Raw genomic sequence first — 135,833 nt, forward strand, 5'->3', positions numbered from 1 at the left:
CACTGTCAGCATGAAGACGACGATGGGCACACAGGAGGACAGCTCTGGTTTCCGACTGTCATGGCAAACAAAACCTCCCGCCAGACGCTAAGCACAAGCACAAGCTAAGCTCTGGGTCACTGGGCACTGCCCACCCATGGGGCAGAGCAGATGAGACCGTGGGGAGGAGGCGGGACGGGCCCAGGAGGACCCCACACAGTAGGCTCCCCTTGGACGGCATCCACACGCACCTCTACTACACATTCCCACACAGTTGTGTGTTAAATATATAGAGATTTCGTCTGAACTGTGTTGGTTATCACATTAAAAACTAACCACTTGTCTTTACATTAACTTCACAGTAACTGCAGAAGACAATGAATCCAGTGTCGATAAGTCAGGACAGGAAAGTAAGTTCCTTCCCCCATGGAAGCCCTGGGGAAAACCAGGGCTGCTGCCGCCTTTGCCTGCCGCCTGCTGGCGCTGTGGGCATGGCTCGGCCTCGCCATTTACTAGACACAAGCGTGCGTGCGCACGCACACACACACACACACACACACACACACACACAGAAACCTGATCGTGGAGGAGGTGACACGGAGCGTGAGGTAACCCTTTCCAGAGGTGCGGGGCCCAGAGCCAGGACAATCACAAGCAGGGGGCCCCTTCCCCGGCGTGCTCTGTGGTCTGCATCCAGGCCAGGGCCTCGGAGCCCCAAGCACCGGGAGAGGCCCTGCACTGCACGGTGGGCTGCCCGCACACCCGGAGAGCCGAGGGCGTGCAGGGAGACGGCCCCTTCTGCCCGCCTGCTGTGAAGACCACCGGTCATTTCACTCCAGACCAGGCAGACAAATAAATACGGTATCAAGTGTTGCCAGGAGACGAGAAAATAACTTAAGCTTGGCTGGACTCTGTCCTCAGTGCCTCCAGTCGGTGGACACCAGGAGTCCAGGGGGTTCTGCCACGTGCAAGACCCCTAGAAGCAGGGGCAAGCCCCCTGTCCTCGCCCTTTGCCATCATCACAGAGATTCTGGCAGCAAGATTTGCTGGGTGACCCCCACCAACTGCAAATGCAGAAGTCTTTCGGGGTCCAGGAGCTGTGGATGACAGTGGGGGGCCATGCCTCCAGCCTAGCAGGTGCTTGTCCCCTCCCTGTTCGATGGCAGCTTCCACCCAGGCCCCACTGGAGGGAAGGGAGAGCCTGCAAACATCGCCCCTAGTAGAGAGAGCAGCTTCTGGCCCCCAGCTCAGTGCTCCTTACGCGACCGGCACTCCGGGGAGACCCTGAGCAGGCAAACCCGTGACCTCAGGGTGAGGCCCACAGCAGCCTGGTAGCAGCCGGCTATACTCAAGGCCCCTCCGGGCCCCACCCAGGGGATGCTCAGAGGCACCCCGGACCCCAGGCCCAGGCAGGGAAGCAGCGCGGCCCTTGCCCGCGGGCAGACAGCCAGCAACCTCAGGGAGGCTGTCTGCATCTAGAGGATCATTTCCAAATTGTGACTTCCTCTCTCCGACCAAGTTACAGTGTGGTCAGGATCAGAAGCTCTGGAGGACCCACCTCCCGCCCCAGCACCTGGAACTCAGGAGTGCCTCAGCGTCTGGCTGGTTCTGCTTCTGCAGCCCAGCCACACCAGCTGTGCCCCGACGTCCCCCGCCTGCACGTCCTGGGCCCAGGGCCTCCCGCGGAGGCTCCTGAGGCCACCCACCAGGAGCGGCCTGTTCCATCCAAGTGCCGTTTTCGGGACACGCTGACAACTTCTGTGGTGTGTGCATTCTCTCCCAAGCCTGGGGCCAGGCTCACAGGGGTATGCCTGCGTGAGTCAGTGAGGGTCAGGAAAGCCCCCGCTGGGAGGACCGCAGTGCGTCCTCAGGCCAAGGAGGCTGGGCTGGAGCCCTTGGGACAGGGCCCTCGGGACACCCCCTGGAGCCCACACGGGGGATGGAAAGGAAGACAGAGTTCAAGGTCAGGGCACAGCTGGGGGCAGGAGTCAGTTGGGGGGGGAGCAAAGCGTGGAAGAGGGCAGCCCAAGCCAGGCCAAGTCACCCCGAGCCTGAGACTGCGGTCCAGGGGCAGCGGTGGCCTTTCTGCTGGAAGCTGCAGCACCGGGGCTGCCCCCCACCCCCCACCGGCTCCCATCCCTCCTGCTGCGTCCCAGCGGCCCACCTGGGAGGTCCCTCCCCGCCCTCCCACGCCGCACGGGGATGGGTCACACCAGCAGGGACTTGACCAGGCCACAGTGGAATTTTCGGACGTGGCGGTAGAGGTCCCCGGACTGCGTGAAGCGGCGCTCGCACCAGCGGCAGGCGTGGGGCTTCTCGCGCGTGTGCACCACGGTGTGGCGGCTCAGGTTGTGCGAGTACTGGAAGCTCTTACCGCACTGTGCGCACGTGTAGGGCTTCTCGCCCGAGTGCGTGCGCTCGTGCCTCTTGAGCGTATACGTGCAGGAGAAGGTCTTCCCGCAGAGCGGGCAGGTGGGCACCGGGCCGTCGGGCGACAGCCGCGCCCGGGCGCCGTCTCGCTCGCGGAAGTGGGCGCTGAGGTGCAGCTGCAGCACGTGGGCGCTGGGGAACAGCTTGCTGCACAGCGGGCAGACGCAGAGGTGCCCGCCAGGACCCGGCTTGTCCCCGCCGGCCCCCGGCTCTGCATCCAGCTCCAGCTCCCCGCCGCCCGCCCCGCCCCCCCGCAGCGGCTCCACGCCCACTGCCTGGCGCTTGTCGGCAGGAACACAGCGGGGCTGCAGGGGGCTGTGGGGGCTGCGAGGGCCGCTGCTGTCCTCCGGTTCCGACAGCGAGTCCCGCGAGTCCTTCACTAGTCGCTGGACGCAATGCTGCATCTGGCTGCAGGGGGGTGTCTGAAGGACACAGGGTGGACGGACTGGCTCCCGCCTGGGGCTTGGCTTCAGTGACAGGTCCAGGGCCCGGTCTGAGTCCCCGGCGGCCTGCCAGGGAGGGGGCCCGGGTGCTCGCGGAGGGAGGGCGCCGACCCCAGCCCGGGGCGGCCTAGCATTCTGCGTGGCCCGGCAGAGCTCCGGGGACCGGGTGGGCTGGGGGCGCGGGGGCTGGCCTGGCGGCTCGGCCGGGGCGGCGGGGGTCCCCCGGTGCAGCGCGCGGCCCTTGTCCCTGAGCCTGCCCTTGCAGACCTTGACGACGTCGTACATGTGCAGGTAGCTGGCGGCGGCCAGGACGTCCTCCACCGGCAGGCTGCGCAGGTCCAGGCGGCCCTCGTACATGAAGTCCAGCAGGCGGCCGAAGGCGGGCGCCGTGACCACGTCGCCGTTGAGCCGCACCGCGTCGCGGCTGCCCGCGGGCCGGTCCCTGTAGAAGAGATGGAAGTAGACGCTGCACGCGGCCAGCACTGCGCGGTGGGCCGGGAAGCGCGCGGCGCCCACCAGCACGGTGCAGTCGCACAGGAAGCCCTGCTGGCGCTGCTGCCGCAGGCGGCCCAGCAGCCGCGCGCCGTGCTCCGGGAACTCCATGTCGCCGCGGGCCCCGGCGGGCGCAGACGGGGCGCCCGCCCGCCCGCCAGCCCGCCCGCCGCGGCCGCCCCCGGCACCTGCCCCGGAGCAGGAAAAACTCGGTCGAAAGTAAACAGAAGCCGCTGGCCGCGGGGCGGGTCCCGGGGCGCGAACCTGCGCGCGTCCCCGCCGGGCCGCCCCTTGAACTTCACTCCGGGGTGACGCCCGCCGCGTCCCCCGACGCCCGCGTCGCCGCCCGCCTCCCGGCCGCCGCCTGGCCCGCCGCCGCCGCCGCCGCCGCCGCCGCCGCCGCCGCCCCCATTTATGGCAGCGCGGCCGCGGGGAGCGGGCCGGCGGGCGGGGCGGGCGGAGCCGGCGCCCGCCCTCCGCGCTCACCTCCGCCGCCCCGCGCGGTTTCCAGCCGCCGCCCGCGCCGCGCGCCCTCCCCGGTATGGCCCCAGTGAGCGGGGCTCCGGGCAGCGTGCCCCGGCGGGGAGGGCGCGGGACCGGAGGGCGCCGGGCGGGGCGCGCTCCAACTTGGCCTGCCAGACAGCGCCCGCCGCTCGCCCCGCCCCGGAGAGAGCGAAACTCGGGGCGGGGGCTGGAGGGGGCGGGCCGAGGCGACTTCCCGGAGCGGCGGAACCGCTGAGGTCACCCTCGCCGCCCCTTCCCGGCCCGCCCCGCCTCGCCCAGCCGGGGCCGGCGAGCCGCCAGCTGGGGCACCGGGGTGGGAGGGGATGAGGGGCGCGGCGGGGGAGGGGGCTCTCTCGCGATATTTGCCGCCTGGCCCTGGGCGTCTACCCCACCCCACGGGGTCCCAACCGCGCCCCTCTGCTAAGGAACCGCTTCCGAGGACCCGCTCCTCTCCGGGCCCGCGCTGGGGCTGTCACCCGAAGGCGCACCTCGCGGGGTGCTGGCCGTGGGAGGAAGGAGGGGACACATGGAGGGGGTCGTAAATTTTGAAAAGATGACGCCCCTTCTTCGTTGAAAGCCTCTTCTTAAACTGGAGTCAATTTGGCTGGTGCCTTCTTCCAAACACTTAAGTGGGATCTCCAAGGCAGAGTCCACAACAGGGGACTCCCACCCTGTCAGCGGAGCTTAGTGCAACCTCTGCGGGGGGCCAGGCGCCCTGAGCTCTGCGTCCCAGAGCCCCAGGGACAGGGCACGTTTCTGCAGACCTGACGGATAGGCCGACAAACGCCTGTCGGATGGAGGCCCAAGCGCCCCGGAGTCCAGCACAGGCAGAGAAGTCTTTAGGGAGGGGGAGACCCTGCAGAGGGGCGGAGTTGGCATCCTGGGGGCAAGGTGCAAGAGCACCCTGAAGGTGTCAGGGTACACCTAGGTCTGCCGGGAGAAGGAAATAACCTGAGTGAAATAGAAAGCGATGATTTTGGAGAAGTTGGGGCCCCAGGGGTGGGGGAGACTTTGGCTGGCAGTCTCTTCCCAGGGCAATGATCTAAAGGGGCTGCCCTTGATGGAGGCAGAGTCGAGACACTGAGCACTGCTCAGCATCCTTTCCCAGCAATGGAGCTAGCCAGATGCTTTCATCATTACACCCGTTTGCTCTGGGGTGGGGGTAGTGAGGGAAGGGCCCACTGCCATGCAGCGGCCATAGGGCAGGCAGTAAGTCCCTGAACCGGGATTCGAATCTCTACAGTCTCCTGAATTCCCAACTGCACTGCCTGAGGCCCCAGAGATGGAGGCTGGGCTGGGGAGGGGGTGGGGGGCAGGTGGAAAGGAGGCCTGGACTAGGGGTTACAGAGGGTGGGACCTCAGGCTGCAGGAGTGGGGAGGCCTCCAGCCCAGCTCCTCAGGAGGAGGGAGCAGCCCCTGTGGGATGGGGGCCCCGGGGGGATGGTGTAAGCTCCCCAGGGGTCCTAGTCAAATCCTCGGGTTGGAGACCTGAGGAGGGGCCCAGCACAACTGGTATCTCAAGTCTGTGGGAAGGAAAGCCACATTTTTATACTAAAACATTATTCCTTAGTCATTTGAAGTTTACATCTGATTGGACATCCTGCATTTTTCTTTCCTAAATCTGGCCAGCACCCTTGGAACCCTGAACTCACACTGCACTCAGCCACTGAGACTGCCCTGGTTCCTAAGGTCCGTCCACTCTGTACAACATCGCCCCACCCCTCCCCGGCCCCTGCCTCAAGGAGGGCCAGCCCCCTCCCCCAGGCCCCCAGCAGGAGGATCCGGATTCAGGTCAGGTCAGAGTGAACCCTGATGGACTGCCCCCAGGGGTCCTGTCTGGCTTACAGCCTGCCCACTGTCCCCTCCCAAGCTCAGACACAACACTCGACCTCCTTGAACCTTGAAATCCTCATCTGCAAAGTGGGAGGTTAACTATAGGGCCCTGGGGTTCCCACTGTGTTCCCCCAGAGAGCCCTCCCTGGCTCCTCCCCCAGTTCTGTCTTTGTTCCCAGGGCCCCACCCCCGACAGCAGTCTTCACTGACCACCCCAGCCAAGAGCCCCCCAGGCCCACCTTCTCCTTTCTCCCCCTGAGCCTTCTCTAGAGCATTCTCCAGTTCCCGAGACTGTGCGACCTCAAGGCTTTCCCGCTGTCTCCTTGATGCTAAGAAGTTGGCTGGGCACAAAACGGGGGTTGGGTACATGTCTCGAGTGAACGCAGTGGCTTCTGTGAGGGGTGTCCAACCAAATCCTGACTGCTCCGGGGCGCCTACCTGTCCAGTGTTGCTTCCCCGGGTCAGGCCCCAGAGGCCACAGAGGCAGGGAGGGAGGCCGGCCATCCTGGGGCTCTGGGCAGACAGCTCCCCAGGCGGGCCAGAGTGAGGCCCCGGGGCGGGCAGAGTGTCCTGGCCTGCCCTGCCTGGCTAGTGGGACAAAGCTCTCCTTGGGGCCCTGACCAAGGCTGCGGGGCGTGGAGAGGGGCCGAAGCAGGTTAGGACACTGCCTGCGGAAGCCTGGGAGGCCCGCCCAGGTAGGGATGAGCTAGAGGAGGAGGGACTTCACTGCTGGGAGTGGGAAGGCCTGGGTTAAGTGCCCCTGTCCCACCCTCCACTCCCCAGGAGGGGCTGTCCCAGGCAGCCCCGGGAAGGCACTTGGGAGCTGCCCCCCCCCGCCCTCGGATCCCCTCTCTGGCCCGTCGCGGTCTCGGGCACGGGGATGACAGGAGGCCACCGCAGTGGTGCAGGCAGAGCCTCCATGGACGCAGCTGGCCGGGCGGCCATCTGGCCGGGGAGCTGCCCCCGGGCCCCGCCCTACAGCTGCTGCTGAGACCCGGCGGGGGCTGCTGGCCTGCGAGTCCGCCCGATGGCTGGCAGCTGCAGAAGGTGACAGCGCCTGAGGCCCCTGAGCTCCGGGGGTGGAGGGGAGGCAGCCACCCTCCTGGAGACTGCTGCAGCAGTTTTTGTTGGAAACATCTGGCAAGGGGCTCCCCAGAGGCCCCAGCGTTGGCTAGGGCAGGCTGACAGGATTGGGTCCCCACCTTGCCATTCTACCTGAGGTGCAGAGGGGGTATTCCTGAGGGAAGCAGAGGAGAGGCCAGAGGAGGAGAGGGTTGGCCCTGCCTGCGGGGCTGCCCCAGTCCCAGGGCAGGCCCACACAGAGGCGCAGACGGGACCGGGGGCTGCGGAGATGGGGCGTGGGGCTCGCGGCAGGTCTCCAGCACTTGGCGGGCACCAGAGCTCCATGCAGAGCAGACAGGGAGGCCTCCTGGACACAGGCCAGCGGCCGATCAGCCGGGAGGTTTTGGACCACCTCGATGCAGCCTCCTGGCCAAGATGCCTTTCCTCAAATGGCCACGGGGCTCCAGCGAGGCCACATCTTCCATGAAAGGGCGCCCCCCCAGACCCCGCCCCCCCCCGCCCCCATTCTCTTCTTGTCCTGGGCCTTCTCCATAGCCCTGCGGGGGGCCAGGATGGGGACAGGTATGAACACCCTTCCTGGGAGAGCAGTGGGCGGGTGGGACAGTCCCTGAGGGGCCCCAGGGGCCCACCCGGAAGGTTTGCAGGGTAAGGGATGGACAGATCTGGGACATCTGGCAGCTGAGCCTCAGGGCCGGTGCTGGGTCCCAGAAGCGTGGATGACTGACTGGTCCAGGCCTCTCCCTGGGCCCCCTGGAGGCAAAGCCCTGCCTGGGGGTCCTCAGTCAGAGCTGAGAGTGCTGGGCTGGGTTGGGGAGAGAGGCAGGGGGGCCAAGGGGAGGAACTGGCAGTCACTTCCCCCTGAGCAGAGGAGAGTCCTTCCCTGAGGAGTATAATTCTGCCCCTCAGCCCCAAGAAGTCTGGCAGGAGCCCCGGTTTTTGGGTGTAGATGCTTCGTTCGCCGCTCAGCTGGGCTGCCTCTGCCCCAGATGAAGTATCTATACCTCCCAGGCTGAACTCTGACCCAGGATGAACAAAAATGCCCCTCTTCCCCACAAAATACACACCTGTCTCCAGGAGGGTAACTCTCAGGAGTCTTCCTTTTACAAAAGGATTACTATCAACTTGGAGGCCTCAGGGATGGGGGGAGGGGCCGCGGTTGGAGAAACTTTTGGCTCTAGCTGAGCCCTGGAGGGCCCTGCCCGGGGCCAGGTGGTCCTGCAGCACAGGGGCCTGTGACCCCTTCCTCCAGAGGCTTCCCTCTCCTGTGTGCATTCCAGCCAGCCTTCCGGCCGGGCCCGCTCACACCTGACCTCCACCTAGCCTCCTGCATGCGCCCCAGGACCACTCGCTTGGCAGGGTCCTGGGATTGGGCCTTGTGGGGTCATCTTGGCTGCTCCCCGGCCCACAGCACGGCCTACCCACTTGGGACACCTTTGGAAAGGCACACTAACCCACCCCACCCCCACGCCACGGAGGCAGAGGCCCGGGGATCGTCCCCGGCCCGCCCTTCCCCCACAGGCGCCCTGGACGCGCCGGGAAACTGAGGCCAGGGAGCACGCGGCCCGGGTAGCGTGGGCGGCCCGCCCGCCGCGCGCTCCCGGCGCCGCGCCCTCGCCCCGGCCGCGCCGGGGGCGCCCCGGGCGGCGGAGGCGGATGTGGGCGGGCGGCCGGGCGGGGCGGCGCGGGGCGGCGCGGGGCGGGGAGAGGGCGGGCCGGCGGCGGGCGGCGGCGGCGGCGGCGACGGCGGCGGCGGCGGCGGCGGCGGCGGGGGGACCGAGCGCGGCGGGCGGGCGGCCGGCCCAGCGCAGCCAGCGCAGCCAGCGCAGAAGCGCAGCCGGAGGACGCGAGCCGGCGGCCGCCACGAGCACAGAGCCCGGCGGCGCGCGAGGCCCGCCCGAGCAGCGCCCGCCCGCCGCGGCCTCCAGCCCGGCCCCGCCCGGCGGGCGCGCGGGGATGCCGAGCGGCGGGCGCCGGAGGCCGCGGCCCGGCTAGGCCAGCGCTCGGCCCGGACGCGGCGCCCGGTGAGTCCCCGCCCGCCGCCAGCCGCGCGCCCGCCCGCCGCCGGGGCCCGGATTTCCTCCCGCGGCCCGGCGCTTTGTTCCCGGCCGGCGGGGCCGGGGCGCGGGCCGCGCGCAGCTGGGGTGGAGGAGCGGAGCAGGAAGTGGCCGAGCGCGGGCCTGGGCGGGGAGGGCGCGCGGGCCGGCGGCGGCGGCGGCGGCGGCGGCGGCGGCGGGGCTACGGGCCGCGGCCCCGGCCTCCCTCATGACCTTGGGGAAGTGGCTGGTCGGGCCGGGCAGGGGCGAGGGACGAGGCGGACTGGCCGGCCGCGGCGCACAGTAGGTGCTCAGGGGCCCCTCGGAAAGGCTTGCCCCAGCCCTCGTTCAAGTTTGTGGGTGGGCCTTGGGAAGACTTTCTTTGCCCATAGACAAAAAGTTGTAGGTGATGGAGAGGTGCCTGGGCCAGCCCACAAAGGACTAGCAACCCTCCTGGGCCCCGAAACCGCTTCGTGACTTGGGTGGGCTTTGGAGGTGCTGCCCACCCCATTCTGGAGGCTGGGGCCTGGCAGACGGCTGGGACTTGCCCCCCGCCCCAGGTTAGGGGATAGGGGGGCAGTTGGTGAACTTGTCCATGGGCAGGACTGGTTCCTGCGTATTGCCATGGTGGGCAGAGTGGGGGGCACGGCCCTATGCTCTGTAGCCAGAGGGTCTCCCCAGCCTTGCTCCAGGCTACCCCTGGCTGCTCTGAGCCCCTGGGCCAAGTGAAGGGCAGGGGGTGCATTGGCGGGGCTGGGTTCCCTGCTCTCCTCCAGCGGAACAAACGGTTCACAAACCAGTGTTTGGAGACAGAGGGAGGAGGCCCTGTAAGCACAGGCGAGTTTTTGGTAGGTTGTTCCGTAAATAATCACGGCACTAACACACTTTTATGGTGAAGGCACTGGCGGTGCGGAAGCCGTGGGAAACGGGGACCCTCAGTTCCCTGGGCCCTGCCTGCAGCAGCGGCCCAGGCGCTGGCTTGGTGTGTTCATTTCTGTGCAGACGCACATCACCCTGTGCGTGTGCACAGATATATTTTTACACACGGGGCTCGACAGCTGACTGTCAGCAGCAGGCCCTGCTTAGGCCAGGGTGGGGGCGGGGCATCCAGAGGTCTTTGGGTCCAGCCCTCTGCCTCCAGGCCACGCCCACTTGTGTTGGCAGAGGGGGGCCCCCCCCCCCCCCCCGCCTGCTGCAGGGGCTCAGAGCCCTGTCCTTGGAGGTCTCTTCCCTCAGTCTTGCTGCCTGTCGCTGCCCGGTGGCCTGCTGAGCACGTTGGGCCATTTCCTCCTGGGGCAGAGTGTGTCTCCCCGGCCTGGCAGTAGACACAGACAGTGGGGTCTTCCTGCTCTTCTAAATTTAGCCTGAGACCATCAGTGCCGAGCAGCCTTCTCTGGGCCCCAACCCCATGCCTCAGGAGCCCAGTAAGGTGCGTTGCCCGACAAGGTCCGCAGCTGTAGGAAGACCCATATGCTGGGATCCACTGCAGAGGCCCTCAGGGGTCCTCCTGGCCTGGGAGTCCGGGGGTAGGGGGTCGCTCCCAGCCTGCCCTCAGGAGTGCTTGTGTGCAGGGCTAGCAGAGGACAGTGCATGGGAAAAGTTCTCTTTCCCAGGATGCCCAGAATGGGTGATGTGTGAACTGGGTTTTGAGGGATGCCTAGGAGTTCATCCAGCAGGGAGCAGTGGGGAGGGCCACTCAGGTTCAATGCCCAAAGTGTGTGTTCAGGAGAAGGCTGCTGGTGGGCCACTGCGGGCGCTGGCGCCTCTGCATTCACACAGCGCACCCCCTATTTGTTGCCTGCTGAATGCTGTGATTATGGGCCCATAACCACCCTGGACTGGGTGCTTCTTACAGACAGGACCCATCTGAACCTCTCTTTGTCCCCAGGGCTGAGCCTGGCAAAACCAGAGATGCCTGCTACATGTTGGCCCAATGAATGAACCAGATTCAGACCAGCAGGGGTTCTGTGGTTTAGGAGGGGCTTGGGGTTTCTTGGAGGGAGGTTTTTATGTCACCCCGGAGGGCTCTGGGCTCTCATTTGAGCCAGCCGCCTGGTCTCCTGGCCCTACTTGCTTCATGTTTGAATTTCTCTTCTTTCCTAGTCTGGGGCAAGAGCGAGGAACCCTGGGCCCTGCTCCGAGAACCCCAGCCTATGGGGCGGGGGGAACAGCACGGGCCAGGAGAACAGGGGCACTGTCACCGGGGGCTTGGGAAGGCCAAGCAGTCAGAGGGGCTGCCCGGAGGAGGTGGCCTCTGCTGGGTTGGCAGGTTAGGGAGGCTAGAATATGCCAGGAGGGCCTTTTGGGGATGGGGGTGATCTGTACAAAGGCATAGGCGCAGGGGGCATCACACACTGAGGGCCGGAGGTCAGAGGGGTGGCAGGGAGATTGCAGCCCAGGTGGAAGGAGGCCTGGCTCCAGGGAACAGGTCGAGTCACGTGAACTTTCTATCAGGCGCTGTGGTGGAAGCTAGTGGGGGGTGGCAATGGCTCTGAAGGCTGAGAGTGGGGCAGGCTACGTGGGGAGGGGGACCCCGCATGGGCCCCTAGGTGCACGGTGCTTCCCGCCTCCCCGTGGGGTTGGAGGAGCGGCCCCAAGCCAGACACCACCTCACACCCTTCCCTCTGATTCTTGCAGAGCCTGGGTACGCCGGCTGGGCTCGAGGAGACCCTGCCGAGAGGGGCCTGTGAGTGGCGCCGGGGCTGTCGCGGCGTGCCGGAGCTGGGCACCATGAACGACGTGGCCATCGTGAAGGAGGGTTGGCTGCACAAGAGAGGTCAGTGCGCTTGGGGTCGGGTCGGGGCCGGGGTCCCGGAGCTGGCCTGCAGGCTTTCCCTCGGGTGCTTTGGAGCCCGTGTGGGCTGGCTGGCCTAGTGGCTGCTGTCTCCTTCCCTGCTTTCCTGGAAGGCAGTGAGGACACTGGGGCCCGTCCAAGACCTGGCTCGCTGGCGGCCCGGGGCGCTGCCCGAGGGCTCCTGAGGGCAGGGCAGAGTTGCTTGGCCTGGCCGGGTGCCTGCCTCGGGCCTGGGCTGTGGGGTGTGGGGGGGCCCTGTACCACCCAGGGGCCCAGCATGGGGTGTGTTTGTGCTAGAGCCGCGGGCTGCCTGAAACCACGGGCTGCCTGAAGCCGGTGCCCGGCCAGCCTCCCCTGTCCGCACTCACAGGACCCTGTGCCCAGGGAGGGGCTTGGCGGGACCCAGGGGGGCTGGGGCCGTAGCCTTGGCCCCTTGCTCTGTAGCCTTGCCCACAGCCCCCTGCCTCACAGCCCTCTGTTGCTCAGGGATGGGCAGTGGGGGATGGACAGGCCTCACGTCCAGGTGCCCCTGGCGAGCGACTCCCTCCTGCCTCAGGGCGGGGATTAGCTACCCACCCCCCCACCCCCCAACTTCCTCTTCCTCCAGACCTGTTCCTTCCCAAAGCTCCGGTGACCCCAGCTAGCTAGTTCACCACTCCTCATGCATGCTCTCCAGCAGATGCCGTGAGGGTGCCCTAGCCCCAGCTCAGGACCCCACAGGCTGGTGGGAGGGGAACCTCAGCTGCATAGGGAACAGACAGGGAGGTGTGGCAAAAGCGGGTATCATGAGACTGGGTTTTGTAGGATGCATAGGAGCTCTCCAGCAGAGCAGGCTGGGAAGCTGCAGGAGCTGCAGGGGGAGGTGAGAGGTGACAGGGATGAGGGATCGGGGGCTTCAGAGGGCTCGAAGCAGAGGTTCAAGGATGTGGTCAGCTGTGTGTTTCTAGAGCTTGCTTTGGCAGCTGCAAGGAAGACAGTGTACCGGGCCTTGAGACAGAGGTGAGGAGGCTCCAGGGCCCTGTGGTCCGTGGGGAGCCCTTCTGCTTAGCTTCCCCTAAGCACCCGCCTGCCTTCTTGATCCCCTCCCCCACTGCCTACCACCTCCTTGCTTCCCCGAGTCCTGCTTCCTGCCTAAAGCCCCTTTGCCGGGTCCAGCCCTGTCTGCCTCACCTTACAGCCCCCTTTGATGTCCCCTCCCCATTCACCTGGTCCCCTTACCTGGCAGCACACATCCGTAGCCCCTACTTGGGACCAGTATGCCTTCAATTCTTGGCAAACGTTTGTTGACTGACTGTTAGATTAAGGCCTCAGTGCTGCCCAGGGCCCCTAACCCCATCACTGGGACATGCACTGGCCAGCCAGGCTGGGGCAGGGCTGCCTTTCTGATGCCTGCTTGAGTTCCAGGTTGCCATTCAGGGCCTGTGCCTTCTGAAGGGGCTAGGGGGTAGGGTATCGGGCCCAGTGGGGCATCTAGAGAGCTGAGTTTGAATTTGATTTAGCTGCTTTGTCACTGCAAATCTGTTGAGTTCTTTGGGCCCTGGTTTCCCTGTGTGTATGATGGGAACGGTGGTGGGGAATGGCCTGGTGACATTCGGCATGTGGTTTATTGGGGGCCCTAAGTCAGGGTACAGCCAGCCTCAGCAGCCTCCAGGCCCTGCTGCCTGGCCCTAGCCTCAGGCCAGGAGAGAGGGTCCCCTACTCCCCTTGGGGAGGTGGGCGTCCATCTGTGGGGAGTGACCTTTGGGCTGTTTCCTGGGTGTCTTGATGCTTTGTGCCCCGGGCCAGAGCAGCCGTCATGGGCAGAGGGGAGTCCAGCCTGCGTGGTGAGCTCCAGCCTGGGCGGTGAGCTCCAGCCCTGCACTGACGTGTTCTGGGGGCCAGGCAGGCCCTCTGGGCCTCAGTGACCCAGTGTTTCCATTGGGGAGCTGGTCCCCAGGAGAGTAAGCTGGGCAGACGGGGGTCCCCAGAGATGGGCGGGCTTCCTGAACAAGAGTTGGGTGTTTTGACACACACATATTCCAAACGATAAGCAGACACCCCAAGCAACGAGCAGCTGAGCCCAGCTCTAGCCGCCAGTGCTGGGGGCTGGTGGGCTCAGCATTGCTCAAAAATTTGCATTTTCAAGGATTTGGTCCTTTCTGTGCCTTCTCTTGATTCTTAAAGGTTGACAATTTAATAAAAACAAGCGTGCTCCAGGGTGTAGGTCTGGCTGAGCTTGGCCTGTGGTGTCCGCTTTTGTCTTCAGACTACTCTGTGCTAAGGCCGTGGCCTGAGTCTGTGCAGCTGGTTTGGGGCGTCCCTGCCCACTGGCCCCACTCTTGGAGCCCATGACCGTGTGGGCACCGTCGGCCCAGCCAGGCTCGTGGGGGTTTTCCTGGCTGTCCCTGACCCGCGGACAGGCCGGCTGGACCGGGTGGACCAGGAGAGGGGAGGAAGGCAGGGAGGAGCTGGGTGGAGGATGAAGGAAGGGGCCCTGGGCCTGGGTGGGGAGCCTCAGGCCGGCACCCCTGGGCTCGCGCAGGCCGGCTGTCGGCCGGGAGGGACCAGCAGAGGCGCGCACTCAGCTGTCCCCCCGCAGCCGGGCCTCGGGCAGCAGGCCCGTGGGAGTGGGGCTGCTCTGCTCCTGGGGCCAGCGTGGAAGCGCCGCGTGGGCGGTGCGCGTGAGTGTGTGCGCGCGAGTGTGTGCGCGCGTGAGTGTGCGCGCGTGAGTGTGCGCGCGTCTCAGCGTCGGTGCTCCCCCAGGAGAGGTGCCGGCCGCGGCCCTGAGTTCGCCGAGCCCCGCAGACCTGGGCCTTTTCCCGGCGTGGGTCCGCCTCCGGTTCCAGGCTGCGTTGGTCCACGGCGTCCTGGCGGGGGCCAGGCTCCGGGGGCTGAGGTTTCTCCCGCCGCCCCTCCCTCAGCTGTGGCGAGGTCCCGTTCCCTGCCGTGGCGGTGGCATTGCCTGTGTCCCTCCTGTGGCTCCGAGGTGGGGAGGCCGTTCCACCTTGGACACACAGCCCCCTACTCCGTCCCTGGTCCTGCGGTTCCCCACGTGGAGGCGGCCTGGTTCCCACTTGGAGGAGGCGGCAGCGCTGCTGAGCAGACACCGGGGCACAGGCCTGTGAATGCACTTCTGAGCCCCGGCTGCCCTGGGGTTTGCACGGGGGGGGGTGCCGCCGGTTGCCTCGCCAGGGCGGGGGGCTCAGCAGGACCAGTGAGGGTGCACGTCTGCTTCCCGGACCCTGTGCCCCAGGCTGGACGGCAGGGCTGCTCTGGGCCTCCTGTGTGCCTCGGTCGCCCTGGCTGTCGGGGGAGGGGTGGCCCCAGCGCGGGCCCAGGTCACGCTGAGGTGGCTGTGGCTTTGGTGCCGGCAATCCCCTTGGTCCGAGAGGCAGCTCGCACCATGCCGTGTGTCTGTGAGGGCCCGGACCTAGCCCTGAGGGCAGCTCGGTGCAGGGCGGCCAGGCCCGGGGCTGGGAGGTGTGCCCCAGGGCCTGCTGGCCCTGGCGTGTGGCCGTGGCCGTGGCTGCCACTGCTGGGGGCTGTTTCCTGTTTTGTGAGCCTGTTGGGCTCTCCGTGCAGAACAAACAACAGAAGAGGAAGCTGGGGTGACTCGCTCGGGGGGTGAGGGGTCACCACCCGCCAACCCTGCATCCCTTGGCTCGTGCCGGTGGCCCCAGCCGGTGGCTGTGGTGTGCTCTCTGGGCAGGGCTGCCCTGCGGAGGGCCGGGCTCCATGCAGGGGGGGGGTGGGGGGCCCCGGGCAGCACAGTGCACTCGTGCAGGAGGGACACTGAGGCCCGGAGCGCCGTGCCCAGACCCCCGCCTACCAGCAGCCGTCAGGAGAGGACAGCCTGGGTTGCACCAGGCCTGGTTCCTAGAAGTGCCTCGGGACGGCGCGGGGTGGGGGCTGGCTCGGCCGCCACCGGTGTCCCTCTTGCCCAGGCACACCCATCTGGGCTCGGGGCCAGCACCCTCCCCGCGGGCCCTCCCATAACTGAAGCCCGTGGCTGAGGCTCTGCTCCTGCTCACCGGGGCCCCCCTCTGCCGTGGGCTGATGCCCGCCGTTCCTGTCCACTTGGCACGCCCAGCCCCTGCCTGGCAGCCCCACGGGCAGGCCCCCTGGCCCGCATCTGGCTCTGCACAGGCTGACCGAGGTCCCCACAGGGCGAGCTGCAGGCCAGCCCTCACTTTCCTCCTCCCTGCGTTCAGGTATGTGTCTTTACCCTTAAGAAAGAGTAGACCCGTATTTTGGGGACGTGAGACTCGATGGCCTGGTTGGGGAGGGGTTCCACCGAGCTGCTTCTGCGAACTGTGGGTGCTCTGAGCTAGGCTCTCTGGGCTCTGGATTTGGGTTTGCAGACCCCCAGGGGGCCCCAAGGCTGCATCCCCCTCTCCCCAGGCCTGTGACCCGAGGGGCCAGCAATTGGGGGCGCAGCTGGTGGACTGACGGGCCTGGGGGCCGCCCGCTCAACCTCCCGGCCCCCTGGGGTGCTCGTTCAGGCAGAGGTGTGGTTGTGGCTGCCCCTGAGCCCCCCACGACACCCAGGTCTTTGAAACCCAGTCTCCCTGAACCCCACTGTGGCGAGGCCAGGTGCATATCATTTGGGAGGGCAGGAGGCAGATGACCCAGTGGCTGGCTTGTTGGAATAGGCAGGGGGTGGGGGAGTGGGCACACAGTCCCAGGCTGGTGCAGGGAGAGTGGGCAGGGCACGGCAGAGGGCACCAGTGCAGTGGGGCCGTGGCCTTGTCCGCGGGGGCTCTGGAGGGGGCAGGAGACTAGCACTGAGACGGAGGGTGTGGGCACAGGCCATGGGGACCAAGCCACGTGGGCATCTCCCAGGCCCCTTGTCTGGCGTGCGTGCAGATGATGCGCGGCGCCTGAGCAGGAGGTGGGGGGCGTGCAGGGAGGACAGCGGCTGGGAGGGACGTCTAGGCGGAGGAGGTTGGCCGCGGCTGGTCGGTGGCAGTGGGTTTGGACGGGGTGGTTGGTGGGAGGTGCTGTCCTGAGGCAGGAGGGAGGCGAGGGGCGGCCCCAGTGTCTTCCCTGTGTTCCTGAGTCTACCTGTGTGCATGGGGCCGTGACTCTGGGGGCCTGCCTGCTGGACGGCAGAACCAAAGACCCGTGGGGAGCTGAGCTGCTGTTAAGGAGCGAGCCTGGCCTGGGCAGCAGGACCGGCAGCTCTGTTCACCATCTGTGACCTTGAGAGTCCCCTACTTGGGCCTCAGTTTCCCCAGGGAGTTGGTGGGCATAATGAGCCCTGTTCTCCCTGCCCGCCAGGGGGGCCTTCTGGGAAGGCAGGGCAGGGTGGTGGGCCGGGGGAGGGCGCAGCCAGGCTCGAGGGCCATGCTAGGGGAGCGTATGTCCTCCACGTGGCGCCCCTCTGCTGGGCACGGAGTGGATTCCTCTCTCAGCCACGCTGGCTGTCCGAGCCCTGCCTCCGGGAGGACCCCGTGAATGCTGCCCTCGGAGGGGCTCTGTCTCGAGCAGGTTGGTGTGCTTCACCCCAACAGCCCTGGGGCTCCGTCTGAGTGGGGGTGTGACCCCCGCCCCCCCCGGCACTGGTTCCTGGGGCTCCTGGGCTTTGGATGTCAGGCTGTGGCCCAGCATCCTGCCTGTGGGACGGGGAGCCGGGACCCTGGCTTGTGCATAGGCAAGAGGCCTGGCAGGCGGGGCCCCCCAAGATGACCCATGCCGATGCCCTCCCGCTGCCTGCCCCCGTCCTGGTGGGCGGCGATGGATGGGCTGCCATCAGCAGGGCTGTTTGCTCACTGTGCTGGGGAAGGTAAATGGGCGCCCGGCAGCTGTCGGCCTGCGATGGATGTGTCGACGGCAGGGGACCGCACGGTCGCCGCTGTCAGCTGGTGCCCGCTCTCCGGGCCTGCTGGGGCTCGCTTTGCTGTGGAGAAACAGCTCGGCACCGCCTGGCACCCTGCCAGCCGCCTGCCACCGCCACCACTGCTGCGACAAAGTGTTTATCCAGCAGTTTCCCCGAGAGCTGGGGACTTGGAGGGAATGTTCACGGAGCTCAGGGCGTGGTGGCCGAGTGGGCCGGGGCCCAGGTGTGGCGTGCCACGTGCCGGGACCCCCGGCGGTGTGGAGGACTCTGCAGTGTTGGGCCCCGGGACTGTGTTGGGATCCCCAGCTTGCCCACAGCGTGGGTCCCCAGCCCCCAGGTCCGCTGCCTGCGGTGCCCTGACCATAGTGTGGCCCGGGACACGTGCCTGGGAGCCACGGTGGGGGCAGGCCCTCAGCCTCTGCCCGTCTTGTCCCCAAGCCCTCGCCCTGTGGCCCTGTCAGTGTGATTTGGGCTGTGGGAGGCCAGGGTTGTTTACAAGGAACCCCTCCTTCCTCTGGGGACCTCCAGCCTCTTCCTGGACACGGGCTGCCTCCCAAGGTGAGCAGGGGTATTGGAAGGACCCTCCTGTGGAGGGTACATGGGGACACCGAGGGGGCCAGTCCTGGGAGCTGAGGGGCCCTTGGAGGGTGGGAGGAGGTAGGGGAGCCCTGGTCCGGGCAGAAGAGGAGCTTGGCTAGGCCTGCCTGCCCCTGCCTCCACCGCAGCTGGAGCCCTTACTGTGGGTGCCCTGGTGTGGGCGTGAACGGCTCAGGAGGGCATGAGTCCCCTTCTCTGGTGGCTGGGCAGGACGTGGTCTCCAAGGAGTGGGTGTGGTGCTGCGGGGCCGAGGGACAGTATGGGTCCTCCCTGACCCCGGCCCGGGGCTGGGTTTCTGAGAGAACCCTGAGCGGGGCCGGAGATGCTGCCCCTCCTGCCTGCCCACCCAGGGACAGACCCTCTGGCTAGGGGTGCCTGCCCCCAGTTTCGCCGTGGCTCCCGTCTCGTGGCAATAGATAACGGGATCCTGGCTGGGCTGCTGAGCTGTGTGCTGAGCTGGTCCTGGGCCTGTGCTGAGACCCTGTGTGGGCCTTGGTCTGAAATGTTTGCGTGGGTGGGATGGGGTGGGACCAGGGGGGTGGAGAGCCGCTCTGGGGATCCTGGGCTTTGGCTGTGAGTGGCAGGGACCAAAGACAGGCCCGGGGCCTGGGTCCAGGCCGCTTCCTGCTGCCCCCTGAGTGGCTGCCAGGAGATCACCCTGGCTGTGGGCAGGCATTTGGCCCCCGAGGGAGTGGTGGGGACCCCCATTTAGGGAGTCGTGTCCTGAAGGGCAGGCTTGGGCTCCTGTTTGTCACCTGCCCGGAGTGAAGGCCTGGGCGTTCCCACCAGCAGATGGGCTGATGCGTGTCTGTCCCCGCCCAGTGCCCATGGCCGCACTCCTGTGGACAGCAGTGGTCAGGCACAGGGGTGGCTGCATCCCCCACGTGGTCCTTCTGTGTCACCCAAGGCCTGGGAGTGAGCAGGGCTCTGGGGCTCCCATCTCTCTGGGCTGGACTCGTTCAGAGGCAGGCCACGGCCCAGGATGTATCTGGCACCGCCTCGGCCCCCAGGTGACCGCCAGGCTGCACCCCGCCAGGCAGAAGGGGTCTGTGTGTCTCAGAGCCTTGGCCCCAGCCTCCCCTAGGGTCCCCACTCCTCCTCAGGGGGTCTGTGTGCCCGGCTGCCGAGGTTGGGGGCTGAGTGAGGCCGCCTTCCCTGCCCTCCGTCCCTCCTGGGTGTTGTGTGGCTCTTGGGCTCAGCCATGTGGGGCCCAGGCAGGGGGCAGCTGGGGACCTGCCGTGGTCCCCCCTTCAGTGTCCTGGGGCTGGGGGCTGGTGGAGGGCCCAGCAGAGTCACCCCTCTTGTCCGGGGCTCAGCCAGGGCGGGTGCCTGCTCCTCCTCCACCTCTTCCCCGCCAGTGTTGCTCCCTTGCTCCTCCCCCCGCTCCCCAGTTCTGGGTTCCAGAACCTTGCTGGCCTTGGAGTGGGGTAGGGGTGAAGGCTACTAGACTGCAGGTGCAGGGCCAAGTGGCCGGGGGGAGTCCTAGGTACTTTTAGCAGCACTGACACCCCCGTTCCAGGGATCCTGGACCCAGTGGGGAAACTGAGGCCCGCTCAGGCGGGTGGGTGCTGCTGAGCAGGCACATACGTGCTGACTGCATGCACAGGGCACAGTGCTGGGGGGCCGTGCCGGGCGTGGTGGGGGCTGGCGGCAGTTGGTGAATCAAGATAGATTTTCGGGGCTGCGCGGGCGAGGCGTTCATCAGTCTCCCTGCTCAGTTAGCATCCCGGGGAGCGGCAGCTGGTGGGATGGGAGGCACTCCATCAGGGGCCGACAGCTCCAGACTGGCACACAGGCGGGTGGGAGCGAGCGGCCCGGGTGGTGGGCTACGCACGGCCCCCGGAGCCTACTCCGCTTGTGCTCACCCGCTGCACCAGCGGGGAAGGGGTGTCCCAGGCCACCAGGGGCAGGAGCAGTGTCCACACGAGGCCTGACCACAGCCTTCCCAGCCCACCGTCTTCATGGGCTGGGGGGGCTCGGCGGAACCGGGCGGAGATCCCGCTGAATGCTGTTGGGGTACAGAACAGGTCACTGGCCATCGCTCGGGTCATCCCTGGGCCAGCGGTGTTGGGCCTGGAGGTGACCCCCACTGCCTGCAGCCGGGCAAGCCCCCCACTGGCCAGGTGGAGCGGCGGGAGGGCTGGCTGGCTCTCAGAGGCCACACCCAGAGGCCCTTGGTGGGGAGGGGCTGGGCAGTGAGGGGCCGGAGCACAGCGGAGGTGCCTGCTCCCGGATGGGGCCTTGGCTCGTCTCCCTCCCCTGGGGTTCGGCTGGGAGGGAAGGCCCCGGGGCCTGGAGCTTGGGGACCCCACCCCCTCCCCACCTGCTGCCCAGTGGTCCCTGCGATAAAGCAGTTGTCTAATTAGTAAGTTCTCTGTCGTTGTTCAAACTCCTTGCTCGGCAAAATGTAAATGAAACATTTTTTTTCTGGGTGTCAGTATGAAAAATGACAGTTGCTGGGATATCGCAGAGGACATCTGCTCTGGTTCTTAAGTGCAAAGGCCTGTTTACGGCTGATGTGGCGAAACTTTGGGGAGAACTTCCCCGTGTACCTGGGTAACCCATCGTGGGCCGTGGGAGTCAAGGGCGGGAGGTCGCAGCCTGAGGACTGCACACACACCCCCTGGGTCTGGCTTCACGTGGGGCCCTGGACAGACAGTGTTGTCACGTGGGTGGTGAGGGGCTGTCCCAGTGCCCAGCCTAGGGGGTGGGCCCTGAGTCTCACTCACTGTCCCCGCAGTGCTGGACGCCAGGCTCCGGCCTGCAGGCCAGGGCTCAGTGCGGTGGGCAGTCCACTGGCCATGGCCACTGTAGCAGCTGGCTGGCCCCCGCTGCGTGGGGGGGAGCTCAGCCCTGACGCCCTGGCCTGTGGCCTTCCCAGCCAGCCCCTGCCCGCCGTGCTGGGAGTGCGGGGCAGGGGGCAGGGGCCTGGGGTTAGGGTGTCCTGTCTGCTCGGGTGCAGTGAGCTTCCGGCCTGCCACAGGGACGGGGCTTCTGGGGGGAGGTGGGAGCAGGGCCCGGTGACCGCGGCCCCTCACTGCCCACGTGTCCACAGGGGAGTACATCAAAACCTGGCGGCCCCGATACTTCCTCCTCAAGAATGATGGCACCTTTATCGGCTACAAGGAGCGGCCCCAGGACGTTGAGCAGCGGGAGTCCCCTCTCAACAACTTCTCTGTGGCTCGTAAGTACCTGTGGCCATGCGGGGCTGCAGCGGGGACTGCCCTGGCTGTGGGCAGGTGGGCAGGGGGCCAGGAGTCTTCTGTGCCCAGCAGCCCCCACGCTGATGCCCCCCCAGCCCCGGGCCTTCGTGTCATGTCTGGGGCCAGCAGCGGCCAGGGACCGGGTGGGGCAGGGCTGGCTCTTGAGTCACCGTGGGAACTGGTGAGTGGTCGGTTCTGGTTGGTGGGAGCTCTTCGTGCTGAGTCCCGAGGCTGGCAACCCTGAGGCAAGAGAGCCCTGGGCACGGAGCTGGGCTGCCAAGGGGTGGGGGTGGGGGAGGCTGAGTCAGGCAGGCCGTCCAGCCTGGTCCCTGGTTTCTGGTCTAGCTTCCCTGAAACCTGGCTCTGCCCTGGCACACAGGCCCGGTGGCGGCGGGAGGATGAGGGAGGGGCTCAGCCACGGACAGGCCTCCTGGGTCCCTCGTGGGACGCCTTCGGGGACAGAGTGCAGTGCCCGCTGGGGTTCGGGCTCCACCCTAGGCTCCTTCATGCATCCCCACTCTCTGGCTAGCTCTGCCCTCCCTCCCCTCCAGCTCCGCACATGGCCTGGAGCAGGCTCACGTCCAGGGTCTCAGGAGGAGGTAGCCGGGGCTGACGGGGTGGGGTGGGCACATGGCTTCCATGCCTGCAGGAATATAGAGGAGGGGTGCTCCTGGACCTTGGCTGTCCTGCCCACCCTCCCAGTGTACCTGGTGCTGTGCTGCAGGGGCAAGGGGCATGGCCAGTGTACCCACCCTGGGGGCTTCTGTCAGGGAGGCTCCAGCCTGGGGGTCTCCCAGGGAGGCTTTACTGTGACCTGGGTCCAGTGAGTCCTGAGTCTTCCCTCCCCCAGCCTCAAGCTCCCACAAGGCGGCTATTCGAGGGGGGGCCCCAGGCTGAAAAGAGACCATGGAGGCAGGTACCGCCATCCCCTGCAGCCTGGTGACCATGTGGGCCCCCCTCGCTGCCTCCTTGGCTGGGGCTGGGCGGGGCCTTCAAGGTTCAGGAAGGAGGCTTGGCTGGGGTGGGTGCCACCTTGCTGGCAGGGGTGTGGGGGCCCTCAGGAATGTGCTGTACAGGCAGAGTGCAGGGGGGTGACAGGGACTCTGCTGAGGCAGACACCATCCAGAGAGCTGCCTGAGCAGTGGGGGAGGGGCTTTTCCTTGGGGATGGATTCCAGGGTTGGGGGGACAAGAAACCAGGCTCTGAGATGGGCGCCAGGTGCCTCGGTCCTGGGAAGACCTGGTCTCTGACGAGCGAGTGGGAGGTGGGGGTGCAGGACGGAGAAGACCGGCCACAGGTTTTGTCCCCCACCCCCATGTTGACACAGGCCCCCTCCCTGTAAGGCCGGCCCCAGGCCCCCTCCTGGCACCCAGCCCTGGTGGACCACTTCCTTACCCTCTGCTGAGCCCGGCCAGGGCCCAGACACTGCAATGTCAGAAGCCCCTGTACTCGCCCTGGGCCCCCTGTCTTCTCACACAGACTGGGCCAGCATTGGCCTAGAATTTCCCAGCAGCACCCCCTGACTGCCTCACCCCTCTCAGGGCCTGGTACAGCCCCGTGGTCCCTGGGCTCCTGGTGTGTGCACACATTCCAGGTGTATGTGAGTGTGCTCCCGGTGTGTGCGTGCGCTCCCGGTGTGAGAGTGTGCTCCTGGTGTGTGCGTGCTCCCGGTGTGTGCGTGCTCCTGGTGTATGCGTACTTCCGGTGCGAGAGTGTACTCCCGGTGTGAGAGTGCTCCCGGGGTGAGTGTGCTCCCGGGGTGAGGGTGCTCCTGGTGTGAATGCTCCCGGTGTGAGTGCGCTCCCGGTGTGAGAGTGTGCTTTTGGTGTGAGAGCGCTCCTGGTGTGAGTGCTCCCAGTGTGAGACTGCACTCCCGGTGTGTGCATGCTCCTGGTGTGAGAGTGTGCTTTCGGTGTGAGTGCGCTCCTGGTGTGCGTGCTCCCGGTGTGAGAATGTGCTCCCGGTGTGCGTGCATTCCCGGTGTGTGCGTGCATGTTCCTGCTATGCATCTGGAATCCCCAGCCTTGGGGGGGTGATGGGGTGCCATCAGCGTGGGGTGGGTACAGCCCGCGCAGCCTCCAGGTGGGTCATGTCCTCCAGCCTCCTGCCAGGACAGGCGGTCTCTCTGAAGGCTGCACCACCAGCAGCCTCTGCTCTGGGATTGGCCATGCCTGGAGGGGGCGGGGGCTGGCAGTCACAGCCATGAACATGGCGGGAGATTCCTGCTCAGGGGCCAGCTGCTTTCCCTCCTGCGGGCCCCTCCCTGGGGCATCCATACTCCTGTCCGTCTGGCCGGCAGCGTGGGCTCAGCGACCGAAGGACTGAGGGAGGTGATGGCGGGGGGCTGAGGTGACCCAGCCTCAGCCGGCCCCGCAGGGGTGCCTCATTGCTCCAGAGCACGGCGCTCGGTGTCTGGGCTGGAATCGGCGTCCCGGCCCCGTTTTACAAGGAGGGGAGCCAAGGCTTGGAGTGGGGATGGGAGCGGGCCTCCCGTGACCCCTGGTGAAGCCCTGGGGGTGGGGGGGTGTGTGCACATACTCACCTAGCCCTGCCCCCAGAATGTCAGCTGATGAAGACGGAGCGGCCCAGGCCCAACACCTTCATCATCCGCTGCCTGCAGTGGACCACGGTGATCGAGCGCACCTTCCACGTGGAGACACCCGAAGAGCGGTACAAGATGGACCCATGGGGACGGGCGAGGTGCCGGGGCCCTGCTCTCTGGTGGGGAGGGCACACCACCCTGTGGGAAACTAGGCCTCGGTGTCCCCAGGCTCCAGACCCGGGTCACGGGACCTGACCTGTGGGCCCTGCAGGGAGGAGTGGACGACTGCCATCCAGACGGTGGCCGACGGGCTCAAGAGGCAGGAGGAAGAGATGATGGACTTCCGGTCGGGCTCGCCCAGCGACAACTCGGGGGCCGAAGAGATGGAGGTGTCCCTGGCTAAGCCCAAGCACCGTGTGGTGAGACCCTCCCCCACCTCAGAGGGGCCCGGCGGTCCCAGCGTGGCCCCCCGGGAGCCCTGTGTGGGAAGTAAGGCAGGGAGGCGGGATTCCAGGGGGACCTGGGCCCCCCCCGCCCCGACCGCAGGTGCCTGCCTGCCGTCCTGCAGACCATGAACGAGTTTGAGTACCTGAAGCTGCTGGGGAAGGGCACGTTCGGGAAGGTGATCCTGGTGAAGGAGAAGGCCACGGGCCGCTACTATGCCATGAAGATCCTGAAGAAGGAGGTCATTGTGGCCAAGGTAGGGTGCAGGGCCGGGGCCTGGCTGGGGCGGGCCGGGAGGTGGGGGGGCGGGGGCGGCTCACCTGACCCCGTCTTCCAGGACGAGGTCGCCCACACGCTGACGGAGAACCGCGTTCTCCAGAACTCGAGGCATCCGTTCCTGACGGTGAGTCCTGGAGGTCATGTGCCCGTCTCCCCACAGACCAGGGCTGGTGTGCTCCAGAGTTCAGGCCGAGGGTGGGTGCACTTCCGAGGGCCGGGGGTGGAGGCACCCGATGCTGGGAAGGGCTGGGGGCTTGTTTGCTGCCCCTGGTGCACAAAATGGGGTGGGTACCCTGAGTCTTCCCTCTGCTCTGCCTGAGGCCCTGGGAGGCCCCCAAGCCCCCATGCCTACCCTTCTGCACACCACCTTCCAGTTGCTTCCCCTCGGAGGCTCGAGTGTGGAGGGTCCCTGTGCTGCGGGGTACTCAGCCCAGGAGGGGTGTACGGAAAACCGCCGATCAGCCTTAGTGAGCGTCCCGGGCTCGGCTGGCTCCCGGGAGCTGTGGACGAGCTGGTTGGTCTGTGTGGAGTGGACAGGCCACCGCCCCCTACCTGGGCTCTCCCTGGGAACCCCCAGGCCCTGTCGCCTTCTCAGCACAGTGTCCTCATCCGGGGGCACCGCCTGGCCCAAAGCAGGGGCAGAGCAGAGAAAGTCTGTACTTGTCTAAGGCGTTCCTTAAAACGGTTTCTTACGAGACGTGACCAACATTTTTAAAAGGTCTCATTTTTTTTTGCCCAGACTTGTTCGTTACGGTGGTTTTATCTCCTTTGCGTCAGCTTGTCTCTCATCCTCATGTCCAGGCTTAGTGCCCTTCCTTCCCCCTTGAGCCCAGCACCGCTATCGTGTTCAGCAGAGATGCTGGGGTCCATGCACGCCGGCCCTGACCCTCTGCCCTGGCGATGGCATCCCCCTCCTGCGGGTTCTCCATGGGGACGGGGTCATGTGGCGCAGCTGGTCCCCGCTGTCTGAGGTCTGGAGCTGGCCTCTCGTCCCATGTTTTCTGTGAATGGGGCTCGTCCCGGCCGCTGGGTTAGATCCGGGGTCGGTCACTTGGGACGACTCGGTCATCTGGGCCTTCCCTCTTAGAGCCAGGCCCCCTGTAGTGTGAGGTAGGAAGGCGGCTGGTAAGCTCTGCCCTGGGCACGTCCTCCCCTTGCCGAGGGTCCCCCCAGCTGCTGCCCTGCCTGCCGTACAGGGGGCCCGAGATCTGATACAGAGCCCACGCTGCGCCTTCCTCAAGAATGGTGTGTGGGCATCAGGGCTCCGGGTGGGTCCAGGGCCCACGGTAGCCGCTCTGCTTCCCCCGTAGGCCCTGAAATACTCCTTCCAGACCCACGACCGCCTCTGCTTCGTCATGGAGTACGCCAACGGGGGCGAGGTAGGGTGGCTGCGTGGCCTGCATGGGGCTGGCCCTCAGGTGTCCCCCCCCACCCGCACAGGGAGCCCTCGGGCGTCCCCCCCAGCACAGGGAGCCCTCGGGCGCCCCCCCCCAGCACAGGGAGCCCTCGGGCGCCCCCCCCAGCACAGGGAGCCCTCGGGAGTCCCCCCCAGCACAGGGAGCCTCGGGAGTCCCCCCCCAGCACAGGGAGCCTCGGGAGTCCCCCCCCAGCACAGGGAGCCTCGGGCGTCCCCCCCCAGCACAGGGAGCCTCGGGCGCCCCCCCCAGCACAGGGAGCCCTCGGGCGTCCCCCCCAGCACAGGGAGCCCTCGGGCGCCCCCCCCAGCACAGGGAGCCCTCGGGAGTCCCCCCCCAGCACAGGGAGCCCTCAGGCGTCCCCCCAGCACAGGGAGCCCTCGGGCGTCCCCCCCCAGCACAGGGAGCCCTTGGGCGTCCCCCCCAGCACAGGGAGCCCTCGGGCGCCCCCCCCCAGCACAGGGACGGTGTGGTGCCCGGCCTGTGGGAGCCCCGCCCCAGGGAGCCAGGGTCCCTGTGGCCCGTGCGCCCCTCATGCCGCTGTCCTGCAGCTCTTCTTCCATCTGTCCCGGGAGCGTGTGTTCCCCGAGGACCGGGCCCGCTTCTATGGTGCCGAGATCGTGTCCGCCCTGGACTACCTGCACTCGGAGAAGAACGTGGTCTACCGCGACCTCAAGGTGGGTGGGCAGGAGTGGCCAGGGGCCACAGGGCGGCAGGGCGGGCTGGTGCTGAGCTGGAGGCCGCCCCCCACAGCTGGAGAACCTCATGCTGGACAAGGACGGGCACGTCAAGATCACCGACTTCGGCTTGTGCAAGGAGGGCATCAAGGACGGGGCCACCATGAAGACCTTCTGCGGGACGCCCGAGTACCTGGCCCCCGAGGTGCGCCCCTGCTGCGTCCCCTCGGCGGCCTGGGGCCCCACGCTCCCCGGGCAGCCTACGAGCCCGTGTCTCTGCGCCCCCAGGTGCTGGAGGACAACGACTACGGCCGGGCGGTGGACTGGTGGGGGCTGGGCGTGGTCATGTACGAGATGCTGTGCGGCCGGCTGCCCTTCTACAACCAGGACCATGAGAAGCTCTTCGAGCTCATCCTCATGGAGGAGCTCCGCTTCCCGCGCACGCTCAGCCCCGAGGCCAAGTCCCTGCTCTCGGGGCTGCTCAAGAAGGACCCCAAGCAGAGGTGAGCCACGTGATTCCCCCAGCTTCCCCTTGGGACGGCAGGGCAGCTTCCAGGCCACAGTGATGGCTGATGTGTGACGTCCTCGGCCAGGGCTGGCTGGGGCCAGATGGGCACCTTGACCCTGACCTTGTAGCCTCTCACACCTGCTCAGGAGGACCCCACCGTGCTGGCAGCACCTCTCCCCCCAGTGTCCACATGTGCTGGGCATGGCCCTTGGCACGGTGCCGTCCACAGCCCCCCAGAGGAGCTGCACCATCCCCACCGCCCCAGGAGTATGCAGTCACCTTCACGCTGTGCTCCCCCCACCCCCTGGGACCACGCTGTCCCCCCTGTGCCATCCCCCCACACGCTGAGACCCCAGCGGGAGGCAGGAGGGCCGGTCAGGGGCCGGTGGCCGAGCCAGGCAGGTGGCAGCAGCTGACGTGCCCCCCGCAGGCTTGGAGGGGGCTCAGAGGACGCCAAGGAGATCATGCAGCATCGCTTCTTCGCCAGCATCGTGTGGCAGGACGTGTATGAGAAGAAGGTGTGTGGGGACCTGGTGCGCACTCAACCATCCACACCCATCCCTCTGCCCGTACCCCTTCCCCCGGCTCACAGGGTCTGCACTGCGGGATTTCCTCCTGAGCTCTGCGGGGGTCTTCCCTCATTCCAAGCTCCGGGAGGAGCTACGTAGACATGGACTCCCCGAAGAGGGCGCCCTGTGCCCGACGCTGCCTGCTAAAGGCTGGTGGTGGAGTGGGGCCGCTAGCCCCTCCCTCCCACCCTCCGACCTCCGTACCTCCTGCAGGGAGAGCCCAGGCCTGCTCTCCGTGAGCATGCAGGGTCGGGGCACAGTACCTGCCTGTCTGGCGCAGGAGGGAGGCCTCCCAGGAGCGAGGCAGCTGCTGTGTGCACACATCCCCCTGCCCTTTGCCCTTGGAGGGCCATGGGAGCGCCAGGTCCTGGCCCAGCAGGCTCAGGAAGGCTGTACCAGGCTGTGCTGGGCACCCTGTCACCAGACAGACTTGTACCTGGTTTCCCTCCCGCCCTCCCTGTGCAGGCCCATTGCTGGCCACATGCTGCCGGCTGGGCCTCTGTCCTGCCTGCGTGACAGGCGCCCTTGCCCTGCCCAGCTCCTATCTGCTTCCCTGCCCGCCAACAGCCCAGCTGCCCAACCTTGACCCGAGACCCTGCTAGCTTGTGAGGGGCAGCCCTGGAGTACTGGGGGGCGGTGCTTGCTTGCAGGGCCCTCCTCCCACGGGCATATCCCCTACAGTTGCCCTTGCATCCTTTGCAGCCTGACTCAGCTGGCTGCACTCTTGTCCTTGAGCCACGAATGAGGCCAGCCAGGCCCTGCGCTCAGGACTTGTCCCTTCCCCGTTCTGCAGACAGGAAGGCCTGGTCTCCTGCCCTGGTGGGAGTTGGGCAGGGAGGGCCCTGGGAGCCCTGTGTGGGTTTGGGGCATGTTCCCCTCATACCCCAGCACTATCTGGGTGCTACTGGGGTCTCCTCCCAGGGCTGCCGTGGGCCCCCAGAGCCACTGCTTGGGAATACTACTCGCTGGCCCTGGTGGGGATGGGACTGTCCCTTTATCATGAATTACCAGAGTGGAAGCCCCTGGCAGCTGGGCTGAGTGGCTGTGGTCAGGAAGGCAGGCCATGAGTGGCACCTAAGGGTGGGGCTGGGAGTCCACCCTGTCCCATGGCATCCCTCTTCATCTCCTTCCTACTTCATAAGAGAACCAGAAAGGAAGTGAAGAAGGCTAGAAAAGAGAACGGACTTGTCTTCTTCTGCCTGGGGCCCTGGGGCCCTGCAGAGCTGGTCAGCTGTGGGGGCCACTGTGAGCATGGCCTGGCCTGCCCCTGGGGGAGAGGCATGTCTGCAGGGCTCCAGGCCGCCACCCTCCCCTGTGTGTCTCCCTGCTGGAGCCCCGTTCCATGGCCTCAGTGTGGCCTGGAGACAGGAGGCGTTTCCCTCGGCAGGGGGTGGGGGGTGAGGGGGAGCTCAGGCCCTGGGGGCAGCACAGAGTGCAGCCTGTCACCTGCCTTCCCCCCGCCCTTGTCCCCTGCAGCTCAGTCCGCCCTTCAAGCCCCAGGTCACGTCAGAGACAGACACCAGGTATTTTGATGAGGAGTTCACGGCTCAGATGATCACCATCACGCCGCCCGACCAAGGTGAGGGGTGGGCCACCTCCCCGCCAACCCCCGAGCCTGTTTCTTCCCTTCTCTCCTGAGACCTGCAGTGTTCCCTTGCGGGAGGGTAGTGATGGGGGCAGGAGGGCACCATCCCGGCCCTGGCAGTGAGAGGGTCTGGGGGGCGAGCCCTGGGGCCTGCCTCAGTCTCTCTGGATGCGCGGGAGCTGTGCTCCCGGTGCTGGGGTCTGAGCCCACCTCCTGCCCGCCCGGCCGCAGGTGACAACATGGAGGGCGAGGACAGCGAGCGGAGGCCCCACTTCCCGCAGTTCTCCTACTCGGCTAGCGGCACGGCCTGAGGAGGGCCAGCCGGCCGCGCCGCGCTCCTGACGGCGGCTTCAGGGCATGGGGAAGCCTCGCAGGACGATTTGTATTTCATGTTTATTTCTGGATGCATTTGGGAGCCATGTCACTCCTCCGAGCAGGGACGGAAAGACGTTTCGTGCTGTGGGCAGGGTGGCTTGCCTTGAAGGGGGCACCCTCCCTGCGAGCCGGGCCGGGAGCAAAGGTGTCCTGCGGGCTTTTTTAATTTATTTCATCTAGGTCTCCAGACATGGCCTTGGCCTTCAGAATGATTAGATTCACATAGGAAAAGGTCGAGGGCCTTATGCAGCCACGTGCAGTTGGGGGTCCGGGTGTGCCCTGCCTTGGCCCCTCCATCCCTCCCGCCAGCTGTCTCGGCCCAGCCTGGGGGCACCAGCAGCAACCTGGTTGTGGCACGCTGGCCTGGTCCCCTCCCTGGGGCAGGCCAGGCCGGGCTCGCCCGAGAGGCAGAAGAACGAGGTTGCAATCCGTTGCTGTGTATTACGCTATTCACATGCATTTTGGGGTTTTTTAATCATAGTGACAAGAAAGCCCCTCCCTCCCACCCTTTGGTCCCTTCGGGGGCGTCTCACTTCGATGGTGTCCCCAGGTAGCACTCATCCTTTGGAGCAGCTTCACTGGCCCGCCATGCGCCCAGCGCCCTTTGGAGGGGCCTTCAGCGCATCCTCCGCGCCTCGCGGCTGGACGCCGTGCTGCACCGGGGCGCTTTTTACATTCAACTTTACTATTTTTACTATTATGAGACTTTCCCTCCAAATTCTTCAATAAACACTGCTTTTCAACTTTGTGGCTTGTTTTGGTGGGTGGCGGATGAAAGCGTGTGGGCTGGCCAGCATTTGTAGGGGGAGCAGGATCAGCCTGCCCCGGAGAGGACGGCCCTCCCTAGTGGCGCTCACGGAGCAGGGAGATGCCAGGCTGTCCACACGCCCAGCCGGGTCACCCCCTCGCAGCCCAGGAGGCCTGGCGGAGGTCACGCAGCAAGTCTGGGACTGCTGGGTAGAGGTGCGCAAGTGGCCCAGATGGGGACCCAGCGGCCCGGTGGGATGTGTGGCAGGCGCCACCTGGTGGATGCCCGGTGGCCGCTTGTTCAGTGCAGAGAGGAGCCACCTGCCCGGCAAGCAACAGCTGAGGGAGCCTGGGAGCCTTGGCCTCATCTCTCCCGTGCAGATGTGGCCGGGGCGCCTGGACATTTATAGGTCCTGGTGCATGCGCCTGGAGGTGGGGGTAGGGGTCCCAGCCTCTCCAGACCCCAAGGTGACTCCAGGTGGGGTGGCCGTCCCCTCCTGTGGGAGCACCTGTGAGGAGTGCTAGGTTGGGGGCACATCTGCAGTAGGCCCCAGGACAAGAGGGCACAGCCTTTTTGGAACCACACACACACACACACCAAACATTACATACAAAAGAGATAAGAGACATCCAGATGTCACACGGATGGAGAACCCTGTGCGCTGTTGGTGTGAAGGTAAACGGTGCAGCCACTGAGCGCAAACAGTATGGCGGGTCCTCGAGAAATCAGACATCCAATGACCAGAGAGCCCAGCAAGTCCACTTCTGGGTCTGTACCCACAAGGACTGAAAGCAGAAAGCCCGTCACCCATGGTCACTGCAGCATGATTCACGGTGGCCAAACCGTGGAAGGCACCCGAGTGTCCACAGTGGGTGAATGGATAAGCAAACTGAGGCCTGTCCCTTCACAGGACGATGACCCGGCCTTCAGAAAAGGCCCTTCTGGCTCCCACTGCCACATGCATGGACCCTGAGGACATTATGCTGAGTGGAACAGGCCAGTCACCAAAGGACAGACATTAGGATTCCATTTACTCGAGGGCCCTGAGGAGTGAGATGCACCGGGAGAGAAAGCGGTGCCAGGGGCTGGGGAGTGAGTTTAATGGGGAGAGTTGGATTTACGAGATGAAGAGTTCCAGAGACGACGGTGGGTGGTGGTGAACGTATTTAATGCCATCGAGCTGTACACTTAAAATGGTTAAGACCGTTAAATTTTATGTATATACTTTGACACAGTAAGAAAAAAGTCCACCAGAGAAAATACAGTGATACCCTTCTGTTGTCCTCAAACTTCGAGCAGATGGTGGCTGCAGTGGCAGGTGCGGGTAGAAATCGGGGAGGAGCCTGGAGCCCGTTGTCAGGCGGGGCCCACCCCTTCCCACAGGTGATGGGGGATGCTTTCTGTCCCAGGAGAGGGGTCAAGGTCAAGGGCATGGACACAGCACAACCCCATCTCAAGTCCGGGGAGCTGAGGAAACGAGTGAACGCCTTGAACTTCTGGGTGGGGGCAGTGGGGGGGGGGTGCAAAGGCGATGGGCACCTTGGACAGAAAACTCCTGGGGGGCCATCCTGGCCCCCACCCCCCACCCCTGCTCTGGCCAGCACAGGGCAGCCTCTGGAGGGACGGGGTGGAAACCCGTGCTCAGCACCTGGACTGCCCCCCCCAATTGCAGCAGGTGTGTGGGAACGAGGTAACTTGGGGCTGCGGGCCTGCCTGGTGATGGGGGGTGTGCCGCCACGGGCATACCCTGCAGAGCTGGGGGTGTTAGGGGCTGGGCCTGCTCTCCAGAAGCTGCCAGCCCAGGGACAGCTGCTCAGAGATGGAGCTTATTGTCCTTTGGCTTTTGTGTCTTTATACCTAAGGTGAACTGTAGATGACAGAGGAGGGTCTTGCTCTTTTGCTGTCTGTTGGGACAACCCGACCAGCTCTGGCCTTTCCCGCCTTGACGGAGGCACTGGGTCTGCTCATACCACAGGCAGCTGTGGGCGAGACTGAGCTTACGGACCCTCTCGCTGTTCTGCGCCCCATTTGTTCTTTGTTCCTTCTTTCGTCTTTCCTTGCCTGATTTTGGATTAAATGGCTTTTTTCAAACATCATCTTCTCTCCTTGATTGGCTTGTTTTACCAGTTTTCCCACTGACGCTCCTTTCCCCCGCAGGATCCAGCCAGGATGCCGAGCCGCACGTAGGGCCCCAGCCCAGCGGCTCTGGGACAGACAGGGCATACCTCATATTCTTGTCTTCAAGTGCGGTCGGGGCCTCACAAGCAGGACCAGGACAGGGCACACTCCATTCCCACGCTCTGCATCCACAAACATCAAAACCCCTAAATGCGCTTTAACTTCTGCTTTCCAAGAGTCAACTGGCATTTTTTTTTTTAATATAGGTGCGTGTGCGACTCTGTGGAATGATGCCACATGCCTTATTTTTATATATTTTTTTAAGACTTCATTTATTTGAGAGAGAGTGTGGGAGCGAGAGTGAGAGCGCACCACTAGAGTGAAGGGCAGAGGGGAAGCAGGCTCCCCGCGGAGCAGGGAGCCCGATGTGAGGCTGATCCCAGGACCCCGGGATCATGACCTGAGCCAAAGGCAGACGCTTAACCGACCAAACCACCCAGGCGCCCCAGCCACATGCCTTTTTAAATTTATTTTTTATTTTTTAAAAGATTTTATTTTTGGGGCGCCTGGGTGGCTCAGTTGGTTGGGTGACTGCCTTCGGCTCAGGTCATGGTCCCAGGGTCCTGGGATCGAGTCCCACATCGGGCTCCCTGCTCCGCGGGAAGCCTGCTTCTCCCTCCCCCACTCCCCCTGCTTGTGTTCCCTCTGTGTCTCTCTGTCCATTAAATAAGTAAAATCTTTGAAAAATAAATAAAAGACTTTATTTTTTAAAAGCTTTTGTTTGAGAGAGAGACAGAGCACGAGCAGGGGCGGAGGGCGAGGGAGAAGCGGGCTCCCCGACGAACAGGCTCCACCCCAGGACCCCGAGATGACCTGAGCCAGCCACGCCCCCAACCTTAGCGAGTGTGCAGCTCAGCGGCACCACACACGTCCCACTGCTGCGGTGCAGCTCTCACCTCCGCCACCCATGTTTCCAAACTGAAACTCCCCACAACACACTGACCCCCCCCCCGGGCACGTCTATGACCAGACTCCTCGAGGGACGTCGTGAGCGGGATCACACTGGACTGGTCCTCGTGTGCCGGCTCAGGTCACGGAGCTGCATGTCCTGGCGGCTCCCCGAGGCTGGATGGGCCAGTCTGTTTACCCCCTCGCCTGTCGACGGACACAGGCTGCCCCCCTCTCCTGGCCACGGTGACTCACGCCACAGTGAACATGGGGGTGCACACGTCTGTTCATGTTCCTCCTTTCAGTTTTGTGTAAACACACTATCTAGAGGGATGGCCGCCTCATACGGTAGTTCTCTTTTTCATTTTTTGAGGAATCACCACACTGTTTTTCGCACCGCTCCCACCAACAGTGCACGAGGCTTCCATTCTCTCCACATCCTCGCCCACATTTTGTTTTTTCTTAGTAATGGCCATCGGTGTGAGGTGCTATCTCCTTGTGGCTTTGATTTGAATTTCCCAAACGACCAGTGTGATGCTGTGCTTATTACTGGGGTCACAGCCTGCAAGTAGACACCAAGAGGGAGGCTCCAGGGCCTCTGCAGGAAGCCAGATGAGAGGAGGCAATCCCATGACAAGGATGGCTGACGGACAGCTGTTTCCGGGGCTCGTGGCCCTGACTGCATGCCAGCCTCCTGGCCTGTATGTGGCCCTCCCCACCTGAACTTGAGTGGTTTCTATGTTCCACCCATGGTAGCACATCACAGCCTGGGCCCAGCTCCAGCCCACCCCCCTGCTGTCCTCTAAGAATCACACCCCACTGTCCCCTGGACACTTCCCTGCCTGTGAACAGGATGCTGAGTCCGCCCTGCAGGGAACGCTCGCACCAGGTGCGGGAGACCCACAGCTTGCTCGTGTGTGCCCTCTTCCGTCCTCCTGGCCACCGCGCTGTGGCTGCCAACACCCCTCCCCACTTCAGGCCACACAATGCACTGCCCCAAATGCAGCAAGGACACTGCCTAGCTGGCCATCACTCCTGGAGAGCAGGGATCATCAGGTCACCTGGAGCCCAGGCCATGTAGGCACCTGAAAAACCAAGTGGACACCAGATGGGGGCAGGTAGCGGAGCCATCTCAGGGACAGTCTGGGACATCACCCCACGTCCCGAGCTGCTCTGGCGCAGTCTTGCACTCTGGAGTCAGATGACCTGGGTCCAAATCCTCTCTTCAACAGCACTGGCCAGAGGGGCTCAAGGACCTGACTTTGGACGCCTGTTTCCCATCCACAAAATGGGGACGAGCGGGAACACACCTCACCCGAAGCTCTGAGGGATTGCACAAGCTACCGCGTGGGGGCGCCAGGCATGGAGGGCCCACACGCCACCAGGGGGAGACACACGCCCCAGGAGGCTGCACCCCCAGGAGCCTGCACCCCCAGAAGTGCTGAGCCAGGCCTCTGGTCCAAATATAAAGGGGTTTATTCACTCTGCCCTCAGTACAAAATATAAACTAGCCCCCCCCGCCCCTGCCCCCCGCCCCACAGCATTGGCACCCGTGCGGCCTGTCCGGGAAGGCTGTCGTCCGCTCCAGCCCTCAGGCCTCGAACATGGCGCAGCCGGCACAGAGCACCGTCTCATGAACGTCACCGCAGCTGCAACATCACAGGCAAGAGAAAAGTGTTTTTAGGGGCTCAGTCGTGCCCCCCTAGATTGGTATGCTGTGGTGCTGACCCCTGGTCCCTTGGCCTTATCTGGGGATAGAGCCGTGAGCTGCAGACAGGACCAGTTAAGATGAGGCCCCACCAGTTAAGATGAGGCCCCTTACCCACGTGCGAGGCCACTGGGAGAAGGCTGAGGTGCGCCCACAACCCCAGGCCTGCCTGGGCAGGAGCCAAGCCCGCCGACGCCCTGATCTTGGAGCATGACAGCTGCTGGCTACGCCACCCGGGTGTGGTGTCCGCCACAGCAGCCCCAGCAGAGGGACACGGCCGATGGTCCACCTGCAGCCCACCCTGCACTGAAACCTCCCAGTATCCAGTCAGGATTTACTGGGCCACAGAGTGAATCGCAGCGGGGACCCATCAGGAGAGATCCCGCAAAGACAAGACACTGGCAGCATGCTACAGAACACACACGGACAGACACTGCAGTCCAAGACGCGCCAACAAGAAGGCACCGCTGCCTGCCCCCGGGCCGGGAAGACGGTGAGCCCGTGGCCCAGAGCGCAGGACTTGCGGAGGACGGCCAGTGTGGGCGGGGGACGCGACGGCCGCTGGGCTGCGCTGCAGTGAAGGCGGACTCTTGACAGAGCACCCAGCTCTGTGGCTCCCAGCACCAGGACCTGAGGGGCCACCCCCGAAGGGGAGGGGGAGGCAGGCCAAGGCTGACCTCCACACCTGGGGATGCCACTTCAGCCTCGTGACCTGGAGCACGATCTGTTTGTAAAACGCAGCAGAGAGCCCCGCCCCAGCCCCCTGTCGTGCCTGAGAAGTGGACGCTCGCCTCTCCCTGTGCCCCCACCACAGGGTGAACTGTGTAGGCAGCTGGGGAAAAAGCAGGAAGGAAAGGCCCGGGGGACGCTGTCCGGACGGGAGGAAGGTGCCCAAACAGGGGCAGGTGGGAGGAGGGCTCCAGGCATCTCTCCTACTCCCCTAACCTGCCCTGCTGAGCTGGGTCCCTCCCCACGTGAACAGCCTTGGGACACTGGGGGCCCAGGCCTCTTCAGTCTGCACAAAAACAGGAAGGGGAGAATAAGCCGGCAGAGGCAAAGGAAAGAGCAGTCCACGTGCATAACTGGTCAACACACAACCCACGCTGGACTGCAGGGGAGCTCCTGGTGCCCACCTGCCTTGTGCGGCACACGTTGCCCCCTGGCTTCCCCAGGCTCTGCTGGCTGGCCCACCTGAGCTGGGCTTCTGCTTGCCACGGTTGGTTTCAGAGTGTTGGGACTAAACTAGTTTGAGGTCTACACAGCCAGCTCCAAGTCTGTGGGGGGGGGGGGGGGCTTGTATTACACCCCCACCTGGCAGCCAACAGTGGCTGCTGGGGTGGGACTGGTACCCGGCGCCTCCCAAGCAGGTGCAGGATTCGGCCAGCAGAGGCAGACACACACACTCAAGCAACAGACTAAGCCAACACTTCGTTTTGGCTCAAGACGGCCAGCAAGCAGACACACACAGACACGCAAAGACACACACACACACACCTGCTCCCACCCACTTCCTCCAAAGGCGAGCAGGCTAACAGGAAAACCCCGAGAGACGGTCCTAACGCCAGTTTGAAAGGTCAGCTCGTGAAGTTGCTACAACAGATGGCCACAGGCAAAGGCAGAACTGGCAGCCTACGTGATCTGGATTTCCTTGAGGGAAGATCAGTCTTCAGAAAAACTTCAAACTAGGTGAAGCAGTGCTCGGCACCATCCCCTCCCCAGGGGCAATGCTGGGCGAGCCACTCTCCCAACCCCCTGGTCGAGCACTTACTCCACAAGCGCGCACAGACTGCAGGCCACAGCCCCACAACCGCAGCAGACGTGCACACACCGCCCGCACAGGGCACGCTCGCACTGGCTGCACACCGCCTTCCCGTCCAGCGCTCGCACGCACGAGGAACAGGCTCTGGTCACTGCCCTGGACAGGTCTGTGAGGAAGAAATGCCACCTGTCAGCCCCACAGGGGACCTCAAGTGCTGGAGGCTGTGGGGCCACCGCCTCCCCGACCCGCAGACAGAGGGATGACCTGAATCCCTGCATGCCATCCACCACTGGGTCCTCCTGACAGTCTTCAAGAAAGCACAGCCCACAGACCCTGTTCACTAGGAAGACCCCAGGCGCCCAGGAGCACGTTAGGGGGCAGTCTCCGCGACTCCGAGTCGAGCGCTCCTTCCATTCCTGCTATCTAGATGCCGGTACTTCCTCCCTCAGTGGCTTGTATCAGAACTCTCTCGTGTGTCCAGCACCTGTGTCTCAAAGTGTGGCCTCTGCATCCCTGGTTAACAAAGAGTTCCTGGGCCCCAGACCAGGCCCTGGGGAGTGGGGGTGGGGGGTAGTGACTATGGCTTTTAACCAACAACAAAGGCGGTGGTCTGAGCTACACAGGGGCCCGACCGGTGATTCCCACCCAGCTGGGACTTCATGTCTTGCTGCAGGTAGAAAGCAGGCAGGACACCAAGGGGGTTTCTCCTCCTTTCCTGATTCCCGCAGCTAGAATCTGCTTCATAACCCTCAGACTCGGATGTCGGCCGGGCGGCGGGGGTGTAGAGCCTCCTGGTGCTCACCAGCTCCTCAGACCCTGGGGCCAGCTCCTGCCTGTCTGGGGAAGGAGAAGCCCCCAGGCAGACAGTATCAGGAATGAAAGGCGACACACTTGTCACGTCCACCCTTAGCGCACAGCTGGGAAAGCGCCTGCTATTGGCTTCACTCACCAGCTTCAGAGGTCTGGGCTTGGCTCCTGGTCAGTCGGCCGTCTGGTCCAATCAGCATCTGCCCACGTGCGGCCCGCAGGGCCTCTGTGGGGCCAGGCTTCGGGGACTCTGGCAGGTCAACGATGGCACAGCTCTCCTCCCACAAGTGGTCCATGTAGGCCTGGGCCCCTCGAAAAAGGAGTTGCTTGGTTTTCTCTGGGAAGACAAATCAGTCCTAGTGTTCACACGCCTGTGGCATGAGATCCCTGCACAGCCACCTTGTCCGTCAAGCCGGCTGTGGCCAGTACGACCCTGGCCAGTGTGCACCCCTCTCACCTACTGCAGAGCTGCTCGCAAAAGACATGGCAGCAACTGGCTCCTGACAGAGGAATCCCAGACCTTTCCAGACCCCGGTGGGCCCTGGGCACCCCCACGCCGAGAGCTGAACGGGTTGCTCAGCACCGGTTTTCCATCAGGCCACGCGTCAGTCATCTGGGGACTTTCACAAGATCAAATGCCCAACTCCAGCCCCCAAAATGCTTTGTGGTTTTCTGCCTTGTCTCCACAGAGCCAGGGCGGAGATCCTAGAAGCTGCTGGCTCTGTGTGATGGTGACGGGAACGACAGTTGCCGGGTAACTCAAATGAGGCTGATGACAACTCCTCCTCCTCCAGCACCCCCCCACGCCCTCGCCTTATCCTGGGATGGAATGGGGGAGGGGTGTCCTGTGCTGTGGTGAATGCTTGTTTTCCAGGGCTTGGGATGCAAGCAAGGTAAAGAGGTCAGGTGACAGATGGGGCTGGAATGCCCAGGGCAGTCAAGGAGGAGGGTAAAGAGCCAGACTGACCTAGTCCCCATTTGTTTTAAACTCTTTTTCTGCCAGCACAGTGTTTTTGAATGTCCTTACAGGGTGCGCACTTGCAGTTCTGCCAGAGTCCCCACGGCTGTGCTCACTTTTATCACTTGCAACCCAAGTGTGCAAGGAAGGAAAGGGCGGAACAGCTGCTGTGGGGTGGGGGCGCAGCAGGAGGAGAACGGGGTCTCCCAGGGGGTCTCTTCCCCACATCCCTAATACAATGGCAGCTCCACGCAATCACAAACACTGCCTGCTCTGCAGGTGCAAACACTGTGCCCCTAACCACTAGGTAAGGTAAGCTCCACTTTGTAGCTGCCTCAGGGTATCAACCACCCCAACGGATGACCAAGAACGCACCTAAACATCTGCACGAGAAAGCCAGACGGGAAGACCTGCCGTAGCTCACTGCCCTCCCATCTCACCGTGAACTGGGCCTTCCGGCCACACTGAACCCAACTGCCCTGTCCTGCTTCCCGGCCTCTGCACGCTCTGCCCCTCTGCTCGGCCTGGAACGCCTTTCCCCTCCGCTCCCCGCCTACCCGACTCCTGCTCAGCCTGCAGGACTGCGCTTAGACTCTGCTGCCCCCCGACACCCGTGCCCGTTGGGATTCCCTTCCCCTGCAGGTCCCCCACTAAACCAGGGAGCTCCCGGCAGGCAGGGTCTCCGCGCAGCCCGAGGGGTAGGATGGGCGCTCACGCCCGCTCACCGCCCGGAGCCTGACACTCCCCGACCTCCCGCGGGGCCCGAGGCCGGGCTGTCCTCGGACCAGGGTTAGCTCCTGGCCGAACTCGGGAGTCCTCGGGGGGACAGAGCCCCGCGGTGCGCCGGCAGGGAGGGGGGCAGGCAGGCCTCTCGCGGGCTGTGGCCAGCGCAGGGGGGCCCGGGCGCTCTCACGCCGCCCTCACGGCTCCCAGAGCCCGGCGGGACGGCCGGCTGCCGCGGCCTCGCAGCTCCTGGGGGCGCGGCCTGCGGACACCGCTGACACAGGCTCCCGCGGGCGGGAGGGGTACCCCGCACTCACCGAAGATCTCTCGCGAGTGCTGCTCGGCGCATACGCCGCGGCTCAGCTCCCTCTGGCCAACCCGGACCTTCAGCTGCAGCGGGCCCGCGTCTGCGAACGGACAGGCCCGCTTGGGCATGGCCGCGGGCCCGGAGCGGCGCAGCTCAGCCGCGCGCGTCGCCGCGACCCGTGACGTCACAGCCGCGCGCCAACGCGGAGAGGCGCGGGATAGGACTGGGGCTAGGGCGGGGGCGGGGTTCGAAAGCGATGGGGCGCGGGATAGGCTGGGGGCGAGGACGGGGGCAGGGCTCGAGCGCGGCTCCGGATAGGTCGGAGGCGAGGGCGGGGGCGGGGCTCGAAGGCGGTGCGGCGCGGGACAGGTTGTGGGCGAGGGCCGGAGCAGGACCCGGCTGCGCGGGAAAAGGCGAAGGAGGGGGCGGGGCCGGGGTTCGAGCGCGGCAAGGGATGGGCCAAAGGCAAAGGCGTGGGGCGGGGCTCGAAGGCGACGCGGCGCGGGATAGGCCGAGGACAAGGGCGGGGGCGGGGCTCGAAGGCGTCGCGGCGTGGGATAGACCGAGCTTAGGTTGGAGGCGGAACCGGTGCGCCGGGGGCGGGCCTTGTGTGAGGCGCGCCGCGGGATAGGCCTAGGGCGACCTGAATCGGGACGCGGCGTGGCGAAAGGGGCTGGGGCCACGCCGGGGGCGGGGCTCGGCGTGCTTGATCGGGCGTGGCGGGTATGGTTTTTGCAGGGGGGTGGTCCCCACACAACTGTTGAAACTGGTTATATTCCCTCGTTTAAGTCACCGGAGTTGGAGGACGATTCGCGTTTCCCCAAGTTTTAAGTGGGAGGACCTCCTAGTCCTCACGGAAGTGGGCTGTGCCGTCCGGCCGTCCTGGACGCTTCCGGGGCACGACGTCACTTCCGGCCGGCGGGAGGGAGGGAGGCGTTGGGGGCTGCTGGGGCCGCGTGGGGCCGCGCCGCGGGCACCTGCGGGGGCTTTGGCTTAGTCGTGCGGGTGTTGGGACGTTCTCCGGGGGCTTTGTGTCCGGGTGCGGCTTGCGGGGTGAGGGGGGCCTCGGGGGCCCAGCGGGCCTCGTGTCCACCTGCTGGGAGCGCCCCCGGCCGGGCTCGCGGGGGTCAGGCGCTGTCGCCGGCCGGCGGGCGGCCCCTGCGGCCTCGCTGCGGCCTCGGCTCATCTTGCAAGGGCGCCCCCAAGACGGCCTCCGTGCGTCAAGGCCCCGAAAGTGGAGCTGCTGCGCGAGGGGCAGCCCCCCTCCTGAGTCCAGGGAGGAAGCTTGATCCTAGTGGGGGACAGGCCGTGCCACCCCCACGTTCCCCGCAGCCCTCGTCTCGGGGCCAAGACGCGGAGCCGCCCGCCGCGTCCTGCCCGGATGGGTGCAGGAGGCTGCGGCTGTGCTGGGCACCCAGCGCACTGTTGTTCAGCCACGGAAAGGAAGGGCATTTGCAATAACGCACGCGCACGAACCTGGAAGACGTTATGCTGAGTGGAATAAATCAGACAGAGGAGGACAAATACTGGACGATCTCACCAATAACGCGGGATTTCAAGTCGTCAAACTCCCAGAAACAGCCGATGGTGGTTGCCGAGCGATGGGGGTGTGTGGGAAATGGGGAGATGCGGGTCAAAGATGGATCTGTGCAGCGTGCTGACCATGCTTAACAACACCGCGTACTTGCAGGTTGCTGAGAGAGTAGATCTTAATTGTCCTCAGAATGTTCTCGCGACAAAATGGGGTGAAAAATGTGTTAACTGACCTTGTGTATCAGATCGTCACACCGTACACCTTAAACTTACACAATGGGTTCTATGTACAATTAAGGCCTACGTTATATGTCACTTGTATCTCAATGCTAGGAGAGAGGCTAATTACCTCCCTGAAGACCTTAGCTCCAAATACAGTCCCATTATGAGGGCCTGAGAATTGGGACAACATGGGAATCTAAGGCGGAGGGGATTCAGCCTGTAACAAACGCCGAGCTCTGCACTAGGCTCTTGGAGTGGTGCTGAGTACAGCCAGTGGGGTCCCTCCCCCTGGTGGGACAAATGTCACAAAAGGGGAAGGACACCTGCCCCGCCCAAGTCAGGACACCCTGCGAAACAAAAGCCAGGGTCGGAGCTCACGGGAAGCATGTGCCTAACAGCATAACCTCAGAAAGTTGGACATTCTGGAAATGAACATTGATCAGATCGAGGAAAGAACACAGTTTCTGTTTTCCCGTGAGGAGGCAGCACACTTTCCCCTCCGGACAGACGGACAGAGGAGACACACTCTTTCAGATGTCTAGTCAGGGCTGCTCGGGGGCCCCAAGGTCTTGAGTAATTACCATCTCAGCTGTTCCAAAGCTAGTGCGGTTGTACGACTCTCAGCAACTTTAGTTGGAGCATAATTTACTTAGAGCGAAGCTGTATGTGTCTCTACCCGGTGGAATGCCCAGGTGAGAGAGGCACAGTGGCATCCATGACTGCAAAGGCATATGCCTGTGGCACCACGAGAGACCGCCACTCTGCTTTCTGTCCCTGCTGGGTAGGGCTACTGCCCCAGAACCTCACACGTGGGCAGACTCATTCTGCATCTGCACAGGTGAACAAACTGCGTTTGTGTTGGGCTCCTTAGCGTGCCGACGTTGAGACCCTCCGTGGTGGTTCCTTTTGGTGCTGAGTGTATTCCGTGTGTGGATGGGCCGCAGTTTGTTCACCTGTCCCGGGATGCCTGGGCCACCGCCCAGTTTGGGCTGTGACAAAGGCAGCTTCTCTGAATAGTCTTCTATAAGGCTTTTTCTGGACATCGGTCTTCATTTACTGTGGTCAGCGCCTAGGAGCGGGATGGTTGGGTGGCAGGTAAAGGAACGTTCAGGGAACTGGCAGCTTTTCAAAGTGTTTGGAAGAGCACAGCAATCAGCATTAACTACTGATTTGTCTTTTCCTCGTGTGTTGAGCTGAGACCACTATGAGCTCCTCCACGCTGGAGGTGTTAGGGTGCAAAGCAGAGAGAGCACCTCATAACTACTCAAACCCTCCAACACCTGATGCTGGAAAAGGGGGGCTGTGTGCACTAACCCATCCCTCAGAGGAGACAGCATCCTGTCCCTGGGCCATGAGAGTGAGGAAGTTGGTACCAGGGAAGAATCATTGTCCCTGGAAGTTGGTCTTCTCAGCCTGTAAAACGCTACAGACGCCCAAGGACGCTGCCTGAGGCTGCCTCCTCTAGATTTTGTCTAGAGGTAGAAGAAAATCAACAACTTGTCTTCAAGTGAAGGATTTAGCAGCCACTACAAAATAGAGTTTGAAAACAGTTTTTGCAACTAATTTAAATTGCAGGTTAACCTTACAAAGCTAAAGCCAGGCTTGTAGCTTTTTATGCAGAATTAAGTGATTTCTCTTTCTTTTGAAAAATGGCAGCTCGGTTGACTATCAAAGGCGTGCATCTCTGTTGTGGCAAGATGCAGCCAGACGGCCGTCTCATACAGAGAACTGTGTGTGGGGTCCAGTGTAGTTGAGGGGGCAGCCCCTCTTTCCCGAAGAACCGACCCCTGCTTCGCCGCATCATGGACGGAAATAATTCTTGGAAAACTCAACAGTTTCTGCTGGTGCTTCTCACTCCTGCCTTCAAGTAGCTGCACTCCTCACTGACTGGAAGGTCCAGGAAAGCTGGTTGTAGCCCGTTTTCCTCGCTTCTTTCAAATCACTCAAGACTCATCCAGGCACTGTTTGGAGCAGTATGCTAGCGTGCGTGAAGTCCCAGGAGTTTCAGAATGGAGCCTGCTCACTAAAGATGCTGTCACGTGGTTAGCATCTCCCTGGTGTAGGCCAGTCAAACTGGAGCCCCGTGTGGTCCCTGGGAAGCAAGCCCCGTGAGCACTCGACCCATTTCTGTGAGCCCAGATGCCAGCGTCAGGGTTACAAGGCCGGGATTTAACCCTGACCGACTCTGAGTCTCCCCATCTAATTCCTTCCCTCTCCCAAATGATACCAAAAGGGGGTTACTTTTCTAAATTTACCCCAGACTCTATGAAGAGTTGTTCAAGGAGGCTCCTCAGCTTCCAGTGGAGACCACAGTAAGCTCGAGCAGCTGTGGCCTGTTAAGAAGTGACTTATTCAATCCAGTGACCTCCAGAGGGATGAGGGCAGGTGCATGCAGCTGACGTGAAGAGGGGCTGCTGGGGGGCTGCCTCTGCCCCGTGCAGGGGGGCTTAGAGCTCAAGGGGGCGCTCCTGTAACAATTCTCTTTTGGGAAGCACTGAATGCCTGTGGTCTCGCCTACCTGGGCCCGTTCCAGTTCGCCGTCTAAGCAAGCAAACAGTTAGGCTTTGTGATACCGGAAATGTGCATCACCCAGACTGTTGTCACCGCCAAAGTCAAAACGAAAGGACAGTCAGAACCAGACACGGGCCGATCACCACCATTCAGTGGCTACTGCATATGTTTATTACTAAACGGCTCCAGCCGGCCATACAACCATGTGACAATTAATGTGCCATAAAAGTTCTCTGTTTTGAGTACTTTGGCTCATTTTCAGTAGCAGGATTTAAAAAAAAAAACAACAAACGTACACGACACTGGCCGTCAGATGTTTGGATCACTGTAGAAATCGGTGGCTGAGCTGAAGGCTTGGAGAGAAATATAAAAGTTGAGAAACTAGTTTTCCTACTTCCGTGTTTCGGGCGGTGACTCTGCAGCTGCCGATGCGGGACGGGGCCGCTGCACTCCGCAGGCTCAGCGCTCTCCGTCTAAAAGAGCTGGATCATCGAATCTCTCGATTTGCCGACCCCAACCCATTTCACTGGAAGGGAAAAGGGTCGCTCAGCCCTGGGGGTGGGGGGTGGGGCGCGGAGGGCGGGATGGTGGGGGGGGCACAGGCACCCACCTGCCACTCCGACGTGATTCTCCACAAACCGGACGTAGTTCTGTGCCTGCGGGGGGAGGTCCTGCCACTTCCTGGCGCCTGTGGTGTCCGCCTTCCACCCAGGCAGCGTTTCGTATTCGACCTCAACCTTCTGCAGTATCTCCTGGTTCGCTGGGGAGACAAAGGGTGGGGGGTGGCCCATGTCCCGAAGATGCTGGTGCTCGGGTCTCCCATTCGGGGACCTGCTTGCCGCGGAGCTCAGCGAGGCAGAAGGCACGTGGCCCTGGTTGGTTTTCTCGGGGGAGCGGGGGGGGGGGCGGTAAGCATTCTCTGCCATTGGCTGTATCCCTGCCAGACCAGGGGACACGTCCACTCCAGACATGGATTTGCTAAGGGCTCTGCTAGAACCTCTGCAGGTGACTCAGCTGAGGAATTCCATGGACCCTGCTTGGAAATTCTTTTTTTTTTTTTTTTTAAGATTGTATTTATCCATTTATTTACTTAGAGAGTGAGTGTGCAAGGGGAGGGGCAGAAGAGAGAGAGAATCTCCAGCAGACTCAGCCCTGAGCACAGAGCCCGATGTGGGGCTTGATCTTACGATCCCAAGATCATGACCCAAGCCGAAATCAAGAGTTGGATGCTTAACCGACGGAGCCACTCAGGTGTCCCCCCTTCTCCCAACTAGGAAATTCTAAGAGTCCTGAAGTATGAAGGGATCCTGAAGGATCTCTGTGTCCTGTTCCCAGGGCAAGGACCCTGCTCCAGCCAGGACTCCATGGCTCCTGGCACATGGCTCACAGTAGACGCCAACCAGCCCTTATTGATGGAAGGTGCTGGAACAAGCTGTCTACTGAGGGGTCCTCATTGCACGCTCCCCTGGGCCCTGGATCCCTGGGGTCACACCATACCCCCGCTGTGCCTTCTCAAAGGTCAGGGGTCAGTGGGGCCAGGGGACACAGGCCAAGGGGAGCAGGGAGTCTACACATGAGCTCAGAGGAGAGTGGGGGCTGCAGGGAAGAAGCCACTGGGGGCGGTGCGGGCAGAACTGGAACTGTGAGATCCAAGAAAACATTCGCCTTTGTACTTTCTAAAAGAAGGGACGCACAGTAGCAGAAACCCCTTAGGTCTTAAATAACTGAAAACCGTGGTTTCTTAGGTAAAACAGTCATCTTTACATTTGCACAGAGCGGTACATGCCTGCCCAGGGAGCTTCCAGGGCCCCCAGGAGGTGGGCCTCGGCAGTGCCTAAGGGTCCCGCAGGGTCTGGGGTTAGCGGGGGCTGGCTCCCACCTGTCCCCCAGGCTGCAGACCCGTTCCTTCTCCTCTTCCCACACAACAGACGGGAGAAGCCACGGCATCCCCGTACCTGGGAAATAGGGGATCCGCTTCCCGTTAAGCTTGTACGAGACGCCAACTTTCACCTCGTCCAGGGCATCCAGGATGTCCAGCTTCGTTAAGGCCAGCCTGTCCCCAGACCAGCAGACATATCCACATTGGAGAAGCTGCCGGCATATGCTGGGCCTGCATCCTTGCTTCTCCCCTGCTATTCACAGTCGCCGGGAAACGCAGATGGGGTGGCCCCAGAAGCATGCGGGCGGGCTCGGGAGCGCGGCTGCAGCCCGGCCGAGGTCTCCTCGCCTCGGGTGTCCCCAGGGGACCCCGTTCCCGCGGCCCTGGGTCTAGTGGCCCTCCGACAGCACCGCATGCAGGGACACCCGGGGACTGTGTTGAGCCACAGTCCTCCCTGGCACAGGCCCTGTTCCTTCTGCGTTCCCTTTCCTGCCTCCCTCGTGGGTCCTCGCGGGTGGGTCTCTCCGTGCTTCCTGCACCCGTGGTGGCCAGGCCACCCTGTCCTCTGCTTTGCTGCGGCCTCAGCACCTTGGCGCTCAGAGCACAGCCTCTTTGGCACCTGGTCCCAGGGTGGGGACAGTGTCTCCCTCCCACTGCCCAGCCCCACACCCCAGCAGACCTAACGGAGATCTTGACAGTGAGGTCTGGCCAAGCCAAGCCAGGCCAGGCCCCGCGAAGAAGGAGTCGTGTCCCTGAGAACCACGGTGGAGGCCCTCGGGGCTAGGCTTCCTCTCCCTCGCTAGATGGACGATTTTAACCCCCTACAGGGGCCAGGACGCCCCCTGGCCCCCCTGCGGCCACCTCCCCTGCACGTGCTTGGGCGCAGATGGCCGTCCGGCTCTAAGGCCGTCCACTGCCATGGCCCCGCCGTGCCGGACGGGAGAATCCATGGCCTGCACCCCCACGTAACAACCGTGTGGGAAGGGCTGCTTACGCGGTAAAGCCGTTGACCATGTGAGCATATCTGAGAATCATCAGGTCCAGCCAGCCGCACCGCCTCTTCCTGCCTGTGGTCACCCCCCACTCGTGGCCACGGCTCTGTAGCAGGTCTCCGATTTCCTGGGTGACAGCAGAGCAGGCCCGCCGCGGCATGGAGGGGGAGCCTGCGCCTGGCTGCTTCGGGGCTCAGCCTTTCTCTCTGCTGCCTCCGCCCCCCTCCCTTCCACCCCCCTCCCCACGCTGGCCTCACGTACCCCTGCTCAGGACCAGAGCCTTGGGCCCTCGCTGCAGAGGGCACAAGGCCATGTTGAGAAAAGGCGGCCAGCGACACCCTGAGGAGGTCCCTGAGCCACACCACACGGGGTGCTCCGAGGGGCTGTGAGGCACTCTGCCCATCTGCAGTGCTTCCCGGGGAAACCGGGTCCACGGGAGCTTGTGTGGTGCAGGGCTGTTGGTGTGTGCCACCTTGCGTGCACCTGTGGATGCCTGTCTCTGCTCTTGCCTTGTGTGTCTCTGCACACACCACCACTGGGCGCCCCTGCTGGGGTCCCGCTGGGGCTGGGGACTCACATTGATCTGCTCGGTGGGAAAGGCGCCGATGCCCACGCGTGTGGTGTAGGCCTTCACCACGCCGTAGACCTCGCCTATGTTCTGCGGAGGGATGCCCAGGCCCGTGCACACGCCGCCCACAGTACAGTTGGATGATGTCACAAAGGGGTAGGTCCCTGCAAGACCAAGCTGGTCAGAGCCCACTGCCACCCCCGCAGGCCACCCCGGCCCCGGGCTCCAGCTCGGCAGAGGGCGGTGGGTGGTTCGGCCTCCTGCATGTCCCCTCTGTGGGGTCTCCAGGGCCGGTGGTCCCAGAGACCATCCTGGGGGAGTGACTCACATGGGCACTGTGTGTCAGGCTGCTGTAGCCTGTGTAGGAGTCTGGGGGTGAATAGAGGGAGAAGGCTCCTCCTGACTTGGATGGTGGGTGCCTCCCCTGCCTGTACCATGTGGCCTTGGCACTGGTGTGGCCGTGGGGTCGGGATAGGACGTACAGAAGGCCCACACGGACGGAAGCACTGGCTCTACCCAGCCTTGCTGGGAGCCCTGGCCGCAGCTCTGGCCTCTCTCCCTTTCCGTCTAGGTCAGCTCTCTCTTGTCCCTCCCACCTGAAGTAGGAAGATGAGGGGCAGCATGATCACTGTCATGGGCGGGGCGGCAGTGTGGCCGCGGAAGGCAGCCCTGCCACATCGGGTCAGTGACCAGCCTGGTCCCCAGCAGGCAGGAAAGGGGATCATGGGGGTCAGCCGGGCTGGGGACCTACCAAAGTCAATATCAAGGAGGGCTGCATTGGCACCTTCCACGAGGATTTTTTTTGGGGTGCCATGGAGTGCCTCGTACATAAAGTAGACGCCGTCTCGGACCATGGGTCGGATCTTCTCAGCAAAGCCCTGTGGGGGAGGCAGAGGAGGCTGCGGTGGGGCCAGGCCCCTCCTGACAGCCAGACACTTCCAGTGCATTCCTTTCCCAAAAGAGGCCTGGCCTGCAAACCTGTCCCGAGACCCAGAGCGACCCCCAGTCCTGTCTCGGTCTTGTCTGTGAGGCTTGCACTAGTCTCCTGCGGCCATGGGCTGAATTGTGCCCCACCCAAAGTCCCCGGCTCATCTGTTTAAGTCCTGACCCCCAGCATCTCAGAATGTGACTGTATTTGGAGACAGGCCTTCAAAGGGGGATTAAATTGAGGTGGCTATGGTGGGCCCTAATCCAGTGTGACTGACATCTTCATTGGTCTGGCCCTGTCCTCATTCACAGCTCCCTTAAGAGGGCTGGGAGGAGCCAGGAGCCCAGCCTTGGAAACTTCCGGAAGGGCTCTGTGGTCTCCTCATCCCAACCCTGACACGGTACTACCCTCTATGAGTCAGCAAGGCCACCTTTACCCGCTACCCCAAGTAGGACAGGGACAGCCGCTTTCCCCAGCCTGTCCTGGGAAATGTCCCCTGTGGGAAAGCCAGGGGCCTGGGTGTGCCCTGGGCGGTGGGGGGGGGGGCACCTTCCTGCCCTCCCTGGCCTGGGCTTGCACAGGAGGCCTGTGGTCCCCAAGAGGGCCAGCCACCCCATAGCAGTGCCTGGGACAGTGCGCTCCCTGAGTGCTGCGTGGGCATCTGGCAAGGCTGCGGTGCCCCGGTGGCGCCTGCCCGCCACGCCCCGCCCCCCACCATGCCATGCCCCGCCCCCCAGCCCACCGCACCCGGTCGCACCCTCCCGCGCCATGCCCCGCCTGCCCCCGTCCCACCCCCTCCACGACTGCCCCTCCCCCCCCCCCCCCCCCCCCCCCCCGTTCCCGTCCCCAGCCCGCCAGCGCCCCTGCTCTACCTTGAGCTTCTTGAGTTGCCCTTCGACGTCCACCTCCAGGCTGGGGAACATGGACTGGTGCTGGCGGGCCAGGTTCTTGAATCTGCGGGGGCGACAGTGACTGCGACCCCTCGCCCCGCCTGGGTGTCCGCGCCCTCAGCACTAGCCAGTCCCCCCTCGGGCGGCTCAGGTACCTGGCGGAAAATTCATCAAAGTCCGACAGGAGGTCGCAGACGCGGAGGCCCATGCGGGCAGCTTTGGAAGAGTAGGCGGGTCCGATCCCCTTCCTGGTGGTGCCGATACTGAAAGACAGGGCGGCCGTGAGCCTGGGGCGCCAGGCCCGGCGGCCTGCTTGGGGCCTGTGAGGGGCACGCAGGGCTCCGGGCCAGCACCCCCAGGCGCCTGCGTGCACCCCTATTACAAACAAGGGTTGAGCTGGGAGGCGCCCTCCCCAGCAGTAGCACCTGCAGTCTGGGACAGCTGTGAGAGTCCACCGGCCCCCTCCGCTGGCTGGCTGTCAGGGATCTGGGGGCTGAGGCCCCCGCCGGCGGTCCTGGGCCACTCAAACCCTCCCGTCATTCCATGCCTTGGCTCTGAGAAATCCTGTCTGCACTGGGCCCCCAGCTTCCCTCTGGCCAGGCACTGAGGATGCTCCTGTCCACGTCTGCCGGCTGCTGCCTCTTGGGGGCTGGGCGCGCTAGCCATGCCCACCCTGTGCCCACTGCCTGCCACCGCCCTAGCCCCAGGCTCGGTGAATGGCCTGCTCAGCATTGCCACCTGGCATACCTGTGTGTGAGTGTGTGTGCAGAGTCTGAGTGTGCACACACGTGTGAGTGCATGCACACATGTGGGTGGCAAGGGAGCTAGTCACTTGATGGGGCAGGACGGCCACAGTTTCACCCTGACCTGGCTTGGAGGACCAGTGCCCGGCACATTTTCATAAATATCTTTGGAGGACAAAGGAATGGCCGTGGGTGCTAGTGGGGCAAGGGTTTGGGTGGCCCATGTATGTGGTCAGGCTGGGCTGGGCTGCCCACGGTCGTGGTGGCTTCAAGGGGACCCCATTCCCCTCTTGGCACACCCCAGAGCTCCCAGACTCGAAGGCCAGCGAGACAAGAGAAGCCCCTGGATACACTCACTTCTTGCCCTCCTGGGCCTGCCGTTGCACTTCCTGCAGCCCGTCGACCGCCTGGTGAAAATCAAACACTGCACGGCCAGGTGAGTGGTCCCCAAGCGAGAGACAGACAGAGGGTTATGGGGCTCCCCTGTGCACACCCGGGCTGCCCGGGACGGGTGGTCCAGTTTGAAAGGGGACACCCTGGACTCTGCCTCTGCCCAGCACAGACTCACACGTGCCCGGGAGTCCCTTCGGGCCTCCGTTTTCCCATCTGCAATTGGGGACTGTGATTCCGACCCGCTGCCCACTTGGAAGTTCCTGGAGCTATGTGGGCTCAGCATGCCAGGGAGGAGGGCCACTGGCGGGGGGTGGTTCCCATGGCGGGTGGGTGGCACCGGCCCCGCCCCCAGCCGGGGTGTGCTTACCGAGGTGGGCTCGGTCGGAGATGACGAGCCTCTTCTCCCAGTCCTTCAGACCTGCGGTCACAGGGCAGGCCGTCAGCCGTCACGGGCAAGGTGGCCGAGGCTGGGCAGCTGGCCCAGCCCCCACCCAGGGCAAGAGTCCACAAAGGTCACGTGGGGTGTGCCCTCCCCTCATGGCCTCTCTCCCTGCTGAGGGCCCCGGAATCTCACCCCCCACCTCTCCCTGCAGGGCCTCTGTCCTGGCGCTTCATGCCCAGGGTCAGTTTCCTGTTGGCTCTTCTCACTCCTGCCCTGAACTCGAGCCCTGAGGCTGAGGCCCGCTTCCTTCTTGGACCCCATCAGGGTCTTGGGGCTGCCACCTCCAGACAACCTTTCCAGGGGGGCAGCTGGCCCAGACACTCTGGCCAGTGGCCTCTGTTGCTGCCTGCTCCCAGGAGCCCCCAGGAGCCCCCAGGAACCACATCCTTCCCTGTAGGTGTGGTTGGCCCAGTGGTCCCCAGTCTGGGCTGGACACCCAGGTGTCCTGGGGAGCTTCATCAAATTCTAGGTCCCAGGGCCCCTTCCAGACATCCTGAGTGGGACCCTCCAGAGGCCACCTGTCCCCAGTGTCATGAAAGCTCCCCATAAAACTGAGGCCCACAGCCAGACTTTGGGGCCTTGGGCTGCCCTGCTCTCCGCATCCCAAGTGCAGACCCAGCTTTCTCACAGCAGAGCCAGCAGGAGGCGGGTGGGGGACTGCTGGGCTGGGGAAACTGACCCCTCCCAAGAACCCACGCGGGAGGCCCTGGCCACCACGCTGCTAGGAGCTTGCCCGGGACCAGGGTGCACGTGCCTGAACTCGGACCTACCTTTCTTCTCATTCTTTTCTGCTTCTTCGAACAAGCCGGGTAAGTGGACGACCACCCCATTGCCTGCAACACATCACAGGGGACTGAGTCGTGCAGTGGACACGGTGACTTACGTTGAAGGGAATTCTGACACCTGTTACAACATGGGCGGACCTTGAGGACACTATGCCGAGTGACACAGGCAGGTCACCAAAGGACAAATACCCTGTGTGAGTCCACTCACAGGAGGTCCCGGGAGGAGTCAGATTCACAGGGACAGGAAGTAGAGGGGGGCGCCAGGGGCTCGGGAGGGGGCCGGGGATGGTGTTCAATGGGGACAGAGTGTCAGGCTGGGGAGATGGAAAGTTCTGGAGACGGACAGTGGGGGTGGGTGTGCAACAGCGTGAATGTGCTTCACGCCACTGGGCTGTATGCCTAGAAATGGCAAAGATGGAAAATTTTTGTTGTGTATATTCATGACAGTGGAAGAAATGGCCCAAACCAAACCAAAGCAACGGGAAGCACGTGCAGAGCCCGAGAGCAGAGGAGAGCTTGTGGAGGTGGCAGGGTTGCCGGCGAACGGCAGAGGGGACTTCTTGGAATGACGACAGTGCTCTAGGGCTGAGCTGTGTTGAACGTCATGGCACATAAATTATACCTCAGTGAAGCTGGTACAGTCTACGTGAATGGCGTGAAAATGGGAAAGCAGGAGACACGCAGCCCCGACCCTTCCCGGGCCCCGAGCAGGGACTCTGGGGAGCTGTGCCTTCCCTATCCATATAACGCTGAAGTGCGATCCATGATGTTTCACGGGGGCCGAGACTGAGGCCCAGAGAAGGAAGGTAACTCGCCCCAGGTCACACAGCATGTTAGTGTGGGGTCCAGGCTGAAGCAAAATGCTAGTGCTTTTCTCTTAGACTGAAGGCGGCTGGGCCAGGCCACCTGCTGTCTTCCCAGGAGGAGACTTCCCTGGCCCCGGTCCCCCCCAGGGCTGCCGGTGGCACAGGCTCGGCCAAGGGAGACAGGACATGGGTCCAGATGGGAGTGGCTCAGACTGTGCAAAGCCACGCTGAGTACAAAAGGTCACCTAAATGCCAGGGCGTCCTGAAATGACCACGTGGCAGGGGCCCCGGGAATGTCGCAAGCTGAGGGGCAGCCGTGTGAGTTCTGGCACGTTCGTCCCCGGCTGAGCACGCTGCTGGCTGGGCTGACCGAGCTGACCCCGCGATGCTCCCCGGGGACCACCCAGCCTGGGCTCCAGCTGCTGGCCCTGACCCACCCCAGCTCCTCAGACGCTGGGTGGAGACCTCTCATCAAGCGGGCCTCCTTGGCCTTGTTTCCCGCCAAGTGGGGCCCAGGGCCCAGCGGACGAGGCTGGGCCTGGAGAAGGCTGCAGCAGAGCCCCACCCCGGGCCCCCACCCCGGGTGAACCGCGGGAGGTCACCGTGCTAACCTTGCCCACTGCAGTGGCCCCGGTCTGTCCTCCTGCACAGTCCGACCGCACCCGGCCCCTCAGCTGACACTTCCTTCCCTTTGCCCGGCCCTGTGCCCTCACTGGGCACACCCGCAGCCTCGGCCCACGCTTCACAACCAGGGAGGGGCGGGGGCAGATAAGTCACGAGGGTGGTCTCGCTAAGTCGTGCAAGGAGCCTGATGAATAGTCCTGGACACTGCGGGAGGGCGTCAGGCGGCCTGGCTGGGGCCGGGCGGGGCGGCTCTGGGGAAGGGAGGCTCAGGCTGAGCCGGGGGCAGGACAGGAGGTCAGGCCTGGAGGCCAGGAGGGAGGGAGGGGGAGAGAGAGAGAGAGAGGCAGACACAGAGAGAGAGAGAGAGACAGAGAGAGCAAGAGACCCCACAGTCCTAGAGGCCGGAGGTCCCTGGAAGGGCAGGGAGTGCTGTGGGAATGGGGAGGCCGGGGGAGCCGGCAGGCTGGGCTTCCACCCCTGCAGCGGGAGTCTGGCCCACGCACACTCGCCTGCACACCTGCACGTACCCATCCACACAGCACACTTGCGCACATACTCACACCCACACACGTTCACTCCCTCACGTGCAAACAGGCTTGCACACGCCGCTCCGCGGGGCTTCCCACCCTCTCTCCCTCTGGCCCAGGCTGGGCGGCTCCCGGGACAGGCTCCAGACCAGGCCCGTGGGCCAGCCCGGCTCTCCTGCCGTGTCCAGGCCCACATGCAGGGGGGCCCCGGGCTGGATGACACCCCAGGCCCATCCTGCTGACACACGCGGGACCCCCCGGCTGCTGGCACTCACCGATGAAGGACACGGCCTTGGTGTTGATGATGCCGCTGGGCAACAGGTGGAAGTCATACTCCCTGCCATCCACCACCACCGTGTGACCGGCGTTGTTGCCCCCCTAGGAACAGAAGCCCGCTGAGTATGCAGGAGCCTCAGGGCTTGGACCTGCCCTGGGAGGGCCTGTCCAGCCTCACTCTGGACCAGCTCCAAACACAGGTGGCTTAGGGCAGTGGTTCTGTCCCCCAGGGTGCGCGAGATGCTGTCCACGCCTGCACTTGGGGCCTCTGGTGCCGTGGTTGGCTCTGAGGCGTGTCTGGGGTGCTCCGGGTTAGTGACCCAGGCCATGGATGAGGTGCAGGGACCGGACCAGCAGACTGGCTCGGAGGGGGCCTGGGCCTGGCTGGTCCCACCCTCCCCACCGCTGCACCCGGCCCTGGACCATCTCTCGTGGCACAGGCCAACGCCCCACGGAGGCTGGCTTGGCAGAGGCCCTGCCTACGAGCCCCTCTGGAGGTCCGTCCTCTGATGCAGGAATGAGGGGGCCAACTTCCCCTAGAAGCACAGACCCAGGCCCCCACACCCCAAGCTCCGTGGTGGCAGAGGGGGGCTAGGCAGCACTGTCATCTGGGGCGGGGGCAGGGACAGGTGTAGTCACTGGCCAGTGGGACCAGCGCCCCTCGCCCCCTGAGCAGGGACCGCTCCCTTTGGGCCTGTGCCTCCCCTAAGAATAAAAAGGAAAACACAGTTCTGAGTCTAGCCCTGTCCTGGGGGATACCCGGGTGACAGGGTCCTTTCTTTTTGGAGCTGCTGCTGAGGGTGGGCTGGGGCTGGCTGAGGGGGGCTGGGGGGAGCCCAAGGAGATCCAGCCCCAGGAGGGATGCCCATTCTGCTGTTCCCACCAGCAGAGGGCACTGTGGGCCCCCAGGGTGTGCGGCACCGGACCTCTGACCAGCCCAGCCCCACCTTCCTGCCCTAAGCTCCCGCAGAAACACTGGCTTATCCACAGGGCCTGTCCATGGCCAAGGCCCACTCCCTGCCCCACCCCACTGTCCTCCTGCCTCGAAGAGGGGGGCGCTGGGCAGCTGGCTCTTAGCGGCCTCAGTCTTGCCCACCCCGGGCAGGGCTGAATGACAGCAGCCTCCTCCCCACCGGGAGCACCTGTTCCTCACAGAGCATCTGGATGAGATTTATGTCTCCTGGCTCCTCCACCCAAACAGCCCAGGCAGGGGGTGGCAGGGCGCCTGGGGACAGTGAGGGGCGGACACCAGAGACGCCAGGCCAGGGGCTTTCCCTCCTGGACCTCACATCATGCGTCGGTAAATTAAGTAGTGGGGCTCTCCCCTGACGCATCTCCCTGACTTCCACAACACCCCTTCACCCCGGGCTCAGCCCTACGAGCTCTACCAGCTGCCCAGGATGTCCCTGCCAGAAGCCAGGTCCACGGAGGGCCCCAGACAGCCGAGCGCTGCGTGTCTGGAATGCACGTGGAAGGTCCGTGTGGGGCCGCTCCTGCCACCCCCGACATGGCATGGAGGATGTCTCTGACAGACTCCTGGGGCCACCGCAGTCCAGGTGTGCACCCCACGGCCCTGCTGCACGACCGTGCCATGTCCCTGGGCTTCCCCGTGGCCAGTGGGGGCTGAGCTGCCCTGGGACTCCCAGGTCGTTGGCTGTGGGAACTGACCGCAGCCTCTGAGGGAATGATGGTGGAAACGGATGGGCTGCCCTGTGGGGAGCAGACGGGAAGGACAAAGGGGGCGCTGGGGGCCTGGGAGCCTAGGGGGCCGCCCCACGAGCAAGGGCGGACAGGCAGCACCAGGCCTCGGGGGCTCAGGACAGAGACGGTAGTGGGAGGTGAGCTGGCTGGGCTGCCACAGAGAGGAGGCTTGGGAAGGGACCTCAGAGGGGCTGCTGGAGGGAAGGGAAAGACAGCAGACGCTGATGGGGTGGGGGGACAGGGTGGGGGCGAAGCAGTGGGCTCAGCCTCAGAGGCAGACCCCCACCCCCGGCCCTGCTCTCCCAGCGCCCATTGCCAAGGTCCGCTGGCCCGAGGACACACACACAGACCAGAAGCACTGTTGAGCACACCCCCACCTCTGTTTGGGGTAAACACGGGCACCTAGGAACAGGCACAGGCCATCGTGGGCCAGTGGGCATCGGGTGACCCCGGCCAGCTGCAGGGCCCAGGCCTCAGACCACAGTCCACTCGCAGGGGCACGAGCCTGCCCCTGTCCTAGGAGGGCAGGTTCTGGAGGTTCTATGCTCTGTGCCCTGGGAGAGTGAGCGAGGACTGTCCTGGACCTCAGGGTGGCCTGGGGCATTTCCCAGACCTCAGGTTCGCTGTCTGCCCCACAGCTCTCTGGAGCTGGCCTCCTCCTACCTTTGTGCCCCTGAGGACAGGCCAAGTCAGGCGGGAGCTGGGCACAGAGGCAGGGCTTGGTGTGGCCCCTCGGGGGCTCTGCCTGCCTCCAGGTCCTCCCTCTGCAGTGGAGCCTTGGGTTAGGCCCAGCCCTGGACCCACCACGGACACTGAAGCCACTCCCACCACCCCTGCGCGAACCTCATGGACGCCCCAGCCAGCTGCCTCCCCGGAGGTAGGGAATCTAAGAAAGGGGGTTCTCTCACTCCTGAACAGAGGAAGGGGACCACGGCCAGGGCTGGCCCACTCAGGAGCCTGGCCAGCTCTGATCCTTCCTGTCCCTGCAGGAGTCCAGCGGGGCCCAGGCCCAGCAGGGAGATACACACATGGCCTGTTGCCGGAATATGAGCTGTGGCCATGGGCCACAGTGCAGACCCCCTCCCTGGTCCCTACCCGGCACCTAGAGAGCGCGGCTTCAGCCACCCTCCTTGGCACCTCGAGGCCTGTGCGGCCCCGAGAGCCAGCTCTGATGTCCCCACTGGGGCCCAAAACCTGGGGGACAGAGAGCCTGCGAGAGCCATCTTCCTGCTACCCCGTGCCGCTCTCTGTGAAGCCCCTGAATCTCCCGCAGCGCATCTCCTGGGGGCCGTTCCCAGGCTGAGGGACCTGCTCCGGCAGCAGCCCAGGGCAGGCAGCTGGGCCCTGTGAAGGCCAGGCCTTCGGTCCCCAAGTGTGGCCGGGCACCCACCAGCGCAGGCCTCGGGACGATGATGGGTGGGCTCAGCCAGCTCAGAGGGTCTCCATTCTCCGGTCAGGGGCTTCCACTTCCTTGGATCTCCCGGGGTGGGGCGCGGTGGGCCCTGAGTGTGCACTGGGGGCAGCGCAAGGGGCTCAGGGATGCCCCTGGGGCGCCCACCCCCACTCCCCAGAGCTGCGGCCATCCCCCGCCAGGCCCTCCCCACAGGCACGTGGCTCCGCGAGGGCCCCTGGTGGAGCACGCCCTGCGTGCCTTGTCTCCCGCGCGTGGGTGCTCGCTGGCCAGCGTCTGTCCCGCTCCGCCCTCCTGGTCCTCACACCCTGCCCTGGTCCTCCGTCGACCTCTGACCTGCCAGGGCCCCCACCCCTCCCATTCTCTCTGGAACCCCGAGGACATGGGTCTCCATGCTGTTCTGGATGGCTCCTTCGGCCACAGTGCCCCCTTGGCCCCGGTCCCCAGGGGTGCACCAGCCTGGCTGTCTACCCTGTGATGCAGCACCCCCCATCAGCTTTGAGGGGCCCCAGGCCTGTGAGCTCCAGACTCTCCCCAACATTCCTGATCTTGTTTCTCTGACAGCCTCACCCCCGACCCCTGCAGCCGCAGAGCCTGCTGACCTCCCCCGTCCGGCTCACTGGGAGAGGGACCTGCTCGGGCCCAGCTCATCTGCCCGCGTCCATCCCCAGCCCTGGTCTGAGTGCCGGACATGCAGACAAAAGGAGCAGGGAGGTGAGCGGGGGAGGGGGGCATCTTCTCAGGTGGTGGAGCGGTTCCTGGCCAGCCCTGGGTGGGCCGTGGGGTCCGGCTGAGTCTGGGTCCTGGGCAACACACAGCAAGGGGCCTGCTCTCAGGGTGAGACACTGGTGACCCACCCCCCGCCTGTCGGTGGGGAGACCTGCAGTCCACCCACCTACGTGGTGCTTTACCTCGTCTGCTGTCTGCTGCATTCACTCATTCAACCCCAACCAGAGCTGCCCGCTGCTCAGAGGGCACTGGGGCAGGAGGGAGAGCTCAGGGGCTCCAGGAGGGTATGCAGGGTCAGCTGCCCAGGGCAGATGCTCCCACGACCACAAAGGGCTGTGGAAGCTGCGGAGGCCCCCTCCTCTCGAGCCACTGCTGGGTGACCACTGCCATCAGAGGACATGGCCCCGGCTGGACACGCCCCCCCCCCCCCAGATGTGGTGATTGCATGGAGACCGTGGTGGAAACTGAGAGAAACACAGCACCCTCGTACTGAGCACGGTCACACATGGAGCCCCAGTACCATCCACACTGCAGTTGCAGAGGAGGGAATTCTAAATCCCAACCCTGGCGGTCCTGGGCAGCCCCAGAGCCTTCTGACCAAAGTAACTCCGGAAACAGAGGAAGGGTGGGCGTGAGCAGCAGGCTACATGGGCCTGGAGCCGACTAGGGCTGGGGAGAGGGTCAAGGGAAGGGTGCTGGCAGATGCAGACAGACAGAGTCCAGTGGAGGTGTGGACTCCAAAGATGGGGTGGGCAGACCTCACGACCGAATGCCTGTGCAAAGTCAGTGCAGAGAACAGGGTTGCCAGCGCCCCCGGAGGCCTGCACCGCAACGAGCAAAGGGAGGCCTTCCCAGCCATGCCCCAACCCCAGGTGCCCCAGAGCAGCCCCCACAAACCCAGAGCGCTGGGAGTAGACAAAGGGCGGCTGGGGGTGCCATGGGAACAGCAGGGGAGGTGGGCCGTGCGGGGTCGGTTCAGTGGGAAGGGGAGGCTGCCCCTCCCCCCAAACAGCACAGAAAACAGCAGGAGGGACCCAAGCCCGAGACCCTGGACCGAAGGGGAGGCGGTGGGGGGGTCCTGGGATGCTGACCACAGGCCCCACATGATTGATGGGAAAGAAACCAGGACAGCTGTGGGGGTGCAGGTGGGCCTGGCCCCAGACCGCTGAGGGGCACAAAGGGCTTCAGAGGGGTGCCGAATGGGAGGAGGGGTGGTGGGGGTCAGCAGAGGCAGAGTGGAGATGCAGCTGCCACTCAGGACGGCCCCAGGCCCAGTGACAGGCCAGGTGACCCTTCTGGTCACTGGGGCTGGCCGGCTTCAGCCCTTCCAGGCAGCCACCCAGACGGGACTCCTGCCCACTGCACGTGCCCCGCTGCCCGCTTCCTGGGGCCCCTTGCTCCTATGTGCTGCCCGGCTCCTGGGGTCAGGGCTGGGTTTGGCTCTGTGCACCTGCGGCCGTGACTTTGAGCTTCATGCATACACACTCTAGGTAAGGGGAAGCCTTCCCTAGGGCCAGCGTGGGGCCCTCACTATGCACCCTCACACCCCGTGCTGGCTCGATGGATGTGTGGCACACGTGAGGGCCCACATATGCTGCTTCTTCTCATTCCTCAACTTTTCTGGGCCTCAGTTTCCCTGCTGCACCACTCTCGGGAGGCTGGAGGGGAAAAGGCGCCTTAGGCTCCCAGGACGGCCCATGATTAGCCCCACTGTGAGGTCAGCCAGGGCTCCTGCAGGTGGAGACGCGTCTGATCTCAGTCTGAGAAGTCACCTAGGGGCGAAGGGGCCCAGTGGGCCCCCAGGTCAGGTGACGGGGCTCCAGCCTGCTCTGTGCTTGGCTGGTGTGTCCTGCTGACCCAGGTGGCAGAGCACGGAGGCCCCACTCCAGAACCATTCTGTGGCCAGGAGTGCCTGCGAAGCGCCCCCAGGCTCTTCAGAATGGAGAGAGGACACAGACAGACCTCTGAGGCTCGCTGGAGCCAGTAGGTTACATGGAGGGCGCTGGCACCGTGTGCCCGGCTGCGGGGGGACAAAGGTCCCCAGCCCATGCAGCAGGGTGCCCAGAGACCGCCTCTGGCACTGGAGGCTGTCCAGGGCCAGGAGTGGGCTTGCTCGCCTGGCTCAGGGCAGAGGGGGTGGAGGTCTCTCAAAATGCCAGGAAGCTCCTTCCAGGAATCCACCGTCTGCATAGGACAGGCGTGGCCCAGATAGCGGCTGGGGTGTTCCCTGAGCCAACCGTTGGGCCCATTTCCTTCCCTGGGGGTGTCCCCCTGGCCCTAGCCCTCTGGGCCCGGAGCTAGGAAATGAGGCCACAGACCAGACGAGGAGCTCAGGGGTGCCTCTTCCCCATCCGGGGCAGCGTTCCCGGGCGGGGCTCCAAACCCCAGCACAGCCGAAACAAGCACCCTAAAGCTGTCCCCTCTGTGCCCGGAGCTCTAAGTCGGCCCAGCAGCAGGCCTGGCTCTCAGCCCTGGCGCAGGGGCGCGGCTCCGCGGGAGCAGCACTGAGGGCAGCCCACACCTGGCAGTGGCCACCCTGGGCCCTTGGGGACACAGCCTGTGTCTGGCCTCACCGGTGGCACGCCAGCCGCTGGGTCACCCTGGCCAGCCAGCCGCGGCCCCTCCCTCTCCCCCCACCCCAGTCTGGGTGGGGACCCTCCTGGTCCCGGTCCCGTCTTCCTTCGGGTCCTGGCCCACTGTCCTGCCCTTGCCTCTGCGTCCTCTTGGCTGGCCACCCAGGGCCACCCATGGCCAGCCCCGTGCCAGACCCTGACAACCAGGAGTTGGGGGCCCCAACCCACCCCACCCCCACACCGGAGGGCCCAGTGTCACACCCATGGTGCACCCACCCCACCCGCCTGAAGATCGGGTGTCCCCAACTCAGCTAAGGTATTTATAGCTCCTCCCTGGCCCCCTGCCTGGAGGGGTGGGGCTGGGTGGGGAAGGCGGTCCCCGGGGAGGGAGCGGGGGAGGGGAGAGTGCGCATGCAGAGGGGTCGCGGCGGAAGCGGGGAGGGAGTCCAGGAAGGGGAGCTATCCAAGAGGTGTGTCCAGGTCAGGGTGCGGGAGAACAGGGAGGTCAGGGCCCCTGGGTGCAAGGGGTGGAGGGGGCTTGCTGGGTGGGTGGGCCCCTCCCCCCCGCACCTGGCAGCGGCTGATGATGTCGGCGTCCGTGGCCAGCAGGTCCACCACCTTGCCTTTGCCCTCGTCCCCCCACTGTGCGCCCAGCACCACGGTCACTCGGGAGCCCGTGGCCGCCGCCTCCTGCTGCAGCCGCCCCCGCTTGATGCCGCCCGGGCCGGGGGGCTGGTCGTTGGAGGCACGGGTCCCCGACATGTTGGTCTGGTCACTCCTCTGCTGTGCTGGGCCACGGGACAGCCCTGCCGCCGCCGCGCCACTAAAAGAAGCCGGCCCGGGGCAGGGGGCGGGCCGGGGGCGGGCCCGGCGGGTGCAGTGGCGCCTCTGGGTGACCTCCGGCCGCTGGGTCCGCCCCTGCCAGCCCAGCCCCCACCGGGGAGCCAAGCTGGGCCACGGGCACCTACCTCTGGGGGTGGGGGCACAGGGACAGCCGGTGAGCCCCGCCAGCCAGGTTTTTCCCGCGGGAATGCTAATGGGGGCACCTGTACTGCCCTGCTCCAGGTCCAGCACCTCAGGGTTTTAGAAACTTGGGGGGGCCCTCTTCAGGGTGGGAGAGGGGGCCATGTCTTCACACTGCACCTGGAGGGTCTGCATCCTTGGGGGTTTGGGGTGGGCACCTGCCCTGAGGCGAACCTCGGTCCAGGGCCCATGTGCACGCTCTGGTGGCCAAGGAGAGAGAGGACGGTGTGCCCCCTCCCCCAGCGCCCCCACCCATACTCTCAGGGGCTCAGTGTCCAGCACAGGACAGGCAATGGTGGGACCAACATGCCTGCCTGGAGCAGCTTGCAGTTTCCACCAGGTGGCACAGCCTTTGGTCTGCAGGATCCTGGAGTCCAGGGGCACAGGACCCCCGACCACCGGCTGCCTGGCCAGCAGAGAAGCAGCCGGGGATGCTCACGAGCCCCACGGGCCAGGGTCTCCAAGAGGCCCCACAGCAGACCCCTTTCCTGGCCTGCCTCTGGAGGGACAGGGCTTCCAGAGAGGATTTGCTACAGTCTGCTGGGCTCCCGTCTAGCCCACCCGGGTCCCCCGACGTCCCACGTGGACTCGGGTTTGGACATGGCTAGCCCCACGGGGAGGAGGGGCCGGGGATGGACCCCTGGGGGCAGGCGTGCGCTATGGGCCCCTCCCCCCAGGGCCAGGAGCCCCTGCTCCCTCTCTGGTGGGGGGAGTGTCTCAGTACAGAGGGACCTGGAGCCCAGCAATGAGCCTGTGGCCAGGGCTCCGAGAGACGCTGGGCTCCTTCGGCTCCCACGGGGGGGACAGAAGTTCCCATGGAGGAGGAGGAGTGGTCACACAGAGGTCACTCATGGAGAGTCCCAGCCGAGGACGGCGCTGCCGGCCCGCCCTGCTTAGTCCTCTCTTCCTGTTCCCTCCCTCCATTCCCCTGGGCTCCCACCGGGACCCTGGCTCTGACCCCTCTGGGTCCCGGACCCTCTTCTCTCACATGGGGACCCCACCGGTTCCTTTCTCCCGGCATTGCCATGGGGCAAACACCATAATGCAGGGGTAAGTGGGGTGTGAGGGGCAGGCTTCCTGTCCTTGGCCTTCCTGGGGGACAGCAGCACCCCCGGCTCCCCCCACCTCCCACTGCCAGCCCGTGGGAAGTGACTGAACAGGGGCAGGAGGGCCTGAGACTCTGGGCTCCGAATGTTTTGAAGGCCGGCCAGGGCGAGCAGGCCTCGGGTGGCCGGCAGGGGCCTGGGTGTTTCTGGGAGCAAGGCGGAGTGGAGCTGGAGCACAGAGGCTGGCCGTGTAGACGAGGAAAAGGCGGGCTGGTGGCAGAAGGGAGCGAGAAGGCAGGAAGGGTTGTCTGCTGAGCGCTTGGAACGCCCACTGGAGCCGCGGAGGGGAGGGAGATGTGCCGGAGTCCCATCAGACGGGGTGCTTCCCTCTGCAGAAGGGGGCTGCTGGCCGGGGGCCCTTCCTGGGGGAGACTGGGGCTCAGGGGGCCACCATGGGGGTTCACATGGGATCTGCAGGGCCGGATGCTGGCCGGCAGGGGCACCAACTCCCCCAAGCCCAGTCTATAAATAGCTGGCGGGTCTTTGGGGGAGACGGGCTTTTCTATAAACAGCCCTGTCCTGGCTGGGCAGCTGGGCCCGGCCTGTCACACGGCCTTGCCTGAATTAGAACACGTCCCTGTGGCGGCCTGTGCACCGTGGGCCTGTCACCGGGGTAGTGGCAGTACAGGTCACCGAGCCTGGGGGGCTCACTGTGGGAGCAGGGCGGGCCCGAGGGAGCGGGTGGGCTCGGCCACCTGGGGCTTCCACCCTGGGTCACAGCGCCCCACGGACCGCCTCACGCGCGGTGGGCCTGGACAGACCCCTCAGACGCCTGCACAGGTGCTCACATCCTCGAGTGCAAAACGGGGCCACCGCTTTGGAAGACACCTCGCAGTTTCCTAAACAGTTACTGAGCCGGCCTGTGAGAAACCAAAACCCACGTCCACACGCAGACCAGCCTGTGGATATTCACAGCAGCTTCCCACGGAAACCCCCCCCCCGGGGGTGTCCACACCGTGAGGCAGGGCGAGGCCCACCCAGACGGCGGAATCCCACCCCACCACATGCTACAACATGGTGAATCTCGAGCACACGCTACGTGGGAGAAGCCGGCCACGAAAGGCCATGTAGTGGGACTCCATTTATAGGAAACGTCCACAGAAAGCAAATCTATGGAGAGAAAAAGCAGATTTGGGGGCTGGGGGAGGCGGCATGGGGAGTGGCTGCTAAGGGAACTTTGGGGGGATGACGGAATATGTTCTAGAACTGATCCCGGTGCTCGAAGGCCTTGTAAATCCGCCGAAGACTCAGCGGGTGAGATTTCTGCATGGACGTTCTGGGCTCCCCTCGCCCCCACTCTGGGGTCTGTCTGGCACCGGCTCTGCCCCCGTCCCGGGGGTGTTTTGGAAGCAGGCAGGCCCGCCTCCGCCCACCCACGTCAGCACAGCCGCTGGGAAAGGTCACTGCACGTTTGCCCGCTGCTCCTGAATGCCACGTCGCTGCTCCCGGGGCCAGCTCTTTTCTTCTTTATTGGTCTGAGCCTCTGCAGACGCCAGCCTCGGGAGCACACACCTGGGGCAGGGGTGGGGTAGGGGGAGCTGGCAGCCACCAGGCCTGGGTCCTCGGCCTCCTCTCAGCCCAGCGCGGGGAGAGCCCGGTCCCTCTGGAGGAGGCAGCGGTAGGGACAGTCATTCTGGCGACAAGGCGGCCAGGCCCTGGCCGTGGCAGCCAGGGCTGGGGGTACCGGGACGGGGGCCAGGCGCATGGGATCCCTCCCGCCTCCATTTGCTGAGCGGGGGGACCACGGCCTGTTTGTGGTGATGCCGGCCAGCCTGCCCCTAGCCCAGGCCCTAGGGTCCTCCCTCCCGCCACCTATGCCCAACTCAGCTACCACAGAAGAGCAGAGATGCATAAACAATCATATTTCAGTTAAAAACCACTCAGCTCCAGCCCAGCCACAGGTTGAGAGGCAGAGCTGGGAGCAGGGGACCGGGGCTGGGTGAGGAGGCAGCGGGTGGGGGTGTGGGAGCTCCAGCTCTGCCTGGCTCCCATGGCTTTGTGGGGAGAGGTCTGTGAGGGCCTGTCTCCAGAAGCATCTGGGCACCAGGTGGCTGGAGGGCAGGGCGCAAGCTGAGAGGCGCCCCGGGGACATAGCCACTGCCCACCTGCCCGTAGGGGTGCTGTGGTGCATGCGGGTGCAGGCGTGGGCATCGGCATTCAGAAAGCAGACCACAAGAGGGCTGGGGGCGTGCAGGCTGTCCAGGAGGGGGCAGGGGGCCGGGCCTGGTGCCTGCCGGGGTCTCGGCCAGAATGCCCCCGAGCAGCTCTGGGAGGCCCACCTCCCTGGAGGGTAAGGCACAGAGTTTTGGTTTCTCAGGGGCCCAGTTCCAGCCTGGCCCTGGAGGAGCCCCACTCAGCAGTACATCCAGGGGCCCACTGCTGTGTGGGGGCCGGCCGCGGGCACTCTCACTTGGCTTTGGGCTTAAGGCTGAGGCCTGTGGGGAGCGAGAGGAAATGGCATCGTTAGGAGCAGACTTGCTGGGGACAGTGCCAAGGTGCCTGCCGCCAGGTCCCCAGGCTCTTGTGGTCCCGTCACCATGGCCTGGCGGCCTGTGTGCTGTGTCTCCCCGGGTCCACGCTGACCCCAGGCCCTTGCTCTTGAGCAGCAAGACCCTTGCAGGTGGAAGGGGCTGGGATGACCCCCAGCCAGCTGACTCTTGTCCACCTGGATCTCTGGGCCTGCTCCCCTGCCCCCGCCAGACCCTGCGCTCCACCGCCCCCCAGACCCTGCTCTCCACCCCCCCAGACCCTGCTCTCCACCCCCCCAGACCCTGCTCTCCACCGCCCCCCAGGCCCTGCTCTCCCCCACCACCCCTGCCCAGACCCTGCTCTCCACCCCCCCAGACCCTGCTCTCCACCGCCCCCCAGGCCCTGCTCTCCCCCACCCCCCCCCCCCAGGCCCTGCTCTCCACCCCCCCCAGGCCCTGCTCTCCACCCCCCCAGGCCCTGCTCTCTTCTGCCCCCTCCCCAGGCCTGCCCCCCCACCCCCACCAGGCCCTGCTCTCTCCCCCAGGCCCTGCCCTCCCCCCAGGCCCATGCCACACCGTCTACCCTCATCAGTCCCCATTGTTGCCTCTCCCTGGAGCTTCCTCAGTTGCTTCCCTATCCACCCCTTATACTGGATGCCTCCTGACTTGTCTTTTTCCAGCTCTGGTCCCCAGGGCACCAGGGCCCCACCTCCACAGTCCCTGCCAGCTGCAGGCCCCCTGCCCACCAAAGCCCTCTGGTCCAGGGGCCCTTGCTCAGCTCTTCCCTGCAAATGCCCCGCCCCCATGGCCACCACAGGCTCCCTGTGGGTCTTGAACAGATGGGTTTGAGGATCATGCTTGAAAGAGATAGGGCACAGAAGTGAGAATAAAAGTCAAAAGTCATTCAGAGCAGGGTTTCTGTCAGCCCCCCCCAGGGTGCCAGGACCCAGGGCAAGGTGGGGCTGGGGCACCACATAGCAGGGGGCTCCCAAATCATCACCTCAACCAGGTAATCGGCATCCAGGCCCCCACCCAGGGGATAAAAGGCCCCAAGCCCCTCTTGAGGGGCTCTGGGGAGGACCCACATCACGTGTGTTGAATTCCTGCCCCAAACACAATCCAGAAGCAGTGGGGGGGCGGTCGTGGGACACCCCTGAAGTGAAGGTGCCTTCCACACGGGTGCCGCCTGAGACAGACAGAGGCTGGATGTATGGTCCCGGGGGGGGGGGGGCGTCTCACTTCCAACAAGCCAAAACAACCAGGCAAGGTGGGACCCCTGCCCGGGCCCTGCTGGGGCCTGGGGCTGCACACGACAGACCCCGAAACATCCTGGGTGGCGGGTGGGGAGAGCAGCCTCATTCTCAGGAGACCCTGGGGGCTGGGTTCAAGTGGCATGGTGCCTCTAACTCTCAAACCCTTTCGTAAAGTTGAGAGCAATGCAGCAAATGCTGGTAATTTCGCTATTTTTTGCAAGTTCTTGACCTTTCAGGGTGAAGGGTATGTGGTGCTCGTTATGATCTTGCAAATTCCCTGTCTGGTTGAAGTTTTTCCAAATAAAAGGTTGAGGAGACAAGGAGGGTGGCATTCCTTTCTCCTGCCCCCAGCCACTGGGATGCTGGGGCCCAGGGTGGGGGAGCGGGGCCGCTATGCTGGAGGGCGGGGGCGGTCCACAGAGAGCACAGAGCTGTGCTGGGCACCCTGATCTTTCCCTGGGCAGTGGCCACATGTGGCTGCCAGCCCCCCAAACCCGCAGACCACTTGGCCCCACTTGCTAACGCTGGTGTTTCCCACCAGAGAGCCAAGCTCAGAAAGTAACCCCAGGAGCAAACTCTGGAACTGAGACTAAAGGCTGTGCCCAATAGTGAGGATAAACTGTAAAGAGGGATACATCTGACCTGGCTCCTGCCTTTGCTTCCTCTGGCCCCGCTGGACCTCTCCTCTGTGCCCCGAATCCTGCAGGTCAGCACAGCACCGTGGCACCGAGCTGGGTGCAGGTGTGTGCAGAACCAGGTGGCTCCCTGCTTGTGATGAACTGGTCTGCCCGCCCCTAGCACAGTCCAGAATGCAGTAGGGACCCCGGGCCTGTCTGTCTGCATCTGTGAGCCTCTCGGGCCACGTCAGAGACAATGACGGTCCTGCCCATCCTCGGGGGTCCTGGGAGGCCTGGTGCAGTGGACCCAGGATGTGCCTACAGACCCATTTGTGGTCCCCAGGACCTGGCCGCCAGGGAGGGGAGGTCCGTCCATTCCTTGGAGAGGGCTTGTGGCCTGCTTCTCCCTGGCAGCCGGCCCCTGGGACTGTCTCTGTCCTTCACTGCCTCCCTGGGGACATTTGTGGTCCGACAAGGGCCAGAAGAGGGCTGGGGTGTGCCTATGGAAGGTCTCAGAATAAAGGTGCCACTCTGGGGGATAGGAGTCAAGAAAGCCCCGGGTTAGCCAGACCACTTGGGACAGGGGCAACCTCCGTCTGTCCTGCCAGGCCTAGGAGGCCAAGCCACCCCCGCCATCAGAGCCCCCCCCTCCGCCATCAAACCCCCCCCCCCCCCCCCGCCCTGAGACCTATTTGCCAGCGCACAGCTCCAAGGTCACACCTGGCCACAGCGGAGACACCCGCTAAGCAAGGCACGGCTCCTGCCCTTCCAGAGAGGGAGGGGAAGGCAGAAGCCAGGCGGGTCCCACCACCAGCGGCAGAGGCGGGCAGGCTTGCTGACAGGCCCAGGTGGGCTGGAGGAAGCGGGTTAGCGTCCAGGAGGGGCTGGGTGCAGGCCTGGCCTCTGCGACCACCATTAGTGCGCGGCGCCAGCACGGGTACGTACCTTACTGAATCACACAGAGTCTTTTTGTTTTATTATCGTCAGAGTCAGGGACAACCTCTGCTTTCAAATAAGAGAAGTCACTCAACAGCTTGTTCCTGACCTACCCTGAACTCGGAGCTGGGGCCAGGCCGCCCGGCACTCGGGCTGCGTGGATGCGGAGCCAAACACGGCTGGGCCTCAGGCAGCCCCTGGCCACACCCGCCCCGGCCACCACTCCTGCTGGGGACGGTGTGAAACGGGAGTTGGTGGGCGAGGGGCGTGGGGACAAGGGCAGTGCTCCCCCCTCCCGAAGCTGCTCCTCTCATGAGCAGGAGGGTGGCCATCTCCTCTCCTGCAGGACGTGGGGTGTCCTGGGCATCACCCACTCTTGGGGGGAGAGGAGGGAATGGCCAGCCGTGGCTCAGAGCTCGAGGTCCCGCTGTGGGTCACACGCCAATGCCCCCAAGCCCCATGTGCCCTGCCCACCCAGGTCCCCTGCTGCCAGGGGACGAGGAATGACGGGAGGGGAGCCCCAAGTTACCTTCCTGGCTCCTTGAGGGGCGCTTCTTCCTTCGCTTGCCCGTCTTCTTTGAGGAGTGTCCCCGGGCCCTGGGGAGAGTGCCGGACCCTGAAGAGTCCGTGACTGTGTCCTCAGAGAAGGACTTGTCCAAGGACGTGTCCAGTGCAGAATCTGGGGCTGTGCCCTCCTGGTCCCCATCCCCAGCCACACCAGGGCCTGTGGCGGGGAGCTGGGCACTGCGGCCGCGGGCAGCTGCGTCCGGCGGCCCCTCCACGGTGCTGTCGGCCTCAGCCAGGCAGACGCCCTGAGGGGCTGTGGGGTCTTCAGCATCTTGGCTCGACCCTGTGGCCCCGGGGGGCTTGTCACCAGAGAGCTTGAGAGGCTTCAGGGCCTGAGCATCTCCCAGCACCACGGGCCAGGCGCCCTGAGAAGGCTGGGGGCTCTGGGGGTCCTTGGTGGTCAGGACATCGCTGGCGTCTGTGTACCAAGAAGAACGCCTCTCCAGGGGCCCAGGCCCGCCCTCCTCTGATGGGTCTGCAGGAGGCTGTGGGCCCGGGGCAGTGGCATCTGAGAGGTCCCAGCCCCGGGGCTCAGAGGTGGGGCAGCCGGTGCCTCCGGAGGGGACTCTGGGGGCCGCTGTGGACACAGGACATGGCAGCTGAGGGTGGGCCCCGACTCCCAGACCATCCTGAGGATGTGCCTGAGAGGGAGGCCTCCGTCCATCCCAGCTTCTACCTAAATGCCACCAGCCTTGCAGAGCCCACAGCCCCAGGAGACTTCCCTGGTGGCCTCCAGGTGTGGGTTCCCAGAGAGCAGGCCCACGGTGTGGCCGAGCAGGGGGCACTGGGCTGACTTCAGCCTCCCTAGGGCGCCCCCCCACCGAGCAGCCACGCTGAGTGGAGCGCCCCTCCCCCAGGCCCCGTGCCCACCTCTCCCACCACCTCAGCATCTCTGGGCCCGGGGGACAGGGGCGCCTGTCAAAGGCCCTCGCTGCGGACGGGACACCAGGAGGCCGAGCTGCCCCTCTAGCCCCACCTCGTGGCCATGCCATTTCTCAGGCAACAAGGGAGCAGCCCGGAGGACTCTCCTGTGAGGTCAGAGAGGGCTTCCCGGAGGGGGGGCGGGCAGCAAGGACGGCAGGAGGGAAATGGTGATGAGAGGCGGGAGAGGGTCTCACCAGGCGCCTTGTCCCTCGGCGGGTCCGTGGCAGCCGCCTTGCTGCCCCACTCCGCGTCCCCTCGGCCACGGGCCGTCTTCCGCAGCTGGAAGCCCTTCCTGATGTCGGCCAGCAGGGCATCGATGACACACACTTCCTCCTGCTTCCCGACTCCCCTCCTGACTGAGAAGCCCCAGAGACCCTCAGAGAGGCTGCCTGTGGGTCCCTGGAGCCCACCCGGGTGACGCTGAAAAGGAGATGACCTGGAGGGGGTGGGCGGTGCCCCAAGAACTTCAAGGATGGGGGTCGAGCACCAGCACGGAGGACTTGCAGACCTGGCCCCATGGAGGCCTGCCCCCCCAGCTCTCCCGGCCCCCCCGCCGGGCCGTCCCCCAGCCCTCCCCGCCCCCCCCCCCCCCCGCTCTCCCGGCCCCCCCGCCGGGCTGTCCCCCCTCCCCGCCCCCAGCTCTCCCCCCCCCCAGCTCTCCCGCCCCCCGCCGGGCCCGGCCTCACCAGGCTTCCCGTCCTCCGCCCGCGGCCTCCGCGCCTCTTCCTCCGCCAGCTGCTGCTTCCTCCTCTCAGCCTTCGCGGCCTGCTCCTTCCGGTCCTTGTTCTCCTGCGCGGGTGGACACAGGTGGACACGGAGCCCGTGACCCCAGCCCTCGAGGGACGACGCGAGCCTGGCACTAAGGGGTGCTTCCAGCTGCTCTGCCCGAGGTCGGCGAGGGGGTGCGGCCCGGCCCACCTTCAGGGCGCGGATGAAGAGGTCCCGGAAGGTCTTCATGGTGCTGAACGTGTCCTCCAGGGACAGCTGCTGAGCTTCCTCGCACAGGTAACTAGCCAACTCCAGCTTCTTCTGCTCGACAGCCTGGAGCACCTCATCCAGCGCCTGGCAGGCCTCGATGCTGGCCTGGGGGCAGGGGGCACGGTCACAGCCCTGGGGGCAGGGTGGGGCCCGGGCCGGATGGCTACCTGCAGTGGCCCCCACAGACAGCGGGACCAGGAGGTCTGGGCACTGCGGCCCCTGGGATCGGGGAAGCCCCTCACTTGCAGGAACCACCTTGGGACCAGGGACAGCATGCTGTCCTCCTGCAGGGCCCCTGGCCCTGGCTCTGTCCTCCCCCCATGCTCACCGGCCCCTGCCTGGTTCGCGGACCTAGGCTGCCGCACCTGCAGCAAGGCCCCCACCCGCCCTGGAGACGATCCAGCATCGCCCCCCTGGCCCAGACCCCGGCCCTGGCTTGCCTGGATGCGCTGCGTGTACTGCTCCTGCACCTCAGGGATGGAGGAGGACACCTTCCGCTCTATCTCCAGAAGCTTCTTCAGGTTGGTGCTGGACTCGGAACGGATGAGCTCAAGGTTGATCCTGAAAAACACCCCAAGCCCCGCGGGGTCAGGTGACAGCTGATGTCCAGTCTTGTGGGGTCAGTGGAGCCCCTTGCCTGCAGAGGGACAGCGGGGGACGCTGGACCACACACCCGCAGTTTGCTAGAAACACATCAGGGCTCTGGGAAGGGCCAAGCGGTGCTGGGGGTGAAATGCTGGGACAGTGACCCCGGTGGCTCAGCCCATCTTTGGCTCTCAGGCCTGAGAACCCTCTGTAGTAGCAGGTACCTGAAGTTGGAAGGTCCAGGCCACCCTCCCTGAGCCGCCCCTCTGGGCTGAGGGACCCCATAAATGCAGCCCCACTTGCCTGGGCCTCAGTTTCCCTATCTGTGCAATGGGAGTGGCGCAGCCTTCCACACGGGCTGTTGTGAGGCTCAACCTTGTAAAGAGGTGGCGTCAGCCTGGCCCCTGGCGTGACCGTGACCAGGTCACTCCCTGCCTCCCCCAGGCCTGTTTCCTCCTGTAAATCACGTGGGGACAGGCCATGATGGACCCAAGGTCCTAGTCTGAGGTGAAAGTGAGCCTTCTATGGGGCAGTGGTTCCTGGGGGCCTAGCGTGGCCCAGCCACCTCACTGGCCAGGACCAGAGGAGGGAGCCAGGGCAGGTGAGGTGGGTGGGTGGGGGGGTGCCAGTGCAGGTCAGGGGCCTGGGGGGGGGCGCCGGTGTGGGGGCAGGGGGCACCTACCCCGCTGCCTGGGAGGGCTGCTCCAGGTCCCGGGGCAGCTGCAGGAGGTCTGGGTGGCTTTTCTCCACCTCCTGCAACAGGACGTGTCCAGTGAGAGCCCCGTGGCAACACCCTGGCCCCGGGGATGCCCGAGCCTCGGGGGCCAGCCCACGGCCCCACCTCCAGCACGTGGTGCAGCAGCGTCACGCGGCTCTGCTGGGACTTGGTTTCCGTGAGCTTCAGCAGCGTACTGATCTTGAAGCCATCTGCATCCCCCGTGTGGCTGCCCTGCGAGGGTCCGGGTCAGGAGTGAGGGCCCCTGCCGCCTGGCGGGGGGGGCGGGGGTGGTGGGGGCAGGAGGGGCTCGCTTACGTAGTTAAGGAAGTTTCCAATTTTCAGGATCAGCTGGCAGAAGATGGGCAGCCGGTGGCTGGTGAGCAGGCCTGTGGGAGGGCACCAGGGCTGAGGGAGGGGAGGCTGCTGCACGGGGTCTGAGGCTGTGGCGTGGGGTTCTTCACTCCCCTCCCCCGGGCGCGGTCCAGGGGTGGGCAGGGTGGCTGGAATCCCCCCCACCGTGAACAGGCTCAGGGGCTCTGGGTACAGGTCTGCTACCGTCAGCACTCCCTGCACCCTCCCCGCCCCGGGCGCAGACCATCACTGCCCCCTTCTGGGGGTGACGCTGCTGAGAGGAAGCTCCCAGAAGGCTGAAGGTTGTAGTTGTGGCCTCCCCGGGTGGGTCTCCCCCAGTCATCCCTTGGGGCTTCGGGGAGGGTGGCCTTCCTGGCTCTGTGGCCAGGATGGGAGTGGACGTCCACTGCCTGCGTCCCTGCCCCGGGGCTTGGGTATGGTCTTGCTCGTCCCTCACTTGGAGAAAGCGGTGAGTGTGCACATGTGTGTCCCTGAGCATGTACCTGTGTGTGCACGCTCGTTGTGTGCACGGGGGCCTGCGTCTGTGTGTGCGCGTGTGACTATGTGCACACATGCAGCTCTGTATGGGTGCCTGCCTGTGTCCGTGTGCACGTGTCGGCAGATGCACACGAGTGCACGTGCACGGTGTGGGTCTCAGAGCAGGGGTGTGTCTGTGTGTCTGTGGTGAGGTGGGGAAGGTCAGCACCCCTGGGACCGCTTGCTCTCCAGGTGCCAGGTCCCCCGCAGCCCCAGGCTTTGCCCCCCACTCACTGTTGCAGGCAGCGAGGACCAGCCGGGCCTTGGGCTGCACCATGTCCAACACGACGGCCGTGCCCTCACACAGTAGCAAGCACTCTACCCGCAGCTGGTAGCTGGGGACAGAGCAGGAGATCAGGGACGGGGCCCCCCCTCACTGGTGCTGGGCCCCCAGCTCGGGGGCCGATGGCCTGGCCCTGTTCAATGTGCACGTTCCTGGGCGAGGTCCCAGCGGTGGACTCAGCAGGCCTGGGGTAGGGCCCGGGAAGGGGCACGTGAGACAAGCACCAGGTGCGCCCAGGAGGGCAGGTGCCTCCCTGCAGGGCGCCCCTCCCTATCAGAGCAGGTGGGCGCGTGAGTGATATGTGCAGCCCTCGCGGAGTCCCGAGGGAACAGTCTGCACAGCCCCACTCCCTCCTCAAGGTCTGGGCCCAGCTCCCCCCTGCCCCTTCCCCACCAATGGGCCCTGGGGTCCGAGGGCTGCCCACTCACCAGGGAATGCCCAGCAGCAGGAGGTAGAACTGGTCGGCGTTGGCCAGCTTGGCCCGATCCTCTGTGAAGGAGCGCAGGTTTTCGATCTGCAGGGAGGGGGCCCACACATGGGATTCCGGCTCCCATCCCCCCCCAGAAGCCCCCTGCACTGCCCGGCACCTGCGTGTACCTGCCCCGCCAGGGCCCACTCATGTCCAGCACAGTTCCGTGCGGCTCCGGACCGTGTGTCCATGTGTCCTCTCCTCTGTCCCTTGCTGGGGGCCCCCAGGGCAGGGCCCGCAGGCTCTTTCCCACTCACCTCGTGCTTTTCAGGAAGGAGCTTGAGGAGCTGCTTGAGAACCTCCACGTCGAATTTGGTGGTGTCCCCAGCCCGGATCATAGCAGTGACGTCCTCGTTGGAGCTGCAGGAGAGAGGGCGTGCTTGGGGTGGGAGCCCAGGGAGCATGGCCGCCTCCTGTGGGCTCCTGGGGACCCTGCCAGTCAGGGGCTGCCCTCAGCCCATGATCTCTCTGCTGCCTGGGGGCCCGAGCTGCTGGGCCACAGAGAAGGCAAACCCCCTGGCTGGGGTCACACAGTAACGAGGCTGGGGGCTGAATACCGCCCTCCGGGTCTGCACCCTCTGCTCCTCCTTCCAGGGGGCTGCTCAGGACCCAGGCAGGCCGGCTCATGCATGCCCAGGGAGCTCCCTGGCAGGAGCCAGTGCCCAGCAGCTGCAGGCAAGGACTTGGGGGCCGGGAGCACTGCCCGCTGCTGTCTGGGCCTCAGCTTCCTCAGGAAGTGGGGACGGGTGCTCTCCAGGGCCCCCAGCTGGGGCGGTCTGCAGCTGACTGGCCCCGGGGAGGGGGGTGTGCAATTCCCAGGAGCGGCCTGCAGAGGGCACTGTGCAGCCCAAGATGGGAGGTGCCGGGGAGGGGAGGGGAGGGGACTCGCCAGGAGGGGCTGCTCACCATTTGAACTGCTTCAGGAAGATGTTGAGGTTCAGGCTCTTCTTGGAGTCCAGAAAAGTGATCTGGAAAACACCCCGGCCCTGGTGTTGGTCCCTGAGAGCAGCACAGAGGCCCCCGTCCAAGCCCCAGCCCAAGCCCCAGCCCGGCCCCACCTCCTTGGGCTCCTTCCTGGCTGGGGCGGCCACGTGCTCCTTGGGCTTGGCCTGGGGGAAGCAGAAGAGCCGCTCGATGCTGGGGAAGTCGGGCTCCACGACCTCGGCACTCAGGCTGTTCAGCGAGGCCCACATGGAGTTGTGCTCTGCACATGAGGTGTCTCCAGTCAGGCTCACGCCTGGGCCTAGGCCCAGACAGGAGCAAGGATGCTGCAGGCACGGCGGGCCACTCGCCCAGCAGGGCCCAGCCCCCGGCCAAGGGAAGGCAGCCACTCACGCGGACCGGGGGGTCCTCACCTTGTGCCACCTTGGACGGCAGCTTCTGCCAGTTGAGCTTCTTCATGCGCAGAGTGGGAGGGTTTACTCGCCGGTGGCTTGGGACCCAGGCAGAGTCCAGGCTGTGGCTCACGTGGGCCACAATGATCTCCTCACCACCCACCCTAGAGGAGCCAGACAGATCCGGCAGGGGTGGGGGTGGAGGGGGGCATCCCGTGCCCGGGAGTGGGGGAGGGAGGACCCCACCCGAGACAGGCAGCAGGGGTGCTGGAGGGGGTGGGGGGGCCCCCAGGCCTGGCAGTGGGTGAGGGGGTGGGGGGGGCCCCCAGGCCTGGCAGTGGGGGAGGGGGTGGGGGGGCCCCCAGGCCTGGCAGTGGGGGAGGGGGTGGGGGGGCCAGGGCCCCCAGGCTTGGCAGTGGGGGAGGTAGGGGCGGGGGAGGAGGCCCTGCAGGGGAGCCGGGGAGTGGGGGTGCAGGTGGGGCTGGGGTGGGTGCCCGCGGCTGTGGGGCGACCATGCTGCTCGAGCCCTGGATGTCGACAGTGTGCAGGCTGGTGAGGTCGGCCTCAGGCTGGCGGCCCTCCACACCCGCCTTCAGGGCACCACTGTTTTGGGGCACGCTGCCCTTCTGACTCTGGCCTAGGTCGGCCTGGACGCTCTTGTGGGCCTTGTTCAGGGAGCTTGGGCGTGGCCGCCCCTTGACGGACAGGAGCCGCTCCACCATCTCTTCTAGGGTGCATTCCTGGACTGTGGAGGGGGTGTCCAGGGTCAGGGCAGGCGCCAGAGGAGGTGGGTGGTGGGCGGCAGGCAAGGCATGGCCACTGCCCTCAGACAGAGGGTGGGTGAGGGGCCAAGGACGGGACCCTCCCACAACGGTCTAAGACCCCACTGTGCCTGCTGGGTTGGGGTCAGGGAGGGCGCTGTGGGCAGGACGCCCCCATCTGCCCCACCTGCTCACCGTCACTGGCCAGGAGCACGGCTCGGTTCACCAGGTTCTCCAGAGCCTCCCAGAGCAGCTGGCTGGAGGGGAGGGTGGGCTCCAGGTAGAGGAGGCCCTGCAGCATGGACAGCAGCTGGGCAGAGGCTGGGGAGCAGCTCACCTGGGGGGCAAGGAAAAGGGTGGATGGGCAGCCGTGCCCTCCCTGGGGCAGGCTGACAGCGGCAGGCTTCAGACTGCCAGGAACGTCCACCCCGTCACCGCTCTGGATGAACCAGAGCCGGGGCTCCCTGACTGCCGCACTGGTGATATTTGGGGTTGGACACCTCTCCACGCGGGGGGCTGCCCTGGGCATTGTGGGAGGTCTCACAGCATCCCTGGTCTCCACCTGCCTGAAGCCGGTAGTACCCCTTGCCCGACTGAGACCACCCCAAATGTGTCCAGATGTTTCTGGATGCCCCCTGGCGACACTCGTCCCCTGGCTGAGAGCCGTGGGTTCAGTGAAAGACAGGAGGTCCCGGCCAGGGAGGGCCTGAGCTGAACCAGAACACGGCCTCCTGGCCTTCTGCTGGTCCGGAAGCCCCTCAGGCCATTCGAGGCAGCCCGCCTGTGGGGGCCCAGGACAGCTCAGCTACCTCTGGGCAGCCCAGGTCTTTGGGACGCTGTCCTCCTGGGTCCCGTGGCCTTGGCTCGGTGCCTGTGACAGCAAAGACTGCCCCCAGGCTGCCCACTCCAGCTCCGGGCTCCTCCTGTCTCCAGCCCCCTGATCCCTCGCTGCTCCCTGATGTGGCTCCAGATCTGGCCCCACTGCTCTTGTCGGGGTGGGGTCTCCAGGTCAGGGAAGACAGCCGTGTCTGAGCCCTGGACCCCCACCTCTGGAGACAGGCCCAGCTTGCCCCGCCCCAGCTCACCTTGTGGAACACAGAAGCAAAGACCTCTTGATGGCTGTTCATGTTGATGCCCCCGCAGACGCGCAGGAGCTCCTCCTCATCCTCAGCCTTGGCCTCGTCGAAGGCCTCCAGCTGGATCAGCAGGTCGGCATCCTCCAGGTCCCTGGGGCGAGAGGGGCCGGGTGGGCTGAGGCTGCTGCCCCCCCCATCTCCCCCGAGCCTGGACAGACGCACAGACCTCTCTGAACGGGGCTGTGCTGGGCACGTGGCCCTGTAGCTGGGACAGGTGGCCCCACCCAGGAGAGTGGTCCTGATGGGGCCTGGGAGGGGCATTCTCAGCTGCGTGGGTTCCCAGAACCCAAATAAGTTTGAATTTCAGGAAAACAGTGAATGATATGTAGCATGAGTGTGTCCTATGCGAATCTGGGATATGCTTATGCTAGAACGCTCTGGTGTCCGTCTACACTCCTGCTTGACGGGGTGTCCTGTGTCGTATCTGGCAGCCCCCAAGCCCCTGGGCAGAGCGGTTCTGCAGGGTGGCCCGTCAGGCAGTGTGAACGACGGCAGACTGCACTGTCACTGGGACCTGGGTCCAGTGGGGTGGGCCCATTGGGGCCACTCCTGGAAGCCGCCTCTGCCCCTCTGGAGGTGGTGCTGCGTGGGACCCGAGGGAAGGGTGAGCCTGGCTTTGGAGACAGCGGTGGGCACTCACCGCAGCCGTGTCAGGGTGTCCAGCAGCTGCAACCCTGGGGAGGGACAGCGGGGTCAGCGGGCCTCAGAGACTGCTCTGGTCAGCCCCCCACCCCGGGTTGCTTGCGTCTTCCGATGCCTTCCCCTCTGCACTCTCCTTGGGCTCATTCCACCCACCCAGAACACCCAGCCCATGGGCGGGAGGGGGACCCTGCCATTGCTACAGGTACCCAGAACGCTCCGGAGGGCAACACGGTCGTCCCCGCTAAATGGTCACTGCCACCCCTGGCAGGACTGGAACTGGGGGATCAGCCTCACATTGAGAGCCATACAGGACTCATGTCCGGGGCCCTAGGGGAGTGGGGGGGGCGGGCATCTCCTGCAGGAGGCACCGGGGCGGGCCGCGGGCACTTACCAGTGAACTCCCCACGCAGCTGGGTGCGGGTGCGGAGGTCCTCGGGGCCCAGGATGATGGCGTTGATCACACTGAGCAGGGTGACGACGTAGGGCACGTTGTCGCTATCGGAGAGCTCAGTCATGATGACACTGAAGCGGTACTGCTGGTTGCACACCGTCTGCAGGGCGGGCGAGGGTCAGCACGCGCCCTGGCCCAGCGTGGACCCAGGCGCCCCGCGGCTCACCTTGTAGTGGTCCAGGGCATCCAGGGTCAGCATGTGGCCCTCGGGGGAGTAGATGCACAAGGCGGCCAGCAGCTCGAACACCTGCTTCTTGACCATCACGTTGGACGTGTCCAGAGCTGCCGAGGGCCGGGGAGGCTCAGTGGGTCCCCCCGCCATCGATCCCAGGCCTGGGCTCCTCCTCCTCCTCCCTGCGGCCCTTCCCCACGCGTCTGACCCTCGGACAGAACCCCCCCCTCCAGCGGGACAAGCAGGGCCTGCAGGTGGACACCAGGGGGCGCTCTGCACCGGCGCTGATCCCCTGCAGGACCTGAGCGCCAGGCCCCGCAGGGACGGTCAGCTTGGGCTGGGCCTTAGTTCTGAGAGCGGTCCCTGCTCACCCACACAGACACTCGCCCACCCCCATGGGCCGACCCACCGTCCCTGCCCCCTCCTGGAGCTCCAACCATCCGCCATAGAGCAGCACAGCCTGACAGGCGAGGGACACACAGTGACCCCTGTTCACTAAGGGCCACCTGAGGTCACTCCCAAAGGTAGGAGACTGATGCTGGGTGCAGCCTGGGGAGACTTCCTGGAGGAGGTGACCGTGAGCGAGAACTTAAGGAGTCAGCAGGTGCACAAAGGCACAGAGTAGCCTGAGCAGGCGGTGGGAGCAGGGCACCGAATGGGCAGGGGTAGGGGTGTGGGGAAAGGTGGAAGAAGATGCCACCAGCTTCAAGTGCTGGCCAGAACTGAAGGGCTGTGGCCCCGCGGAGGTCAGGGGCTTGGAGCCAGGTGGAAGGTAAACAGGGCTACTAGGGTGGACTTGCGTTTTTGGCCCAGGTGAGTCTGGCTGCCAGGGCACGAACCAGGGTGGCAGGTGGGAGGGAGGGGCGCCGTAGGCTGGAGCCGGGGGGACGGGGCGGGGTGTGAACAAGCACAGGGCTGGACGGAAAGGCCAGGCGGAGTCACGGACCAGAGGGACAACTAGGCGCAGCAGCTGGACGACCATGGCTCTGAGCTGACCTGGAGGGCTCAGACTTGGGGCGAACGGGAGCCTGGTTTCTTCCTCCAGGACGCCCTCCCTGCTGCCTCGCTGAGTTCTCTCCTGCGACCCCACCCCTCCCACTGCCCTTGGAGGCCGGGAGCCTCTGTACTGAGTCGCGAAGGGGTGTGTGTGTGCCCGGCAGCAGGCTGCGGCTCACCCAGGGAGAGCTGGTGCACGTAGGCCTGGTTGCTCAGGATGTACTCAATGCCCTGCTGCGAGTTCATGACGGCGCGCACGCAGCTGATGCAGGTGAGCTGCAGCAGGGCGTCGGCAATGCGGGCCACCCCGCGGCCAGACAGGCGCGCCAGGGCCTCGAGCAGCAGGTCCAGGCCGCTCTGCTCCAGGAACTGCACCATCCAGCCACCGTCGCTGCTCTCCAGACGCTTGCGCAGGCCCGAGTAGTTGACCACGGAGGGCATCTGCAGCAGCCGGATGCACAGCTCGGGCTCCGCACTCTCCAGGTTGGCCTCCGTGGGGTCTGAGTCCTGCGGCCCCAGCTTCTCCTTCAGTGTGGCCCACTTGCGCTGTGCACCCTCCTTCACCGACATCTTGCCGACCTGTGGGGCCAGGGGGAGACGGGCGTGAGCCCCCAGCCTGCGGGGGGAGGCAGTGTCCTCTGCCTCGGTGTCTCCCACCGCCTGCCAGACGGGCCTGCCCGGGGGACACTGTGCCCTCGTCCCGTCGTCAGGGCCGCCCCCGTCCCAGGCTTCTCCTCGTGCACACCCCTGATGAGCTGCACATCGGCCGAGTGGGCAGCAGCACCGCCTCCCTGTCCACCCGAGGACCTCGAGGCGGCTACACTGGCAGGAACACCACTGACCCAGTGGTGACGATGCAACAGAAGTGGCATCTCTGGGGCTCCCTTATCTTGTCCTAGGAGCACTTCCCCTGCCCCAGGGCCAGGGTCAGATAGGGGCAACCGGAGGGGGCCGTTCCAGACCCTGGGCACTTAGGGGCTGCCCACGCCATCAGGCTGGGGAAGGGGCCAACTCGAGGGTCATGCCCAGCGCCCCCCCACCCCATCACGAGCAAGGCCAGGGCCCCGTGGGAAAGCAGCCTGGCCTCTGAGGCCCTCAGTTCGTCCATCTGTGTGGGCAGAGGACCGGATGTCCCCCGAGGCCCTTGGCATGTGGAGCTCTACTCGATGCAGGCTTGACAGGTGTGAGCCCCCCACCCAGAATGCCCCCCAACCCTGCCTTCTCCCAAGAGGACAGGCCGGCCGTGACTGTGTCTTTGCCACACCCACTAAGCCCCCCTCCTCGGGGCCCTCGACGGTGACGCTGTCCTCAGCCAGAGCCGCTGGGGACTGGCCTCAAAGGTCAGGGGCAGCCCAGGCTCTCCTGTGACCATGTATGGCTCGGGTCTTGTATTTAGTGCGTGAGAAGGACAGCATGGAGCTGCTGAGAGGGTGCCCGGGAAGCAGAGCATGGCAGGACCACCGAGCCTCATGCCCAGGGCCTGGCCCCGCCACTGCCCCCCCCAGGTCCCCAGCCGCCCCACGTTACAGGAGAGGAAAGGAGGGTGGTACCTAGAGAAGCCAGGTCACATGCCCAGTCCCCAGAATTGGAAAGGGCAGAACCGAGTGAGCCTAGACCCCAGGCAGAGGGTGGCCAGAGAGAGGCTGGCCATCCAGCCCAGCCTCCCTCTCAGGGCTGCTGGACCCGGTACGTTAAGGGGAGACTCCAGGGGCCATCTGAGGTCCTACAGGAGATAGAGGTGGAGTGAGGACAGGAGCCTGGGTGCCTGTCCCTGGCCTGGCTCATGGCTGGCACTCCTGGAGGCCCCACTCCCCCTCTGCCTTGGTCAGTGTCTTGGGTGTCCTTTGTGCTCCCCGAGTTCCCCCAGAGCCCCAGGCATGGGATGGCCCGGCATTCCAGCAGCCCCTCCTCTGTTTGCAGTGGTCCACGCCAGGAGTCCAGCCCCCCACCCAGCCCCCTCATCCTCCTGCCTGGCTGAGTGCCAGGCAGGCTCGTGGGGGTGCCCCAGGGAGGCGGTCTGGTTGAGGGGAAGAGAGGGCTCCGGCCTGCGTGCGAACCGGCTCTGGGCCCACCAGGCCACTCGTCCTGTGTGAGCCACCCTGTCCTCACCCGAACCTCTGGCATCTGCCCACTGGGAGCATCCAGAGAGGCAGGGGGTATGGGCGTCCCTGCAGGGGGGTCGGGGTGTCCGTCAGCCCTCCCTGTGACGGCACGGTTTCACCACCCGCCCCCCTCCCCCACCGTCCACTCACCCAGATGCGCAAGACCTTCTGGCTGCCTCTGCCCACCCATTCCAGGCCCTGCCTCAGGCTGCCCTCGCACTCTCCTGGCTTCTCATCACTGCTGCCCTCTGAGCTGCCCGGCCTCCAGCTGTGGCTCTGGTCCCTCCTGGGCAGTCTCCTGGGGCCAGGGGAGGGTGCTGCTCCCGGCACCATGAAAAGCACAGCAAGCGGTCTTTGCACACACTGCCGCCCACCTTGGGTGCTGCCGCTTAAAGGCGCAGCCAGGACTGACCCTCCCTTCCCTGCCCCACCCCCGCCCCACTGGCCCAAGTCCCTGTTTCCTTGGCACAGGCTGAGTGGCTGGAGCATGAACTCTCCCAGGCCAGGCCTCCAGCATCCTAAGGGTCTTCTCTAGCCAAGAGCCACAGGGGTCCCTAGATGCAGAAAACAACCTCTCCCAGACAGCCTGCATAGCCCAGAGCGCCCCACCTAGCAATGCCTAGGCCTCCCTGTGCACCCCCAGCTCACTACCCCAAAAGACCCCACCTGCAGGGGCCCCCTTGCAGGAGGTGATCAGCCCTGTCTACCTGCCTGCCCACGAAGGATCCTAAGCTGTGTGCCCTGGAGCTGAGTTTCACAAGCTGGTCATGCCCCTCCATGCGTGCATTATACGTGTGCATAGAGTAGTACACGCTCCACGCACGCATCATACATGTGCACAGAACAGTTTCACGCTCCACGCACGTGTCATACCCACGCACAGAACAGTACATGCTCCACGCACGCGTCATAAACGCGCACAGAAGTTACACGCTCCACGCACGCGTCATACACGCGCACAGAACAGTACACACACAGCATGTCACATGTACATATGTATTCGAATGCCTCACATACAGGCATGTGATATCGCACACCTGACAACAGACAGGATGCCTAGACGCGCTCCACATGCACACACTGTATACACGGATAGAACGCTATACGTCCATAGGAACCATGACCGCGTATACATATAATCAAACTATAAGGCGCTCCCACTCTCCTGCCGGCCTGGAGTCTCAGCCAAATTCAGGGGGTGGTGACCCAGTCTCTGCCAGGAGCAGCTCCGAAGACACAGCCTGTCCCTGTGCGGATGGTGGTTGAACGTTTCTGCCGGGAGCCCCAGAGGGAAGGAGGCATTTGCTGCTGTCAGGAGAACGGTGGGGAACAAGCCTTCCCGGCAATAGCCGGGACCTGCGTGGGTGGCGGCGCGCTGGAAGGCAGGAGCCAGACCCCTGGGCTTACTGGCTGTGTGCTCCTGGGGATGGGACTCCCCCCTCTGCTCCCGGTCTGTCAATTGACAGGTGCTGTGGGGTTCCCAGTGGATAAACTGGACCCGGCGGGCACCGAGTGAGCGCTCACGAGCGCTCCTGGCTGTTGTCATACCGTCCACGGGCTGCCCGGCCCCGCCCGCCGGCCTGCCCAGCCCTGCCCAACCCGTGGGCTGAGTGTCTGGCGGCAAGCCAGCCTGGCGCCTAGACAGGGCGGGGGGTCGCAGGGACCCTCCCAGACTCCGCCTAGTCAGGGTGGGGCGGGGCCACACGCTCAGGAATGTGATCTCTGGGTCCCCCCACCCCACATGGGGGTGGGGTCAGAGCCTGCCGGAGGCGGGGCCAGCGCAGGAATTTGCATCTGCAGAGCCTTTTTCTGCGGCAGGCACCACCCGTTGTAGAGCACGACTGTCTTCCAGGGTCCAAATACCTGGCGGTTCAGGCCCTACCCAGTCCCTCGGGCAGCTGAAAGGTGGGGGCGCTTCAGCAACCCCCAAGTGCCCCGCAGGCAGTCCGTCCTTCCCCCTGCACCGGGGGAACTCTGGTGGGCAGGGGCCTTTTGCAGAGGAAGATACTGGGGCTCTGACATGAATGGCACGTTCCCCAATGCTTCTTCAGCGCTCAATTTTGTTGTACCAATAAAGTGGGGTTCCCGCTGGGGCAGGGTCATGCCTTCCCCCTCACCTGGGTCAGTCCACTGACCCGGTGCGCTGCTCACCCGAGCTCACCCAGCCCATGAGGACCAGGAGGAGACGTGGACGCCCATCTGCCTTTCTGCCCACGCCCAGCCAGGCCCCGCACAGCAGTACTGGGCACCTCCATCCAGGCACCTACATGCGCAGGCAGCTGTGCTGACTCATGGGAAGGCACCGCCCCTGCCTGGCAGGCGTCTGTCAAGCAGAGTGTGTTCCTGGAGGGGGACAGGGGGCAGGGTCGAAGCTGCCCCCTCCCCGCCCCCCCCCCGACCTCAGAGTCCAGCCCCTGCCATGCAGATGGAGAAACTGAGCCAGAGAGGGAGGGCCTCCTGAGGTGGGCACTGGGCACCAAACTGGGTCATGGGCATGGCTGCTGGGAGGTCCCCCCCACCGCCCCCGCATGGGCCCCCTGGGGTCTGAACAGTGTGGTGGGGGTGGGGAAGCCCAGAGAAATGCCAGCGCTCAGCACCCTGGAGGAGCGGGTTTGGCCTTCTGTTCCGAGATCACTGCGAGAGCTGGGGGAGGCGCTGGGGGGCCCGGGTGGGGAGTGAGGGGGCGGGGAGGCACCAGCTGGCAACAGGGGCACCCGGGGGAGGGGCTGGCTGCTGTGGGGAGGCAGCCTCAGGGTGGCCCTGCCAGCGTCAGCACAGGGGCCGGGGTGCTTCTGGGCCCGGAGCCAGTGAGGGCGCGGGGGCGGGGTGCAGAGAGTGAGCTTGTCTTCCTTGGGGAAGGCGGGTACAATGGCAGAAGCGGGGTTCCGGAACTGGGAGGCAGGGGCTGCCACACTGTATTTTTAGCTCCAAATTTTTCCACTGCCTGGCAACCCTTGTATCGTGTTTCAGCAGCAATTCCCTGGAGCTCAGGGGCAGTCGGGGCCCTGCAGGATTGGGGGATGCCCCTGGAGCTGATTCCTACTCAGATGCCCCATGTCCCTCCCTCCCATCACCTGGGCTCCTTTCAAGCCTCCGGTGCATGCACCACCTTCCCCACCAGGCCAGAAGCCCTCAAAGGACTAGCGTGGGTCACCCACCAGGGGCTCATCCCGGGCCGGAGGCCGTGCACAGTGGGCCTTGGGGAAGGAGGAACAACTGGGTGCCTACCCACCGCCCATCCATCCCCAGGCACAGAGTGCAGACGGCCTTCACCAAGGGCTGGTGTCCTCATGGGCCCCTGGCCGGTCTCCCGTGCAAGGAGCGCTCCAGCCCCCTGCTGCCTGCAGTCCCAGGATGGAGTGTGGGGCCTGTGCCTCCCAAGCCCTCCCATGAACGCCAACTCCCAATCCCACCGTGTGTGAGGGGGCCTGCCGGGCCACTGTGCATCCAGCAACAAGACAGGAGGGGCTGCTTGGGGGCGGGTGGGCACCAAGACCTCCACAGTGGTGCTGAATTAAAAACAGAGACAGGAAGTAGGACACCAAGTCGTACTGTGTAGGATTTCAGCCATCCAGCGTGTCCCACCAGACACATGCCTGAATGCTAACAGAAGTTGCTTCTGGGGTGCATGTGGTCATTTTCATAATTAGAAAGAGAGAAAGAGCACAGTGACAGAGAAGGCCCACAGTCTCTGAGGGGAACTGGGCTCAGAGGGGCCCACCCCCAGCGCAGGTCGCCAGGGACGCAGGCAGAGCCGGCAGCTGGTCTCCCTTGTGGCACGCAGGGTGGAGGGGGACCGAGGGGGCTGGGCTGGGCTGGGCAGGCTGGTGCTGAGAGCCAGGCAACACCGCTGCTCAGGGAAGCCAGGCCTGGGATTTGGGGGCAGGTGGCACTGATATCAGACACGCGGTGCCCAAGCCTGGCCCGTTTGCCCCCTCCAGGGGTTAGGACAGAAGCGGGTGCCCGTTTGCCTCCTCCAGGGGTTAGGACAGAAGCGGGTGGCCCGTTTGCCCCCTCCAGGGGTTAGGACAGAAGCGGGTGGCCCGTTTGCCTCCTCCAGGGGTTAGGACAGAAGCGGGTGGCCCGTTTGCCCCCTCCAGGGGTTAGGACAGAAGCGGGTGGCCCGTTTGCCCCCTCCAGGGGTTAGGACAGAAGCGGGTGGCCCGTTTGCCCCCTCCAGGGGTTAGGACAGAAGCGGGTGGCCCGTTTGCCCCTCCCAGGGGTTAGGACAGAAGCGGGTGGCCCGTTTGCCCCCTCCAGGGTTAGGACAGAAGCGGGTGGCCCGTTTGCCCCCTCCAGGGGTTAGGACAGAAGCGGGTGGCCCGTTTGCCCCTCCCAGGGGTTAGGACAGAAGCGGGTGGCCCGTTTGCCCCCCCAGGGGTTAGGACAGAAGCGGGTGGCCCGTTTGCCCCCTCCAGGGGTTAGGACAGAAGCGGGTGGCCCGTTTGCCCCCTCCAGGGGTTAGGACAGAAGCGGGTGGCCCGTTTGCCCCCTCCAGGGGTTAGGACAGAAGCGGGTGGCCCGTTTGCCCCCTCCAGGGGTTAGGACAGAAGCGGGTGGCCCGTTTGCCCCCTCCAGGGGTTAGGACAGAAGCGGGTGGCCCTTTTGCCACCTCCAGGGGTTAGGACAGAAGCGGGTGGCCCGTTTGCCCCCTCCAGGGGTTAGGACAGAAGCGGGTGGCCCGTTTGCCTCCTCCAGGGGTTAGGACAGAAGCGGGTGGCCCGTTTGCCTCCTCCAGGGGTTAGGATAGAAGCGGGTGGCCTGTTTGCCTCCTCCAGGGGTTAGGATAGAAGCAGGTGGAAGCCACAGAAAAGCCACAGAGAGGGCTGCCCTGGTGTAGAGCATGGACTTGGTCAAACAGGAAACACCTGCTAGAGGGTGGTGGGCAGCTCTGGAGCCCCTTGCTCACTGGGAGGCGGGTGCTTGCAGTGCAGCCCTGGGCCCGACACTGTGTGTCTGCATTTCTGGGAAAGGGCTGGGGTTGGTCTGGGATCCCGCCTCCCCCAGTGGATGGCTTGCTCATAGGGGCGGGCAGGAAGGGCGGAGGCACCTACGCCAGGAAGCTGAACTTTCGCTTCCACCTGCACTGAGGGCTCTCACAAGGACTGGGTCTGCCCTCTCGCTGCCGCCCAGTTCTCCATCTCCCCAGCTGCGTGGAAGAGGAAGGCCGGGCTGGGGGGCGGGTGCTCCCTGGAGGGCCTGGACGCCTCCGACATGACATGCTCAGGGTTCGGGTCCAGAGTCTGGCGGCCCGAGGCGGGAAGGGGCTGCCGGCCTTTGCCCCAGCACAGGAGAGCGGCCGGCATGGGGTGGCCAGTTCCGTCGGTGACTGCTTGAGGGGAGTGAGCGGTACGGACCTGTGGTTGGGTGTGAGGAGCGTGAGGAGCTGGCTGGCCCCCAGGGGGCAGGGCGGCGTTTGAATCTGGGGCTGTTCTACTGCAGGCGCACCTTCTACCCTCAGAGCCTCCCCTGGGCCCCACCAAGACCTCAGGCTGGCACCAAAATCCCTCCTTCCTGGGTTCTGCCCCCCAAGATCAGATGCAGCTCAGAGATGCCTCCTCCAGGAGGTCCCATGTCCCTCCCTGTCTCCCTGCTGCCCTCGGGAAAGGCCTCTCCCGGCCTGGGAGGACCCTTGATGCCCGCATGTGGTGCCTGTCTCAGGCCTCAGGCTGGTGGGGTGCAGCTGAGGACCGCCCACTGCCTGTCCCAGCCCCTGGCCCTGGCCCACGTCCCAGCCTCCAGCCCGGGAGCAGGGAGAGCAAAGCAGTGGATGGAGGGGGGAGGGGCCGCCTGGCACTGCCAGGAGCTGCGGCTAGGGCCCTGGGGACAGAGGACGGCTCAGCTTCTGGGTGAGGTCAGGCTCTGCCACGGCCTGACTGTGTCCCTTGGACAACGCACAGGACTTGCCAGGGCCCTGGCTGCAGTCCTCAATGGGGACGAGCATGTCAATGCCCACCCCTGAGCCTGCTGATAGATCCACAGGACGCCATCTGTAAACCGGGCCCTGGAAATTCCCAAGTGCCCACCCATCCACTGTGTCCCCCGCCGCCTCCTCCTCCTCAGCCAGGCTGCCGGGGGCCAACATCGAGCTGGGAGCAGCCCCAACTCGGTCCCTGGACCCCCAGGCTCGGCGGGTGAGCAAGACACTCAGTGTCCAGCACGAGACACCCCGAGGCATTCCTTGCCAGTTGCCTAGGGCCAGGCCCATTGAGGATTTGGTTTTCTCATCCTAAAATGGCCGGGATGTTCTCTAGGGATGCTGGGTTGGTTGAGCCAGTTCCACCTGCTGGCCACTAGGTCTGCCTGGCCTGCACGGTCCCTCCTGGGCTGGGCCCCCCACCTCCTCTGTCCCCACCTCCATGCAGCCCGGAAGCACCAGGCAGGGTCGTAGGTGCCTCCAAACGGGCAGGATCCCATCTGGGCACGTGGGGCTTCTGTTCTCAGACACTCATGTCTACACACGGGGAAGGTAGAGACAGGCAGGGAAGGGGGACAGGGAGCGCCTCCCCCCCAGGGCCGGCCGAAGAGCAGACGTTGGCCTCCCTGCTCTTGTGTGCCAAGCTATACTTGAGCAGAAATGGGGACCTGGGCATGGGGACACAGACGGCGGGGGTAGCAGGCTGCACACTGAGGCCACACCCGGGGCCCAGGAGGACCTGGGACCAGGCACAGACGGGGAGACTGAGGCCCTCTGACACAGCTGGCCAGGGCCCATGCTGACATCCACACTCATGTCCACCGGCACTCGGCAAGGCCAAGGTTGAGCTCAGGAACAGAGAAACCCCTGCCCCACGGGGTGTGTGTGTGAGAGTGTGCATGTGTGTGAGTGCGCACGCATGTGTGTTTGTGTGAGAGTGCGTGTGTTTGTGTGAGTGCATGTGTGTGAGTGCGCGCGCGCGCGTGTGTGTGAGACTGCGTGTGTGTGTGTGTGAGCGTGTGTGTGTTTGTGTGAGTGCATGTGTGTGGGTGCACGCACGTGTGTGTGTGTGTGTGAGCGTGTGTGGGGACGGGCACTGGCTGGGCATGATGGGCGCTGGGGACAGTGCAGGGAAGCCATCACCCAGGGCTCCGTGTGTGTGCGGAACTGGCCTCCTCCTCTCCGACCCACTGTGCCCTGGCTTAGCCTCAACGCCAGGCTTGGAGGTTAGGCCTCAGAGGCACCATCTACTAAATGGGAAGCACAGTCTGCCCCCACCCCCCCAGGTGTGTTTCCTGACTGGTCTCCCACCCATGGATGGCTCTACCCGATGACCCTCAGTGGCCCTGGCCACTCACTCCGGCTTGGTGGGCTCTGCCTTCCCTGTGGGGTCGCCCAGGCCAAGCTCATGGGAGCAGGGGGCTCTTGTTCACCTTCCAGCCCTCTTTCCCCGCCTGGACCCAGCTCACAGGGAGGGGGTGGTGGAGGGTGCTGCAGCAGCACACGGGAGGGTGCCCTGACCAGGGAAAACTGCAGGGATGAGGTGGGTCTGGGTGGAGGGGAGCCGGGGGGGGGGGGGGGGCAGGCAGAAGAAGGCATTCTGTCCTCAGGTCGCCCCGGGGCAGGGGCCTCTGTGTGGTCTAGTCATGCCAGCATCTGTGACCATCCCCCAGGTCTGCATGGGCTGCTCTGGAGTCACACAGGTAGGGGCCCCGGTGCCCGCCCCCTCCCCTGTTGGGAGTCCCAGGGTGCTGCTTGGCCAGGACAAAGCTCTCTTATTCCCAGAGTGGTGCTGGGACCCCACAGGTCTCTGTGGCAGTGACGAGGGACATGGGGCTAGCCTTGGCTTCCAGGTGCCCCCCTGGGACCAGCCAGTTCTCACCTTGACCCCGGGGAAGCACTTCCTGTACGCCCGCACTCTAGCCCACTGGAGCAGTGAGGTGAGCATAGAAGCTGATGCACACAGTAGGGCTTTATAAATGTGTCCTGCCACAATGGCACTGCTGATTCTACAACCCAACAGCCTCGTGCCTCAGTTTCCTCTTCTGGGAAACAGATGGTAATTACAGTACCCACGCCTCACTGGGTCGGTGTGAGGGTTGGAGGCCGTGGGGCAGGAACGTGGCAGGCTGGCTCATTCGTTCCTGTGCTCATTCGCTCATTCTGCACACAGACCCTGCTCAGGGCACTGGCAATGCTGCCGTGCACAGGCCAGGCTCTGCTGAGCACCTGGCAGAGCGGGGCCGGAGAAGCCCCACACCCAGTCCGTCCCTTCCTTAGTCACACCTGGGGAAGGTGCAGGCCCACCCTGCCCCTCTCTCCCTGCCTGGCTGGGGAGGAGGCTGGCGGTCACCGCCAAAGAGCTTCCCTTCATCTTGGAGTTTTTCTCTACACGCTGCGTAGATGGGGCAGCTGTATGAACAGACCCCACACCCACTCAGGACCAGTCTGCCCCGTGTTCAGAGGAGGAACGGGCAAGACCCTCCTTCCCAGGGTGGTGCTGGTAGGCAGCCGGGGTCAGACCCTGCTCTCACACCTCCAGCGATGGGGAGTTCAACCCCCACATGCACTCCTTCCTTATGGGTTGAAACCAGCCTCATCATCTTGGGCATCCAGGTCTCCCAGGCGTGGTGCTGTCTGGGGACAGCCCCGAAGAGACTGGCTCCTGCCCGGCCTCAACCTATCCTGGGCTGTCTCCTCTAGACCCACTTCTGTCCCCTGTCCTGAAATAGAGGTGGACATGCCGTTCCCAATCCACTGTGTCCACTGGGCCTCGAACCATGCAACTACTAGATACCCGCTGTGTGCAAGACCAGAGCAGGAAGGATCCAGGCAGCTCAGTCAGACCCCATCCCTGACTGTGGGGGAACTTTGCCTCCGGTTCCTCCTCTGGGTGCCCTGGAGAACACTCCCTGCCCTGGTTCAGAGCCAGGGCGACCGCATCATGCCCTGCACCTGCCGGCAGTGCCCGACATTTTCCGGCTGCCTTCCATCCCTCCCCAGCCCTCAGGCACCTGTTAACTTTTCCAGCCTGGAAAATCACTGCACTTTGATGAAAGGCGAACAGAGTGTACGTAAGGTTAGGAGCTCCCAGGTCCCGGCATGTGGGGTGTGTGCAATTAGCTCCGACAGCCATCAGCACCTCCACAGAATGGGGGGGGGCCTCACCTGAGAGTTAACTCTCTGCTGGAAAGCAGTGCAACCTTGACAGACAGATCACCCTGGTCCCCTCCCCAGCAGGGCCCCTCGGATGACCTGTCCATCAGCCCCGAGCTCCTCGGGGGAGGCGGAAGGTGGGGCCTGGGCAGGGTCAGCTGGGGCTACTGCCCAACCTGGCTTTTTAAATCAGGAGTTGGTGCTGCCCTGGTGAGGGAGTGTGGCACTGACTGCGAGGCCCCAGACTCCAGACCTGGCACTGAATGCGGATACTTGATACCCTAGGTCTGCAGCACCCTCTCCCCAAAGGCTCTCTGCCCTGGACAGCACCGTGGAGGCATCTGAGGCATTTGCTCTGGGTCTCTTCCTCTCCACTGAGAGCCACAGGGAGAAGGTCCACGCCTGAACCACTGTCCCCATCCTTCAGGGTCAGATGGGGAAACTGAGGCCCAGAGCAGGTAAAAGTCCTGCCCAGGTCCCACTGCCTGAGGGGGCAGGAGGCGGGGCTGGTGGGAAGGGAAGTTCCCAACTGCAGCTCTCCCAGGGTCATGGCCATCTCCGCCTACATGGACTCCTGGTGTGGCCGGCCAGGATGGGGCACTAACGCTGTGGTCACAAACTGAGGCCGGCCACCATCCTGGGGCCCTAGGTTACAGAACCTCAGGAGGCCAGGCACACAGAATCCACCGCCTGAGCTCCCCGGGAGCAGCTGGGGGCTGATGGAAGTGGTGACCCCAGTTCCTTCTTGAGGTCATGCTCATTCCTCAGTTCCCTCCTTAGGAAGGAGGTTCAGGGGTGGGGCTGGAGGAGCACAGAACCAGCCTCCCACCCCCAGGCTTACCAGCCCCAGCCAGGAGGAACCCGAGCAGTGATGGGGACTCATGCCCCCAAGGCCTGCCTGTGGGGGTGCCAGGGCCCCCTGTGCGCCCACCTGCGCCCAAGTAGCTACAGACACAACAGCACAGGCGGGACCTCCGGCCGGCGCGCGCCTCGCGGGGCTACCCGGGCTGCCGACCCGAACTTGAAGTTTATTTTCCCAACTGTGGCTGATTCATGGTCAGGATGTGGCGGCCGCGGGGAGGGGAAATTCTGCCCGCAGCGGGCGGGGCGTTGGCCGGGCTGACCCTCGACCCGCCACCGCCGTCAGTACGTGCGGGCCACGTCTCCGCGCGGGGGTCGGCAGTCCGCGATGGGCTGCGCCCTGGTGCGAGGGGCTCCTGGGGCGCCGCCCCGGAGCTGGGAGCCCGGAGCCCGCCGCCCTGGGGCGCACCCCGCGCTGCCCCAACCCCCCTCCCCGGCCCCAAGAGCTCCCTCGCTCGGACTCAGTTTCCCCTGCGGCTCGTGGGGAGGGTGCGCAGAGGCGCGGACTTACCGGGCTGGGGCGCGGCGGTGCTCGCTCGGGTTGGGCCAGGGGCCGCGGCTGCCGGCCCACCGCGGGCTCTGCACCGCTCGGGCTGGGCTCCCGCTGTGCGGGGCGCACGGAAGAGGAGGTGCCGCCCCGCCCCGCCAGCCCGCGGCCACGTGGGGAGCGGGCGCGGCCCGGGGCGGAGTCGGGGAGGGGTCGCCGGGAGGCCCCGCCCTGCCCGGCGCGTCGGCGGCGGCGGCGGGTGCGCCAGCCGGGGCTCTCCCCTCGCGGGGCGGTACCCCCGCGGCCGCCGCCCCCAGAGGTCGCCCTTTCCCACCCTGCTGGCCTCGCTCCTGGCGGGCGGAGGTGGCGGTGGGGGCGGAGCACACGGAGCGGGGGGCCTGGGAAACAACTGGAAGCGGTCCCCCCACCTCAGACCTCCCTGCGAGCCGCCTCCCTGGTCTCCCCTGCGCCCCATCTTCTCGCCTCCGACCCTTCCTCCGGGTCCAGCCCCTACTGGCAGCAAGCTGTCTGACCCGCTCAGCCACGGGGCTCGGGCAAAGTCAAAGTCGGGCTGTCGTTCATCTGCCTCTGCCCCCTACCTGGGACCCCTGCTCTGGCCAGCCGGATCCTGCGTCTGAGGGTCCCTCCCCTGCGGGCCTCTCAGCAGCCCTCTCAGGCCCCCCCAGGATGGGGTCTGAGGGGTCTGGGGCAGCCTGAACTGGCTGGCCTGCAGGCAACAGGCCCGAGGAAGCTGGCCCTGCTCGCGGCCTCCAGGAGTGCTGTGGCCATGTTCTCTGCCATACCTCTTCTTGCCCTGCCTCATCAATCCTGCTGGACTGCAGGACCTGGTCCATGATCCCCACATTGCCCAGGGGGGGCCTGCCCATAGCAGGCTCAGGAAGCCTGGCTGACCCGCTAGGGAAAGGCGGCCCCCAGCTCTGGAAGTCCCTTTTGATATCTAACCCTCAGTTGGAGCTCACAGGGAGCAGATTGCCCCAGGCCTGAGGGCCCAGGGGACCATGGGTGCATCAGGGGACGGGTGGAGGCAGGCGGGGCTCTGTCCAACCCTGGTCTGACGGCGGAGACATAGCCCCTGCCCTGAGGGCCCGGCTCCAGCACTCAGTGTGTAGGTCTGGCCTGGACATCGACTTCAAGCCTCAGCTTCCCCACCTGTCAAGGAGAATGACGGGAACTTCTAAAGCTTGTGATTAGGGCAAGATGAGAAAATGCGGATAGAGCATCCCTGTCCCTGGGTTTGTCTGACGAACCTTTCCAGAGACCTGTGGAATTCAGACCCTGGGGAGGCCGGCCGGGTGGGTGGGACTGACTGACAATGGAAGGGCATGAGGCAGGGCGCAGGGTGCAGATGCTTAGGGCCAGGCGCTTTCCCAGCCTTGCCCCAGCTTCTGCGCCAGACCCACCGTGTGCCTCTGTCAGGTGGGAATAGGGCCTGTAACTGCCCACTCCCTGCCTCTGCCCGGCCCAGGACATCTTCTTGGGTCAGCTCCAGTGCAGGAGTGGCTTCTGGCAACAAGCCAGTGCCGGATGAGGGCCCCTGAGTGCCTAGGAGAGCCAGCCAAGAAAGGTGCTTGCTGACTCTTGGACACCCTCCAACCTGGAGAGGCGGAGATGTCATGGCCACTCCTGGATGGGGACTCAGCAATTCTTGGAATGCACCGAGTCCTTGCACGGGCCAGTGTGCCTCTGCCTGGAAGGCTGGCCAGCCCTCCCCTATCTTACTCCCTGCCCCTCTCCTTGACCCTCGAGCTTCAGGGCCTCCTCCTGGAAGCCTTCCTGCCCTCCCTGGAGCTGGGTTTCAGGCCTCTCCATGCTCTCCTGATCCCAGAGCCCGACACCCAGCGCTGGCAGACCTGGAGGTGGGGCAGGAGACACGGGCCGGCTGACTCACTGCTCTCCTGAGCTGGCGCCTGGCTGCTACTGGCTGTGGTCAGTGGGTGTGTTTGTTGACCTGGTGGAGGAAGAATGCAGGGTGGAGGAAAGAGTGACCTTCCAGCCTTGGGCCTGGGCTTGGGAGGATGGCCGAGCCGGGAGCTCAGCGTTGAGCAGGATCTCTGTGCCCCGCAGCCCTACTCTCACCCCCGGGGCCCGGGGAGTGGGCAGAATCCTGAGCCTCACCCGGACACTGGGCGGAGGCCTGGCCTGGCCGGGGTCTGCATCCCAGCCAACTGGCCAGCCCTACTGCGGCCCACTCAGCGGTGGGCCCCCTGCCCCAGCGGAGGAGAGGGAGGCTGCAGGGGGCCGGCACCAGCGGGGCGGGCTCCTGCCCAGGGCTTTCTCCCTTGCGTACCTGCCTGCTGCAGGCAGGCCCTGGACAGGAGTCCCCAGTCCAAGGCCTCATGGGCAGGCACCAGGGAGAGGCACATCTGTGCTGCACCCTGAGGCAGAGTCAGTTCACTGCAGGCCAACGGGTAACCGCCGGAGCCGGACGAAGACAGCAGGGAGTGTGTGTCTCTGTGGGGCTGTGTCCATGTGCAGTGGGTGGCCGAGGTCAGGGGCCTGGCAGGTTGCGGGTACGGACACTGCTCTCAGAGTGGCTTTCCCTCTGGCCTTGGGCTCTGACCCACCATGCCTCAGCTTTGTAAGGCTCATCCTGCCTTAACCACTGAGACACCCCCCCAACCTGGGCCCCCATTTCTTCTAGTGACTCTACATCCCCAGGCACGCCCCATCCAGGCCTCCTTCTGACCTGGTTTCCTGTCCCACCTCGGAAACTTCCTGCAGCCAGGACAGCACACTCAGCCCGTCTAATGATGGACGTTCTTTCTGGAAGCCATGTCCCCCTGGCAGGTCTCTTCCCGGGTCCTGGGTCTCTTTTCAGAGCTGGGGGTGCACCCGTGGCTACCTCCAGCTCTGGATACCCAGATGCCTGAGGACAAGGAACACGCTGGAGCTCCAACACGTGGCCTACCGCCTCTGACACACTGGCTGGCGACCGCGTGGCACTGGGGGAGCATGCACCCCTCCTCCACGCTCCGGCAAAGCAAGGGTGCCCTCCCACCCCCCCCCCCCCGGACCTGCACAGAGCTGGCCACCGCCTCTCGTCAGGAAGCAGAACTCGAGACTGGGATGAGCATGCTTTGGTTCTGCCAGTGTGAGCTGTGCTGGGAGCAGGAAGGCAGGCGTGGGCATTTCTCAGAGAGCGGTCTCCCTGCCTGACGTGTGATGCGGAGGTGAAAGCCACGACAAACCAGTGTGGTGGTGGGGGGTCACCCATGAGCCCAGAGGGGCCCCCAGGGGCCCCCAGAGACCCTGGGCAGCAGCCTGGCCTTCAGACACTGCTACAGAATGGAGTCAGCAAAGCATGCGAACTACTGACCCACCCACCTGTCCATCTGTCCATCTACCCACCCTTCCGTCCACCCACCCGCCCATTCACCCATCCATCTGTCCACCCACCTGTCCATCTGTTCATCTACCCACCCCCCCACCTGCCCACCCACCCACACACCCACTGGTCCATCCATTCATCTCCTTCAGGGCTAGTTCTACCTGGTGAGTAAGAATCTGGGTACCCAGCCTTGCCCCAGAGCAGCTGCGGCACCTCGGCAGCCATTCTCCCTCTGTGCTTGTCCATAAGGACACCACACCTCTGGTCACCTCCGGACAGGGAAGCTGTATGGGAGGCAGGGCCTCCAGGGTCCCTGTCTCTCCCTCAGCGCCGTGACCCCTTGGCCTCAGTACCTGCTCACGGCAGCCTCTCAGAGTTTCCCAAAGTTCCTCTGTGTTCCCAGTCAAACTGCAGGAAGCCCCTGAGTGCCAGGCTGTTGGTGGCTGCTTGCAGAGCTGGGGTCAGTCTGGGCCTACCCCTGGTCGGGGATCGGGGTCCAGGAGATGGGACCACACAGCGGCTCTCAGGAGGGACAGTGGCCAGGCGGTCAGTAGAATCCTTGGGTCAGGGAGTGGCCACTCCCCCCTTCATTTGAGCACCCACACCACTCACAGGACACTCATGTTTTGTGAGCTTCCCTACTGGTTAACACTATTTCTAACCCTAAAACCACAGCCGTTTGGGAAATGCCCAGGGCTGCAAACACTTTGAGTCCCAAACGAGCAGGTCCCCAGCTGAGGCCGGAGGAGGCGACGCCCTGCCTCCTGGTCTCATTCCACACTGTGAGCAAGGGCCCTTCTCCGCCTGTCCAGCAACGCGTCTTCCGCATTTTGTCCTTTTGTTGGAGATTTCGCCGTTGAAATGGCTGGGGCACGCGTCCTGAGAACACCTGTGTCAGGAGGCTTCCTTCAGGGGCCGGTTACAGAGCGCTGGCCGGAGCTCGGAAGGACGAGCCGCCACGTCCAGATCCTTGAGCAACACAGGTTTGAACTGGTGGGTCCACTCAGACACGATTCTTTCTCAATAAATGCGGTCCAGTGCCATAAATGTATTCTTATGGTTTTTTTGGCTACGTGTTCTGTCCTCCAGCTTTGTCTGTTATAAGACTACAGCATGTAATACATAGAGCGCAACGTGTATTAACTGAGGGTTTGTGTTACCGGTCAAGTTTTGGTAGTTAAAAGTTATACGGGGATTTTCGACTGTGTGTGGGGCGGTCAGCACAGATTTCAGGGGTCAATTCTACACTAAATAGGTGTCTCTAATCCAGAAACACACACAGAACCAGGTCACATGTTGATTAGCCGGTGACATGTGGCCAGAGGCGGCAGACCCTGACCCTGGTCCCCTAGAAGCAAATCCGGTGTTAGTGTGACCATAGACAACCACCGCCAAGCCCCAGGGCTGCCGAGACTGTTGGGGCCCTACCGCTGAGGGCAGCACGGGGGACCTGCTCCTCTGCAGGCCAAGGATGCTGAGCTGCACGGAGCCTGGGTGCTGGCAGAGCTGGCCGGTCTCTGGGTCTTGTGGTCCCTGCGTCCGTGGCCTGCTGCCCTCAGGCTCCTCTCTGAGCTGGCTTAGGCCAGTGATCCCTCGGTCCCCCAGGCAGTTGGTGGCACGCCCTGAGGGGGTGGTGTGCCCGGGGTCATGGCTGGAGATGCAGCCTGCCAAGCAGGGAGCAGCCCTAGGGCTTCTGCAGAGCCCCAGTGGGACACGCTGCCCCTGGCCTCCCCTGCCTCCCCCAGTGGCCACAGCTGCCCACGGAAGGTCTAGACCGACAAGTGGGATGCGCAGCCCTGGTCCTGGGAATTGAGGGGAGAGAGTAATTGGGGGCACACCAGATGGAGTCCCCGGGGGGATCCTTAGGGCTTTGAGGGTGCAGAGGCCCCTGGGATCCTCTGCACCCCAAGCCCAGGGTCTGCACCAAGCAGGACTATTCCCCCTCACCCTGCCCTTGGCCTTGAAGCTGCAGATTCAAGGGTGGGTCTTCTCTTGCCTCTAGTGAGGCAGGGCTGGAGGCAGGGGAGAAGGGGAGGAGGCTCAGAGAGGCGCGGAGGGCAGGGAGAGAAGGGCATTTAGGCTGCTGGGTTGGATTCAACCTGGTGTTCTTAGAGAGATGGGGACCAAGTCTGGAATTCCTTGCTGGTGGTTTTTGGCTCCTGGACTGTGTTTCTTAGAGACACGGTGCCAAGCCTGGGCCTCGTAGGTCTTGAAGGTTTTATTTTAGGGAGGGAGCCTGTTACAGAGGTATTTATGAATGGAATCACAGCTGGTGCCTGCCTCACTCTGACCTACCCCTTGGCCTTCAGCCCTGCGCCGGGCCCCCCCAACACTGCAGCCACCTGTCATCCCAGAATAACCTGAGTTCGGGTCTGGCCTCCATGTTGCCCCCGCCACCCCTGAATTAGGCGCTGAGCTTCTTCACCTTTGTGGAAGAGAACCTGCTTGCACCTGCCTAAGCTGTCCCATGGATAAAGTTGACAGATTCAGTCCAAGGTGGGGAAGGGGCTCCTTGTGCCCCAGCTGGCCTGCTCCACTCCCAAAGCCTCCCTGCCCCCCAGGTCTCTGCCCCCAGTCCCTCCCGGCTCTCCCCAGCTCCCCCGTACCTTCCCGAGCGCCCGGCAGGGCCCAGGATGTATCCTGTACAGCAGCCGGAGGTTTGAGAGTTAAAAAAAAAAAAGCCAAAAAGCTCAAACACCAATGTGGTCCTTCTGCAGACACTGGCCACAGCAGTTCCTAGGCTGCTGGCTCTGCAGGGGTGGCCCCCACCCCGCACTGCCTGGCCCCCCTCCCTCCCTGACTCCCTCTGGCCCTTCCTGGATCTCCCTCCGGGGAGACTCTCTGCCTCTCCACTAGTCAGGTCCCTGGGAGAGTCACTGTTCTCCCTTCTCTGCCGCTGAACTTTGACCTCTCTTTCTGGCACAGGCTTGTGTATGATTAGCCTGTGATTTCCAGACCAGGTGTGGCCGAAGGGGTGCGGGGTGGAGGTGCAGGGCAGGGTAGGGGTTCTGAGTGAGTTCCTCCGCCCTAGCTCTGCAGGGATGCCTCAGCATGAACCCCGGGCCGTCCCTGTGATGTGTGCCCTCTAGGACGCCCCCAGGCTCTCCCGACCCAGTGTGTGTCCCTCTCCAGAGAAGCCCTTTGGGGCCTCCCCAGGTGACACCCCCATTTCCTTCAATCCACCGATTCCTTATTCCTTTGGCCATATATTTTAAAATAACTGGAAAATCTAGTTCTAATTTGATGGGCGGAGCCCTGGCGAGTGGTCTCCCGACCGTGTGCACAACTGCACCCTTTGCCAAGTCGGGGGCATCTGGCTGTTGGGGGAGCTCCTGCCAGAGCCCTCCTATAGCTGGTCCTTCCAGACGTGTCCCCAGCCCACGATGGCCCAGCCAGGAGCAGCCAACACCGCATCGGGTCCACGGAGGCGAGGGACACACGTGGCACCTGCCCATGGCTGTCACCAGGATGTCCTTTGTCTTTTTCCCATTTTAAATCGTGCCTGTTGTTGACTTACGGAGCACAGACGACTTCGTGAGGTCCAGATTCAAAGCCTGCGCAAGGGGGACAGTGAAGGGCCCCCTCCCTGTTTAGCTTTGTGGGAGCCCTTCACACCCCTCCTTGCTGAGAGCTAGAGCCATTTCTTTGCGCATTCCAGGCTGGGGATGGCCCCAGCGCTTGGCGCCCTGCCCCCCCCCCAATGTTTGCTCTCCCAGCACAGGACCTGCCTCGAGGGCGCCAAGGGATGTGTGCTGAGTGAGTGAGTCAGGCTGTAGCTCCGTTTCCACTGGGTGGGGGGGCTCGGGGGGGGTGCAGTCCGAGTGGGCCCAGAAGGCCATCCTCCAGCCAGGAGACCTCAGCTCACTGGCTCCTGGTGTTCCGGACCCACCTCCGGCCCGATGGGCCCTGTGTGTGTAAGCTTCTGCAGGAGAGCATTTCTGGGCTCCAGTACCCAGCAGGGCTGTGGCTGATTCAGTGCTGGCCAGGGGACCCTGCTGACCCCAGCTAACAGAACCTGGACTCTTCTCCCCGCTCCCGCCTTGTGTTGGCAAAGAGGTGGCCGAGTCCCTCTCCCAAAGCTGCTGACTCAGACCTGAATCATCACCCGCCTCCCTGGAGTGGGCTGCTGGTTTGGGGGGGGGTGGCGAGAGTAGGGGGATGGGCAGGCTGGGCGTGTGTGGGAGGTGGGGGGTGCAGAGGCCGGGGGGGGGCAGGGGGACCGGCGCAGTCTGACCGCCACCCACGTGGCCCTGTGCAGACAGGGAGTGCAAGCCCATGAGCCGCATTCCAGAAGTGGGCCTGACCTGCCTGGCGAGGGCCTGCCTGGAGGCTGGTTATGCCCTGAGGACGGTGGGCTGTGTGGCCCAGTGGTCCAGCCTGGGAGCACTGTAGCCGTCGACCCCGGGCCCAGATCCTGGTTCTGTGCTCATATGCTGCTAGGTCCTGGATGAGCACCCTGGCTGCTTGGAGCTGGGGGCCCCATTAGAACACCAGTGGAGGTGCGGGTCCCACCCAGGGCTGCTGGAGGGTCGAACGATGTGAGTGGTGTGACACCCTCTGAGCAGTGGCCTCCACTGTCTGTGAAAAGGAGAGGCGTGCTGTGGAGGCAAGGTGGGAGATGAGCAGCCCTCCAGTGGCCCAGTGGGGACCCCCGGCTACTGCAGCCTGGGGGCTGAGGGGTGGGGGCTGGGGGAGTCAGGGAAGGCTCTTCTGGACAAGCCAGGGAACAGGGCAGGGAGGGCAGGGGAAGGGGCAGAAAGGGCTTGAGCAGGGATGGGGAGGGGTACCAGCCTTATGGGGAAAGATCCCCTGGGTGTGGGGAGGGAGGCAGGGAGGCAGGGCCAACCTGGCGGGGGCTGGCAGGGGTTAGACCTGAGTGTGTGAGTCTGCACGTGCCTGAGTGTGTGTCGGAGGTCAGCTTCTGGTTTCTGCCGCAGGGAGAATGGGCCGCCACCTGGCTGACTGTCCGGAAAGACCATGGGAGATAGGGATGCCCAACAGTGAAGCCAGCCAGGCCCCCCGGCATTTGCTGGGGATGAGGTAAGTTTAGGCTTATGGGGCACGTGGCAATTTACAAAGGTTGGGGACACTCGGGAACCCTTCTTGACCACCGTGCTGGCTTCCTCTGAGGCCTCAGTTCTGCTTAACCATGACCCCAAGACACCCCATGTTGGGTCTTTCCAGGGGCGGCTGGCTCCCCCACAGCCCTTGGCAGGGCCTGCCAGGCCTGGGACCCGGGTGCTTGGTTGTGCCTCTGGCCCTGCCTGGGCGGCTCAGCCAGGGCCCGGCCTTGTGGTTTGCTTCAGCATGGGGATGTGGGTCAGTGCCCACGGCTCCAGAATGTGCAGCGGGAAGCTCAGAGGGGCAGAGTGTGGGGAGGAGCCCCAGGCCCCGCCCTGGAGGGGCGGTCAGAGCCGCAGGTGCACACGGAGGGGGCTCAGCCCAGCCCACCGTCACACGGCTCTGTCCAGCTGGTGGCACCACCTGTCAACAGATGGGCACCCAGGGTCCAAGGGGCTAAGAGCTCGCTCAAGGCCACATGGAGGACAGGTGCCAGGGCCTGGCTCGAAGCTCACATCTGGGTGTCCCTGCTGGAACAGGGCTCCACCCTGCAGTCGGCATGTCCCATCCTGGAGAAAACCAGCTGTTCAGCACCTGGGCCCCCTCCTCTCCACGGCCCCCCACCCTCCTCCCATTGACCTGGTCGGGACGGGAGGGGGCTTTTGTTATTCCTGACTTAGGGAACCTGAAGCTCAAAGTTGGGGGGGAACACAGGGAGGAACACTAGGAGGGTGCTGGAGTCTGCTCAGCCGTCCCGGGACCCTCCGCGGGAGCCCCAGCGCCCCAGGGACCTCCTCAGACTCCCCTGGCTGGAAGGTGGAGGCCCCCCGTCCGAGTCCAGGCCACCCGCCCAGGCCCTACCTGAGTGGATGTTCCCACGGAGGGCAGTGCCTACTGTGGTCTGGGGTCTAGGGCCCCGGGCAAAGGGACCAAACCTCCCCGAGCTCAGTTTCTGCAGCAGTCACTGGAGGAGAGGGGTGGGGGTGGGGTGACTGCTGCTCTTTCCCACAGGGCAGGGAAGAGGGACTCTAACTCGGCCTTCTGGTTTCCATACCCGGAGCTAGACAGTGTGCGTGCATGTGTGACCTTGTCCCGTGGGGAGGGTCTGTGGCACGGCCAGGCAGGAGGGGAGAGGGAAAGGGGCTGGTAGGGGTCCCGCCAAATGGTCCGGGGGGATTCCGGGGGGAGAGCTGTCCCTGAGCTCTGAGTGAGGACCCCGTTCTGAGTTGAGGGGTCGGGTTTGTGTCCCCAGGGGCAATCCCCCGGTGGGTCTGCCCTGCTGGGCTCTGGCTCACATTCTCCTTGGAAGAGGCTGGTCTGTCTGGTTCCTGCAGCATTCCACACTAACCTCGGGACCTCCTGCTTCTGGAAACTTCTCTTGTTCTTCTCCCTTGGGGCTCCCTCCTATACCCTCCCCCCGCTTCCACTTGGGCCTCACCCAGTGGCTCTGAGAACCAGGGCTCCGCCGGGCCACCCGGCCCCTGCCTCTCCCCTGCCCTACTCCCCACGTCTCTTCCCACCCTGGGACACTGGGGGAGCCCAGAACACACGGCCCTCCTGCTGCCCAGGGGTGCTGACGTCAGCGGGTGGGCGGGAAGTGAGAGGCTTCCGAGGGGTCTACTCAGATGGGGTGTGCAGCTGGCGCGGCCTGGGGTCGGCCCAGGCTGTGGGACCCGCAGCCCTGCCCCACCCAGGCCTGAGGAGGGCGGTGTCAGGGCAGAGACTCCGCAGCCCCTCCGCCCAGCATTGTCCCGGGAGCGGTGGGGGTGGGGGGTGCTCCCGGACGGGGGAGGGCAGGCTGCTGTGTGGGGCTGAGGAAGCAGCTGCGGTCTGAGTCATGCTCCGGAAAATGAAGGAGGCCGTTTTCATCACCATCTGTCTCCTTGGGAAGAGAAGGAGGAGGAGCGGGTAGAGGGCTGGGGGGGGGGGGGGGAGGCCCGCCTCACCTCGGGCCTTTCCTGGGCCCGGCTGGGGTAGGCGTGGGTTTTTTTTTTTCGCAAAGCAGCTCTCACCTCGGCCCCCACAGGGCCCTCCGATCAACGGGGAGGGGTGTCCCATGCTCTGCATAGCCAACCAGTCCACGCGGCGGGCGGGGGGGGGGGGGGGCTCCTGCCAGGGGGCTTCTCCGGGATTCCCCCCGGGGACTCCCCTACCCCAGTTCAGGGACCTCAGAATCTGCAGGACTGTCCTGAGCTTAGCAGAGCTCAGGGGGATGCAGTACCAAACCCCCTCCCCAAGTGTTGTAGTGGTGCAGATTTCCCCTGTCCCCTGGGGCCCTGGGAACCTTGGCATCGCCCCTCTGGGCAGCTGTGGGAGGGGCTGGGGTGGGTGAGTGTAGCTGATGCCACGCCCCCAGGAAGAATCCTGCAGGGGCCCAGACAGGGCTCCACCCCCTCCCCCGACCCCCTCCCCCCACCCCTCCCTGGCTTCCTAGGTGTGCTCTTTGTCTCTCTGGGTTTTGGGCTTCCTGTCTAAGATGGGGCTGGCGGGGCAGGGGGTGTTCGGGGTGATCGTGCACTGCCCCTGACATGTCAGAGCCAGCAGGAAGCCGCCAGACGGTGGGGCATGGCACCCTGGCCCCTGAGTGCTGGTGGAGGTGCCCACAGGGCTAGGCCTAGTCCTGGTGAGGGCCAGCCCTGCGACCCTGTGCGGTCTGGTTCGGAGATTCGGAAGAGGCAGGAGCCTTTTCGTTGCAAGAAACCCAACCTGAAGGAAGCAAGGAGAGAAAGAGGGATTATCCCACAAAAGTCCCATGGGGATGGGAGGGGGCCTCTTCCTATAGCTCCTATCTCAGTGGGGCCCTGTCCCTGGTCCACTTTGTGTCCCCCGCCTGCTCGCCCGGTCTGCCTACTCCTCACTGCTCCTTGCCCAGGGCCCTTGTAGGTAGGGCCATGTTGGTGATGATGCGGCCCCACCCGGGGAAGATGCCCTCTACCCTCAGGCATTCTCTGTGACTGGGGGCCAGGGATGTGGGCTGCTTTCCACAAGACCTTGGTTCCACGAGAGGGCAGCTCTCCAAAAGAGGAGGGCTGGTTAGCAAGACCTCTACAGGTGCTGTGGGCCCAACCAACCGGTAGGAGCCCCTTCCCTACAGATGGAGGTGGGCCTCTCTCGAAAGATGTGACTCCCAGGGCTCAGGACCTCCAGGTGGGAGAGGTGTATCTGACTGGACACCAGCACTGAGGAAGCCTCTGAGCGGCAGCCGGGAGAAGCTGGTAAGCTTGGCCTTGGCCACGGGGGTGGCCACCTGTCTGGGAGCAGCTCCTTGGTGGGGAATTGAGATGTCACCTTTTATGTGAAATCAGGTAGGGGCTGGGAAGGCTTTGAAGCCTGCAGGCAGGTTCCCTCCTTCCTATGTCAAGGATACCTGGCCCATGCCCCAGCACACTGGGCTTCCTCCTGTGTGGGGCACAACAGGGCATTTCCATTTGATAGGTACAGAAGCCGAGCAGATTAATCCCAGACATGGTAAGATGTGTTCGAGCTGGGGTTCTTCCTATCAGCGGGCACTTCCTTTGCTTCACCCTGACTCTGTCATAGGATACTTAAGGCTGTTTGGTGTCAAGACCATTATAGTATCTAGTATCCACCCACCCACCCACCCACCCACCATCCATCCATCCATCCATCATCCACCCATCCACCCATCCATCCATCCATCATCCATCATCCATCCATCCACCCACCATCCATCCATCCATCCACCCCCACATCCATCCATCCCCCCCCCACCATCCATCCATCCACCACCCCCCCCCCCACCACCATCCATCCATCCCCCCACACCCATCCATCCCCCACACCATCCATCCATCACCCACCATCCATCCATCCATCATCCACCCACCATCCATCCATCCATCCATCATCCATCCACCATCCATCCCATCCACCCCCCCATCCATCCATCCATCCACATCCATCATCCATCCATCCATCCATCCACCACCATCCACCATCATCCATCCATCCATCCATCATCCATCCATCCATCCACCATCCATCCATCCATCCATCCATCCATCATCCATCCATCCACCCACCATCCATCCATCCATCATCCACCCACCCACCATCCATCCATCCATCCATCCATCCACCATCCATCCATCATCCATCCATCCATCCATCCATCCATCCATCCATCCATCCATCCATCCATCCACCCATCCACCCATCCACCATCCATCCACCCACCATCCATCCATCCATCCACCATCCATCCATCATCCATCCATCCATCCATCATCCATCCATCCATCCATCCATCCATCCATCCATCCACCCACCATCCATCCATCCACCCATCCACCCACCATCCATCCATCCATCCATCATCCATCCATCCATCCATCCATCCACCCACCATCCATCCATCCATCCATCCACCCACCATCCATCCATCCATCCATCCATCCACCATCCATCCATCCATCCATCCATCCATCCACCATCCATCCATCCATCCATCCATCCATCCATCCACCATCCATCCATCCATCCATCCATCCACCTACCCACCCACCCACCATCCATCCATCCATCCATCCATCCACCTACCCACCCACCCACCATCCATCCATCCATCCATCCATCCACTCATCCATCCATCCATCCATCCATCCATCCATCCACCTACCATCCACCCATCTACCCATCCATCCACTTATCCATCCATCCATCCACCCATCCATCCATTCATTCACCTACCCACCCACCTACCATCCATCTACTCATCCATCGATCCACCTACCCACCCACCATCCATCCATCCATCTACCCACCCACCCACCATCCATCCATCCATCTACCCACCCACCATCCATCCATCTACCCATCTATCCACCTACCCATTACCCACCATCCATCCATCCACCATCCATCCATCCACTCATCCGTCTATCCATCCATCCACCTACCCATCCACCATCCACCCTTCCATGCACCCAGCTGCACATCCAAACACCCACCTGCCTACCATTCACCCATCTACCCATCTATCCATCCACCTGCTATTTATTGAAAGCCTGCCTTGTGCTGGGTGCAGGTTGGTACTTGTTAAACCAGGTAGGCAAAGGCACAGCAACGCCCTTAAGTAGGGTTGTCCAATTTAGTAAATAAAAATACAGGACATTCAGTTAAAATTTGAATTTCAGATAAACAATGAATACTGTTTTGGTATAAGTATATAAGTATGTCCTATGCAATATTTGGTATAAGTAGGTCCCAGATATTGCATGGGACATACTTAGGCTGAAAGTTACTTGTTGTTTGTCTGAAATTCAGATTTAGCTGGGCATTCTGTGTTATTTGTAACCCTGCCCTGTTCAGCTGGTGAAACAATAGGGTGATAGACACGTCCACGTTCCTCCTGAAAGATCTAACTTAATCCTTATCAAAATCTATGAACTGGGTGATATTATGTCCATTTTAAAATTGTAAATATGGAGGCTCAGAGAGGTTAAGAGAGTTTCTCAACGTTACCCAGCTAGTAATTGCTAAACCAGAAGCACAGGAGAAAAATTTTTTTAAATGCTTATTATTAAAATATCAAATAAGGTAAATATTTACAGAGTCTGTAGAAGTCATTTTAAATTTGACCACTAGGAAATAACCATTGTTAAATTGCTAAACCTTATTCCAGACATCCTGCTCAGCAAATATGACTTAGGATGGACATCACTGAAAAGCAGGATGGGATAATCCTGTCATGCTTTACTCTAACATCAAACATCAAATTTATCTCATTTGGGTTTAAACAGAAGGAATTGCTGAATTTCAGGGAAATATTTTATCATTACAAAGGAGACTGGTTCTGAAAGGATCTCCCTAGACTGAAAGACAGGGGTGTGGGAGGGCACAGGGGTGGTGGTCCCGTCTCTGCCGCCGTGGTGGAGGCCCGCGGAGCCCGAGTGGGCACGGGGCAGGGCACCCTCCCCCGCGTCCTCCTCGCTCTGCTTCCCGAATGTGCAGCTCCGGTGGTTCTGCCCCGATACGTTCCCCGAGGTGGAATATTCACAGACAAGTGCATCGGACGCCACCGTCTGAACCACCCTGTGACCGACGTGCTGATGAAGGTGACCGTCCCCAGGCCCTGCCCCTCTGCTCCCCTCATTTCTCCTCCCGCCGCACCCCTGCCCAAGGATACTGGAGGGCTGTTGGCCCCATTTGTCTCCCGGGCTTTGGTCTTCCTGGAAGCGGAGGCTCCTGTGCGAGCTCCCGGCGTCTGCTTGCTCAGTGCAGCGCACTGTATAGCAAGCGCCCCACCACCCGCCCTCTGCTCTGGCTGTGACGTCCGCAGTTTTACTTACGCTTCAAACTCCACAAAGGGTTACGAGCACTGTTGCGCACTGTGTATCTTCGCTTGAATTTGTCCACAAATGTCATCATGTCTTCATGTTTTCCTACAGTCTCACACCTACACCTGGAATCATTTTCCTTTAGCCTTTCCTCCGGTATTCCTCTTAGCGCAGGGCCAGGGAAGATGGGTTCTGTGTTTGTTCCACTTTCTCCTCGGGCCCGTGTTTTTGGCTGACCTTTCCCCCACTGTCTGCGCTCTGAGGAGCCATTCCTTTGTCTTCTGGCTTCTCCTGGGTGTCGGTCACAAGTCCTGCCGCTTTGTGTGTCTAATGATTTGGGGTTGTGTCCTGCACATCATGACCGGTATGTTGTAGGGGCTTGGGGCTCTGTTGTGTTCTCTTTCAGAGTCTTCTTTTTTGTTTGTTTGTTTTATTGAGAGGTTAACTGAACTGGACTCAAACTGTAAACACTGTCCCCGCTGTGTAGAATCTCTGTGCTGTTAACTGAGCTGCTGGGAACCTGTCCCATGCAAGTGTAGCTCACAGAGCAGCCAGGAGTCTGAGCACAGTTCCTCAGGGAGGATTTGGGGCTCCCTTTCTGGGGTCGTCCCTCGCTTTCCAGCTGTTGTGGTCACCCCCGGCTCCGTCCTCTGATTCTTCAAGCCAGCAAGCCTGTGGGTTCCATCAGGGTTTGGCCTGCTCTCAGACGTAGAGGCACAAGCCTGGGACACTTACCCAGCGAGTCCTGTGTCCTGAGTGTCCATGTCCTACAGCCTCTGTCTGGGTATGGCTGTTCTCCATGCTGTTGGACAGTTGTCTTTATGTCCAGCGATTGTGGATGTTTCTGCACCAGAGCTGGTCCAATTGGAGCCACTTGGCCATTGCTGGGAGCAACCCTCGGGCAGTTAGGATGGAGGAGGGCTGGGTCCCACAGCCCAGTCAGGATGGCCCAGAGCAGGGTGGAGAGTCATTTGGTGAGACTCAGTCTTGCTCTGGCTAGCCTTGGTTCAGGGACTGGTCTCATCAGAGATTTAACCAGGAGCCTGGTGGGGCCCAGCCTCCTGCTGGATACCGCACCAAGATTTCACAAGTGTTTTGGGGTGGGTGGGACCAACGGTGTGTCCGAGGGCCCCAAAGCCTCCAGTTTTGTCACGGGTGCCCCTGTGGCTGTGGGAAGCTCCTCTGGGTTCTCCTTCTGTCATTCTGGCTCCCTACCTGGGCCCAGCCCAGTCCTTGGTCCAGCGCCCGGAACTTATAAATGCTCCTGGTAGCAGGATGGCTGTGATCGTTGGCTGGGTGGGCTCTCCCCTAGTGGGGCTAGGTCTCCACAGCCCCAGGGCTCTCTGAGACTCAGCTGCGAGGCCCTAGTGTGTTTGGCCCCTCTCGGTCACCAGCAGGAGTGACGCCTTCCACGGGGGGACCTGCCCCTTCCCGCCCTCCAGGCCCAGCACCACTAGCCTCCCCGGGGAATAAAGATCCAATGAAAGGCAGGACCAAAAAGTCTGTTGAAACCACTGCTTTCCACGTGGCATTAAAAAAAAAACAAAAAAACCCCAAAACCCAAACTTTTAAAACATGAGTGCCTTTTGCCCCAGTGATACCAATCCTGGGACTTATCTCAAGATGATGATTTAGAATGTGCACAAAGATCGAGCTCCAGGATGTGGACGGCAGTTTACAACGTTGAAAGGAAAACCCTCGAAACAGTGAATTCCCAGCAGTAAGGAATTTGTTGAAAAAACACGTCGTTTAGGCATACAGTATTAAGTCACACAGTCATGAAGAATATTGTGTTAGAACTGGTGGAAACAGGATCACATTCTGTGGTTGACAGAAGTTAGCAAAATCCACAGTGGTGGTGTTGATGGTGTTTGCGTACACATCACGCTCTGGGTCTTCACAGTGTTCTCGTCCCTATTTCCTGACTTTCTAAGAGAATGACTGTTTTGTTGGGCTGTGTTTTTGAGGTACGACTTACGTGAGGTCCATACGCATGCAGCCTGATGAGGTTTGACAGACAGACCTGTGCGACCCACACCCGGAACAAGAGGGGGAGAATTTCTGCCTCTCACGAAGCTCCTCCGTGCCTCTTTCTGGCCTCCAGTGTGTTGTGGATAACAGATTCATCAGAGGAACGTGTTTCCAAGCTAGAGGACAGATGTGAGGTTCTGAGAGGCATGCCCAGATCGCTCAGTCTCAGGGCCGAGGCGCCAGGTGGGCGGCAAATCCTCGCCCTGCTCCAGGTGCTCCAGAGAGGCCACAGTGGGGAGCCAGGGAGGTCACCTCAGGGTCACCCGGCCAAAGGCACAGAAGGCCTTTGTACTGGGATGTCACCTGCCCTGCGGGGTGGGAGGGAGAAGGGGCTGCACTCCAGGGTGGGGACACACGGTGTCAGCCATTCTCAGGACCCAGCTGGGGCCTCAGCGGCTGTGGGGTGACGCGTCTAACCGGCGTCATGGGCAGGGCAGGCGAGGGTGGGGCTAAGTGCTGCAGGCCCTGAAGGAGGAGCTCACTATGGGGCTGAGGGCTGTGCCTGGGGCCCTGGGCCGGCTGTTGGCCTCGGTCAGCTCGCTACTCTCCCGTAGCACCACAGGCGGGGGGCTTAGACAGCAGATGTCTATTTCTGGAGGCTGAGGTTCAAGATCGAGGTTCCGCACAGTCAGGTTCTGGGGAGGTGGAGGCCCTCCTTGGCTTGCGGAGGCCACCTCCTTGCTGTGTCCATGGTGATCGAGCTCTGGACTTTCTCTTCTCATAAGGGCACCAGCCCCGAGGATCAGGACCTCATGACCTCACTTAACCTTTATCACTACCTGGCCTGTCCCCAAATCCAGCCGCACTGGAATTAGGACTTCAGCAGGTGAGTCTGGGGGGGCCTGATGCAGCCCCCAACAGACAGCCACCACACCAGGGCCTGCAGACAGGATCATGGTGCTCTGGGTCCAAGAGGGGCAGCCTCCTATGGGGGATCGCCACCCTCCCTGTCACCTCCCCGGCAAGTGGCCCCGGGTCCGCCCCTCCCCGGGGTTCTGGCTCAGTCTCCAGGAATTCCCTGGCTTCTTTCTTCCACAGCTGTGCTGGCAGGGCCTCAGCGGGGCCTCTGTGGGGAGGGGCCCAGTCCTGGACCTGGGGCCGTGGGGCCGTGGGGCCAGCCCATGCCACTTGGAAGTGGGACATGTGGGTCCAGCAGGACGATTACTTCTCTGGTCAAAGAGAAATTCAAACACTTTCGGATAACTGCGGTGGGCTCTTGTTTATTGATTGAGGCTGGTGAATAACTTCAGCTGGAGAGTCTCCCTCCCTGCCCTGGATTCCTTTTCCTTCCCAGCTTGAAAATGCAACGAGAGGGGCGCCTGGGCGGCTCAGTCGGTGAAGCGTCTGCCTTCGGCTCAGGTCACGGTCCCAGGGTCCTGGGATCGAGCCCCGCATCGGGCTCCCTGCTCCGCGGGAAGCCTGCTTCGCCCTCTACCCCTCCCCCACTCTCATGCTCACGTTCATCTCTCTCTCTCAAAAATAAAAATCTTAAAAAAAAAAAACGACACGTGAGAAGATGGTGAAGATTGTCGTGTGCGCGCGTGTGCGCGTGCATGAGCGCACGGGGAGGGGGGTGGTCCCAGCCTCGCCAGCCCGCGCCCCCCAGGCCCTGTCCAGACACGAGAGAATGACCTCATCCACGTATGGGCAGGTGTCCCAGGGGCCCACTCTGCGGGGGCTAGGACCTCACCATGCATTTCAGACGGCAGGAGAGCGGAGCAGAGCTCTGGGGGGCCGTCTTCCTCACCAGGGCACCTCCACGGCCTGTCTTCTGTGTCCTGTCCCGATTCGTGGCGAATACGGGCTCTTCCCCGCTCAGCCTGGGGAAGCCACCCACAGCAGACAAGGATGGGTTTGGGTGAACCAGAAAAACCAAACAAGACCCCGGTGGGAAACCCTGGGGACTGAGGTTCTTGAAGGGGCTGGGTTGTGGGAGGAGAGGGGCTGCAGGGAGGTGGGGAGGGGACAGTCAGAGGTGGGGGGCTGGCCCCCAGGGCTAGGCTGCAGGGGAGGGTGCACCTGCAGGTGTGAGGGCTTGTTGAGAACTGGAGGACGGCAGCTCTGGCCCCCACCTCCACCCTCTGCCTCCAGGGGATTAGTAGTTCGGGAGCCCTTGGTGGGGTGGGTGGGGGTTTAAAGTGAAGCTCTGGCCAGGGGGCCTCGCTAAGAGCACTTACAGGGGGAGCATGCTCCCGACACCAGGTCCCGTGCCCCCGCTGGGCGCCCTACAACTCCCCTCAGTTCTGACACTTCCACCTGGAGCCGGCCTCCGACGGACGAGGGAGCTGACGGCGAGTGGAGGACAAAGCACAAGTGGACCCTCCCACCCCCGGGCCCCTCCCTCCAGGGACAGGTGGGTTAGGTGACGTGCCCCAGGCACTCCCGGCTGCAAATGGTTCACGGGTGGAGATCACAGTCCAGCAGGACAGGAATCTCCCACAGTTTACCAATGTCTTAGTGGTTTACAGGGAAAAACGTGCTTGGCAATAGCCTAGCTCAATTTCTGGGGCCCTAACCACCCGCTCCCCTCCAGGAAGCTCCCAACCGTCTCAACGTTGATGTTTTACTAGAGGGAAAAAACGAGCTTAGCTTGGCCATGGCCGGGCCTCCGGTAACCCAAGAGTCCTCTTTAGCAGATCAAAGTCCTTTTGGACACCTCCCTGTGTCCTTACCGCCCCCAAACCCCAAGTATATCAGCCACCCCTCATAGCGCCAGCGTGGCCGTTCTTTCTGCCACAGATCCTGTCTCCGTGCTTGAATAAATCACCTTTTGCACCAAGATGTCTCAGGAATTTCTTTCTTGGCCGTGGGCTCCCCGACCTCACCCGCATTCCAAAATTGCATCAAGACCCTGCAGGTAAAACGCTCCGTCCCACCCGACGGCCCCTCCACCCACTTAAGATGCTGGTGGCGCGCGGTCGCCTGTGCTTCTGACCCACCGATCGGAGATTTCAGCAACTCCCTCTGCGAGTCCAATTAACTTGCTCACCGAACTCAGGGAAACACTTTACTTACTAGATCACCGGTTTATTATAACTCCGGGACGGTGGACCGCAGAGGTGCATAGCGCCAGGGAAGGGCAGAGCTTCGTCATGCCCCCACCCCTGAGCACAGCACTCTCCCCAGCCTCAAGAGTTCAACAGCTGGAAGCTCTCTGATCCCAACCCCAATCCTGTTTGGCTTTTTACAGAAGCTTCCTTATACAGCCCACGATTGATTAAGTCATTGGCCATTGGTGATGATTGAACCCCCAGCCCATCTCCCTCCCCAGAGGTCAGGGGGTGGGGACTGACTGTTCCAGCCCTCTGATCACATGGCGCAGCCCCTGGCGACCCAGTCCATCCTAGGGGCTTTTCAACCCCACCTCATTATCATGCGAAAGACACCCTTAATGACCCTCCTCGCTTGGAAACTCCCTAGGGTTTGAGGAGCTGTATGCCAGAAACAGGATGTGGAGCAAAACGTGTATTTCTTGTTATGGGTTGCTGTATCACGGAGGTGGGGGCACGTCGCCCGTCCTACTCGGACTCTGAGGATGTAGGACAAGGCTGGGCAGCTCGCCGGAGCCAGACACGCGTTCTCAGGGTAGGCGAGGCTCCAGGACCACAGCCCCAAGGACGAAAGACAGCCACTTCCAAGGCCCAGTGTGTGAAAGCCCCATCGCCGAACAGATGGACCGAGAATGTAAATAAGCACGAGGACATAAAATCAAATACAGCAATTGGGTGAGATCTGTTTAAGTAGATAAAGGAGTACGTTATCAATAAGAAGCAAGAAGGGGCGCCTGGGGAGCTGAGTCGGTTGAGCGTCTGCCTCCGGCTCAGGTGGTGATCCCAGGGTCCTGGGATCGGGCCCCCAAGTCGAGCTCCCTGCTCGGCAGGAAGTCTGCTTCCTCCTTCTGCCCCTCCCCGTTTGTGCGCTCTCGAGCTCTCACTCAAATAATAAATAAAACTCTTTCAAAAAATTAACAAACCAGAAAAATCACAGAAAAGGAACCTAGGGGAAGCATTAGGTTTGGCAAGCATGATGGTAGATGACAAATGGGGTGGGGACGGCTGAGCCGGGGGCAAGCGGTAGGGGCCAGCGGGAGCCCTGGAAGGGCAGAGGAAACCACAGCAAGACGAGACTGAAGATGGAAGAGGGAAGCTGAAGGACACGGGGGGCCCAAGCGGAGATGCCCTGGGGAGCCCCCCGGGGCCAGGGGAAGTGCCCGGGAGCCCTGGCTGTGCGGGAGGCGGGGAGGGAGGGCACCACACGCGGCGGGAAGATCGTGAGGGTGGCAGTCAGGATGCTGTGAGCTCTGGGGGGGGGGGGGTCGGGGAATACAGCCCCCCTGGGAGGTGCAGGGTGACTCTTCACAGGCACAGCAGGGGGCAAGCAGAGGGGCAGGGGCCCGGGCGCAGGCTGGAATAGCTGCGCAAACCCCACAGGAGCTGGATGTCTCAGGAGCGAGGAGGAGAGATGAGTCGTCACTGCAACCTGTGCAGACGTCGCTGGAAGAAAAAGAGAGCAGGAGTAGAGAGATAGTGTCCCTTCGGGCAAGGAGGCCTGCAAACCCACGCCGATTGGTTACCGGAGGCTCTGCACAACAGAGCACCCCAACACTTAGTGGTGTAAAACCACAACTAGTTACTATCTGACACGCTCCCTGCGAGCTTGGGCTCGGCTTCCACCTGGGCTCAGATGTTGCTGGGGTTGCTGTGATCTGAAGGTGCGACTGGGGCTCAAGGTCTGTCTCCAAGGCGACCATTCGCACAGAGAGCAAGCTGTGGTGTGCGTGCCCCTCGAGCATCCTCACCACGTGGCGGCTGGCTCCCCCCCGTGCAAGTGTCCGAGAAATCTAGGGGGAGGCTGTAATCCAGTTTATGACCTCGCCCCAGAAATCAACAGCACGACATCCCCCACATGCGGCTGTGCGCCCCGGGGAGCCTGATGTGACGTGGGTGGGAACACACAGGGGCAGGAACACCAGGCACCAAGGACACACAGGCCCCCCTGGAGGTTGGCTACCACTTCATGACAAAGCTTAAAGACACTAAGAAATGAGACATATCAGAGTTAGAGATTAACTGGAAATTATTTTGGAAATTAAGATGAAACCAGAGGGGACACAAGGCAGATAAACACAAAAGTAAATATTTTGAGAGCGATAGAAGCAAGTGTACAAACCTATGAAAAGTATTCAGGAGAAAATGGCAAATCCAGAACAAGTCAAGAATATCCGGTGGACGTCTCTCCGAGAGAAGCTATGCGAGGGACCAATTCGCACAGATCCACACGCTCAACACTTGGGAAGGCAGGTGGGAACTGCCGGGAGATGTCACTTGGAGCCCACCAGGGTGGTGACACTGAGAGTGAGCGGCAGTGTTGGCAAGGACGTGAGGCTGGATCCATGGGCCCTGCTGCTGGGGACGGGACAGGGCACGGCCTCTTGGGAAAACAGTCTGGCGGTCCCTCAAACCACGGAACATGAAGCTTCCCAGCACCCAGCACTTGCACCCTTTGGCACACACCCGAGAGAACTGAAAACTATGTCCACACAAAAGCTCGTACAGGCACGTTAATAGCAGCATTATTCACAATAACCAAAAAGGAGAAGCCACCCAGATATGTATCGCCTGATAACAAAATATGCAATATTTGTACAATGGACATCGTTCAACTATAAACAGGAATGAAGTATGGTCCAGCATGAGTGGAGGCTACAAACACAACGTGCCCTTGGCCAAGCCTCCAACTTTTGATTTCAGCTCAAGTCATGCTCTCAGGGTCGTGGGATTGAGCCCCACGTTGGACTCTGGGCTCGGTGGGGAGTCTGCTTGAGATTCTCTCTCCTTCTGCCCCTGCTCCTCCCCCACCATGTGCTCTTTCTCTCTCAACTAACTAAATAAATAAAATCTTAAAAAAGAGTTACAGGGGCGCCTGGGTGGCTCAGTCGGTTAAGCGTCTGCCTTCGGCTCAGCTCATGGTCCCAGGGTCCTGGGATCGAGCCCCGCATTGGGCTCCCTGCTCGGCGGGAAGCCTGCTTCTCCCTCTCCCACTCCCCTGCTTGTGTTCCCTCTCTCGCTGTGTCTCTCTCTGTCAAGTAAATAAATAAAATCTTAAAAAAAAAAAAAAGTTACAAATCCCACTATGCTAGGTAAGAGAAACCTGTCAAACAAGGCCATGTATTGTACATTCCATTTATACGAAATGTCCAGAGTAGGGAAATCTGTAGACACGGATGATAGATTTGTGATGCCAGGGCTGGGACTGCTAATAGGTGTGAGGTTTCTTTTTGGGGCAATGGGACTGCTAATAGGTGTGAGGTTTCTTTTTGGGGCAATGAAGATGAAGTGTCCTGAGAGTAGATTATGGTTACGATTTTGTTGCACAACTTTGTAGAGACACTAAAAACCATTGAATTGCTCATTTGAAATGGGTGAATTTTATAATATGTAAATTATATCTCAATCGAGGTGTCTAAAAAAGAAAGAAAAGGAGCCAACATACATATAATAGGACTTCCTGGGGGAAAAGCCCAAAGCATTGGAATAGGGCAGACACTAAAAACTAAAATCCAAGACAACTTATCCAGCACAAAAAGATCTGAAACCTATATATTGAAATGACATAACACATACTCAGGGAAACTGACCCAGAACGGCTAACACTGACACGTAGTTTTGTAAGATTCTTAGATCCTGGGACTCTCAGGCCTTAAAAGATCTACGGGAAATCCTGGAAAACGGCCATCCAGGTGGATGGAGCCACGGTGTGTGTGGGTGGAGGGCACTGAGCCCATGGGCCAGGAGACGCCGCGGAGCTCTGGGGAGCTGCAGGGATTCCGCCTCGTCCCCGTGAGCACCACTTGGCATCACACGGTACCACAGAGCACAGCATAATGCCACACAGTGGTCTCCCAGAGGAGCAGGCAGGGCACTGATGACAGGCACCTGTGCTCCCGGGAGGGCGGGGAGAGGGGAGGCTGGTGTCTACTGGAGGCAGGGCTGGTACCTGTCCGACGGCCAAGGTCACGGGAGAGGCCCCCGGGGACAAGGAAGCCTCTACTCTGGGCCAGAAGGGGCATTTGGGGGTTTGGGTAGGCCCCATCCAGGACCGGGGTCCCTCTGCTGCTTCTCTGCCCGCCCAGCTCTGCTCACATGCCCGTGACGGGGAGCTCCTTCCTGGCCCTGCGGCTCATCGGACGCTCCCTCTCTCGCCCAGGTGAGCTCTGCCCCGTCACCACGCCCAGTCCCCGGCCGGTCCCTGGGCGCCTCCCACCCAGAGCCCCCCCAGCTCCCAGAGAGGTCTGATTTACAGGCCAGGCCCTTCCTAAGGGGTCCCCGCGGTCCTGCTGGAGACACTGCTTTGTCAGTCCCCCCACCTGGCCAGGAAGGAAGGGACTCTGGGCCCGTTTTGCACAGACTCAGGGGCCGGAGGGAGTCCTGCGGTCCCTGCAGACCACCAAGTGAGGCCTTTGCCCCCATGGGGGAGTCCATGCTGTGTGGGGTCCAGTCTGGTCAGGAGACCGCCAACAGTCTCTGAGCGTCAGCGTCAGTGCTGGTGCCCCTGCCGGACGGTGTCCTGGGCCTGTGCAGGGGCGGGCAGGGCAGGGGAGACATCCCCTCCTGAGCACCTACTCCGTGCTGGCACATGAGGTCACTTTGAGCACACAGACCGTTTTGCCAGCCAGGAGCCATCAATGCGCCTGCTCTGCAGAGGGGAGAGCTGAGGCCCAGGAGCTGAGGCAGCTCCGGCGCGAGCTGGGCCCTGAGGCAGAGGGCCAGGGGGTGAGGGCCGGGGAGGCCAGACCTGCCACGTGTAGGGAACAGGGGGCACCTGCCCTGGCCTGAGCAGCCCACACCGCCTGATGGCCCCAGGGCTGCACGGGGTGGCTGGGGCCTCGGGCTGGGGCTCTAGGACCCCCACGCTTGCCCTGTTTTTTCTGGGCTTCGAGGCTGAGGCTTCATCTGTCAGCCTGAGGTGGGAGGACTGGCACTGCCCAAGGGGACTCAGGACATGCCAAGCACACCCCCACAGGCAGTGACCACAGGCAGGTCACATGGCTTGCAGGTGGCTGGGCCAGGCCTGGCTCTAGGTGACCACCGGGCACAGGTCCTCCCTCCACCGCTCCAGGCAGCCCGGTCATTCCCTGAAGGGGCACAGGACCACCTTCCCTGGAGCTTGGGCACAGGTGCTCTACAGAGGACCAGAAGAGAGAACAGGCGTCCCTGACCCCCAGCCACCCTCAGGACCTTTTTGGCCAAGCCTGGGCTGCAGAAGGCACCCCCCTCCTGCCCTTGTGGGGAGCTCCCCCACCCAGGTAGGGGAGCCTTCACATTGTGCCAGAACTGCATGGCACCATCATGTGCCCGGTCCTCCCTGACCCAACGCCTCTGCCCCAGGGTGGGGACCAGTGAAAGGCGAAGGGGCTGGCCAGTGCCTACAGCCAAGCCCCTCAACTAGGGGATGGGGAGCTGGCAGAGGGGTGGGGCTGAGCTGGGGCCCAGGATGGGGGCTCCCAGTGACCCCCCACCATCCCTGCTGGTCCAGTGAATCCTGGGCCTCCTGCAGGTGCAGGGAGCCCTCTCTGGCAGGTGCAGGGAGCCACCTGCCGCTCACAGCACGCCCCCGCCCCCGGCCCTTTTGGGGGGGTGAGGTGCGCCTTCTGGTGGCGAAAGGCGGCATTACCTCCTTTGTCTTCGCTGACCGGTGGTCCCAAATCAGGGCTGGCGGGGATGGGGGTAGGTCCCCAAAGATCTCTGAGGACCCAGCGGGGGCACGTAGTTTTGGGAGAGTGAGGCCCAGCGTCCCGACTTGCCCAGGCGCCCGCGATGGAGGGGCAGCTTCTCCCGGGCCCGCCTCTGTGCTGGAGGGTGACGCCAATGCCAGCCCGTGGGCCTGTAGATGAACTGGCCGCCTTCATCCTCTCTGATAACAAAATCAATGTGCGATTTGTAGTCGTGGAAACAAAACGCCTTTTGTCCCCAATGTACTTAGGTGAACAAAGATGCTTAGAGTTAGCATCTTTGAAACCCCAAAGTGGGAGAAGTTTGGCTCTGAACACTGCTTTTTTTCACAATAAATAATATTCATTTGTGGGCGCAGGGATTACAAGGGAAAAACCCCCACCCATGCCCTCCAGAGATGCATTTCCAATTAAAATATACTTTTGCTGTCGAAAAACTTTTTATCCAAACGTGTAAGTTGTTTCTCAATCTGGTTTTGTGAGCTAGTAATTGCAGCCATAACTGAATCTGAAGATAATGAAGAGCCTTCTGAGGAACAGAAGACAAAGCACGACGCGCCGTTGCAGGCCACACACGTGCTTCAGCTGTGGGGAAGGGGGACGGCACCCCGCGGCAGGTTCCTAGGCACAACACGGGGTAGCAGTCCGCGCGTGGGCGGAGCGCGCTGAAAATACAGGTAAAGGAGAAAAAAAATTAATGCCCGTTAAATAATTGTCTTTCTTAATTTGGGGGTGGTGGGCATTCCAGCAGGATATTTGGATTTTGTTAGGTATATTTAGAAGACTGATCCAAGACTTACTTTCAAAAATGTGGACGTTAACTTCTGGTACGTGGGACGATGGGCATGAATCTCAGAAACGCGCTGAGGAAAGGCACTCACATGCCGCGCGAGCGCTCTGAAGCCGAGTTCTAGGGCAGGTGTCGAAAGCTGGCATCAGCAGTTGCCCCTGGGGGCGGGGGCGAGGGTTTCCTCCGCGTGGCGGGAAGAAACGTTCTGGGGGGACGGTGCTGTTCTGTATCGTGGCTGGGGTGGCTTACGCAGGAGGTCCCCGTAGAGGAGGCATCACCCCTGGCCCCTGATGCCCCAGCCCCCCACACTCTTGAGCTGCTGTCTCTGCAGATTTCCCTATTCTGGACATTTCCTATGAACGGGGTCACATAGCAGGTGATCCTTTGTGACCGGCTTCCGTCACTGAGTACCGTGTTTTCAAGGGCCATCCTGCCACGTGGATCATGGATCGTGGATCGTGGATCAGTGCTGCTTTCTTTCCCTTCTGTGGCTGAGTAATCTGCACATCTTTCCTCAAAAGGACAAGGAGACCCGTAAACAAATCTGGAACTCTAGGTAGTTAACCGTCTGTCTGCTGGAGAGCTCTCAGGGGTGGGCAGATGTGAGCTGCTTCTTTTGAAATGTGTTCAGAAGTGATGCTCCTGAGGGACGGAGAGCTGACGGGGACAGGGGCAGCGGTGTGGGCCCCGCGTGGGTGGTCCACTCAGAGCATGGTGCTGTGTGAGGCGGTGCTGGGAGCGGCCTGTGGAAGGAGCCCTGGGCTGTGGGCACGGCCCTGACCTTGAGGACCTGCTGCCCAGGGCCCCGGCCCCGTGTGCGGGGGGACAGCGAGGTGGCCCGACCCGCAGGCTGTGGAGACTGGGGTGTCAGTCTCCTGCAGCACGGGAAGCCTGTCTCTGCTCCTCCACGGGTTAGAAGTCTCGCGCTCCCTGTGAAAAGCCAGACAGCCCAGGAACTGGTGTCGCTCGAATGCCACTCGAATGTCAGCGGGCGGGGATGTGGGGTGGGGGCCCGGGGCCTGGTTGTGGGTCTTGTGTTCTGTCTACGTCCAGCCTCGTAAAGGAAAGCGTAGACTCTCGCTTTCTTACCTCCGCCAGAACTGCTTATGGCTACCGGTTGTGGCTTTGGCTACATCGTGGTCTCTGGCACGTGTGCCCGCATCACCAAATGCATCCAGGGCCTGGGATGGGACGGTTCCCCTTCAACTCAGAAGACCGCGTGGGCCGCGTGTGGCACGAGCCACGGCAGCTGTGCCGTCTGTGAATGCCTCACGGCCTTTAACCTCCGGGTCACAGGTGTAGGCGACAGCAAGGTCCCCCCGCCCCCACCCCCGCGGCAGGAGCAGGGGCAGGGCCGCGGGCGCACGAGCGGGCAGGAGGTTACAACGTTACCACAGCCCCATCTGTTGTTGGCCCTGTGCTCTCCCGTGCGAGGCCAGGGACGGCGGAACCCACCCAGGTGTCTGGGCGTTCCCAACATGCCCTTTTTTGTTTGGTATTTCAGAGGAATGCACTCCCTTTCTTTGTCGAATGCCAAGGCCTGTATACCTACTAATGTACAGTGGGTAATCGTTCTGCTAATGTTCTCTTTACCTTCACTCGTTGTTTCGATCTGGCAGTCGCCGTGGTCGCCGTGCAAAGTCTTCATCACCCGCCGTGACTGCCATGCAGGCGAATTCTCCCTGGGTCGCTGGCAGCTTTTCTCCATATGTTTGGGAGCAAAAGGGTAATAACTGTGATGCAGGTTCTGTGGACGCGTCTGTCCTGCTCTGCTGGGGCTCCGCTATGCTCTCTGCCAACCCTGGTACCTAATTTCCAAATCTAATCTCCTGCAAGACTGTGGGGCCTGGCTCCCGAAGGCTCCTAGGAGACAAAGTCAACCACCCCAGACTCATACCAGCCGATGGAAACTCGGAGACCAGGAAGCGTGAAGCACAGAGTGATGGCTGAGCCGACGTGGGGGCCCCTCCTTCCGACACCTGCTGTCCCCTGGCCCTGCCTGGGAGCTGCTGGGCGGGCAGAGAAAGGAAGGCTCAGGCCTGGGACGTCATCAGCCGGGACTTCTTGGGCTCGGCTCCCGAGTTGCATGGAGCTGGGACTCTTGATCTGATGACTGTAGAGCTCGCTGCGGCCACACCAGGTGGATGTGTCTCCACCGAGCCGGCACAGGTGGCTGTGGGGTGTCCCTGGGAGGCGCTGCTGTGGGCTGGGCCTCGGGAGCCTCTCGGACCGGGCAGTATCTTCCGGGTGGCTCGGACCTTGTGAGGAGAGACCCATCGGCCACAGCTGTGATGGGAAGCCTGGCCTCCTGGTCACTCAGAGGGATCATGGGCACCAGGATGAGATGCCAGGAGCTCAGCACCCGCCGAGCTGACCCCGCTGTGTTCTGGGATGGATGGCAGGCTGGCTACATGTGATGGTTAGTTTGGTGTGACTGGGCTGTGGGGTCAGGGGTATTGCGGGTATGCAGCTGATTCTGGATGAGATCGGGAGACTGAGTAACGCAGATGGCCTCCCCACGTGGTGGGCCTCCCTCAAGCAGCTGAAGGACCGAATAAAACAGAAAGGGTAAGAGGAACTACTCCCTTGGCTTGACGGTCTTTGATCTGGCACATAGGTCCTCTCCCGCTTTTGTACTTGGACGCAGCCCGGAACCTCACTGTCGGCTCTGCTGGACCTCCAGCTTGCTGACGGCCGATCTTGGGGCTCTCATCCTCTGTAACTGCATGGGCCAGTCCGTTATGAATCATTCCACACACGCACACACACACACACACACACACACACCCCCCGTATCGGAGGATTCTCCAGAGAACCTCTTCCACTCCACGTATAGGAGCTACTTGCAGTCAGGCCCGTGGCCCCACCCAGCTTGTCTTTACGATCTGAGATGCCTGGCCTGGCTTTGCAGACCCCCTCCCTTCTGAGAAGGAGTTCACCATGGTGTGTGTGCGGGTGCAGGGATCTCCGTTCGAAGGGTCACAGAGGGCTTCCTGTCTCCTTAGAGGCCGGCCTCCTCCAGGGCTTGCCAGTGGGGTAGAGGGCCTTCTTTATCCAAATAAAGGGCTCCCTTCGTTTCTTTGAGTGCTCTGGCTTTGAAATCTACCTTGTCTGATCATAATATTACCACTGGTTCTATCTTCTTTGAGAAAAAAAGGACTCACCTGGTATATCTCTGTTCGTCATAATATATTCAACCTGTGTCATTTCGTGTTTGGTGTGTCCCTTGTGGACAACACAGCTGGACTCACAAAACAATCCACAGTCGAGAGCTTTTGTCTTTTCCTGGGGAATTTACTGCATTTATGTTTATTGTGCTGTGTGCTTGGTCTTAGTGTGGCTAATCTGATCTGTGCCTGGGGCTCCCTGGGCCCCACCATCTGCCCCCGACACTCTGGCGAGTGCTCCCTGGGTGCATCTCCTCCGGTGCCCATCCTGTTGGGACACATTCCTGTTGCCAGGCTTGCAGAAATGAAGTGAGTCCCCAAGGTCACGGGGCGGGTGAGTGGTAGAGTCAGGGAGGGCACCTGGCCTGTTGGGAAGGTTGACGTTCCATGTGTATTTTGTTCATGGTCAGCCCTATATTTTAAAAATAAAAACAGCCTGTTTCCGATCCGCATTGCAGATTAACTGTGTCTCCTTCCTCACCCTGAGTGCGAGGGCACTTAGCATGTGTTCTGCATTCTCATCTCTTCTGTTTGGTTGACTTCTTCCGGAATTTTAGTTTCTAGCTGCTGTGAATGCTTTTTACCTTTTGAGGAATCATTTCTCAGCAATCACATTAGGGCCTTATGATAGTGTGGTTGGTAATTATTAAGAATAGTTTATGTTGGGGGTGCCTGGGTGGCTCAGTTGGTGAAGCATCTGCTTTTGTCTCAGGTCATGATCCCAGGGTCCTGGGATCAAGCCCCGCATTGGGCTCCCTGCTCAGTGGGGAGTCTGCTTCTCCCTCTGCCGCCCCCCCTGCTTGTGCTCACTCTCTCTCAATAAATAAAATCTTTGAAAAGAAATAACCTTTAGGAAAAAAAAAAAGAGTTTATGTTTTATGGTTCCTTTGTTCATCATCATTTCTTGATTTTCATTTTCCCCCCTTTCTTCAGTTTACCTTCTGTTTTTGCTACTGTGCACCCTTGAGTGCTTTCGCTTTCCCAGAGAGGCCAGAGGACAACACCGTTTCCCCTTCATGTCAGAACGACGGCCAGCTGGGGCCTAGAGCTCTAGGCTGCAAAGATCTCCTCTGAAAGCTACTCTCCTTTGGCGGATGGCACTCCACTGTCTGTGAAGGAGACAGCTACCTGCCCTGACGTCTGTCCCGTTCAACTCTGGAGCTCAGAATTGTCACCGCACGTGTCGGGTATGTGGCCTCTTGCTTCTTTCAACTGTCATTCCTGCCTGACCGTCGGTGGTCATTACGACAAGACCTCAGGTCTTTGCTCAGATCAGAAAAATATTCTCTCTTTTTAGTTAAACGTTTTTATTTGAAGGTTAAAATGCATTTTATTTTAAAATAAAATTATATGCAGGTAAGGTGTGCAACATGATGACGCGATGCGTGTTACACGGGAAGTGATGACTATGGTCGGGCCCCTCACGAAGTTACATCTAGGACCCCTGAAATCTCCTCTTCTGGAATATTCCCTGTACTCAGTACAGGCTTGTTAAGTGTAGTCACCGAGTTGTAGGGCGATCTTGAGATTGAATCTTCCGATAAGGAAAACTGGTTTTAACAACATTTCTTTCCCCATTTTGTCCTCCTAGGGCAGCTGTTGCACCGCTACTGGACCTGCTCTTGCTACATCATATCTGACCCTTTCTGGAACAGTCTGTTCAGCTACAGGTAACAAGCCGGGAGCGTAAGTGGCCTAAACCATATGGACATTTGCCTTATTACTTTGTGGATATTTGCCACTTATTTACCAAGAAGCCGAAGGACGGTGGTCCCAGAGTGGGTTCAATGGCTTGATCATGGGGACCACGGCTTTCGAATCCTCCACCTGCCCTGCCATCCTAAGTGTGTGGACTTGTTGTCTCTTGACCACAAGTTGGCTGCCAGGGCTCCAGCCATCGGATTCACGCACACTGTGTTTAAAGGCAGGAAGCAGGGGATGCCCGTGAGGTGTAGGAAATTCCTCACCAGCCTTTCCTCTCTCACAGGAGAGCAAAGTTCCTGCCCAGGAGCCCCTCAGCAGATGTTCTGCCTTCATGGGGCAACCCTTGCTTCTGGGGAGACTGGGAGAATGAACTGCTGACGTTCTTGGGCTCTGGAGTGGGAGCCGGGCAGGGGGAAAGCCACAGCGCCTGCCGCCCGTCTCTGCGCCAGCCTCTGACCTGACGGCTCAGGCGGAGATGGACGTCAGTGCGTCGTCCAGGCTGCTCACAGAGCTTTCTCTGGCTGTTCTGCCCTGAGGTCCTTCCCGGGGAGCTTTACCGCCGCCCGCGTCTCTGATTCCTGGGAGCTCTCCCGGGTTCCGAGGTTGTTCCTTTCCCAGGGCAGCCGTGTTTGCTGCATGGCCCGCAGCGGCCTTTCCAGCTTTCCTTCTGCTTCCTGCCTGGTGCATTTCCTCGCTTCCGTCCTGCTGCCTTCCCCGATGAGCCGGGTTCTCAGTTGTATGTTTATATTAGGAAGTAAAGGACTAGATTGGTCAGGATTTATCGCTAACAGCACAGCCAATGCATCGCCAGCGTGGCTGCCCCGTGGGGTCTTTCCTGCCCTCCCAGAATCAAGGTCTGGCCCGTGGCTGCACACAGGGCTTGGGTCATGGCAGACGCTCGTGTGTGTCACCGTCTGTGCGGCACAGGGCCTAGGCTGGAAGCGTGACCTTGCCTGCCTGGGCTCCGCCCTACACCGGGAGCCCGGCTGCCCAAAGCACTTTTTCCTGTGCCCCGTGGCCCAAACGTCCCATCTCACTGGACTCCACTAATGACCACGACAGGGAGGAGAGAGGGCCCCGCCTCCCCTGGGTCCTCCCCTGCGGGAGGAGGTGACTCAGCTCTAAACTGAAGCAAGGGAAACCCAGGCGAAGGGAGGGGGAAGCCGGTTCCAGGCAGCGAACAGCGCGTCAGGAAGCTCTGAGGCCAGAGATGGGCTTGCTTTGAGGAGCTGTCAGAGGGGTGCAGGGGGCAGTAGGGGACAGGCTGGGCAGGGCAGGGTGGGCTTAGCTCTCTTCTAGAGAACAGCAAGGCAGAGGTGGGTTTTAAGCTGGGTGGTGCCAGGGTCAGGTTGGCGTTCAGGACGATCCCGCTGGCGGTCTGTGTTGCAGGAGAGGGCACGTGTGCACCAAGGGGGATGCAGGGGTGGACCCGGGAGGTGGCCCTGGAGGCAGGACGCAGGACGCCACCCGACATGAGTGGGATGAGGGCAGGCCTGGTGCTCGTCTGCCTGGGGGGAGCCGCCTTTGTCAGGCCCCAGCCCCCACCTGAGCCAGGAAGACTGCAAGGTCTGTGTGTGCCCCCCATTCTGGAGGGCTTGTCTCCCTGCCTCCTCTTCTCAGGCCCTGGTGGCCCACGGGAAGCGGAGGTGGATGGAGGGGTGGGTGGGCACGGGGGCCAGGGGTGGGGCTCTGTCCTGCATCTCCCGTGGGAGTCCGCAGACCCATGTGCTCTGGGGTGAGGGGGCCACAAGCCCAGGGACCAGGCCTGGGGGATGCTGCCCTCGGTGAGACTCCCCAGAGGGCGTGGCGCCCCAGGGAAGATGGACATGAACCCCCAGGCACAGTGACCCACAGAAAAATGTGCACGGAGGGAGGTAGGGCCTGGGCTGCCGGGCTGCGGGGGTGGGCTTCGTGGGTGGGCGTGGAGGCAAGGTTCTGGGCTCCATCCCGTCCCGGCAGGGGCATCCGCGGGCAGCTGGAGGAGCGGGTCTCTGGGCAGGGTCGGGGAGGGAAGCCTGGGCAGGCCACGCGGTCAGCGCCCCCGCGGCCCTGCGGGTCTACTTCAACTCTGGGGCGCGACGCCCTAGTCTCCCCTCGCCTCCTCGCGCGAGGTCGTGCCCAAACTGGCCACGCGAGGGCGCCCGAGCTCCACCCACCGCCCCGGACTTGGGGACCACCCCCCCGCCCCCCCGCCCGCCCTTCCCCGGCCGCTTCCAGTCGGAAAACCCGGGGCTCTCTGGGCGCCCCGACCGGCTGGGACGGGCCACGCAGCCGCGGGGAGCGGGCCTGGCTCTCCCGGCCCACGGATGAGGGCCTGTGGGGAGGAGCACAGTCAGCCCTGGGGAGCAGGGCCGGCGAGGCTCCTCTGAGCAGGCCGGGAGGGCTTCCTGGGGGAGGCAGCATCTCCGCGGCAGCCCGCGTGGAGCTGGGGGCGGGGCTGGGACGTGGCTTCCGCGGTGCTGACGACGGGCGCGCCCATGGGCAGCCACGCTGTCTGTGCTCAACCTGCCGGCGGAGCGCTGGCGGGTCTGTGGTCTCCTCCCGTGGCTTCCTCCCGTGGTCCCGCCCCCCGGGAGCCCAGGAGGAGGGTCTCGTGAATAATGGATGCTGCACAAACAGAGGTATTAACGCGGGGTGCGGGAGAGACTCATCCTTTGTTAATATTTATTAAGCCTTCGGCCCTGCCATTCAAGAGCCTCATAAATATTAATTCCCAATTAAACATTTATATGAAGGAGGTTGCTTCTCCTCCCCCTCCAGGAACCTGTTTGGAGCTGGGGCTGGGTGGTGGGGTGGGGAGCGGGATTTCCAGGGAGGGCCTAGGGGCTGGAAGCAGCGGAGGCCCCCTCCAGCACCTGGCCTGCCCTTGCCGGCGGGGCCCAGCCGCCCAGAGTGGTCCCTGCAGACCGGTCAGGACGTCGCAAAGTCCCCACGGTCAGGGCTCTTGTGCCGGGCGGCAAACGCCACACCATGAGCTGCCCCCCAGGAATCTAGCAGTCATGTACACTCCAGTGTGATTTACTTGGCAGAGGCCATGGAGGAGGGTCTGGCAGAAGAGGTGAAGTAGGCTGACCTCAGGGATTTGCAGGGGCCTCCCATGGGCAGGTGGCGGGGGTCTCCGGCCTCCAATCTGGGTTGTCTTGTCGGTCCTTGCTGGCTTTTGGGTGTTGCTTCGGTGGGGTGGTCACTGGCGGTCCTCAGTGCCCACGGTCCAGCAGCCTGGCCACGCAACGTGTCCTTTTCTGTGTCCTCCCCAGCCCCAGCTTGGGCCCCGGCCACAGGCGGGGGAGGGACTCTGCGTGTGTTCACCTTCAGCCGCGTCTGCGTAGGGCTCCATCGGGCAGGCCCCGGACGGCACTAACCGTAGTGGGGGCCCATGATGCCCTGCCATTTATAAGTCTGGGGGGTGAGGACCCTCCTGGCTCTGCCCTTCTAGGTGGCTGAGCCTTTCCGGGGCCCCTGGGCCAGGGGACACACGTGTCCTCACTCTCACGTGGTGATGCCGGGTGACCTCCAGTGACGGGCCACGGTCCTCTCTGCCCGTGTCCTTGAGGACCCCATCGGTTGGGCCAGGTGGGGGGCGGGAGCTGCAGCTGTGCGGTTCAAGGGCATTTCTGCGGCTGGCTGGTGAGCTGCCCGCGCCGGTCTTTGTTCTGTGGGTTCCTGGAACCCTTCCCCACATGCCAGGCCAGCCCCCACGGCTGCTCTCACATTTTCCTTTACATTTCTGCCTCCGGTCCATCTGGAGCGGGCTTTTTATAGGGTGTAATGTGGGAATGCAGATGCACCTCCTGTGCAACGAGCCGGCCCCGCGGCCCCGCTTTCCCCAGGCCTGTTCAGGGCCAGCTTGCTCTGCGGTCGGCACCACGCGGCCCATGGCTGATGTCGTGTGAAGCCATCACGGTCTGTCTTCACACTGGGGCAGCCAGCCTTGTCTCTTGCTCGTTCCGCAACCCGTACCCCTGCTCCCGGGCCTCCATCCTTCCTCTGTGACTTTACAACCAGGTTTCCAAGTTTCTTTAAAAAGCCTGCTGGAACCGCGATTTGCGTGGTGGGGACAACAGTCCGTGCTGCGTCACGCACGTCTGGTGGTGGCAACCTGAGTTCCAGGTGATTGAGTTCCAGTGGCTCCGTGGCCCCAGGGGCTGCTGTGAGCGCGATCTTATTTTCTGGGTGATTTTTGCCTGCACAGTCATGCTATCAATTTATCATGTAAGTCTCATTAGTTCCAGTAGTTGGTTGATTCGGTCACATCAGCCACAAGCGATGCCTTCCGATCCTCATGCGCCTTACTTCGCAGTGCGTTTCTGGTGCTTCCAGAATTATGTTAACCAGGGCGACAGGGACATCCTGACTTCCTGCAGCTCTCGAAGAGACCGTGTCTTGGATTTCTCTCTCAAGTCTGGTATTTCAAGGTTTTTTTTGTTTTTTTTTTTTTGAAATAGACTTTATCAAGTGAAGGATGTTGTCTGAGTTTCCAGAAATTATAAGTAGGTGTTGAACTTCATCCAGTGCCTTGCTGTGTCTGCGGAGACACTCTCCTGGGGGTGTTTTGCCCTTTTAGTCCTTTTAGGGGACCCCGTGAGCCACAGCAATGGACAGATCCGGGGAGAGCCTTTCTCTGGACTGTGCGTTATTCCCATTTTTACCCACGTTTTGTGGAATGCCGTCAATCCTAAGGTGCACAATTATTTCATGTACCTCTAAAAGAGACGAAATGCTGCCTACAAAACTGACATAGAGCTTCATGGTGCAGAAGTTCTGTTTCACGTTCATCCAGGGATTCTTGAGACTTTTTTTTAGACTTCTTTAATCATAGAGTTTCTTCATAGTGCCCTCAATGCATACGTAAAACCCAAAATAAAAGCAAAATAGATGACTCAGGCGGTCCCTAGGTGCCCTCACTGTCAGGAAGGACTCCCCTGCATCACTCCTGGATGTGACTCATCCCTGTCCTTGATTTCTGCGCAGACTTGTTCCCTGTGCCATCAGGAGCGTGGGGAGCGCGCTTTGGAGACGTGGCACTGTGGCTCCGGGTTCCCTTCCCGGCTGCTGACACCCGTCTGGGCGTGGATGCTGGCGCTTTCCTCCTTGTTCCAGAGCACGTCAGGGGGAGGCATCCGGACACACTTCTTCCTCAAATGGCCTCTTGGCATCTTGTTGGCTCACCGTCCAGGCTGTCCTGGCCACAGGGAACGAGCAGGGCTGTGTGTGCAGGTGAACTGGTCCCCCCAACGCCGCTGTCCACGGCCTGGGATGGGAAGCGCTGTGTCCACTGGGAGACACCGATCGTCCTGTGTTCTGTCCTACCCTGCCTGGGGTACTGAGCTCAGTTCTGTCCTGACCCTGCGGGTGAAGGGGCACGGTCCCCACCGGCACTACCCCAACCTTAGACACGTGTTAGGGACGCTGAGTCACTGCACTCTGGCTGGCTACAAACCCAGGGTTTCTGTGGCCCCCCCCATCCCCCTGGCGCAATAATTCAATAGACAGACTCACAGAGCCCAGGAGGGCCGGGCACTCGGGATGGAAGTGTTCACAGGACACAGATCAGGAGCGGCCCAGTGAGCAGACACGTGTTCGAGGCCTGAGCTTCGTGGCCCATCCCTGTTGACTCTGGGACACCATTCGCCCAGAATGTTCCTGTTGGGCAACTTGGGCAGCGAGCCCGAGCCCTGGCATCCAGTTTTTCCCGGGGTCCTATTACGTGGGCATGATGGATTGGATCACTGTCCCCAGCCCTCCCCTCTGTGGGCCGCCCCTGCCCCACGTGGTCTCTCTGGTGGTCAGCCCCTCCCAGGAGCTCAGGTGTGGTCCGAGGCCTCCTGAATAGCAAAGACAGCCTTGCCCCCTGGGAGCCCAGGGGCTTTAGAAGCTCTGCCAGGAACCCGACCACCAGCAGACGAACTCTGTGATTTCTGCTTCAGAGATGTCAGAGCGTGAGCCGCGTGCGTAGCTGGGACGTGGGGGGAGGTGGAGGCATGCTGTTGGGCTCCAGTGACCCCCCCCTTTATTCAGGACACCAGTGCCGTTCAAAGCCCAAAGGGAGAATCAGTGTCTTTTCCTATTCTTTGACTGTGGACAATTTGCACGGGGAGCCGGGCGCTGGGGGTGGGACTGGGGCAGCAGCGAGGGTCAGGGGTCAGGGGGCAGTGGGAGGGGGCACCCGGAGTCACCCGGGGAAAGGGGAGCCCAGGCTTTGTGTGCACTGTCCTGCAGGCAGGTCATCTCACAGGCCTGGGGGCTCACGGAGGGGCGCCCAGAGAGCCCCCAGACCCTGTGCCCCCAGCAGAGGCAGGGTGGGTGGTGCAGGTGTAAGGGGACCAACGTGAGTTTGCTCCTTGGTGAGTCACCGACAGAGACCCCAGCAGGTGAGTGGTCCCGCGAAAGAAACTGTATTTGCAGCAAGTACAGTGATCACGGGGACTAACTGCCAAAGCTGTGACTCCCGAGCAAGGGTGGGTGGATTCCTTTTATTTAGGGTTAGGATGAATACTCAGGAAGGGGCCCTTGTCATCGTAGGCGGAAGTGGGCGTAAAGTCGCGCATGCGCTTTAGGGAAACACGCCTAGACTTAGGTTGCGCATTACATAATGAGACTTGTGTTCCTCCTTGGGCGGAGGTATTAAAGGGGGTAACTGCGGGTCGCTCTGTGGGTCGCTCTGTGGTGCATCTGTACAGACGTGCGTCGGGGGGTGAGCTCACACTGGTCTGGGCGGTCTGGGCCGTTGGAGCTCTTCCACCCAGCAGACCTCCCTGCCCGAGGGGTGGTTTCTCTTTCCATCAGGAATGCCCGTCGGGTCCTCTGCCTGAGTTCAGAAATAGGCTGGGAAGAAGAGCTTCCCGAAGGCTGGAGGACAGAGCTCCGTGGGCAGTAAAGCTCAGGCCTTGGGGTCTGGCTGGTGACTCCCGGGGTGGGGTCAGCCGCACTAGGCTGTGGCCGCGGAGCTGCACCCCCTTGTCTTCTCTGGAGAGGGATTTTCTGAAGCGAGGTTCGGACCTGTCTCTGCTGTTTTGACCTGGCTCCTGTGGGGAAGCAGCAGGGTGTTCGAGGCCTGTCGTGGCCTGAACGTGTGTGTCCCCCAGATTCACATGTGGAGGCCCTACCCCCCATGCGATGGCTTTGGGGGTGGGCCCGTGGGGGTGGTCAGGGTTAGATGGGTCTGGAGGGTGGGGCCCCTAGTGGAGTCTGTGCCCTTGTAAGAGAGAGCCGGCGATCTGCCTGCAGCTTGACCTCACACTTGGGACGTCCGGAACTGTGAGAAGGAACGTCTGTGTCTAGGCATTTAGTCTGTGGTGTTGGGGCGGCTGGACCGGACTGAGGCCAGGCCCTTCTGGTCCCAGGATGCCCCGAATACGTAGGATCCGCCTCGGCGGGGCACTTTCCACCGTGGGACAGGCCTCTACTGTCCCCCTGCCTGGGGCCCTGGTCACCCGTAGGCCACAGCCCTCGCCCCCTGCCTCCCTCCTCTACAGGAGCTGTGCAGAGCAGGCTCTGATCTGAGGCCTGGAGGCTCCCACTGGCTGCTCAGTGGTCTTCCTCCCGGAGTCTCACCTGCAGAGCAGGAAAAGACTAGAACCTGAGCCCAGGGCAGGGCGGGGAGGGCACGTGCAATGTCCTGGCAGGGCTCAGCAGAATGCCCGGCTCTGGGGAGGGTTCTGCTGCTCTTCCTGCAGGCCCAGTCTGTGGGGGCAATGGCAAGGATGGCGCTGGGCTGTATCCCAGGCCCTGGGGCGTGGAGTCCTGACACCCTCCTGAGGACAACAGCGTCAAGTTCACGGGGGAGGGGAATGCCTGTGGAGCAGGTCACCTCCCTCAGTGGGGGCCGCTTGGTGTCTAGGGCGGCCTGAGTACCCCCATGCTCTGCAAAGGGCCCAGCACATGGTGGGCATCCGGGGCAGCTGGTGGGGGATGGATGGAAGGTGGGGTGCAGGGATGGGGGATGGGAGGGTGGAGGGAGCGAGCAATTCAGGGAAGGAGGGTTGGAAGGATGCAGTGATGGATGGTCGGTAAGGTGATGGAGCAGTAGAGAGAGGGAGGGAGGGAAGGGGGAACAGAGGGTGGAGGGGTGGAGGTGGAGGGTAGAGAGGTAGAGTATGGAGGGGTGGAGGGAGGGGGGTGGAGGAGTGGAAATGGAAGTGGAGGGGTGTAGGGTGGGGATTTAGGAAGCAGGGGTGGAGGGTGGAGGGTGGAGCATGGAGGGGAGGAGGGTGGAGAGGTGTTGGGTGTAGAGTGAGGGATATAGGGTGGAGGTGAGAGGTAGAGGGTCGTAGGATGTGGGTTGTATGGCAGAGGGGTGGAGGGTGGAGGGGCACGGGGTGGAAGGTGGAGGGGTGCAGGGGTAGACAAGGAGGGTGGAGCATGGAGGGGTGGAGGGCGAGGAGCACAGGGGTGGAGGAGCGCAGTGGTGGAGGGTGGAGGGGCACAGGGGTGGAGGGTGGAGGGGCGCAGGGGTGGAGGGTGGAGGGGTGGCACTCCAGGGGGCCTTGCGGGGGTCTTGGCTCATGGGCAGTTCCTGTGCCGCACACCTTCTCCTTTTTGTCTGTTCTCTCCGAGACCTAGGGGAGGGTCACTCTGGGGCAGGGTCAGGGGTCGAAATGGGGCTGGCTCAGGTCATTGCTGGGCCCCGTCTCGGAGGATGCTGGGGGAGGAGGCGGAGCCCCTGGGACCCCTGCCCCTGTCAGTTCCCTGGCCCCCACGTGGCCCAGGCCGTCGGTGGGGTTGCCCGCTCCGTCGACTGCTGACCGGTAGCGCCCGGCCCCCGCCCTCCCAGGGCAGAGAATTGAGGGTGGGGCCCAGCCCGGTGAATTATTCGGTGATTTAAATGAGATAGCAAAAGGCTTTTTACTGATTTGCATAGAAAAGCCACTAAGTCCAGTCTGTCCTGAAGGTGGGCAATTTAGTGGGCCCCCAGCGTCCGGAGCTCTGTGCACCAGGGGCTAAAGGTCAGCGGGAGGGGGGACACGCGGCAACGGCCGGAGCCGCGCGCCTGACAATTTACGCCTTCCCGCCCGCCATCACTCCTGCCCCTCAGCTGGGTCGGGAGTGTGCTCGTGTATACAACATTAATTTACCCATAAAATAAGAGGCAGGAGGTCACTAGCCCGCGGGAAGTGTCAGTGGCCCTGCTTGTCCCGTGGGGGTGGGGAAGGAGGTGCAGAGGGGGGTGCTCCGCGGCCCCATAATGAAGGGGCGAACGTCCCCAGTGGCCTCAATTCTGCCCTCTGTGCACCAGGACCACAGGCACCTGTCTTGGGCAGCTGCCTGGGAGCTGGCTGGGGGCCCAGTGCAGCCCCAGGAGGCAGCAGCCTGAGCTGGGTGGACAGGGACCCTCCTGGGGTGGGGGGCTCAGGGGAGAGGGCCTCCCCGACCCTGGCAGGGTGCGGCCTGGAGCCTGCTGCCTCCTCCAGCAGTGCCCCGGGGGAGAAGCCCTGCCCAGAAGCATCCGGCTGCCCTGCCTTGCTGCCTGAGTGCCCCTCCATGTGGATCCCGTGCAAATCCCAGGGTGCTGTCGACCCGTGTGTGTCGGCTCCTTCCTGCTCCGGGCCCCGGGCTACAAGCTGCCCCTGGTGGGTCTGCTCACGGGAAGGGTGTGCGCCCACCCTGCTTCCCTGCTGGTGGGTGCCGGGCGGCTGAGCCACCCCCTGGGCCGGGCAGGGAGCCCCACAGAGGCATTGGGAGACAGGGGCTGGGACAGTACTCTGGGCTGAATGGTGCCCGGCCAAGTTCCTCTGTTGAAGCCCCCAGTGTGGCCGCATTTGGAGATGGGAAGTAATTAAGGTTAAATGGGTTAAGTGAGGTCAGAAGGGCTCTGGCCTCCGTCCACTCACAGGAGGGGCCTGGCCAGCCACTCAGTCCTGGCTGCGTTGGCTGGATAGTGTGGGGCTGGACGCAGGGGAGGAGAGGAAGGGAGGGTCCCCACCGTCCTGCAGGGCCAGGCCCTTCACCTCAGCATGGCTCCGTGGCTCTGTGGATTCGTGTGTGGTCTCAGAGCTGGCCCTGCTCATCCGTCTCCATCTGTCGGCCTGCCGTGGAGACCTCAGGCCAGGGTCTCGTCCAGGCTGGTGGACAGCCGGTCTGCGGCCACCCTGCTCTTGCTGAGCCCGATGGGACGGGCAGATGGATGTTCACTATTAGAGGCATTTCATCAGCGCCCGCGTCCCAGGCGCCTCTAGCCTGGCCGCCCGGAGGAAGATGGATTGGCCTGAATTTGTCAAGAACCAGGGGGAGGATTTAAGTGCCCAGTGAGCGACAGCAGGTGCACGGCTGGCCACTGATGGGGTGACGACTCAGGCCACGGCTCTTGCCCCAGGAGGGGTCACCTCTAGAAACAAAGGGTGACCGATAGCCCGTGGCCCCCTTCACCACATCCTCTGCTCAGCTTTCATCTGGGAAGCGTCCTTTTTTCCTTTTTAAATTGCTTTTTATAGGAGTTTTTTAAAATATATTCTGGATTCTGATAATTCATTAGTCAAGTGCACAGCAAATATTTTCCCCCAAGTCTGTGCTTGCTTTCTTCTATGCCTTCGACATTCAGAGGCTTTACTTCTAAGCTGGACAAGCTTATCAATATGTTCCTTTATTGTTTGTTTATTTTGCGTGGTAAGAAATCTGCTGCTTTGCCAATCTTGTAAGCACATTCTGTTTTCTCCTAAAACTTCTGCAGCGTTGCTGTTCACGTTCTGGTCTTTAACCCATCTGGGGTTCAATGTGTGCGGGTGTCATGTGTTAAACAAACCAGCGTTTATCCCCTCTTGGTACAGCACGTGGCCCCTGGCCGCATGTAGCTCTTTCAATTTAAACTAATCGACATGGAATGAAATGTAAAACTCTGTGTCTCAGACCAGTTGGGCTGGTCCTATTTCAAATGCTCAGTGGTCACGTGTGACTGGCAAGCAATCCAGAAAATGAGCCAGGGCAGGAAAGATGGGAAGAACACAGTGAAGCGGTTTAATGGCCCAGGTGCACTGGCCACGGCGCTCGATGAGAGGCCACACCTCCCTTTGTGTCCCCGAGCACGGGCACAGACCGACCACGTTTCAGAGTGCCGTGCAGTGGGTCCTGTGGGGCCACGTTCTCCGACCAAACTGCAGTCAGCATAGCAATCAAGAGTCTCCAAACCTGTAGTTTCAAAATGAAAAAATCCTTCTAAAGAGTTCATCCTCACGGAGGAAAGCGTGAGGAGTGGAGAAAACGCTTCGATGTGCACGGTAACCGCTCGCTTGGAATGGCGTGAGATGCTGCTGGAACCGCCACGCAGGGCAGCTGCTGGGCGGACCCGGCATAAATCAGGTTTTGGTGTGTGGTCTGTCTTCCAGTCTTTGTTCCTGGGGCCTTGTGACCCCACTGGCGAAGGACTCTTGCAAGTCGGGGCCCGGTGTCCTCAGGCCTGACTCCACGCACCTTTGCGCTTGGTTGAGCGAGCTCTGCATCTCCTCACTGTGGTCAATCACGGGCGTGAGTACCACCAGAGCCCCGGTCCTGTGAGTCCTCCTGGTAAGTCACGGACCCCGGGGTGGTCTGGGGGACCCCGACACCGTCTCTCTGCCCTGGTCAGAGCAGGTTAGACCTGACCTCCTGTCCTTCCTGAGTCTTCCATGGTGCGGACACCTTTCCTTCTCTCCGGCTGTCTTCTGGGCGACTCCTTGAATCTGCGCCCACAACGGCTTTCTCTCCAGCTGTGTCTGAGCTTCTGGTTCATCTATCCACTGATTTAAAAAATGTTGATTTTAATAGTTTTAAAATAATATTTTAATAATTTATACATGTATTCATTAAATTATTTACATCAGTGTTATAATCCATATTTTATAAATATTGCATATTTGCATTAGTATCAACTCCTGAGTTCTTATTTTATCCATTTTAACTTAATCTTCTTGCCATGCGGGGACTTGCTGGAGTGGTCTCGTGTTCCTTTGGCCACTTCTGGATTTCAGGACTGTTTTGTTCTTTCTCTTCCTGGCTATTTCTCCAAGAAGCCCTGGTTCCTTTTGTTCATTTTTGATGCATTTATTTGTATTTGAGTATGTGGACCATGAACGTCGTTCTCAAGTCCGAAGCACGCCCGGGAAGGTTTGCGTGGAGGAGTGTCACCCCCGCCAAGCCGCGGGTTCATCCCGCACCCTCTGCCGTTTTATTCCCCGTTCCTCCCAAGCCCCATAGGAACAACCTCCTGCCTCTCCGACTGACTCTTCCTGTGTCTCTGTTCGCGCAGATGAGCGGATCCATGTAGCTCCATGGGATTTTCTATTTCCTCCTTGCACAGAAGGCAGCATGCTAGATGCTTTTCTGCTCTTTGCTTTTATGACTTGCAGACGTCCCCTGCATGGCAGGCCACAGCCCCGGGTTCACGGGGGTCTTCACCCCTCTGGGTAGGCTGCCGAGCCCCCCAGGGAGTCACACTTTATCTGGCGCTCGCCTGTGGCCGGCTGGGGGTAGGCCTGTGGTACCCTGCTGCCACCGCCACTGCTGCAGCAAGTCACGGTGGGCCTGTGTATTTGGGGGTGGGCCCCTGGACGGGGGCAGCTGGTTGGGAGTAAGTGCCTAGTTCTGTGAGATGCTGCCCAGGTCCCCCTCCAAAAGGACAGGGCTTGTGCTCCACAGCTGCACGCACAGCGCGTGGTAATGCCCTTCTGATTTCACCCCTGTAAAATGGTGTCTCGTGTGCTTGTTTTTATTGTAGTAAAATCCATGTAACATGAACTTTACAATTTTAACCACTTCCAAGTGCACAGATCAGGGGCGCAAAGCCCATTCACATTGTTGTGCAGCTGCCGCCACCGTCGCTCTCCAGAACCTTCTCCTTGTCCCCAAACGGAGACTCTGTCCCCCTCCCCAGCCCCTGGCGCCACGCCCCCCTTCTCCCCGCCCCCGTCTACTTTCTGTCCCTGTGGATGTGACTCCTTGTGTGAGTGGAATCACACAGTCCTTGTCCCTTCGTGACGGCTGACGTCACCGAGTGGCACATCCTCACGTGTCCTCCACGTGCACGTGTCCTCCAAGTGGCAGCCCGTGTCTGGAGGTCCTTCCTTTTCGAATCTGAGGACCCCGAGGCTGCTTTCGTTTACATTATCTGGTGATCTGCATCCTAATTCCGTCATCTGAGAGTCCTGTGTGAGGTTGAGCATCAGGACCAGCTTCGCTTCCTTTTTGGGGGTTGTCTGTTTGCATCTTCTCTCCATTGCTCTAGCGGGTTGTTGTTCTTCCCCCTTCAATATTTAAGACTTGTTAGTAGGTTAGGAATATTAACCCTTTGTCTATGACAGGACTTGTAAATATATATATATATATATATATATATATATATATATTTTACCAGTTTGTCAGTCATCTCTTGACTTCGTAGTATTTTTCCCATGTAAAGTTTATCAGGCTTTTATTGCATCTGGATATTGAGTCCTAGTTAGGAACCCCTTCCCTGCACCAAAGTTACAAGGACTCACCCCATCTCCTTCTTGCACTGGTGTGGCTAGTCTTTGGATCCCTGGGCCGTCTGGACCTTGGTTGTGTGTGTGGTGTGAGGTAAGGGTCTCATTATCTTTCCCACGTGGCTGCCTGGTTGCTTCACTGCCTTTTGTAAAAAAGTCTGTCTTTAGAACAAACCGCCGAGCTTCCAGAGTGGCCGCACCATTTTCTACCCCCTCCAGCAACGCATGT

General features: G+C 62.8%; 6 protein-coding genes and 1 long non-coding RNA gene across 13 annotated transcripts in view; 2 read left to right on the forward strand and 5 right to left on the reverse strand.

Annotated features, from left to right (window-relative positions):
• The window catches only part of ZBTB42 (zinc finger and BTB domain containing 42), a 3,503-nt gene extending 39 nt beyond the window's left edge, over positions 1-3,464 (reverse strand). The window contains exon 1 of the mRNA XM_027572836.2: positions 1-3,464. This exon is cut by the window's left edge and continues 39 nt beyond it. Within this exon, the coding sequence (XP_027428637.1) occupies positions 2,187-3,455 (1,269 nt within the window). The 5' untranslated portion in view covers positions 3,456-3,464 and the 3' untranslated portion in view covers positions 1-2,186.
• A 5,231-nt stretch (positions 3,465-8,695) lies between these two features.
• Positions 8,696-30,346, forward strand: AKT1 (AKT serine/threonine kinase 1). Of its 3 annotated transcripts, none has more exons than XM_027571790.2 (14): positions 8,696-8,785; positions 11,435-11,573; positions 21,062-21,190; positions 23,768-23,879; positions 24,023-24,170; positions 24,320-24,451; positions 24,533-24,598; positions 25,785-25,853; positions 26,441-26,566; positions 26,643-26,771; positions 26,855-27,069; positions 27,505-27,592; positions 29,120-29,222; positions 29,460-30,346. In XM_027571790.2, the coding sequence occupies exons 2-14, from the start codon at positions 11,528-11,530 to the stop codon at positions 29,537-29,539; spliced, it is 1,443 nt and encodes a 480-aa protein (XP_027427591.1). In that variant the 5' UTR covers positions 8,696-8,785; positions 11,435-11,527; the 3' UTR covers positions 29,540-30,346. The 3 variants fall into 3 exon arrangements, with proteins under 3 accessions (XP_027427591.1, XP_027427592.1, XP_027427590.1); XM_027571791.2 differs by lacking the exon at positions 8,696-8,785 and adding an exon at positions 9,084-9,100; XM_027571789.2 differs by lacking the exon at positions 8,696-8,785 and adding an exon at positions 10,182-10,226.
• Positions 30,347-34,919: 4,573 nt separating this feature from the next.
• On the reverse strand, positions 34,920-39,853 carry SIVA1 (SIVA1 apoptosis inducing factor). Of its 2 annotated transcripts, none has more exons than XM_027572842.1 (4): positions 39,690-39,853; positions 37,834-38,028; positions 36,894-37,050; positions 34,920-35,066 (listed from the first exon to the last, which is right to left on the reverse strand). In XM_027572842.1, exons 1-4 carry the CDS (start codon positions 39,805-39,807, stop codon positions 35,009-35,011), a joined length of 528 nt encoding a protein of 175 aa, XP_027428643.1. In that variant the 5' UTR covers positions 39,808-39,853; the 3' UTR covers positions 34,920-35,008. The 2 variants fall into 2 exon arrangements, with proteins under 2 accessions (XP_027428643.1, XP_027428644.1); XM_027572843.1 differs by lacking the exon at positions 39,690-39,853 and adding an exon at positions 38,149-38,275.
• A 55-nt stretch (positions 39,854-39,908) lies between these two features.
• LOC113909378 (extensin-like) lies at positions 39,909-40,865 on the reverse strand. The gene is made up of 2 exons (XM_027570399.1): positions 40,535-40,865; positions 39,909-40,246 (listed from the first exon to the last, which is right to left on the reverse strand). The coding sequence occupies exons 1-2, from the start codon at positions 40,863-40,865 to the stop codon at positions 39,909-39,911; spliced, it is 669 nt and encodes a 222-aa protein (XP_027426200.1).
• A 3,228-nt stretch (positions 40,866-44,093) lies between these two features.
• On the reverse strand, positions 44,094-61,044 carry ADSS1 (adenylosuccinate synthase 1). Its single transcript, XM_027572719.2, has 13 exons — positions 60,783-61,044; positions 53,798-53,900; positions 51,551-51,613; positions 50,706-50,756; positions 50,303-50,369; positions 49,358-49,465; positions 49,185-49,266; positions 48,136-48,262; positions 47,394-47,548; positions 46,819-46,943; positions 45,901-45,998; positions 44,556-44,705; positions 44,094-44,471 (listed from the first exon to the last, which is right to left on the reverse strand). The coding sequence occupies exons 1-13, from the start codon at positions 60,972-60,974 to the stop codon at positions 44,419-44,421; spliced, it is 1,374 nt and encodes a 457-aa protein (XP_027428520.1). The 5' UTR covers positions 60,975-61,044; the 3' UTR covers positions 44,094-44,418.
• Positions 47,578-52,195, forward strand: LOC113910463. 4 transcript variants are annotated; one of them, XR_003516057.2, is made up of 5 exons: positions 47,578-47,795; positions 47,956-48,065; positions 50,250-50,381; positions 51,586-51,759; positions 52,013-52,195. It is a non-coding gene; the product is annotated as an uncharacterized LOC113910463 (long non-coding RNA). The 4 variants fall into 4 exon arrangements; XR_003516055.2 differs by having other exon boundaries at positions 47,578-48,065; XR_003516056.2 differs by lacking the exon at positions 47,956-48,065 and having other exon boundaries at positions 47,578-47,955.
• A 3,560-nt stretch (positions 61,045-64,604) lies between the features above and the next one.
• INF2 (inverted formin 2) lies at positions 64,605-91,179 on the reverse strand. The gene is given in 23 exon segments (XM_035728130.1): positions 64,605-64,776; positions 68,145-68,759; positions 69,301-69,462; positions 69,793-69,895; positions 70,025-70,189; positions 70,525-70,645; positions 71,352-71,422; positions 71,511-71,618; positions 71,703-71,773; positions 72,510-72,610; positions 72,987-73,072; positions 73,285-73,387; positions 73,934-73,995; positions 74,086-74,231; positions 74,383-74,681; positions 74,683-75,106; positions 75,318-75,459; positions 76,208-76,349; positions 76,899-76,932; positions 77,292-77,451; positions 77,518-77,633; positions 78,699-79,098; positions 91,067-91,179. Coding segments are annotated over 22 exon segments (3,651 nt in total). The 5' UTR covers positions 79,090-79,098; positions 91,067-91,179; the 3' UTR covers positions 64,605-64,747.
• Positions 91,180-135,833: the final 44,654 nt, after the last annotated feature.

The sequence above is a fragment of the Zalophus californianus genome, chromosome 6, assembly GCF_009762305.2.
Source record: "Zalophus californianus isolate mZalCal1 chromosome 6, mZalCal1.pri.v2, whole genome shotgun sequence".
Taxonomy (NCBI): Eukaryota; Metazoa; Chordata; class Mammalia; order Carnivora; family Otariidae; genus Zalophus; species Zalophus californianus.

Bases quoted from the DNA above. Each gene is read 5' to 3' on its own strand.
- SIVA1 (XM_027572842.1), bottom strand. From the start codon at position 39,807: ATGCCCAAGCGGGCCTGTCCGTTCGCAGACGCGGGCCCGCTGCAGCTG. The intron at 38,029-39,689 runs GTGAGTGCGGGG...TTGTCTTCCCAG, and splicing joins GCACTCGCGAGAGATCTTCG to AGAAAACCAAGCAACTCCTT. The intron at 37,051-37,833 runs GTGAGTGAAGCC...TCTTCCTCACAG, and splicing joins AGCCCAGACCTCTGAAGCTG to ACCTGTCCAGGGCAGTGACC.
- AKT1 (XM_027571789.2), top strand. From the start codon at position 10,206: ATGCCTCAGGAGCCCAGTAAG. The intron at 21,191-23,767 runs GTAAGTACCTGT...CCCTGCCCCCAG, and splicing joins CAACAACTTCTCTGTGGCTC to AATGTCAGCTGATGAAGACG. The intron at 23,880-24,022 runs GTACAAGATGGA...TGGGCCCTGCAG, and splicing joins GTGGAGACACCCGAAGAGCG to GGAGGAGTGGACGACTGCCA.
- LOC113909378 (XM_027570399.1), bottom strand. From the start codon at position 40,865: ATGAGCCGAGGCCGCAGCGAGGCCGCAGGGGCCGCCCGCCGGCCGGCG. The intron at 40,247-40,534 runs GTGAGGACTAGG...CTCCAACCTAAG, and splicing joins GGACGGCACAGCCCACTTCC to CTCGGTCTATCCCACGCCGC.
- ADSS1 (XM_027572719.2), bottom strand. From the start codon at position 60,974: ATGTCGGGGACCCGTGCCTCCAACGACCAGCCCCCCGGCCCGGGCGGC. The intron at 50,370-50,705 runs GTAAGCACACCC...CTGGCCGTGCAG, and splicing joins CTCCGACCGAGCCCACCTCG to TGTTTGATTTTCACCAGGCG. The intron at 48,263-49,184 runs GTAGAGCAGGGG...CCTCCCCCACAG, and splicing joins GGCAACTCAAGAAGCTCAAG to GGCTTTGCTGAGAAGATCCG.